Source organism: Stegastes partitus, unplaced genomic scaffold (genome assembly GCF_000690725.1).
Source record: "Stegastes partitus isolate 25-593 unplaced genomic scaffold, Stegastes_partitus-1.0.2 Scaffold2455, whole genome shotgun sequence".
Classification (NCBI taxonomy): domain Eukaryota; kingdom Metazoa; phylum Chordata; class Actinopteri; family Pomacentridae; genus Stegastes; species Stegastes partitus.
Genome location: NW_007580186.1, coordinates 47,526 through 181,455, shown reverse-complemented (window position 1 = coordinate 181,455; position 133,930 = coordinate 47,526). Strand labels below are relative to the sequence as shown.

Below are 133,930 nucleotides of genomic sequence, written 5' to 3'. Positions count from 1 at the left end.
CTCTCAAGAGCACGCGCACACAAACGCATGCATGTGACCACACACACTCCTAAATAGATACAAACACACAAAGGCGCACACACACACACACACACACACACACACACACCACTCTTGGTGTGTTGCCCTGTTTGCCTTCCCTCTCCCCTCTGCAAACTCCCACAGTTCCTACACAAACAGTAAAAAAAAAAAAAAAGAAACACCAAAACTACCCCCCAACCCCCCCCCTCCTTTCAGTCCCGTCCTCAGAAATGTGCAAACAATGTTAAACAAAAGAGACGAGGCCCGTAATAACAAGAGGAGAAGAAATGTAGGCAGTGGGGTAAGAGAAGGAGAGAGAGGGAGGAAGAGAGAGAGGGAGAGAGGGATGGGCTGTGTTTGTGCCCTGAGCAGAGTTTGGGCAAACAAGGCGGGGGAATGTTTTCATTCATATTTTCCACCCAGTTAGTTGAGAGGCTCAGGAGTGAAAGACAGGCAGCGAGAGACTCCAAATAAGAGGAGAGAAAGTCCAATAGAGAGCAGGCAGGAGACACCAAAGAGATTCCTCATGTTCTGTGGTACATTTCTCTCTGCTCTGACTTCTTTGCCTTCCTCACCGTGTGTCCACCTGCGCTGGGGTTGTTGGTTAAATCTGCATTGTGGATCTAACACATAAAGGTTTCATCATTTCTAAGGAACCAGAGTAAAAACTAACCACAATTTAGTGATTGGGTTGAGATGACAACAAAGACACTCCACGGAGCATAATTAATGTTTACAACTTGAAATAAAGGCATGAATCTGAATCTGACACATTCCAAGAGTTCAAGCCTACATACCTCAGCACACCTCACGTTCACCACTCACTTTATTCCAAAAACCGCACGTTCTCGTTAATAATTAATTCGCTGAAAATCAGTGAGATGATTGAATTAAAGCTTGCTTCCGAGGCTGTTGTTGAACTGCAAAAACACACAGTGCACTTGAAATCACACACAGACGGAGAGGAATTCCTTCCACTAATAAACAGTCTTTAGTTGGGAACATGAAAGCTGGTTGATGTGAACAGGCTTTCAATGGGCATATTAACATTAGCAAGTTTCATTTGTCGAGCTACTCACACAATTTAATTCCCTACAGCTGATAATTTGCAGCCGGCAATATATATTATCTTTATCTGCTGAAGTAAAGGTCAACACAAACAAGCTTTGCACTTCTGCTTGCAGATTTCTTAGCATGAATGTGTTCTACTTTTACAGACATCGGCACAGCTGAGAATTAGAAACCTACATTAGTAAGATGAGCCTTTATGTACCTGTGGTCTTCTTCCGTCTTTACTAGCACAATGCTACATTTGTTAGCACAATACCATCAATAACTACAGACAGAGCCTCCACTGCTGAAAACTAACAGCCATTACGAAGATGCCAAAAACTGCAGTTCCTCAAATGGCCACTTGAGGCTGGCTCCAAAAGTGAGTCAGTTCCCATAGCGCTCCATGTTAAAAAGTCCAGCTGTACAGTTCAACATGTTTACAACCTGGTATAAATAACAGTTCTGGTCTCTATAGCTACTTTTCCCATTCATGACAGCTGTATATCAACATTAATGTTTTTTTATAACTTACTGTCTCAAGTATATTTAAGCTTAAATTGATGCATAAGTAACGGTGTGGCTGCTTTGTGTGACATGTGAGTTCCGATATTCAAGAACCCAGAGATGTTTGCATAGCTAGCTTCAGCTCCACTCATTTACTGTACCGTCTACACTGCTGACCAACAGAACAGCTTGAAACAACGTGCATTCCACCTTGTGCACATACACACGAGCATCCATGTAGGCTATAAAAACAATCTCTTTTTACTGTAGTTCTTTAAATAATATACTTTTATTTTAGTATTTTAATAATATTAATGATTAATATTTTAAAATTTTAGATAACTGCTAGTGAAATCACAGAAAAACTGTATTGATTTACATGCTAACTGGAAGAATAAAAGAAACAGAAAAACAGGCCAAAACTTTCAAATGGTAATGCATTTCAACACATTAACACCATAAAGTGTATTTTTAATTTTACATTTTTTAATATTACCAGTTGCCACTGTATTTGAACATTACAGTATTCCAGCGCTTTTGTTTTTTGTTTTGTTTTGGGGTTTTTTCTACCACCTTTGCTGACAGATTTTCATAGTTTTTTTTTAATGGGGTATTTTTATAGTGTGCACAGAATACCAACTAAATGGGGAGCCACTTAAAAATAAAAAAATAAATAAAAACATTAATCAACATTAATTCCTAGAGCCACTAAAGTGAGTCATCTGGCTGTTTAAAATGAACAAAAGTGATCTTTTCTGAGCATGTCTCCTGGAAGAATAAACAATAACTTTCTCAGTCTGCTTATTGGGGGAAAAAAGGGAAGCTGCCAAGTGCTTGATTACTGCACAAGATGTTCAAGAGAAATTAGATTATCACTTTATGCCTTTAAAAAAAAAAAAAAAAACCCTCTTTCTCTTCAATAAGAGAAAGCATGCAGTGAAATACCTCGAACCCCCTCATTTTATATTGTAGCGATATGAATTTTGACTGAATCAGGAGGTAAAGCTAATTCTGAGGTGGACTGTCCCTTTAAGAGGGCGCAGGAAATTCAAAAGCCATTACTTCACTTCACTGTCATTAGGTACAAGTTACTACAAACAGAATATCTAATGAGTTCTCCCTTTAAACGCTCCGACGCACTGCAAAAACAAGGATCCAAGCGGAAAAAAATCTCACAGAAATTGCACTTTGTTGTGTAAAGAGTGATGAGGGCAACTTTGATGTGAACAAGTTTTGGGAACCAGCAGCTTAACAAGCTTTCCATAGACGTCGTGTCCTCAAGGCAGGAGAGGAATGTCACCCAACGGAGCCACAATGTTCCCTATGTTCCTTTTAGGAGGAAACACTAATACCTCTTTATATAAATGATTACACAACGCTCGGCCAGTTCACAAGAAGAGGCACCGGGTGTGTGTTTGTGTGTGTGTGGCTGGCTGAAGCGCACACAGACAGACACACACTCTCATTCACACAGAAAAACACATGAAAAGGCAGAAAAACAAACATAGACAACCGCGCACAGAAACAGAAACACACAAAATACAGACGCAAGTAAACACAAACTGACAGCAACAGTCTGTATGCACACACGGACCCACACACAGACACAATGAATGGACACACACATACACACACTGGTGGGAAACGCCTTCATTGTGCAGCTCTGTCAACAGAAACTCCTCCCTCATTCAGCTCGCTGCTGAGCACACACACTGGCTCGCTTAAAATCTTAACCCTGAACATATTTTTGTTCATGCTAATATTGCTGCGATTGTGTGTTTTATCCGTCCGACCACAGAGTGTCTGCTAGACTTACTCTGCAAACAGAGCTGTGTGCATAAAAACACACACACACACACACACACGTCTGCAGTGGTGGTGCTGGTGGTGTGATGTTACAGGTAACAGTGGGAGAATGAACTGGTCAAGTTTGAACAAATAGATCAAGCTTGAAGCCTTATGAGACCAAAACGCTGCACAACGTTTTATAACGCCGTGAGATTTGAGTTTTTACAGGTTTTCTTTTTTTACAGAAACAATCATTTTATCGCACATATTGCCAAGCATAGTTTAACACTCTGCATTTTCTGTTGCTCCTGTCACATTTTTTTACTCACTGTGGGTTAATTTTTTTACTGCAGAAAAGTCCTGCACCTCAGTGGAAACAGAACAATCAAGGCTAGAAGCTATAATGCCATAAATCACAAACTAAAAGAAAACAGCAAGAGTTACATTTCTTTGAATCAACTTGTACAACTTTTTTCCCAAGTGTCCACAGATGTTACCATCACTGGAAAAAATCTGGCTGTACATATTACAGATATTTTATCACTTAAATGTTTCCATACTTGCCTCCTATGTGCTCCATCGGAACACAGCCTGCAGCTCAGTCGAAAAGTTCCTGAATGTTTGTCATGTCACTGTTGGTTGTCGCAGAGTCACTAACGGCTTCTCGGGCACATCAAAGACTGGATCTTTTTTTTAAAATTCATTTTGTGCACATTTTTAAATGCATCATGTAAAAGAAAGTGATTTTGAGATTTTCTTTATTTCTCAAGCTGACAAGATGGCAATGTATATATTATTAAAATGAATGAGTGGGTTTTGTTTTTCTGAGCACAGCCTTAGTAAGCCAGTAAAGTGATCAAAATATCAAGTCTTAAGATCTGAAAGTATATTTAAGTAAAACCACTGTCTTCGCCAGAATAAAGAAATGTCTGATCAGTCATTTTTCAGCCCACTGATACTGATAGTGGGATGGTAATATTCTAATATTCTATTTGCTTTTAATTCTTTTTCTTTTTTTTCTTTTTTTTTGCTTCTCTTATTTTATTGTAAAACCATGTGTTCAAAATGACGGGCTGTCTTAAAATCAGTAACATCTATTATTTTGACAGTATGGCTCCTGTCTAAATATAACACATCAATCTTCTTACACTATTTACATTTGAAAATGGAAATTTATCTTTATGGAGTCTTCCGTCATTCCCCACAGTTGAAACTTCATGCCTGTTACATATTAATAGCTGTTTAACAGCTGGACAGCACATGTAAAAAAATAAAAAAAGAAACCACATGTTTGACTGTCACATGTTATCCGAGGCTGTGTAAAAGTCCCAAGATCAATGTAAGAATGATGAAAACAAGCAGACTGCTGCGCCACGTTTTGACAGCTTTAGCTGCCCTTTGGTTCCCTCTGACACTCTGGCCGGGGAGTTTTAAAATGCGTCTCCTCATTCAGATCCAATAAAATGCTGCAGAAAAATAGACTGCAGAGCAAATAAAAGGGCTTGTGGAAAAACATGTTGACAGGCTTTCAGTCTGATAACGCTGCCTCGCCTCTGTTCTTCTGTGTGTGTGTGTGTGTATGTGTGTTTATTATCGCAACGTTTATGAATATGAGATGGTGTCACTACTTATGCAAGTTTCTCTGAAAGCGAAATGCATCTCCAGTGTGGGTCTCTGTGTGTATATGTACGTATGTGTGAATGTCTAAGGAAGCTCTATTGTGTTTGAGGACTTGGACTCCTCATTACATGCATGAAGCAAATTGCCAACAGTGTGTCCATATGTGTGTGTGTGCTGCTTTTGCTTCTGCGCTTTTTGTAAGACAGATCAGAGTAAGCGTGTGGGAGTTGTTTTAAAAAGCTCCCTTAAAAGATAAGAGACCAGAGAGTAAGAGAAAAGAGATAGGGGGCTACAGAGCAAGAGAGAGAGAGAGAGAGAGAGCGAGAGAGAGAGCAGGGAAAAAAAGGAATGTAAAAGGCAGTGAGATGAGGTGGAGATGGAAAAAAAAAAAAAAAAAAAAAAGCAAAAAGGCCGACGATAAAAGGACTGAAAAAAGACGGGAGGTCACAGAGAGAGAAGGTTGGTATAATTTCACCCTCACATGTCATCCTGCTTTGGATGATGTCATGAAACTTACTGGACATGCTCCGTGTGTGTGTGTGTGTGTGTGTGTGTGTGTGTGTGTAAATTGCTTTTCACCTGCTGTGGGATAAGGATGACTCAATTTTCTCCAGGAACAAATGCAATGCGTTATAGTGTGTATCTGCTGCTACGTGTGTGTGTGTGTGCGTCTGTGTGTCTGTGTGTGTGTGCATGCGTACATATACACACAACACTAAGCCCTTTCTGATAGCGAGGAAGGATTACATTTCTATATGAGGCTTCGGTATACAGACACACACAGAAAGGCAGCGCTGTGCTCTCATCACCTTTCTGCCTCGCAGTCCATCAGTTACACTTTCACACCTGCGACCTTCTCACTATGTAATAGGTTTGGGGCTCAATAGCATTTCATTGAATGCGAACACAGCATCAGATCCACCTGTTGAATTCTGGTTGTGTTTCAATCGCGTATTCATCTTTCGACATTTACACATATTTGAAGATAAAAAATCGAAAGCTTAAACTGAGATCTGTGGTCAACCATTTATGTATTAGCTGCATAACGTCAAATTGTACAGATTACATAGGATAAGTAATGCTGACAAGCTTTCGCAATGATCTGAGCTTGAGATGAGAAGACGACATTAACGTGGATTTATATGTAAATATTGGACACATTAACCCTCTGAACCACAAAACCTGCTGCTGGGCTTGAAAGGCAACTTATTAAAAATAAATAAATAAATAAATAATAATATTAAAACAAAAACAAAACACAAATGACAGCATTTTTAGAGCCCAAAACTGTAAAAACAGAAATAATCATCTGATTTGAGGTTTCTAACAGTCCCTAAACTACTCATTCCTGACATGTGGTATTGAAATTTTTGCTTAAATAAAAGTTTAAAGTCTCTCCATTTTAAGAATTTGCCAGTAAATAAACAGTTTGACTCATTGATTCAACGGAGAGCAGCAATGAAGGAGCAGTAATTCAGAGACTTTTCAGTTGAACTCTGCTGAACTGCAGGCTGTGTAAACAAAGAGCAGGGGGGTGATGAGTCTGGACACAAATTAAGGAAAAGGCTATTTTCATTAGGCACCAAGCAAATACTTTTTCAAACTGCTAAGTCATACAGTATTCCACCATCATGGTTATGATACTGCCAGATTCCAGACTCTCCTGTAGATAATCATGAAAATAGATCTCTACTGACAAACTTTTAAGGCGAGATAAATGTAAAAACATAATTTCATTATATAAAGTATTTTTTCCTGTGATATAAAGCCTAATATCAAAAATATGGAAGTGTTATCACATCAAATGAAGGAAAATCTGTATTGTCTAGACTGTTATCAAAGAAAAACAAGACACAGCACCTTTATAATGACCAAGACACAAGCTTTCAAAGTAAAGGTAGTGAAATTAATATGAAAACAGCCTCGGGCTCATAGAGTAACAACCACAACTTCTTTTCCATCACTTCCACTGTGTTGATTCAAAATAATGAAGCTGATGAAATGAAAATATTGACATGTGCGTACCTGGGAGATTCCAAATACAGGAACTGACACAACAGGATCGACAGCATCAGCTCAACAGCAAAGATCTGTTGGTTTTGTCGAGCTGTAAAAACATCAGCACAGCGCTGTTGCAGTGAGGTGCTTCTACAATCTAATCTACAGACACCAGTTTTTAGATAGCACATCTAACAGACGACACCCAAAAGTTTTATTTTGGCCTTTTGGCAAGTTACTTCAGGCATCATCATTAATCAGCTGCGGCTGAGACAATCTGCTGGCGGCGTTTTGTCTTCTCGCCGTCAAAAGCGGCTGTCAGCAGCGGCTAAAATGAGAAGCCTGAAGCATCCTGGTGGCCTGGTGGTTAAGATGCATGCCATTTGGTCATCATGCCTCCAGTGTAGTTCTAGCCGATGTATCCCTCTCTCTTTCCCTGTCTTAGTGCAAAAAAACAAGCCAAAAAACCAGCAACCAGAATGTCTAATGACCAAGAAACAAACATTCAAAATGAAATCCTCAGAGTTTTGCTAATTTGGGTGTTTTAGTAGCAATAGAGCACCAGTTACCAGAGCTGAACCTTGTTCCACAATGATGTAGGTTATCTCACGCTCACAATCCTTCATTTGCACTCTTTTCATTTGCATGCTTTTATTTTTGTTTTTTAGTTGTGCTTCGGGCTGCTATCTGACGCAGCGATGACCCGATTTCCCCAAAGGGATGATTTAATCAAACGTAATCTAATCAAATCTAATCTAATTTAATCTGTGATTTATAATGGCACTATCTTCCATTTCAAGAAGAAGAAGAAGAAGCCAGAAGACTCTCCTAACTCCCTCCTTCTCCCTATCAAAGCCCAGCGTGCTGCCCTGAATACAGACAAGCAGATAAGGAAAAGGGGGGGAAGAAAAAAAAAAAAGAGTATAAATACAGAATGAAGAATTGTCGCTCCCTTGGCGCCTTAAACACCACACACACACACACACACACACACACACACACACATAAACACACACACACAGCGAGAGAAAATGATGGGAGCAGACAGTCAAGTGTTTTCAGTTCTGTGAAACATATACAGGTCATGAATATTAACGCAAATCAGTTGGTGGCTGAGGGAGAGAGAGAAATGTGGTTTTGCTGTCATGTTGTCAAGCAAGAAGAAAGTGTGTGTGCGTGCGCGCGTGTGTGTGTGTGTGTGTGTGTGTGTGTGTGTGTGTGTGTGTGTGTGTGAGGGAGTGAGATAGTTTCAGGGGAGGAGTATACAACCAATTAGCTGCAATAAACTGTCCTGAACTGGTTCATTGTCAACACCATTAACAAGTGGAAGAGTGGAAGAGTCATGAGCCCTGCATTTTAAAACACCCAGAGCTCCAATCAGCAGATAAATAACCTCTAAGCTCGACTTTTCACATCACACACTCTGAAATGGACATGTTAACCCTCCGGACCCCATCCAGTTCCTCTGCCTTTTTTTTTTTGTTTTGTTTTTTGCTACAGTCACACTTTTACTCACTGTGAGCTCATGTTTCTCTGAAATATAAAGAACTGCACTTCTATGGAAACAGCAAAGCCATGGCTAGAATTAGAGAGTATTAAAAATGTCTTTTGTGCAGCATAAGACAGGTGTATTGCCACAGATGATTAGGAAAAGACACAAAAAGTTGTATTTATTAGAGTTTTTATTTAAATAAATTTTTTTTAAAAATGGAATCACCATCTTTTTCCAAGTGCGGCTGCTACCAATACTGGAGAAAAAATGTTGACGCTACATTTCCATTCCCAGAATTTTGGTTGTGTGGCTGTCGGTTGCGGCAAATTTACTAAAGATTTCCCAATTGCATCAAGAAGCACCAATTTTTTTGAAATATTTTAGAAAACATGGTTAAAACAAAAGTTTTGCATGTTTTGTTTTTTTCTTTTTTTAAGAGGCATGGAGAATAAAGTGACTTTAATGAAATATCCCAATCTGAAGTTTAGATTTGGTTGAGTTTCTTTATGGAATGGGTAGTTCAAGTACCATTGGGAAAAAGAAGTTGAAAATCTGATGGGTTTTTTTTCTGTGTTTACAGTTTCTGGCTCTGATAAATTGTGTCATTTCAGCAATTATCTTTAAAAGCTGTTGATGGGTTTTTGGGTTCAGGGTTTTAAAATCAGAGAAAATTAATGTTAACTAGAGCCCAATGTGACACTTACATTGTTTGGTTTGTCAAACCAACAGTAATTTTCGTTGGTTTCCATACTTTCCTCCGATCTGCTCTGTATAAACAGTCTGCAGTTCGACCCAGTTTGGCCAAAAAGTCCAGGAATTTTTGCTAAGTAACTGTTGGTTGCAGCCGAGTCACTAATGGTTCCACTGTTGCGTTTAGGTTAGCAGAATTTTTAGCTGTTTACAGAATGTGGATGGAGCAAACAGTATATTTTTGGTGAATTTGTAATTGAAATATGTCCAATAAGGTGAATAATGGGTGAGGATTTGGTTAATTTTCCAAACCAAATGGCTCATTACAGATAAGTAACTCAAAGACCTTTAGAAAATTAAAAATATCACATTTTATTCAGTTTTCTGACTCTAACAAAATAAAATGAATGTTGTCTTTTTTGACAGACAACATATCTTTCAAGTTTGGATTTGAGGTTCAGAGGGTTAAAGTACACAAAGAGGCTGACAAACTTACACAATCTGTTCATAAATGTAATCAATCAGCTTGTCTAGGAGAAGGTGAGAACGCTACAGAGCCAAAGAACAAGGGTTATGAATGAAAAGATAGAGGGGGCAGAGAAAGCAAGTGAGATGTGGAAAAAAGTAAAGTGGGAGACACAAAAAAAGGCTAAAGTCGGAGGTCTTGTGATGACTGTTTTCTTGACGTCTACACTTTTGTGTGCTTTTGGTTTGTGTCTTTGTTGTAGAGCACACAATGATATTTTAGATAATAGCGTGCTTCCAACTTTGTGGCAACAGTTCTGGGAAGGTCCTTTCCTGTTTCAGCATGACAATGCCCCGCTGCACAAAGCGAGGTCCATAAAGAAATGGTTTTTCCCTGTTCGGTCTGGTCTACACAGAGCCCTGACCTCAATCTCACAGAAAACTTGTGGGATGAATCGAAATGCTGACTGTGAGCGAGGCACTTATCGCCCAACATCAGTGGGCAACCTCATTAATGCTCTTGTGGCTGAATGGAAGCAAAACTCTGCAGCCAGTTTCCAAAACCATGTGGAGAGCGCTCCCAGGAGTGTGAAGCACGTTTATCCCTGTGATCCTGGAATAAATTTCACGATTATCGCCTATAGATTTAATGTCCATGGGTCTATGTATGCTTGACTTGTTCAAAAATCGAGTTTGTTTCGGTGGAATTCTTTCACTGTTTCTTCGCTCTCCTGACAAATGAAAGAGTGTTTCTCCTTTTGTTACCTGAGTAAAACTAAGACACTGAAAAAAATCCACTGTGACAGAGGAAGAGTGCAACAGAAAGGCTGAGAGCGAAAATGCAAGACTAAACACAAAATTAAAAATAGAACAGATAAAACTCTGGGTGGCACTGAGGCTCAGTCCTGGTGACAGACACTGCTGAAACTTCAGTGGCCCGAGCGACACACTTGGCAGTATCACGCACATTTGATACGGAGAGGTCTGGCTCAAGACGTGGCTATAGCACTTCAAAACAGCGTGGCACCAACATTGTCACAGCATGATGGCGACAAGGTCACCGCCGAATTCAGCCTCGCAAGCCGACTTGAGCTCACATTAAGCCCGACCTGAACCTGCTTCATCTGTTAGCCTAAATAATCCTACGAGAGACTGGAGCCGGCGAAAGCAGACGGAGGGAGAAGTGAGGACTCTGAGAGAAAGATGGAGGGAGTGTGAAATGAAAAGAGAAAGAGGGAGGGATGATTAAAACAGACAGAAAGTGAGAGCACTTACTCCCACCTCTCTCCATGTCTGCTCTTCTGTGTCACCCCGAGACAAGAGTTAATAGGGCAGCTTTCTGCCTCTGCTCCTTCAGCAGCCCGACACTGAGAGCTGCTTCACTGCAGAGCCTCCAGCTACACTGCCGGCAATTTGTCTTTTTGCCAACGCAAGGGTTTTTGTTTTTTTTTTCTTCTCCCCTCCACTTTTTTTTTTCTTCTTTTGCTAAATCAACATTTCTCAAGCAAATACAGCACAAACCTGCAATCTGGTTCAATTCAAGGTGCTAAGTGTAGCGTTTTAAACATCAGTAATTCATTAGCATTTTCATTTTGAGAGATGAGTCTCATTAGCATAAATAAACAAGGCGTTTGTCAAGATGTATGGGAGCCTACACTGACCCTGTTGCCACTCAGGCAAATGCCACAAGAATTATTGCGGCAAGTGTAGGTGCTGAAATATCAGAATGACACCGTAACTAATTAGGTACACAAGTTAATCAGTTGCAGGTAGTTACAGAGTTGTTGTTATAATGAATTAGCCTGAATCCTCACCTCTGACTCACCGTTCACATCTAAGACGTTTTACATTTCAACAGTCATTAGGCACAACTGTAGTTCGTATGTGAGATTAAAAACAGGGACGTCATCTGTCTACATATCCAGCTGGATGAGGGTGATCTGATAGAGCGGTTCACGGTGAAAACACCTTCACTGTCTGCCTCTGCTGTTTAATAAAGACAAAATGTCAGGAAAAAGAGATAAAATAGAAAAGAAACACTCTGTTATAGAAGTAGGACTGTAGCACGTACTTGAAAATCTTCCTGCCAGGTAAAGTGATGACACATGGAAGAAGCATTGCATACTGCAGCACACTAAGCAGAACTAAGGCTTTTTCCAAAATCACTTACTACACACTATATAGTGCACTACATAGGGTGTGTGTTGTTTTGTAGTGCTATATAGGGCATTAAAAGATCCCACAATGCACAGTAAAAAGTAATGTACAGCAGATGGCCACTAAACAACAATATGTGCCATCATGCATTGTGTCAAAGAAGTACGGCAGAGAGACACGACTGAGCACTTCCATAGCTTCTGGCAGCTATTTTATAGCATTAAGACATGTTTTATGGTGTGTAGCTGTGTTTTTCTACAGAATATATCACATGACAACAGGCATGAGACAAATCCATGACATGAAATCATTAAAATTTTAAATAATCATTCATATTACTATGTTTAAAGGAAGCAGAGTGATGTATCAAAACATAAACAAAGAAAAAAAATTGTATTTCCATATGTTAATCGCGGAAAATTCCCTTAACATAATATGAATTTATCGCAAAAATGCCAGTCGGCTCACTACCATAACTGGCATCGATCTGATATGTTTTAATCAAGCAACAGCAGTGACGTGATTAATTGCACAGAGACTCAAGTGGTGTCGGACATGTTGAGGAGCTCCCTACATAGTTTACTATTTAGTAGTCTTTATACGTTGGGTAGGAAGTGAGTAGATGATTTCCGACAAAGCCTTAAGTCAAATCTTTTGAACATTTGGTTGTGTCAAATTTAATTAATTCTGACTTGTCATAATTACAGGTCAAGATAAGCTTGAATTTGTCTTAATTCCAGATATCTGTATTGTCTTTTCTAGAAATCTTGAATTAAACTAAATCTTGTCAGAATGATGCAGACATATTGAAGCGCAATTACAATTCGCCAAAATGTAATTACAGATATCTTGAATTAGACTTTTGACTTGGCAAAATGACACTGCTGATATTCTGTCAGAAGCCACAGCAAGATGAAGGCAGCTTTCTTTTCCAACATACAATGACACTGCATCTGTAACTGCATATTCTGAGCAGTTTTACCGTCACGTCAGAGCAGCCTGAGGCCAAAGTTCTGGTAAATTTGACCACAAGTCTGTGATAAATGAAGCTCTTGTTCTCCTCAAATTTCTTGCTGATGAGCTCTTTCTATTTCATGACATTTTGCCACAATCTTGTCCACTAAAGTAACTGCCAATACTTCTGCTAACACTGTTCAAATGCTGTGCTGTTCTAAAATCCGATGGGATCAGTGTCCTGCACAGCAACATCATTCTGACTAGTCCTAACTCATTTTGACTAGTCACAAAAATGGCACAGATATCTTGACAAAAAAAAAACTGTAACGAATCCCGGTGTAATTAAATCAAGTCTAAATGATGCTGTTGATTTCTGTCATTTTTAATTTGAACAGTCAAGCTCAGCTAATAAATGTTGAAACATCTTGCCAAACACTGTGTATCCTTGAGGTCCAAGAAATGTCACGACTTCCTTACAAACATTTACAAAGCTGATTTTGTTTAAAAATTTGAAACCTGCATCGTTTACATTTGTGTTTACTAGCAAGCGGCCTTCCTGTTCTCTGGCTTTGCTGTTGTATTTATTGAATTTCTCGTCACTTTTCCAGCACATGGAGATCAGCTTAAGAGAGCACTGCACTTTCTTGCACATGTCAAAAGGTCAAAAACTCCACAGCTTACTATTAGATCAATATATTTGATTGATTAACGGGAAATCTGCTCCTACTGCGGTAACCACTTCCATTTTGACTGAAAATGACATCACAGTTACGTAAGCTGAATGAAATGAAAAGACCATTCAGACTGATTGTCAGGCTGGATTTCATTACCTCGAGTGATGTCTCTAATATTCTGTACGTGAATGGAGGCGGACAATTACCTTTGATTGTAATATTGTCTGAAAGATTTAACAGATTATATTCACATTACAGGTAGAATTTGCTGTAACAATTGCAGGTCTTAAAATGAAAAGAAAGAAAAAAAAACATTCTGGCTTTTCTTAGTCCTTTAATTTAGCGTCTTTTACTTTAATGTCAGTTCCTCATTAACCTTCTTCCCTCGTTAATTACTAAAGAGACCACAGCAGAGTCGCAGCCAGATGTGTGAGGGCTGACTGGTGGCAGTTTTCGGTTTTTGCCTCACCTCTTTCTCTCTGCAGCTGGTCGTGTGTATAGACACACACACACTCACTCACTCACTCACTCACTCACACACACACACCTGGCCTCCAGTTAAAGAGTAAGAGGGGGGTTGATGAAACTTGCAGGAAAATGTTTGGATTTGTACAGCTGAAATTTGGAGGTTTGTTGCAGTGAGCACAAAAACACAAATCACTTGAAATCACTTGAACAGTTTTCTTTGCTTTTTCAGACTTCACTTTCCTTTTAAATATAAGGCAAAGTTCAGCTTTACTCTAAAACCAGCTGTTATAGAGTTTTCATAAATCAGCTGGATCCTTTTCTTTTGTGTGATCCACAGCTACGTTTGTTTGAAATTATTCTCACAGGTACCTTTACTGCTACCTTAGTTTTCAGAAATTTTAATAGTAGTAGATTCGTATTAACTGCAAACAAAATAAAAAAATCCTGTAAAAAAGCTTTAAAAATCTGTCAGCAAGAGCAAAAGAAAAACACGTTAAAATATGGTGGAAAGCTCAAAAACTAAAAAGGGAAAAAAAAAACAAATCAGCAAATACCTTTAAAAAATCTATATCCATTGGTTTTTAGTTGATTTGAACACAGTAAAAGAGTGTTGTTTTTGCAGCCACATATCATAAAAGAAGACAAATAGATTTTTGATGTGGACGTTATTACAAAACATGTCAAATCTAAAATAACAGTTAAAATATCAAATTTTTTTTTACTATTTTTTCATTTTTTCCTTACAAACAGCAGCAAATATCCGTAAAAACAAACTTTTTTTTTTCTGATTTAAACAGTAAAAATAATGTAATTTTATTGTCAAACACTGTAAAAGAACAAAGTACAATTTATGACACACTTTATTGCGGACATTATTTACAGGTTTGGCTTGGATGTTTTAAAAAATGATTAACATGTAGACATTTTTTTTTCCCGGTGACTTATTTGTCATTATCTCTACAGTGTACTTGTTTTAACTTCTTGATTTCCATGAGTGCAACAACAGAGTTACTGCAGGCTTCTGATTCTGGTACAAAACACTTCTTTTTCAACCTGCTGTGAGGGTTTTGGGGAGAGTATGCAACAGCTGACAGCAGTCTTTTTTTTTTTTTTTTTTTTTTTTTTACAAACTCTTCTGCAGAACAGTCCAGTAATTGGCTCAGATTCTGAGAAAAACTCAAGGCACCTAAGAACGAAAAAAAAAAGTGTCAACCTGACCAGGCTGAGGAAAGATGAGCAACAATCTGCTAATAATCTGTAGAAGCTTTGATTCGTTTGATGCCATAACCGTTGCGATTCTTCTCCTGTGATGCCTCAAATTTCAAGGAAGCTCATCCAAATCTGAACCACGGGGGGCTTCGACTGAACACTGCAGCTTACTGCCTTTTCAGTCGTATGAATATTAACACATCAGTCATTATTTTTGCCTTTTTCTTTTTTTAACAGCCCCAGGGGAGTCCAGCTTGTTTACATACCAAGCATGATATCAGTGTTTGTGGTGCGTTTGTTATTGCATGTCTTCCGTTTCTTCCTGTGTCTGCAGACCTAATTTAGTCTGAAGGGACAGTAAAGATGACTTTTAATTTAATCGCTGCTGTCCGGGGAAAACGCTAAAGATTCATGTTTTTGCATGTGAGATACTTATTTCGACTACTTCCACAATTCATAGTTGTGTTTGTCTTTATTAACTGAAGAGCACCAAACACACAACTTTAACACAACTTTATGACCAGAGACACTGTGGGAAACCCCCGTGGGCTTTGAATTTGAGACAAGGGGGGCTGGAATAATGGGTTGAAGCAGCGAAGCCTTGAGCACACACACACAAACACACACACACACACATATATATATAGGCATGTCCAAACGCACATACATGCGCACATAAAGAGTGAGGGGCTACACTCGCCCTCTCTCAATACGTCTCTCTCACACACACACAGACTCCCACCCTCTTCCTGCATTCCTCTCCTGTCTGACACACTTCCAGTAAGCCCACCAGCACTTCAAAAACAGCCCACCACCACCACCACCAGCAGCAGCAGCAGCAGCCCTCCAGACGGCAGCGCCTGCTAAAAACGTGCTCGGTTCTGCTGCACACACAGACACAAACACCACCTTCTTATTGGAAAAACAGGCCACAGGTGCAGCCAGATCCTTGGCTGGATTTGGTAAGTGTGTCAACCCCTCGCAGCCACTTTGGCATCAGAGTTTATCATTTAAAGATCGAGCTTGCTTGTAAAAGCAACTGAACTGAGGAGTGAATTTGTTGTATTTTTTTGCCCTATGGTGCAAACACTGAAATTATTATTAGATGAAAAGATTTTGGTAATCAGTTTAAGCATGTTTTCCTGCAAAGTCTCCTAGACCTCCTTGGCTTTTGGACTTTTGATTGGACAAACCAAGCATCAAAACCAAGAAAACATCATTGTACGCTCTAGTTAACATTTTATACCATTAGCCGGTTTGAAAAGCATGTTGTCTTTAAAGAAAATCACCAAAATGACATCATTTATCAGAGCCAGAAATGGTACAAGCAGGGGGGGGGAAACCCCAAAGGATTTCCAACTTTTCAAAGCACTTGAACTACTCATCTGTGATGTGCCGTTCCATCAGGAAACTTAACCAAATCTGAACTTAAAATTGTGATATTTCATTAAAATCCCTTTATTCTACTTGCCTCATTTAAACATTTGCCAAAAGTAAAACCTTTGCCTTTATCACATTCAGCAAAAAACAAAAAAATAAAATTCTGCAATCCTTGATGCAAGTGGTAAATCCTTAGTAAATTCACAGCAACCAACACTCACAGAACAATAATTCAAGACTTGTCTGGGCTTGACTGGGTTGAACTGCAGGCAGTGCTCACACAAAGCAAATAATAAAGCAAATTAAAAATGTAAGATGTAATGGATTTCAGACGGTTCAGTAACATTTCCTGCAACAATATAAAAACTAATCTGGCCCTCCTCCTCTTTGGCTTTCGGACCAGCGTCTGGCCCGAAGACGTAATTTGAAAAAGTCACATCGGCTCCAGTTAACATCTTTTACTACTGTCTCTCATTTTAAAGACCAAACATTTTGTCTAATGTATGCACCGGCTGTTAAAAGTTTGAATGACTGCATGATTACTTCCTAACAAGTAAACAATAACAGATGCTGACAAGGAGCGACTAAGGTGCCACAACTTCATTTTTCAGAAAATTAAGCATTTTCCATTATCTCTGTGTATTCTCACATGACTGAGCCTTAAAACATTCTCCTCGCCCGCTGCTGGGTCTTTTTGATGAGCTTTGTTTCAATTTCTTCTTTGCGTTAGCGGGGCACGCTGCTTCAAGTCTGCTCCTCTGAGATACATTCCCACTTGCTTAAATTTCTGTGCCTGAAAGCTTCAATTAAACCCACATACACAGAGGCAGCACAAGGGAAAGGAGAGGAGGTACGAACGAGGGTTACTGCTGTTATTTGCTAAAGCGACGGCAAAGCTCTGTTGTGTGTCCATCTCTGGCTTTTCCCTCTCTTTGTCATTCCCTGCAGATCTGCAGTCGTTGTGCCGCTCCACTCAACCGCCTCATCTACCTGTTTGTTTACTTATTCCCTCAGTTCCTCCACCATCAACATCCCTCCTCCTCGCAGTGTCTGAATCCCTCGTTCTCTGGATGATTCACTCCACCCTCTCTCCCTCTCCATCCCCTCATTTTGACTCTTCTTTCGTCCCCCATTCATCTATTTCCCAGACGGCTCCTCTCCCCCAGTCTCTCCATTACATCCTCTTTCTCCCTTTCACTTTGTCCTCTTTTTTTTGTTTTGTTTACACCTATCGCAGTGAATAGAGAGCGAGACAGTGAGAGCCTATTGAGAAGGTCACCGCTTACAATGGTTACGGATAAATACGGTAAAAGGAGAAGCAAAAAGGGAGATAAAAGGCAGCTAGTTCATGTCACTGAACAGTTTCAGGGTTTTTCACCACTTGAAAATGGAGGAGCTGCATATGCTAATTTGTGCATCAGGTAAACTACATGTACCAACATTTGTACACAAGTATGGCCAAAGTAAATTACATAAGATCCCTACTTTTAGCTCTTTTTTACTTTCAGCTATAGAGATATTAGGTAGACTTAGGAATATATGTAATTGTGCTGGTTACAATCTGCTAACTGTGGAAGTTGTGGTCAAAAAAGTTGCTAAATCACACAACTGAGTCACCACTTTCATCACATCTGTTCCCTTTTAGCCTGACAGAAGTAAAATGGTCCTTTTCCCAAACCAAAATCCAAAATACATATGCTGCAGATTCTTCTGCTTAACAAATTACCAGGGTATGTTACTGGAGCTTGCTGGCTTGTGCCAAATCATAGGACTGGCTGCTTATTAAAGGTCCCATATGGTGAAAATCCATTTTTATTGTGTTTTGTGGGGTTGGAGGTGTAAAGTAAAAGCTGTTAAGATATGAAGACATTTACTTCTGCCGTTCATCAAGCTCCCCTACAATTAGACAGACTTCCAGCTTTACAAGCCAGTAAGAATTTTACTAAGCTGCTACCAGCTAAGGAAACAATAATCTTCTCGCTCATAATTTGTACAATCCTACGTCCTGACTCCCCGCTGCTTCCAGGTGAGCCATTCTTAAAAAGCAGCTGCCTCACAATCCACCATATTTAGTTGTTTTCTGAAGCTTCCTCTACTAACTCTAAAATATCTCAGCAATGAGCAAAACACAACAAATATTCTGCTCTTGGCTGCAAGAGTGAACACAATAGTCTTCATGCACTGCCACATCTGAGGAGATGAAGATTCAGAGGGTTACTTTTATGTTTTGTGACAACAACACCACAACAATCAGAAAATCTTTAGCATAAGCACGTTGTGTGGCTAATGCGGCTAACATTACCGCTAGCTTTGATTGCACACCCACAGTTCAGTGTTCTGTGGAAACTGTACTGTACTTCATATCAAATGCTGTGCTTCAGTGTAGCCAGAACTCAGACATTGTTTGCATCTCCCTTGCCCTCTGAAGAAATATACTGCATTTTAATACATTTGAATAAATATGAAACAGTGACTGAAACGCAGACCTTGCAAACCAATGTTAAGCAACAGTCAATTCAGAGTCATTTCCAAGCTGCTGTTTTGCACCTCTATACTACTAACTTAAGAAGTGTTGTCTGACAAACTAGCCACACACAAGTTAAAAACAGCAGCTGTGTTGTGAATTCAGAGATATTTCCTTGTAAAATGATCACTCAGAGGAAATGTTAGAAGTAATAGAAAGTTCTCATTTACATCTTGATTCGGCTGCTGTGCAATAACAGACACATAGAGAGTTTTCTTCCTGAAGGGGGCGTGGACAGCAGCTGCTGAGCTGCATTTACAGCTACAGACACTGAAACAGCCTGTTTAGAACAGGAACAAAACCACTGGTTTAAAAGCCATAGTGAAATGAATCATCTTTGCAGTATCTTAAGCTGAACAATTGTAAGATAGAGTCTGGAGACATGGGATACTTTCATTAATTTGCAGAAACGGGACAAAGTATGGGACCTTTAAGTAACAGACCACAATATTTGCTTTCACTCTAGTGCTAGAGGAGAAACATCTGCAGGAAAAACCTTTACTGCATTTGAACAATATTTTCAGAAAAACACCTTCAAAGTCTCCTTTATGCAGAGTCTCTGCTGACAAACAAATCAGCTCAAGTTCACTTTCTCTCATGAAGTCACTGTTATTTAGATAAAGGCAAGGAAGTAATGATATTAGATACGCTTTTGTCTTATTGTTCAAAACAAAGAGCAAAAATGCCTATATCTATCAGTCTCCATCTATTCATCTGTTGGTTTATCTTCCTTTTTTATATTCTTCCATCCTTTTATATCAATCCATCCGTCTCCATGAGAAATGTTTTATGTGAAGTCTGGGCCGTGGGCCTCCGCTGGGAGACTGAGCAGCAGTAAACAGTGTTTACTCTCCTGGAGGCAGTTGGGTTTAAGTGGCCGGCCAGGGTGCACCAGTATCCCTAATGTGACTGTTAAAGTCAATGGCCTCACCAAACCAGGCCGAGGATGCTGGCAGGGGGGTCGGAGAGATTGAGAGACGCAAATATATTAAACCAGCGCTTACTGCGATGCTGCTGAAGTGTTTTTGAGTTTGACACCGAGACCCAGAGAGGGAGAAGAGGAAGAACAACAAAGAAAAGGACATCAACTGTGACAAAGCAGGCTAATTGAAAGTGCATGCACAAACACATAAGGGATCAGTGGAAGAACTTAATTATCTATCTACTGTCTCACACTATTTCCATCTCACACACACACATACACACACATCAGTCAAGTGAAGCTGGCAGATGGTAGATTGGTAAAAGGCGGACAGCATGGTCCAGATGTTGCTGAACCCACAGTGCAGAAGGCAAAGGGCTTTGATCTGCCATACCACAGAGGAACTACTGCAATTGGATGGAAGCTGCAGTCCTTCCTATAAAGCAAGAGAGTTAAGTGGAGGGAATGTGTGTGTGTATGTGTGTAAATAAGAGAGGGAGTTAGCGTAGCACAGCGAGTGAAGAGGTGGATGATATTCCCATGTGAGGTGCATCAGGGTTTATGAGAAAATACTCGAGGGGTAACTCACACGTATCATACACATACATGAGCCGTGCATCCACAAAACACAGGCGCCTAAACACACACGGTCCAGACTCCCACACATGGCTCTTGGGTTTACTCACATGACACATGACATCCATGTGGGGAACAACAAAGACACATGCATGACACACACACATATACGCACAAAATCAACCCACACTCAGCCTAAGGGAAGCCTGCAGTAAACACCACCAGCCACACACACCACACATGCTGGGTTGTTAACTGGGGAATGGCTTTAATACACACACACACACACGCCGAAATGTTTTTCTCCCAATGTAATTTAAGAAAAGCTGCATTCATTTATCAAGTCAGACCGATTCTGCTCTTCATGCTTCTCCCCCCCCTGTTCAAGCATCAGCTAGTTATTGCCTTTTCGGTCAAGCCTCCAAATTAGTTTTTTGTCAATGGTACTTAATAACAGCACCCTGGTTAAACACAGATTAAATAAATCACAAACTGCCAACTGAATCTCTGGGTGGGGAATGCGGAGCGGGCACATGCCAGTGTATTTAAGTTTTGGCAGGCCGCTTTACCAGCTTCCACACACACACCTCAGCAAGTTCAACCTATTGTTTAGAAGTGAAATGTTTGAATTTCCCAGGTTCCAGTCGCCAAATTGAAGCCAGTCTTTGCCCGCAAGCCGCCAGAGGTGAATGGGTTTAGCTGGAGGCTGACTCACCCGCTGGAACCAGAAAATCAGCTCGGTTCTGGCCAGTGATCAGTCACTGTGGTCAGAGAGTCAGCCAGCCAGCCGCACAGGCAACCAGTCATTCAGTGTGTTCTGCCATTTCAGAGAGGTCGGCCAACCGGTCAGTCAGTCAGTCAGTCAGTCAGGCAACACAGTCAGGGCTAAATAAAAAGTGGGCAAAGATGGACCACTCAAACAGTCATTTTGAAGGATTTGGTCGCTGCAATCAGTCAGGAAACAAGCTTGTCTCTTGTGTGATTAATATCCAAAGAGCCAGCTGCATACTGTGGTGACGAGAGGATTCTGCTCTTATTCTGATGCAACCACTCATTGACCCTTTACTCATCCATTCAGTCAGTCAAGAAAGTGGCTGTTCTGCCAGGCAGCTGACAAGAAAAGCCACCCAGGCGAGCAGTCACCGGGCTCGGTCAGGCAGAGAGCCCGAAATGTGGTAAGCAACAGCCCCACTGACCCAGTCAAGTGGTGAGGTGGCACAAAATTTGCGCTTGAATAATGGCAAAAGACGGCACAGTGTTTGTACCACCGTGCAGTTTCTCATTAGGTCAAGAAAGAAAAAAAGTGAGGGCAGAAACCAATCAGCCAAGTGGCAGGAGGACAGGAGTCAGCTAGCCAGCCAGCCAGTCAATAAACCTGTCAGCCAGCAACCTGGTCAGTCACTGTGCCAGTCAATGACTCAATCAACCAGGCATGCTTCGGTCAGAATAGTTGTCTCCATTAACTGTGGTGAAAGATGGACCCGGTGACTCGATGAACTCGTCCAAGAAATGCTGTGTATTATTATGTTGCTTTATTTGCCATTACGGTTCCCCTCCGGCTTCAGTGGGAAGTTTATTAAACCCCTTCCCCGAGGAAAGACATCAAAAGCCATTTCTCAGTAGAACATGTTATTAGTTTTGTCATGGGGACCTACCAGATACAGACAGAAAAGGCTCAATTTGGCTCCTAAGCCTATACTTAAAGAAATACAGTTCTCATATTCGCTCCCCCATCTTGCCAAAAGCAACCAAATCCCTCTGCGGTCAGAAATACACCAGCTGACCCCTCATAGCAATGCGGTGATGAGTTAATGTGGGTGAATCTGGCTTTTGTTGCAACCCTGACTGTCCATCAATAAGTCAGTAAGTGATCCATCCGAGTCATCATTCTGGTTAGCAAGCCATGTCTTCATCCGTCCATTAAATGGCCAATTAATTCATTCACTCAGCAGTTCATCCACTCTGGCTCCCATTCCCATCAACACACAATCCAGTTTGTGCTTATGAAGTCATCAAGTCAGTAGATTATCCCATCAGTCAGCCAGGAGTTTAGGGAGATCAAGGAAAACAGTTAGCAACTCTCCATAAGATGGATTACTCTCCATAACCACTCTGTATGTATTGTATAGCGCACGGCAGTCACTTTACAACATTTAACTTGAGAGCTCGAATCCTGAGTGTGGCTGCTGTTGTTGTGCATGAAGGCACACAGGTGTGTAAAATTCACTTACAGTTTGAAGTTTTCAACAGTACTCGGCAAACAAATTAAACAACAAAGCATTACCACATAGAGATGGATGGTAACATGATATATGTTTTGTTGGGGTATGATACGTAATCGCTGCATCATTACTTCAATGTTTTTGCCTCCAGTCATTAATCAGCTGCACTGTAAAGCAACAATTTTAGCCAATGGCTGCAGGAGCAAAGACTGACTTGATTCAGCATCAAAGTTCAAAAAAAGACCCGGGCGCCCCTATAGCTCACCTGGTTGAGCGGGCGACCCATGAACAGGGGCAGCGTTCCTGAGTTCAATTCCCACTCATGACAGTTTGCTGCAAGGTCTCTCCCCATTCTTCTCCCCTCTTTCCTGTCTCACTCTCTCACTGTCCTGACTAATAAAGGCAAAACGCCAGAAAAATAATCTTAAAAAAAAAAAAAAAAGTTTCAAAAAGACCCAAGACTTCAACAGTATGGGAGTATTTAAAGTGATCACAGAACAAAACGGTGGGTTGTGCACTGCGCAAAGTTTTGATGGTAGACCACAGCAACAACATTAATGCGATGTAGGAAACGCAGGTGCTTATTATTTGACTAATCTGTGAAAATGGTAAATACAATAATTGATTTAAAAAAAATAAAAATAAAAAATGTTACTGGCAGCCCTAAACAATAGTTACTTTTTCCAAAAAAAATACGGCACAAAAAGAAACTGAGTAAGCCTGACACAACTTTTACATTTAGTTTCACAGGAGTATTATCTTTTCACAAATCAGCAGACTTATTGCAGTTGTAGCCGTCTGCATGACCATGACGTGAGTTTACATCTCTGGGAAAGTGCATCTCAGGCCACAGCAAATGCTACGTTTGGCCTATGGTGCAGATTCAACACAGCAGTATAAATCAAGCGTGGCTCTTTCACATAGTTTGAGGCACAATAAGCATGATGCAAGCTGCCTGTGTGGCTGCTGTAGTAAGTAAGGTTTCTTCAGGCACTCAGTAAAGCGTTAATCCGTGCACTGAAAAGTCCCCCATTCATCCAAACCATCTGTTTCATCACATATCTATTCAGTCTGCAGGTCATCCGTGGAGGCAGCAATTCCCAGAGCAACTGGCTCAACACATAACACACGTATGTACAAAACCGGCCTGTTAGCTGTTCATTCATCCACCTAACTATTGTCAGATGAAGAGTATCGAAGTACAATGGACTACCAACAAACATGAGCGCCGTGTGTGGAAGCTATTAGTTCATGTGCACCCGCTGACCCTGTACATGACGGGGCTGATGATGCCGCTCTTAGTCATCTTATTATCTGATAAAGAGCTGTTTTGGAAATAGCAGAGCGTATCCCGGGGGGGAATCTGCAGATGTTATTGCGGCTGTTGCAATACATACAAACACGCAGTTAGATGAAATGTGTGTACGTACAATCAACGCTTAGGAACTCGTGAAAGTGAACAGTCGCATTGTTGGCTGCAGCTGGGCCAAGCCAGTTCAAATCCCAGAGGGGCTTTTCAGTCATCTAACCACCATTCTTTTCCTCATTCCCTCCTTGTTTTCCTTTTGTTTCATGCCTGTCATTAATGTACTTGCACCAGTGCTTCTGCCATGACCTTTAATTGGCCATTTCTCTTCATCAGTTACACTGAGGAGGAAAAACATATTTATTCCAGGTGTTCTCCTTCTGACCAACACGGATCATTTTTCCATTTTCTTTCCAAAAAACAAATTGTATTCAATTGGTTAGTCAGAGGAAGTCTTAAGAGATGATTCCTCACTAAAATCACACTAACACACTAATGAGCCAACCTCTGGCTCGCCATGTCCCATGATTTAAATGAAAAATGCTCCAAAACGCTATTTTAGGCAAAGAGGGAGAAGATACATGCTTTATTACACTCACAGTTTGACAGAAGCCTCAGTGGAGGAAAAATAACCAGCAATAACTGCAAATGTCACGGTATACTTTTTAAGCTTTAAATATAGCTGAAGCTTCGCAATACATGACATTTAGACCGTCCTCCATCTCCACTATCCAGCAATTTGTCCTTCTCTCCATCTCTCTATCCATCTTCCTGCCCTCAGGCTCTCTTCAATCCATTATCTGTGTATATGTGCGTGTGCGTGTGTGTGTGTGTGACAGTCACTGAGTTATTAGTAGCCGATTAGCCTCCTGACCCACTGCTACACTGTGTGACTTTACCCAGCGAAAGAGTGTGTTCTGTGTGCTTTAGAGTGAGTGTGTGTTCGAGCAGATGTATTTCTATAAAAAAAAAAAAACAGCCTGTTTAATCAATAAGAGCACGTCATTTAATACGCTCTCTGATGCTCTATTGGAATGCATCTATTCAAATTATGTTCCTTCTGTACCTGCACCTGAATGCAAAGCTTCACATATGTGCTTCCCCTCTCCAAACCCCATTCCAACTCAATCAGCGGTACTGGGGAAGGTCCAGGGCAATTATAGTTTTTATCCAGTCTGTACCTGCCAAATCCAGAAAGTACAAAAAAAAAAAAAAAAAAAAAAGCCCTTGACAAATTACTGCATGTTTTTTCAGCAGTACTAAGTTTGAACTGACAACTCTGCAACATAATAACGCGTTCAGTATTTGGCAGCTGTCAGATTGTCATAACACATGCAGGCTAATAGTGGAAATGGACTTCAGTCCGCAGCTGTCTCCCTAGTTGTGCACTACAGAGTTGCATGGCTGCAACAGCACAAATGAAAAAAATGTTGTCGGTGGCATCTTTTAAGGCACATGTCTGTTTTCATATTTCAGGTTTACTTTGCATGACCAGACCTCATGCTGGAACAAATTTGTGCCCAACCAAAACCAAAAATTTGCCTGATCATGACCAGGAACAGAAATGGGTATCGTTAACATACAAAGCCTTGTTCCCTTATCAAACAACAGCATCTGCATCAACACAGCGTTCAAACCTTTCGTCCCCTCTGGGCGCTGCTTCAACCTACTTTCACCGAAGGTTTTGCATAACATCCATGCCTGTCTGACCCACGTTTTGCATATGATTACAGCTGCCAGAAACATGATCTACACATATTCCACCACTGGGAGCCACATGATGTATTTCGTTATCCAGCTTGAGGCAATGTTTTTCATCCCATGACTTCCATGCATTCTTGAAGTTTGAACATTGATGTGCGCGTCACAACCCGGCAAATAGGTTATGGCAACAGAGGGGAGACAACACAGGTGTTGCCAGTTTTAGGTGTTAGTTTTAGTAACTGCTGAAATTAATATTACCAAAGTGAGCTGTGTAAGTCAGTGATATCAGTAGTGTAGGTGCAGATGCCTGGATGCCTGGATGTAAGCATGACGACAGAGAGCAGGAGATGAGGAATTGGCCCTTTTGTAGCCTGGGAGCGCTAGGCCCAAGGAGGCCAAGCAGGTAGGACCCCCCCCTCAGTCTCCAACAGTCTAGGGGACCTGAGGAAGCAGAACGCAACGCAGACAGCTAATGTGCTCAACCAGCATACTAGGGGGGGCCGTCACATGCGAATCAAACATTTTTGTAATTTTCCAGAAAATGTTTTTAAAAAAATCTGTATAATCAATCTTTTCGCTTTGCAGTACATGAACTACTTCAATGAGGAGTTTCTCTGTGCGATGTTCTCAACAACCACAGCTTTACACGCCGTTCCCAAAGCCAACATGTTTGGCCAAACCACAAACAACGGGTTCACATTCACCAGCTCAGGCCACCAGTTTGATGGGGGAAAAATGAAGTAATAAATAACACAACCACTATCCCATTTCTTTAACTTTGTGAAAAGGCGCAGATCTTCTCATGTGTATGTGTAATTATTTCCCTCTCCGGTTCGGCGTTGTCACAGGGGAGCGGGGCTGTCGAGTCACTGCCAAAGCCCCATTCACTGTCTGCACATAGCCAGTGTTACGCAACGGCTAATTACTTCCACTCGGCCCCGACAAAACCGTGGAGAGAGAAAGAGAGAGGAGAGGCGAGGAGGGGGGGAGTGAGTTATGAAATAAAATAGACAGAGGGGAGGAGAGATGGCCATAGAGGGGGGACAAGCAGGAGGAAAGTCAAGAGAGAGATTATAAATGAAGATGAAGGGCACAGGCTGGAGAAAGAGAAAGAAAGAAAAGAGACAGAGGAGGATAGAAAGTAAATTACAGAATGAAGGACAGTGAGACACAGAAGCAAAGAGGGTTCACGACTCTTCCTCCTGCTCCCCTGAGTCTCTCCTCTGGTGTTATGGTAAAGAGAGGCAAAGGAAAACAACCATAATGACCTCCTCGCCATCCGCCACAACAAGTTTTACCGAAAATCACACCGCAGCAACCAAATACGGTCCAAGGAGAGGGAGACAAATGTGGAAGAGTGCTGTCAAAGCCAGACGAGGCCCGCAGCTCTTTTCCTCTCCCACAATTTTTGGAGATGATGTCATTATTCATAAAAAAAAAATAGAAAAAGAAAAATGTGTCTGCGCCTCCGGCTCGACTAGAACAAAAGGAAGAGGGAGAAGGTGGGAGGAGAAGGAGGGAAGGCAGGGGGAGGGAGAGATGGTAGAGATGAAGACATCAGAGATAAAGGTAGGAACTTGAGATAGCAAGGAAGACAGTTGGACGATGAGGAAAGATTCTCAATTAGCATTTTTTAAAATGTTATTCCTGTTTTCAGGTTAAAATCTTCTTATTATGTGCAAAATTCAGATTAAAGAAATTAAGTAAAGAGGTGCTGATAGGCACATGTTTTAACATTTGAGCAAAGAAAGAGGTTTCCCTACTTTGAATCTTTGTGCAAAGCTAAGCTAACAGGCCCGGCTTGAGATTAAGACAAGTGGATCTTTTTTGTAGGGGAAGTGGAAGAGAAATTTACTTGCCCCACTGGACAAGTTAAAAGCTATAAAATGTACCGCATGCCCCTCATTCCTAGGCTGTTTAGTTAAATGAATGGCTGTTACATTCAGAATACCAATCTGAAATGAATGCACAATATGTCCAACCCAGAATACTTTATTTAACCAATCAAGGGTCGATCCAAGTGTTGCACAGAGTAGAAACCGCTCAGTGCAAACATTGTACCTCAGAGCAAAAGTAGTGGTGCTGTTTCTGCAGGTTTCACAACGCAAAGGAAGGCAGCAGGACGATCATCAAGCAGAAATACTGCACCATACAAGTCAAAGAGAGAATGAATATTCATGAACAGGCACATAATAAGGCACAACAACACAATAGACTTCAACACGCACTTCACTATGTAAAATCAAGATAACGTGAGCTAAGCCGAGAGAGCAGTGACCTGAATCCGCTACACTGACCCAAAAACACAGTTTGAGACTAGTTAAGCTACAAACAAAGCAAAGTTGATGGGATGAGAGCAGAGCTTGCGTTCTAGGCAAGTTTAACATTACCGAAACACTGTGCATCTGTCACGTTGTTGGTCTTGGAAACAGTCTCAGGCAAAATAATGTGACTAGACTAACCATTGACTCTTAAACTGTGCCATGCAAGCAAAATTGAAGCCAAAGGCATATAACTGAAAATTCACAAATGAAACACTGAAACATGCGTGCACATTCTTTTATTCATGTTGATAAAGCTGCCCTAACTCTTAAAAATCTCAATCACTGTGGAAATGCGTGCATGTGCACCAGCTTCATATCCACGTCTATCATTATCAATAAATGATGTACAGTCACTCTCACATGCGTGTTATGCACTGGACCACTAATTTATCCCACATGCACGTAAACCGTGATCACTGTCAAAACTCAGTCATCATTCATACTCGTCAGAAGGATGGTCAATGATTAATGCACAGACCTCATATTGAAACAAACTACACAAAGTGCTTCACTGTTTGATAAAAACGGATCCTTTGCAGCGAAACTGTTTAAATGTAAATAAAATAACAATCAAATCCATAAATAACTTTAAATTAAGGTTATAAATGTGCCTCTGAGTGACATTTTGCAGAGCACTGTGTAGACTGTAAAACAGGAGAATCAGCAAAACTGGCAAATAACCTGAACTAACAATGTTTTGCTAGAAGGATACATGTCATTTATTTTACCAGAATTAGTTACTGTTGTCAGTGGACAAGTGCATTAAAGACCAGAAACAAGTTGTTGGCTGTGGCCTCAAATTGAATGGACAGACATGAGAGTGTCATCGATCTTTTCTTCTGTTTCTATTGCTTTCCTTTCTCCAGCTGTTTTATCAGCTGTGAAAAGCGAAGAAGGACTACCTTACAAGTTAAGTGAGAACTTTAGGGGGACAGGATGATGCTGTAATAGCTGTGGCCTTTGATTTCTGACACAAAGTGTTTATGCACTTCATCAACAGCGGGACCATTTGGCAGATGTGAGGATTTGTCCAAACATCACAGTTGACCTACCTCAGTCACCACTCTGATATTACACAATAACATCCCACTGAAAGTCGGTCTTGTGTTATTTGCCAGCATCCAGGGGATTCTCACACCTTGTTCCCTCATCTTTTTCCAAGCTCAGGTCATTTAAACTATTTTGGTTTTATTTGCTGCACAGAGTCTACTTGTTATATTTCAAACCGATGGACACCTTAAACTTTTTCTATAATGACATGGGGAGATTACCCACTCTGTTAACTTGATTATAGCTGAGTTAAAAACAAAAAAGAAGCCCTGTGAATGTCAGTTTTAACAGCTGTTCACAAAGGTACGTAAAAAAACAACTAGTAAAGGACAAAAAGCCAAGTGTCTCCTTTCCTATAACTACACAAGACCACCTTAAAATTTGAGCGATCCAAGAAATTGAGTTCAAGCTGTATACTGGCCTGATAATAGTTTTGAAAGCACTGATTTATGCTGCTGTACAAATTGATACGACATAGCTTGAATCCTTACTCCCTGTTAAGTAAATTTCTTGCTTTTTACCTGAAAAAAAAAACCTAAGAATCATCATGTAGGAATAAGCTCTCCAGCCACTGATTCAGACTGTCCACAGGGGTTCATTTATGGGTAAAACCCGAAGAAGTCGTAGATTTCAGCCCAAACGTATCAAAGAACAGAGCGCAGAGAGGAAAAAAAAGAGAGGCAGGAGATGAAAAGAGGCGCGTCAAGATGACATACGAGAGAGAAAAGACGAACAAACCTGCTGTCAGAGACTCTGACGGAGGCCATCAGCTCAGTCACACTTAGACTCACCCCTCTTCTCCTCTATCTCACCATCTATCCATCATCACTCCATTTCAGCATCACTGTAAATCACTTCATCATTCTATCACATACGGGATAATAGATAAGCTCCTCCATTCACCCATCTATCCCTAACTATCATTTTATGCATTTCTCTCGCAAAATGCTCATCTGTCTATCTGCCTCCAGGCTCCGTTCAATCTGTTAGCGCCATACTGTTCCTGTGTCAACACATATTAACCTGGAAAGCAATGTAAACAGTGAACACATTAATCTCTTCGAATCTTACAGACGATCAAAATTCTTTTAATCTCCTTGTCTATTATTTATTGTCTCCTGCCCTCATTCGTCTGTCTCGATTTCACCACTCGAGCAAAACCGTTTATGCAGGCATTTTCGCTTGCGAGTCAAAGATTAATTTCACTTCTTCCTCATAAGGTTTCATTTGGAAACACTAGATCATTTGATTTTGCATATTGTTTGTCTAAAGTATTTATTTATGTCATTAGAACAGGCCTGGAGTTTCTTTTGTTTTTTAATTGCCTGGTTAGAGTTGCTATTAAGCATGGCACAACAGATTTTACAACACAATCACCAACCAAGCCCCCTTTTTTTTGCTGCTGTCATGACCCTAAAAATCTATTAAGTATTTTTTTTCTCTCTCTAATTTAAAATGGACCCGCTGAGTGGTAGATGGAAAATTGTAAAGGCTGCATTTATATAGCGCTTTACAATTTGCTTCTCATTCACTCTCGCTGCTGCCAGCTACCGCAATCGAGCAATTCGGGGGTTCGGAGCGTTGCCAAAGGACAGACGGCAGGAGGAGGGATCAAACCCTGCGATTTGGTGTAAACCCCAGTTAACTCCTGACCCACGGCTGCACCCCAAAACTCGCAGCAACGCAGCAATAACACAACGCAGTGAGGGGGCAGAAACACGAGGAGCGTGCACTTTTCAGGTCGTCGCATTCAGAAGCTTCATCAAACAAAATGCTATGAAATCTGAGTTGAAGAAGTTTTTGCTTTCTATCTGCGACAGTCAGTTTTTATCTGTTTTTCTCGAAGCAGGTGAAAACAAGGTTCATGGATACAAAACATTTGACCAAATCTCTCATGAATGGATAATTCGTCTATCTTACTCCCAGAACGACTGAAAAAGCGTGTGTGTGGCCTCCCAGTGTGACATGTCAGCGTAACAGGCATTACCAGGCAGTCTGAGCATTTTCATTAGTTCCTCGAACGCCAAACAAACCACACGGGTATGTGAAGCAGCTGCAGTAGTACTAGAGAGCCTACTGGGGCAGGAAAGAGAGAGAGGGAGAGACCAAGCCGAGGCTAATCTACAGAACGGGAGTGAATCAAAGTGGGTCGAAGTGCATGCCGGCACACATCTGCCTACCAGCTTGATGTTGTGTGTCTGTGTGTGAATCATGTGCATCCAAACCTGCTTCCAGTAGACGTGTGTGTTTGTATATGAATCACTAAAATAGAGTAGAAAGGGTCTCACTTTATGTTCTTGTCTGTGTGCAGGAGAGTGTGTTCATATTTTCCATTACAAATATATTGCTAATTAGTGTAATTACACGCAGTGTAATTATGTTAAGGGTTCCCACACCTGTTATTACAATTCAATGCCAAATTTTCCCTGAGCATTTGCTCTTTGTTGGTGTTTTTAATCATCCCAGCGAAAGCTTTTTAGACCTTTTGGTATCTCAGCATGCTCGTTTAAGCACATTTATTGAAATTACTTCAGCAAATTTAATTTTCATGGTTGTGATTTCCCTTTTATTTCATCCCCCCTCCACAAGTTTACTGACAATTTGGTAATTATCAAGTCAACAAAAGTTTAAATCTCATAACTTTTCTAAGATCTCTGTAGCTTTTTGGAACTCTGCCAGTCTCTCTGTTTGTTTATGATGGTCACAAAATGCAGCCAGCGGCTAACAGACAACAATACCTTTTGTGCAAGCAGCATTCGCTGCCAAAGAAAACTTCTTCTGTCTTAAGAGAACAATGTCGACTGAGTCAGGCTTTGAGTGATTTTCATTAAATGGAGATCAAAAGAAGAAATACATGTGGTGTTTTATTTGATATCGAACTCCTGCATGAGTTTAATGTGTGTTGTTGGTGTGTGTCCTACCTGACCACAGGCTCTGGTATGGCCTCCAGGTTGGCCGGGACCTGCACTCCCTTCTCCCACTCTTGTCTCCAGGGGTCAGACAGCACGTAGAAGTCGTCTGGGCCGAGCTGGGCAGAGTCCGGCAGCTTCATGGCCGTGATGAAGTCAGTACGAAATACCTGCACAAGTACGAAAAGGAGAGAGGAAGAAGAATATTTTGGTTAAATAGTGAACAAGAGAGATATACACTCATTTTATGGTTTGGGGAGGGCAAAATTGTGCTTCTGGGTGTCTTTTAGAGGGTGGAATTGGGGCGAGGAGAGAGGGAAACAGGAGAGAGAAGGAGGATGGGGATTGTGGCTTGTCATTCATAAAAAAATTATTTTCATTATTTCTTTTAATGGGCATATTGGCTCACAAAGTGCAGTGACTTTAAACCACAAAACGCTCCATCATTGCTGCCTTCGGTCAGTACAAACACATTTTCATTGTCTATCGGTGTTGCTGTTTATTACCCAACCTGCGTACACGATTCTAGTCACACTGAAAACACAGAATTTTTAACCCTCAGTGTTCGGAACACTTTCTGAAGTAACTATTTCTTGATATTTTTACCTTTCATTGACAATCAATACTGTAGAGAGTCAGATAACAAAGGCAGAGAACAGGGACAGACTTTACAGACAGTTGGGATTTCACAAGTATCAAATCTAATAAAACCAGTCCTGTCAGCTTGCACTGTGGGACTGTCTCTATCAATATTGCTTTTTTGGAATTGGCTTTTGTGTTGAACACGTATGGCTGGATTTCCTCCAATATTACAACTTGTCAATTGAGTAGCGTAGAGTAGCTTTACAGCAGAGTCACAGGTGAGCTGGTGTGCTTGATCTGCAATATGACGGCATGAAGTTATGTCTGTCATTTTAAGACAAGAAATAATTATGGAAATCAGAATTCTTTTTTTGAATATGTAACTTTGATACACAGAGATGGCTTTCATTGATTTTTCTATAAAAAATAGCATTGTAGCACATACTGTATTCATGAAGAAACTACAAACAATATCATCATAAACTACTGTTAAATTATACTGTGTTACAAAAACTTTCATTGCTGAGTGACTGTGTAAAATATATTTGTAAAAAATATTCAACTTTTGAACTTTTTGAAAAAATACTTTCCTGTGTGCGATAAAAAAGCCCATCAGTAGGTTGATATAACCAGTGATCCAAACCAAGAAGTCCAGCTCTAAAGACAGACTTGTCACAGTGCTGGATCCACTGCCATCGCTTCGCTCTCCAACCTACAGCAAGTCCAACCCTCCCTCAGTCCTATCTGAGCCTCAGAGATCCTCACAGCCTGTATGGGCTCAGACTGCTCATGATAAAGCCATTACTTACGAAAACAAACTGTCAGGCTCTTGTATGATTCCACAGTTCAGCTTGACCATAAATCTGCTGTGGCTTCAAAATTATGCATTTTTCGCATTTCTGCCGACTGCTGCTTGACGCTAAACGCTGGTGGAACCTTAGAGCAGCCAACACAACATTAGGAACAGATGCGTGAAGGCACTGAGATGCATTTGTCGAGTAAAGTATTAATCCCTGATCCTGTAGTGTTGACCACATCCTTGTCTTTGGCTTACTTAGGTAATCGGTCATTGGCTCTGTAGTCTTTAAAATGCTGTGCTGGATGAGGAGGATTTTCTGCGGCAGTTTTTTTTTTTCTCAAAGAAGAACACAGTTAGTGCTTCTGACTGTCATCATCCTCACTGAATCTGATTCCACAAGTGGACAATTAATTATTGTAATTACTAATTAATACTGAGTAGAGCAGTGTCTAACCATAATTATACAGTGTGTTACATTAAGTACAAATACAAAGCAAAACTGATAAGTGACACTATCAGCTGTAACTGACGCTGCTTTAGAGCAGAACGCCTCGTTTCATGACAAACATGTTTTCACATCTTTTCCTTGCATCTCTACGTAGGTGGTTCTCATTTACATTAAATGTTTCCTCATTTCTCTCATCTATTCATCACGTCCCTTCCTCGCATATTACATGGGAGGGACCGAGAAGTACAGGAATAGATGCAAGTCAGGGGAATAAGATGACATTTAAGACAAATGAGAAGCACCTACCAACACAGGAAGCGAGACCAAAGAGAAAGGAGGAAGCAGAGGACTGATAAGCTGAAGTGGTCATGGTAACAATTACAAATAAATTGTTGATATTAACCCTTTGAACTCCAACACTTGCCTGTGGGTTTAAAAGGCATACAGGGTTTAAAAAAAAAAAAAAAACACCATATGCAAGGGCAAGAAACTGCCAAAACAGGACCAATTGTCAGATTTTCAACTTCCCAACGATGGATTAGGTTGTGAAAATTAACTGAATCCAAACTTAAAATTGTGGTATTTCATTAAAATCTCTTTATTTTCTATATCCCATGTAAAGAAATTGCCAAAAATAAATCATTTGCACTAAAAAAAACAAATAATTCCGAGCGATTCGACTCAACCTTGAAGCCATAACTGACTCAGGTGCAATAAGCAAAAATGTAGCGATTGAACGCAGTTGAACTGCAGGCAGTGCTTACATAGAGCTGACAGTAGACAAACATAGGAAAAAAATGGAAATTGTAAGTCATAAAATATCCATAATGGATACAGCCACCGTGGTTTTCCAGAGTTGGTAACACATGGTGGCACTTGAAAAAACTATTGTTCATTTTTGTTTCCAGGTTTTTCAGTTTTTGTAAAATCAACAAAGAAATTCAACTTTCATCATTTCTCTTTCTTGTGATTGATGGCATTGTGTCACACTACCCAAAAGACATTTATGAGTTCTCTCTGCTTCTAGCCATGGTTGTGCTGCTTCCAAAGAGGTGCAGGACTTTATATTGCAGTGAAAAATGAGCCTACAATGAGTAAAAATGTGGGCAAAAAAAATGCTCAGAAACTGCTTGGGGTTTAAAGACTTAGAGACCTTTAGAAGTTAATGCCAGCTACAATACTTATGAAATCATTTGAAATATGTATGTAGAAGGACTCTACAAAAACAAACAAGGTGTGCTGGAGTGTGATGCAGTGTTGAGGACCTGAGGGAGTGGGTGTATTCAAGCAAACACAGTCACTCTCACACATGATGTGAACACACACATCAAGTCTCAGTGTGCTCTAACAGGGACCTGAAGCAATGATATTATCAGTCATATTGTCAAGGACATCAGTCAAGAACACACACACACACATATAAACACACACATAAACACACAAACATACACATACATATAAACACACATAAACACACAAGAAAAAAACAAGCAACACACACACACACACACAGTTGTGCCAAATCAACCGTATGACTTCACTCTACATTTTATCATTACTTTCTAAGCCTCTTTATCCCTGCTTTATTAGCTCGTCTCCCCCATCCTACTCCCTCACTCCCCCTCCGCCTCTCCATTAACCTCTCCATCTTCCCTCCATCCATCCTTCCTTCTCTCTCTCTGTCTCTCTCTCTACTCCCTAATGTGTTTTTTTTTTCCTGTCTTCTTTATTGTGACCTAGGAGACAAAAAGAGGTAAAAGCATAAAAATACGATTGACAGACGTGACCAGCAGAGGGAAAGCTGGGAGGAGGGAGTGAGAAAGCGATTGACGAAGTTCCACGATTTAAATCTGCCATAATCAAAACATATATTGCTTTCACAATATATAAAAAAAAAAAAAACCTCACTTCCTGACACTAACCATACACACAAAAAACTCTAACTTTAGATTTTTTTATTTATTTATTTATTTTTGCTTTTTATTTTCTGGACTTTTTACACATTTTTTAAAGTACAAAATTTGTCTATAAGACTACAAACATTGACAACCTAGAGTAAAATAACCTTAAAAGGGAGATCTGAAAATAAGCTTTTAATTTAAAGTTACACGTAAAAACTCATCTAGGACTTGATATGATGTAAAACTAACAGGGGATTCTTGCAATTCAAAACCAAATGAATAGTATTACAAAAGTATTTGGACATTTTTTACAGGATTTTTTCCCGTAAAATATGAATTAAACTATAATAAGGGCGCTTTTCGGCAGCCTGATTATTCGTATTATAACATTACTCAATCATGGCTATAGATAATTTCATTGGTTTTACACATGTAAACACACTTCATAACTAGTATCTAAAATAAAGGCTAGAAACTGAAAAACTGAAAATTGACTGTTTAATGAAATGGTTATTTTTCACTATTTTAACAATGCCTTTATGATCTTTCATCATAGAGATTCTGTTAAAGTAGTGTGCAAACTACACCATAAAATTCAGGCGCAGTCACTTTATTTTTGACTCTTTTTTTAAATGACAGAGACAACACATGTATAGCTTTAATCTATCATTATTTCTAATAATATGAATATAAGAAAAAATATAACAAATGAAAATAGCGTGTGATCACCACAGACTATTAGGTTTGTTCTTGTGTTTTCTTTAATGGCAGTCGGCATCGAGGCAGTTTTTTATTCTCAATGTGAGAACAATGTTGACGAATCTCCCTCATGCATGAATCATACATCGATAATAATCTAACTTTACACACGATCCATAAGGATGAAGATACAGAAATACCTTACTACTCACATTTTACAGTTGTTTACACATTTGTGTCCTATCTGCTCTGTGTAAACACAGTCTGCAGTTCAGCCAAGTTCAGCTGGTAAGTTATTGAATTTTTGAGCACAAATTTTTTTTTGTTTTTGCAGCTGAATCACTAATAGCTGCACCAAGGAGTGCAGAACTATTTTTTTATTTAGTTTTATTCACCTGGTTACAGTACACAATTTATTTTTTGGAGACATGTAGAAATAAAGTGATTTCAACAAAATATCACAATTTTAAACGAAAATTTTATTTATTTATTTTTCTTTTTTAGACAAAATTGAAAGATTGAAGATTCTTCATATTTTTAATTTCTGGCTCTGATAAATGGTGTAATTTTTTTTGACGATATCCTGCCAAGTAAACCCAGTGTTGGGTTTTCTGGTTCAGAGAGTTAACGTATTTCTTCAATTTGTGAGTTTTTACCTTGAAAATAAAATGTGAAAATTTCTGCTTAAAAAAAAAAAAAAAAAAAAAAAAGGGGGGGGCTATCTTTTACCAAATAATTTATCAGTAAAAACAAAACAAAACAAAACAAAAAAACAGTACACTGCATGAAATGTACAGTATTCCAGACTGCGGCTATTTGGCAAACTGACCAAAAGTAGTAGACAAATAAAAATTTTGGCTTGATGTTGACACAGCATGTCAGAATTATTACACTGTGTCCTGAGGCAGACATGATTTCATGGTACTACGTCCAACAGTTGTCAGGACATTTCACGCAAAACCAAGAATTCCTGTCTAATGGAGGCACTGGAGTAAATGTCAGGGATCACAGCGTCGTTAGGATTCATCGTCTGGGAATGCCTTCACATAGTTTTGAATGAATCCAGTCTGTAGATGTTGAGATCTTTCAGCAGAGGAGAGCAGGAAAGACAGTGATGTAGGGAGAGGACAGAGCGAGACGAGGGAGGGGAGAGAGGGAGGAAGACAAATAGCCAAGCATGAGAGCAACGAGAGAGTGAGAGGGAGAGAAAGAGAGGAAAGGCAGTGATATTAATTTAAGTGGAAAGAGAGATGAAAGACAAGGACGGACGAGGATGAGGCTGCCGTGTGTGTCACGGAGCAGTGTATGAAAAGGCCATATGTAAAAAGCAGCATCCTTGCTTCTGCTGCTTGGCTGCCTCTACTGTCTGCCAGCCAGCACAAATAAATAATGCAATGGAGCAAGAGGATGCGTGTGCGTGCGTTTAACTGTGTGTGTGTGTTTGTCCAACCCAGCGTGGCCGTCTGACGTGTGTGTGTTCAAGTTTAGCCTGTGTTGCTACAGTTTTTGTGTAGTTTTTTTTTTTTTTTCTTCCTGCGTGCATGTTAGACAGTGAGCCAAGGCCATGATGAATCTTGCCTTCCCCTTCAGCAATACAAGAGGAGGACAGACAGAGACTGAGGGCGATCCACTCCTCCTTAATCTTTCTCTTTTTTATTTTTTTTTATTTTTTTACTTCTTGCTCCCCTTCCACCTACATTATCTGGCTGTGTTTTCACGCTCATCGGGAGTGGGGAGATCAGACGAAGGAGGGGAAAGGATGAGAGGAGAAAAAAATGGGATGATGAAGGAGGAGAAAGGCAGGAAAGTAAAGAAAAAGATAGGAAGGGGTAGGAATATGAATGAGTGGAGAAAAGAGAATTGGGAGAGGCAAGGGGTATAAGAAGAGAGGAAAGTGAGGAAAAGGGAGAGGGAAAGTGGTCAGAGGAAGCATGAAAAAGGCAAGAAAAAAGGAAAGGAGAGGAAAAAGGAGAGAAGTAGAGTAAAGGAGAGGACCTCAGTATATCAGTTTTATTACTGTGTGTTTGTACAGGAATGACTGCGGCTAATTAATGCCTAGGAAACACTATTACAAGCTCCTGCAGTTTTATGTTCTGCCTTGTTTCTCCCTCTCTGCTATTCCTCTCATCTGCCGCCCCTCTTCGTCTTTTTACTCTTTTTGTGACAGACACTTGGAAGTCACCCAGTCGCCGTGATGGATGACAAGCAGATAGATGGAAAAGAAGCATTATAAAAAAAGATGAGGCAGGCTTGGAAAGTCAGACAGGTAGAGGGCATGCGAGCTGTTTTCCACACTATCGAGCAAATTTTACGCAAAATATAAAATACAAATGAGGTGCTTTCCCCCTCTTTCAGCTTTCACGGAGCCACAAAACAAATCCAGTGGAAAAATGGAAAAACAGAGACCTTCAAGAGCTGATTAGATTTGAGTAACTTGTTTATCGTCTACAGAGTCAGTTAATGTCGGCTGTATTTCATGCAAAGACCAAAACAAAGAAAATGCATCTGGCTGCATCGTAACTGAGCAACTAATGAAGAGTTATGTGGCGGGTCGACAGAAGAAATGTCATTTCTTTTTGGTTTTGCTGGACAGACACTGTTGTGCAATGAGCCCGGAGCAGCGATGGAAACTCTGTCAGTAATTACTCAAAAAGTGCATTTTCGTTCCCATTTATCACATGATTTATTTGTTGCTGCGGAGATTTTCCACATCGATCAGCTATAATAACTTTGTTCTAAGGACATGTGATTGAATTTTTCCATTTCCACTCAGCTTTCCAAGTTTGATATATCATGATTTGCAAATGAAAATATTGAGTGGATTCCCAACCCCAACAAAAGAAGGAATGATGCAGTAAATTTCCAACCGACAGACAGAAAATCCCCTTTAGCGTACAATTAATTCGTATGTCAGCACCGTCATCCATCGAAACTCCGCTGCTAGTGGCCGTTTCCAGTCGGTTGCTCATCGTATTTGTTTACACATTTCATTAATTCTGCTGCTGCAACAAGGTGAAAATACCTCATTATTTTCTCACAAAAAAAAAACATGTAGTGAGGTGAGCTCAAAGGCAGCAGCTTAATTCACTCGTCCTACAATTATCTGCACACCAGAGACACCACCAGCATCTGCCCTTCTCTTCTGCACGGCTTCAGTGTGTCTGAAGAGCTAAATCAGTCAGCTTGGAAAATCTTACAGCTCAGGTGATAATTAGCTCTCCAAAGCATGATTCAGCAGCAATCCATTTATGTAGTTTCAAGAGTCGGTGCTGTGTCATTTTTCAGCAAGTTCAACGTCTGTTCCATTTTCAGTTCAGTTTGCATCACAAGCTCATACAGAGTACAGCCGATGACCTCTTACTGAAACTGAACAGTTACATTCAGCTGCTCAGATGAGGCTCCATAGAAACACTACTTCAATTCAACTCTAATTCTTCTCCAATTCATATATTCCTGGGCGATTAAACAACAGCGATACGCGCTGGCAATAGACACTTGCTCAATAACAATAAGAAAACTGTTTGACAGAAGGTTCAATAGCGCTACTTGAATTCAAACTGCCATGAGAGCCCATTACAAAAAGGCAAAGTTCAGTTCCACAAAGAGCCTGCAACAGTCAGTCACATAGCTTGACAATGGAGCTCCTTCCCCCCTCCAGCGCTCTACCTGTAGCATCCATGCAGGTCTCCCTTGGCATGCTAGTCCACCGCCACCTGGCTGGAGGTTTGTGTGAGTTTTTTATTGTTATGTTAACATTAAATATATTAATACATGTGCAACTTGAAAAAAAAAAAACAGGCTCAAGGCTAATTAAAACTTTTTTTTTCCTCCAGGTCTTTATCAAAATAGGCAATTCAAATTCACCAATAAGAATAAAGTACCTACTTGAGTGAAGGTACCTCTGAACAGCTCTGAAAAACTGCTTGGCAGGGTTCAATGCTGTTTTATTTACTCAAACAAGCCCCATTTTCTTTTTAAATAGTAGTTACTGCATGCAGCTACACTTCTGAGTACATGCATAGCTCTCTCTAACAGGATTGGCTGACAGTTAACTCCTTTTCAGGGCCAACACCAACACTAGTTATCAGTAATTAAAAAAAAGATTTAAAAAAAGATATTTGGAACCAATATACATTAAATATTATATACTAACAGCATGTGCTCATAACTAGGTGACTCAACAATAATGACTGATATAATAAATATGAAATAGGAATAGGAGTGATGACATCAGAGTGTCATGTGATGTTTCAGTGTTGATTGGCTGCTGCTTTTGTTGTACAACCAATCAGATAAAGCTGTGGACGGGACATTGCGTGAGACCACAGAGCGGCAACAGTGAGACAGAGTCGTCTACATCAGAGCCAAAGTAGCACACTCAGTTTATTTTATCCGTTAACAAACTCAACGATGCTGGTAATCAGAAAATCGACCACGCTGATAATTAGTCAGTCTCTGCTCTCTTTTTAACATCGCAATCAACAATGCAAAATTCTCAACATACAGCAACAAACACCAACACGGACACCATCTACAGAAATTTGTTAGCTCTTTCGCCTGGCCCTACACACGTACACGCTGCACCATACAGTGGCATAAAAGCAGGCACAGTCCAACACAAGTCACCATTCACACAGCTTAACACACACACACACACAAACACACACACTTTCCTCCCGCTTGTCAGTCAGTAGGTCAGTATGCTGTGCTGAGTTATGGGCTGTAAGCATGCAGGGTCTCATTAAGTCCAATCTAGATCTACACTGATGACATGAGCAGGGCTATGAAGTGTGTGTGTGTGTGTGTGCGAGCGTGTGTGCGAGTGTGTGTGCTGGTAGGGGTCCTGACAGCCCGACAGGCATTAATAATCACACTCAAAAACACAGGCGTACATGGGAAAGAACTGTGTTTAAGAAGTCCTGACTGAAAACTGTTTATGGATCTATCAGCAGAAGCAGAAAAACATCTGTCAGACAACACTTAAGTATATCACTGCAGTGCAAACACATTTTCTCTTCTGTCCATGGCTCTATGAATAAAATTTGACACTAAGATGGTTCCTGACACCACTGATAATACTAAAGGTTTGATAGCAAAAATCACAGCATTGAAAAAATTACTATTTACACAGCCCTTTCAAAACTAGGGCTGAAATGATCCCTCAAGCCAAATCAGATGCAGATGCTGACTTTTAGTGAGCAAAAAATGTTGCTGTCAATACCAGTATATCACCAGTGTAGATATATACGGAAGGGAAAATGCTGGGGTCAAAGACACACCACTTGGGCCACCACTTTAGCTCATCTGGTTGAGCTGGCGACCCATGTGCAGGGGCTATGGTCCCCGATGCAGTGGCCATGGGTTTGAATCCCACTGGCCCTTTGCTGCAAGTCCTTCCCCCATTCTCCTCCATCACTTTCCTGTCTCTCTCTCAACTGTTCTATCTAATAAAGGCAAAAAGGCCAAAAAAATAACTTAAAAAAAAAAAAGATGCACCATTTGACTCCGCACCACCATCTGTTCATACGTTCTCTGCTACATGTGCTGCACACAGTGCTAAGAGCATTACAGCCAATGAACAAACTATGTGACCACCATTTCTAAAATACCCCTTATAAGCATGTTTTTCTCCATTATGCCCTTTAAAGATTTAATATTGACACATATCAGACAGCAGATGTGCTGATACGGATGTGTCTGTGATCAGCCAATATAGGTCAACCGAAAAGCTACTAAAAAATATTCATTCAAATTCTTTTCATCAGAGCTTTCGTGTAACTATAGGCTATCCAGCTTCACTGTGCCTGGTGGGGATTGCAAAATGGAGAAAGAAGAAGAAAAAAGCAAGACAGAAGTGAAAGGACACAGAAAACCACAAAAAGCACCCAAACTTAGGGTTGACTTCATGCTGAAAAACATTACCTAACGAGCCTAACCAGCCTTCTACAACAGCACAATGTCAACATTTTGGCATCATAGCAACATCCATCCATTATCTATACACCACTTAATCCTCACTAGGGTCGCGGGGTGGCTGGAGCCTAGCCCAGCTGACTTGGGGCAGGGCTACACTTAGAGACAGACAACCAAGCACACTCACATTCACACCTACAGACAATTTAGAATCACCAATTAACCTCAACATGTTTTTTGGAAGGAAGCTGGAGAACCCACGCTGCACAGGGAGAACATGCAAACTCCACACCGGGACACGAACCAGTGACCTTCTTGCTGTGAGGCAATGGTGCTAACCACCGAGCCACCTCGCAGCCCATCTTAGCGACGTGCAAAAGGCAAAATATGCATTCGGATAACATACTAAGTGACACTGGGTGTCACTCTTTATACCAGCTTCATTTACTGGACCCTTTTCAAAGACTTGCTTATTTTCTCTTTGTATATTATTGCTCTTAGCTAAAGTAAAAACATTTCTTAACTGATAAATCAATGGAGTAATCAGCAACATACTCAATCACAATGATAATCAATAGCTGCAGCCCTATTTTATAAGTGCGATATAGTGAAACAACAGTCACAGTTAACAATAAAACATTCTTCAGGAGATTTGTATACCAGGAAAATGTAAAAATGTACCATTATTTATTCTTCCTCCACCAATGTTTCTAACTGCTATTACTACCAGTCATTCTTATGCTCACAGAGACACTTCTGCTAAAGTAATATTGTACTGGCAACACTACTACAATGCAGGTATTTTTACACTGCATTATTGATTCAGACAGGAAAAATAAGTGTAAGCATAGAAAATTCCATCAGACATTTTGAGAGTGGACTGGGGATTGAAACCTGCAATCTTTCAGGAACAACCGTCACCTTGTTCTGTAAACTATGAGCTTCTGCCAGCTCTGATTCAGCTTGTTTGTATGCTGTATGAGGCAGTCTGCCTGTCTGTCTTACTTTGTGGACTGACTTGTATCTCTGACCATCTGCGGAGCAGGGATAGATTAGCACTGTCTGCTTCCTCCTGAGCTGAACAGAACAGAAACCACAGAGGATGGCTGTTGAAAGCTGACATTTCAAACCAGGAAACACACACACACACACACACACACATATATAGTCGGGCAGATAGGGATCCTCACAAACATGCTCACATTAACACAAAAGCAGAAACTCACATAAACGCAGACACGTATACACACAGAACTGACAAGACTAAACACTCCCACACAGGTGAAGAAACGCACAAACACCACCACACACATGGATGTACACATGGTCATACACAAATGCACTTCAACACTACAGTGCACGCTCTCGCACAGGTGCACATCCAGCCCAACACCCACACAATGGACCTTGTTATTATGGTGTTGCTGAGCCAGTTTCCTTGAAGCACAGTGACAAAGTGCTTTAAGTGCTGTTAAAGGCCGTCTGACATAACACGCTATCGTTTGACTCGCTGGTTATCTTGAAAAACAATCAGCCTTGTTCATGTGTGACTTTGAAAAGGGATGAGAGCACTGATAGAAAGAGAAAGAGGATGCTATGCCCTTCACTCCTCATCCTGCTGTTATTAATAGACTGCTGAACTCTGGCAGGGCCTCCTTTATTGCCAGTGTCGGTACTATGGTGGCGTGAGAGTTATCTGCACCCCATAAGGTGCAAAGGACCCATGACGGCAGCATGAGTCAATCTGACTGACAACTAAATCAAGAAACATGCATCTATTGTAATGTAGCTCTGGTTCTGTGTTCAATGTCAAACTCATGGTTTAATTGATATTAGATAAAATCAACATTGCAATATTTTGCCTTTTTGTGGTATAAAAAAAAAAATCAAGAATTTTAACCAGATGACTTGACTATGGAGAGACTTTGGAGAGAATTAATCATTGTAGAATGGCTGAGCTGACTTTGTAAGGGAGTGCATCTGTGTAGAAAATAGAAAAGTGTATGGAAAAGAACATCTTTCATTACATGTTTCATCTTTCTGTAGCTGAAATATTCCCATTTAACAAAGTAGGGCTGCACGATTATGGCCAAAATGATAATCACGATTATTTTTGCCCAATACTGAGATCAAAACTAGCCTTTTATCACAATTATTGACTGTTTTTTATGTTGTGCTTCATTCCTGCTAATGTACAAACCTGCATTTAGACATAAAATAAGGTTCTGCTTCACCTGAATTCAGAGCATTTCCTACTGGCACAATATAAATAGAATTGTACCCAAAACGCCTCACCTGCCGCAAAACTGTAGCGACAGACTCTACAGTTTACTAATGTTCCTTAAACGCCTCCCATGCAGACTACAGTAGGAGCTAGTCAGGTGGCTGCACAGAGAAGCCTCTAGTCTCCACTCAGTTTCTGCAGCACAGCAGCTCAGGCAGGTGTGTGACCAAAACTTATTTTGAAAAGAGTGAAAGGAGAAGTTTTAATGCCAGTTTTACCCAAGTTGAAACCAAGTGAGTTTATCTCCATAGATTGTCCTCTATGAGCGGAATCTTCTTTTAGCGGAGCTCATTATTTACATATATTGTAGTCCATCACATTCATTTAACAGCCAAAATCATGATCATGATTAATTGATTGATTTAATAGTGTAGCCCTGCAACTGACGTGTTTCTTTTTTGTTTTTGCATCTTTACATCCCTTTTCAGTGTTTCCCTCCTGTTCCTTGCTCATTCAACCAGTGTTTTTCTTCCATTTTAGCCACATTTTGGACAAAAGTTCAGCCTCTACCATGATGACACCTTCAGGTTTTTACAGTTCACAAAGTCAAGGCCAAGACTTGTGACACACAGCAAACGGTTCATCCCTTTTCAAACTTTTATCTTGAAAGGCGTTGCAAGATTTGGGGAAAAACCTTTCTACCATTAAATTCTTTTGACTGCTTCCCCACAACATTTTAGTAAACATTTTTATATAACAATTTGAGGCACATAAAAATTTATGAAATACACAACAAACATCAAAATAACTATAATTCAAACTCTACTAAGGATGCATTCATGCATACTTCTATTATTTCTCCCAGAGAACCACAAATGTAAGCCTGTTTTCCTTTTGAACTGAACAAAGCAAATCAACAAAGTAGAGCGCCTAATTTTTATTTACTGCTCCTTTCGAATGGAATATTTATCTGCAAATCTGCACAGCAGATAGATGGAAGGATGCCACGAACAAAACACTGTGAAGCGTTGCCACGGTTTAAAAAAAAGTCTGACCGTATGAATGACCGCCGTAATAAAACGGATAACACAAAATAAATCCTTTTAAGACCATTAAATTGAATGATGCTTCTCATATATAAAACAGAGAGAGGGCTTGGAATTAGTTTTGATTTACGACTTGTTCCGACTTTTAAAAGGACAAGGGGATGAAGCTGTGACTGAACTGTGAGGCACCACGTTGTGGGAGATTGTGCTGAACAAGGTCAATAATAATCAGTCTGTACTCTCAACAAGTAGTACAGAAGCAGAGCCAGCAGCATGTCAGAGTGAGTCAGACCTCATACCTGAGCTTCAGATGGGTTAAAGCAGAAATATAAAAGCATATACAGCTACTAAACTTTTGATGTAGCAGACTGAAAGGAACAATAAATGCGTGCACGTCGATATAGAGTTGTGAAGACAGAAGAGAAGGAAATCTGAGGGAAAAGAGGCATCAAACGGAGAGAGGGGGATGAAAGCAACCAGAGTGAAAAAGCACAATTGAAAGGACACAGACAAGGAAATGTAAGGAGAGGAAAGTTTAAAGAGGAGAAGAGAGAAAACGCAAGAGTATTTTTCTTCCTCCTCTGGGCATCATGGCTACCTGGCTCTCCACAGTGCGTCATGGCAGATGTCGACTCACAGAGAGAGGAGGATAATTTTAGCAGCCACATCACAGCACGGCCTCTAATGATTGGCTGCTTGGAAGGTCCACAGGACTCAGGAAAGAAGTGTGTGTTTGTGTGTCTGTGTGTGTCTGAGTGTTGAGTGGGTGATTATGAGTGAGAAAAAAGACAGAAAAGGAGAGAAAGGGGTTGATGGGAGAGTGGCAGAATAAGAGAGAGAGAGGAGAGCTCGTGTGTGATCGGTGCATTAGTACGGTGACTCAGTGGTTTCAGCAAGCACACAAACACACTCAAACATGCACCAAGGCAGCTCTCAATACCACCAGTATGCAGTGAATTCAACAAATGATGTCTTCCTGGGTCTTGCTGTGTATGGAGGGTTGTTGCGTGCGCCTACATGCTTTGTCATGGCTGACATTTTGACTCGAGCACAGGTGGAAATGATGTTCCATTCAGTGTCCCAATACCAGCCATGACAGTGGACCCGAGTGCACAAAAGCAGAACCTCCCCCAAGAGGAATTCAGCCATCAAAGCTGGAGTAGGCAGTATTTCTTTTGGCGTCACTGGGTAAAAATTCCACACTAACCTTTCGGCATTTTGTTATTCAAGCGGTCTGAGAGGAAACCTGACTCCTGCACCTCCTCTAACATCTAGCCCATGACGGGAGATTTATGTCAATCACAGGTCTTCTTTTTTTTTTTTTTTGTACCCAGAACAGGTGAGAGAAAAAGCAGGATGTGGTGGCTCAGATGGAGGTGTTTCACTTTAGGGAGTGAAGTCTGAATCCAAGCAGAAGCAACAAATGAATGTTAAGTGTCTTGATTTTAAAGGTCTGGTAGGAGGAGCTTAGAAGAAGAAGAGCTGCTGTATAATTTCAAATTCTGGGTTTTGATTTTGTTTTGTTGCTTTTCTTTTAATCTTTGTCTTTTCAAGATTTCTACACTGCAAAAAATTATCTGTTGACTCAGCTTGGAAGTTAAGTGACTATGAAGCGTCAAGTTTACAGCACTTAAGTACATTAGTTGATACAACTTAAGGGTCTATTGGATCCACTTCTTAAGTCAAATAATTCAGACTAAAAACAGATTAGTTAGGAGAACAGAAAAAAAAATGTCGGTTTAGCTTTCTTAAAGGTTTTTGTTTAGAAATTTGAATCTAGTCAGCTCAACATGAAATATTACCCTTTTTTCCAACTTATACTGAGTTGCATTCTCATTTAATAATTTAGATAAATTATTTGAGTTGCAGACTTTTTTTTAATGAGTTGCAGACATGTTTTTTTGATGACTTGGGTTGACATAATGTTGGCAACTGCATCAACTCATTATTGTGTGGAATTTAAACTCAGATGTCTACATTCATTGATTTAAAACACAATTCAAGTTGACGTAACTTGATAACTTTGTTTTTCTTCACACTGATGTCAGGCACGTCTCCTGCCCTTCCTGCTCAACATTGGAGAAACTCAAATATTCCAACTTAAAAAATGAATTATGATAATTAAGTACATGACAGGGCTGAAAGGTGGTACAGTGGTTAGCACTGTTGCCTCACAGCAAGCAGGTCGCTGGTTTGCATCCCAGTGAGGACACCCGGGATCTTTCTGTGTGGACTTTGCATGTTCTCCCTGTGCAGTGTGGGTTCTCTCCGGGTTCTCCGGCTTCCTCCCACAAGTCCCCACAACCCTAATGAGGATTAAGCGGTGTATAGATAATGGATGGAACGAAGTACATGACACTGAAGGAGACATTTTTAAATCATGTGACATACTATTGGAACAATCAATTTTTTATGAGTAAACAATTTAAATGTACTTGTATTTATGCTACCACTCATTAAGTAAGTGATAATTAACAATACCTTTGAATGTAGAGGAAACACTAATTCCCGAACATAATGTGGTTTGTTGGTTAAACATAATTTCATTGGATGTTGTCATAACTCAAAAAGTTGGATGCAAACTGTTGCGGTATTTTAAGCCCAAATGTTATTTTTTGGAGCATATTTTTGTCATATTTCTTTTCTACTGTAGCAGCAATGGTTTTCAGTGTTTTTCTTCGTAGAAGGCTTGTGAAAAATGGCTGCCTCTCTCCTATTTATCTCACCAAGCTGGACACAGAGGGAGGACAGATATGGGGAAAGATAAATTTGACAGTGGACAAGGTGGTCTGGGAAAAGAAAACAGAACGTAAAGACAGAGAAGGAAGAAAGGTGCCTTTACAATGAGATGGGAGATCTAAAAGACAAAAACAGTGACAGACTGTCCCATATCAGCAAATTAACTGCCCATAAATACAATCAACGCTCCATGAACACACAGCACAGGTGACCTTACAGAGATGGTCCATGACATAATCATAAAATGCTTCTATATCTTGAGACACTGCAGTATGCAAAACTGTAACCAGTTAGGCATCTATTACAGTTCAAAATACTTATTAGGGCTGTGTGATATATTTCTTTATTATTAACTGCATGGACAATGCAATGTGCTGCACAATAACAACAATGTGAAGTCAGATATATGAACTCAAACATCATGATTCTGCTCTTTCTGTTGCGTGATACAAAAACAAAACTTATGGTTCCCAATTCTCAGGACGAAACTGTAAGAAACTAGACTGAACATAATTTACTCAAATTCAAGGGTTCTTGGATACACTGAGTTTTTCCCAAAACTTCACTCAAAGGATCCAAAGTTGATTGACGTGCAGACTCTGCATGTGCACAGTGAAGTTTGTGAGAAACAGGAAAGAAACACTGAAAAGGAAGGTTCGGTTGCAAAAAGAAACGCAATGCCAGTTGAGTGAAAATATTTTGGCTACAGGATGATAAGGAACGAGAACAGGTTCTATATCGCTACATTAAGCAACATTACTAATTTGATTTGACAATTTAAACCAGCAACACAAACTTCACAGATGTGAATGCTATTCGAAGCAAAAAATATATTTTGGATGTGTTTGCCAGAGTAACACTGTATGAGAGAGGATTCAAAAAAGTTTTTTAAAAGAATTTCTCATTTTCAATGGAGATGCACTCTCCTGCAAAATCACACCAATCATTCTAGGGTAGAGCAATCTGATGAAAATTTATGTATTTGATTTTTATTTTTCATGTCACACTATATATGCTAGATCTTTCCAATGTCATATAGTCCTAATATTAATATTTCTTGGATTTTTCTCCAGGACACTTTGCATTTCAAGATACAGCAACTGACCAGAACGTTTTTGCACCCAAACGTGCACAAAATCAGATTATGAAACAGAAAACATGCAGTCAAAATAAACACTATGCACACAGAACATCACCAATATCACATTACATCTGCAGCACATTTTCATGCCACAAATGGTTATACGCTGTACACGCTCTTTGATAACCCACCTGTGATTTTTTTTTTTTTTTTTACAATTGAGCACTGAGGTGCAATTGAAAAAAAAAAAAAGCCCACTCTCTTACTCCGTCTCCATTTATGGCTGCAGACATAGTTCAGGTGGCAGCTTGTTTCTTTGTGTGAGCGCTGCAGAGCAAAGCACCATGCGGGGCACAGAGAGCTCAGGCCTGAAGAAGCCTTTCAGAGCGCTCGCTGCTGCACAACGCTTCGGCTCAGGACGGATGAGAGGGAGGAAAGAGGCGTAAAAAAGCAACAGTGAAGGGAGTCACCGTTATTATGCAGAAAACATCTCTCACTAACATGAATCACTCGCATCAACAGCCTTTACCGGCTCGACACTTTTCAAATAACACATAAAGGACTTGATAGGAACGTGAAAAGGATTTCCTCTTGCTCTTTCTATGGTCCTCTCCCCCCTCTTAGATCTGAAATGTCACATCCGTAGCTATTAGCCTAGCTTCGAAGTGCTGAGCTCTGAAAAGACACTCAGCCTACAATTTATGCCCCTCATTAGCGCGAGACGAGACAGTGAACAAGTCCTTTTGAGATTTCTGTGAACGCCGGCTCCTCATCACAAGCCCGTGGCCTGAATGATGCGTGGAGCGACGGCACTCCCCCCCTCCACACCAAGGGCAGGCTGATTGCCAAGGCTTCACTCAAAGGTCACGCAATTAAGCTTTGTTCCCGCTTCAATAAGGCTTTGACTGACTGACTGCGCTCCTCCGTTTGAACAGATGTGATTTTTGGCCTCTAGCAATCTAAAATTCTGCCCTCCGTTCATGTTCACAATCACACATTCAAAGAAATGAGTCAGAGACAGAAGAATCCCGAAGAAAAACTAAAAGCAGAAATTATCATCTGCACAGCTTGTCCACAAATTTAAAATTTTAATATCCACATTCAGCGCTGCAGCAGCTTGGAGGTTAAATAAGTCGGATTTGGAGCCAGAAGCTTCTTAGATGGAGTCTGTTCAGGGAAAAGCTCCTCCTGAATTTCCTTGGGCAAGGCATTTAACCTCCAAACTGCTTCACTGGAGCCACTAAATGGCCATATGTCAAAGACTGTAACTGTACTGAGCAGCTTGGATGAGCGAAATCCTGTAACAGCAAGAGAATGAAACAAAACATTACTGGAAGACAGCATGCAGCTTCATCAATTATACAAGTCGTCAAAGATGTGATAGGAAAAAAACACCTGCAATCTACTTTTACATAAATAAAATGTAGGTTTTGCAACAACAACAAGTAAGTGAGTAAGTCATGCAGCCCCCAAAGCGCTGCAGTGGATCTGCTCAGTAGAGGTTGTGCTTGTACTCTGCAGCTCCCAGGTGTGAAAGTGTGTAAAATCATGAATATGAAGCACGATGTTTCTGAGTGAGGGAAGGAGAGAGTGTGAACATGCTCAGGAAAAAAAAAAAAAAAACCTTCTCTCAATAAATAAAGGTTAAAAAACTGGGTCACTGACAAGAAAGAGTGAAGGAGACTTAAGAGGCAGAAGCGATAAGCCAATTTCCCCCCACAGAGTCCGATGCAAATATCATTCTTCGTATGGCGGCTCAGGCAGACGATCTGGTGAAATGGCAAAGCAGAGGCTGGGGGGAGATGTGACCTAGTTTTGGAGATGTGTGGCTGAAAACAACCAAAACAACTACATGATTAATGCTGCTTCGCATGTCGGCATCCGTTGCAACTTGAGTCGGTTGTCGTGCTTTTGAGCAGCAGAATTTACTAACAGGGAACAACAGAGTTGATTAAATGAAAGTCGATCCGTGGCAGCGGATTTACCTCGAGTACAGCTTTCTAAAACAAAACGTCAAGAAAAAGACTGAAGACAGAGGACCGAAAGTCTAAATACCATTTGACAGATCTGTTTTATCCCACACCGAGTGCCAAATGGGTGGTATCTGCCACACAGAAAAGCATCTTTCTGTGATGGCAGCTGTCTCGCTTGCTTTTCTTTGCTCCGTCTGCTGCTCTGTTCCCGTCTCCAGACATTTCTCACCTCCAACAGATCCTTGTATTTCTGAAGAACCTTCCTGACCTGAGATCTTCCACCGATCCTCCAGGTGCTCGCTAACTTTCCCACTAATCCTGGTCCCAACTCAGATCATCACTGTTGTAACTGTTAGCTGCAGTCTAGCCACCCTATTCCCATTTCCCCCTGCTCTCTTTCCCACCTGGACCTGTTTTTTTCACCCTCCTGCTCGAGACTGACTGTAAAACATTTTACGATACAAAAAAGTTTCCTGTAAAGATTACTATTAAACCACTGCAAAAATACAGTAAAATACCGGCGACCACAGCCACCAATATTTTACTGTATTTTTACAGTGTTATAACTGTAATTTACTAAAACTTACAACAACTTGCCAATAATATTCTGATTTAACGGTGTTGCTATTGTAATCAACATTAACTATAAATATAGTTACCTGTAAATTGCATTTTCGTCTTTTAGAAAGAATAAACCAACATATGTTAACATGAGGCACGTTTAAGTTACATTGTAATAAAAACAAATATATGAAAAATTATTTTCCACAAAATATATTTAATAAAAAAATTTAAATGAATGTGTACATTTTAAAAGATAAAATGAATAAAATCTATATTTAAAATAAATAAATAAAATAAAAACACAATATAATCCATAATTAAATAATAAAAAATAATTGTAATTTTTTTAAAGATATAAATGGCATTGGTGTAAAATTTCACAATCATAAATAATAAAGTCACAACTCTAAATGATGCTTCGAGACCTGCAAATGTTTTTGTGGTCAATTCAAACCATCAATTTTTCAATTTTTGGCTCCAAAAAACATCAGATTTTGTCATTTCTAACTTTATTTTGGAAAAACAGCACACCACTGATTGGAAATTGGCTGCATTTTTGCCATAATATATTACAGCGCACAGCATTCATTCATCTTTGTCGTCTCCCTTCTGCCTCAGTATCTGTATTTTTGGTCCTCATTGCCTCATGCACAGCTCACTTTTTTATATACTTTTCGTGACTTTTCTGAATTACTCTCGAGGCACCAAACTCCACCCATCTGCTGCTGTGCGCCGGCCAAAATAAATGCTACGACTTGCGAAAAAGAGTGGGTCTGCAGAGCCTTATAATAACACATCAACTTCTTAACCGGTCCCATATTAACGCCCACTCTATTGCTAAGAGGCTTCTGAGTCACTTTAAGTAACAACCACACATCAAACGATCCATTTTTAAAAAGGGAAACATCCACTGTCAGAAACTCTTGCAGGAATCCATCTTCAAGCTGTGAAGTTCACTGTGTTCCAGGACTTATTTTATCTTCAATCTGCTTCTATTCCAGTTAGTGACTCACTACACTTGCAACGCTCTGAAAATGAGCATGAACATTTTGTATTCAATGTGAGAGATTTTCTTCAAGTTGAGAAAAATGAGAGACACAACATGTTTTGTGGATGGATTGCATGCTGGTGCTTTTAAGGTTCTTTCTTTTTCTCCTTCTCTGTTTCATTGTTGAATGTCAGTGCGGCATCAGGGGTCTAGAAAGAAGTTTTCTCTCTCTGATTCCGAGCGACTGACATCAAAACCTGACATTTAACGTCGATGATCTGATTGCTGAGTCTTTGCTGAACAGTCAGTTGTCTGTGCGAATGAGAGGACCGATATGAAATGAATTGTAATTCTCATCTGACACCGACTGGCTTCGACTGTTCAGATTAACTGCATGCAAATGCCAGATTTTCTGACCTTTGTGTAGTCGTACAAATATTGTGTTTAAATGGTTTTAGTCACTGCACATTTAAGCACAGCTACACAGGTTATTTTCAATATTCAGTAGTTTTCATAACATGTTTTTATGTACATTTTGAAGCATCACGAAAGTAAAGTGAATGAAAATGACGTGGATTTGACTTAGTATTATTACACTTCATAGGTGATGGATGCACCTTTTTCCGCTTCTTTTGTTGGTTTTATCTCCAAATTGCACGAAACATGTCCAATATAAGCTGACAGGAAAGAATAATTACAAGACTTCTTCTCATTTTCTCTCACAGATGGTCAAACTTTTCCTGTTTCTCCTTCCACTTCAAGCTCTTTTAGCAGCTTTTGAACAACTGTGGTGTGTTCCAGTGTTCATACTTGCAAATAGTATGCCAGAAATGAATAAGTATGTCCCAATTCATAGCATGTCAAATGCAGTTTGCCAAAAATATGACACAAAAACACTACATCTGGTTGCATTTTGCAGTACGCGAGCCAGAATGCATTTCTGGACATTCTGACACATGATCTCCTCTGCAGTTACGGTCGAGTATACTGGAACACAAACAAGTTTGAACTGCCAAGCAGACAGATAACAGCGTATTTTGCAGCAAAGACTGATGAAGGTGCAATAATATGTCCAAGTAGTATGTGCCAATTGTATGCAAACTGCTTGTTTTTTGTAAGCGCAGTTGCAGTGCATATTTAACATGAAGTTGTTTCAGACTTCTCCTCTGTTTATTATAACTGTGCATCATGTCGCCTTTACTGCATCTTTCTGATGACAAGTCACATCGTAGTTTATTGACACCAGAGCTGGTAAATGGAAACAACCCTAATCTGCATTTTCTGTTTGTTTTTTGCAACCTCTGTAAAAGTTTTGCATCAAATTCACTTGATAATTATATAGAAACACAGCTCGTTAAATATGCTATACACCCATAAATCATCCTCATGCGTTTTACACTTTTAACTACATTATACAGAACCCAGGTGAGCGACAACAATACTGCACCTGAACGCCTCCTGTATAGACACGGTGGGGGGAGCAGCACAGCATGAACGAACCAATATCCAGTCATATAATCCTGACAAATCTTTTGCATTTGCGCTTTTTCTCAGTGAGCACGCACAGTTCTAAGTATTTTCTTGCCTGCCTCATTTCTCATCCCTCTGCAGACTTTTACACCCGACCAGGTACGAGCTTTGATGTTCCACCGTGAAACCATCACACATGACTGAAAGTAGAAATATGGGCCACTTTGGCCATGAAAGCCAAACGCTGACACGCACAGCCTGGAGGCGGCCAACAAGAAATGACACATGCAGGAGAGCAATGACACATGCAGAAACCAAACTAATGCTCATGGGTGCACAAATATTAGCTTCACTCCCCAGACAAAATACACACCATCTGATTACTGTTTGTATTTTCCCAAGAAGTTCTCTGGCCACTGCTGTTGGTTTATGTGTCAACCACAAACATTAGTGCTCTAAAGTAAGTAAAAAAAAATCATATTTCATGAGCCATGGAGGCCACCTACAAAATAACTGGTTTTCCAACACACATGGAGCTCGGCACAGTTTAATTAAATCGGAACAAACTATGAGTGAAGCGCTTTGTGAGTAGAAACAGATGACTAAAACATTGCATTCACTCATTTTTCACCTCTGGAGAATTAGATGTCAACAACAAATATTAACGGTCAACAAAAAGATGGAATGCTTCCAACTTTTACGACGCTGAGGAACAGAAGACAAATGATGAAAAACACTGGAATGCAAATAGTCACTTAGGTTGAATCATACATGATGCCAAGATTTTGTCATCTAGGAAAGAATCTTTTCCTTGTTTCTTCTTTTGAATCACTTGGTAAACCCATTGTAATAGACTTGCTTTAATGTGATGTTGTCTTTTTTTTAATTTGTCTATTTTATTCTCTTTTTAATTTACCCATGTCTTTTATTATTATTATTATTATTATTATTATTATTATTATTATTATTATTATTATTCCTCATCTTTTTTTTAAAACTTTTTTTTACTTTTTACCCTGCTTTATAAACACATGTATTTTTTCATTCTTATACTTCTTCTCCTTCGTCTTATCCTTCTTATTATTATATCAAAAACATACTGTTACTAGTTCTCTACACTGTCCAATAAAACCTATTTGCTATTTGTTATCAATTTATCATTTTCTTCACCTGTCATTTATAATCATTTAGTCATTATTCATTCCTTCATATATACTTTTCTGTTCATCCTTAACTGATGCACTCATGAAATAAATTCTCATTGGCTGGTCGATCCCCAGTGTTCCTTTCATAAGGAGAAAAGCCCTCCATCAGTATCCTTCCAGGACTAATCCATTATTTTTAGTGCAGGAGGAACAGACCACCTGTGAAAACACGCCTGTATTTTCTCAACTTTAAACTCGCCCAACCTGATGCAGACTTCTTGGTCTGGCTTACTGAATGTTTGCTGAACAGAATCGCCTCCGAACTAACTGACACCGTGTCAAAGAAATCACCGGCGTGGCTGCATTTTATTAAAACAGTGGGCGATAAAGTCGACTTTGCAGAGATCACAGCTCGGCAACCACAACAGGAGGCGGACCTTGTCTGGCATTATATTCCTCAGTCGTTTTGTGTGAGGATAACCAGATTACAGTGATTTAATATGCAGCAAATACCAGCTATTAAATAATTCAGGTTAATAAGAATAGATGTAGGTTATCCACAGACAACATGCAGGATTTTTATTTCCCTGCAGCCAATCGATTGGTTGAAGAGTAGCTATGATTTCTGTCAGCCAAGATTTTTTTGGTTCATCACAGCCCCACTCCATCTCCCCTGTATCCTGTAATCCCCTTCTGTCTATTCACCTCTCCATCCTTCACTGTATCACTCGTCGCCTTCCTTCCTCACCTTTACAACCATCATCCCCTCCAATCATTTTTATCTCTCTCAATCTGTCCCCATAAGCCGCCTTTTCAACATCCATACTTCCTAATCCATCCACATTTTCTCTGCCCTCTTAGCAGTGGGTGTAAACAATGTGGAGTTTTTTTTTTTTAAGATTTGATCACCTGGCAGGTGAGCAAAAGGGAAGGGGGAGGGGGGGCAACACTGACAGTTTAATACAACGGCTGGAGGCTATGCTGGCTCGAGTGTGTCCGCATATGTTTATTTGCGCTCATCTCCCGGCTGGTTATGTGTCGACATGCGAAGCTCTCCGCCATCCATCCCGGCTGCTCATCCATTCACTGGGCTTGGCAGCGTGTGAGAGTATGTGTGTGTGTGAGAAAGAAACTGTATCATCCTCTCCGAGCTGTTTGCATCTGGTTGCTATGGAGTTTCACAGCTGTTTCTACCAGAACCCTAATGAGCTTCAGCAGCTGCTAGCTTAGTGGGACACACACACTCACACACAGGCTCACAAACACACAAACATGTATACATATGGGACACGTTTGTATACATGCACACCATCACTTAACCCTCAGTGCATGTTTAACGGTTTAAGGCATTCCAGAGCGTTAAAAATTGCATGCATGTTCGCTCCAAAGACAATTACGAGTCGACACAATGGAGGCTGATCGCCACTCCGACAGTGATCCGCCTCCAATATAACATCTGCACATCTTAACTCTAATCTTAACACACATGTTGTTAAAAAAAAAACTGTTCACGCAGCTTCTCAATGCCCCGAGGAAATTTTCCAATGTCCCAATTTGATTCCAATATTACTTCAACAAGTGTAAGCAATAAAGAGGCAACAATCAGCGGTGATTTATCAGGCTTGCAATGTTTTCCATCACTTGGCTGCTGTTTTTCAGAACTTTTCCAAAGCTTATTTTTTTAATTATCAGTGTTAACCCTCTACACCCCAAACTATTTTTTGCTCCTGTTACACTTTAAGTCACTGTGGGCTCATTTTTTCACTGCAATATAAACTCCTTCACCTTTATGGAAACAGCACAACCACGGCTACAAGTAAACAGATCTCAGTTATCTTCTGTGCAGTTCTAATGCCATTAATCATCAAAAAAGAAGAGGAATGAGATACATTTCTGTCATTATTTGTTTTACAAAACTTGACTGGATTTAACATGTCCAACATTTTCCAAATGCCTATACTTGTTTGCTCTCTTATCTGTGTGAACACAACCTGCAGCTCAGCTGAGATGTCCCTGAATTTATGTCATATAACTGTTGCTGAGTCACTAATGGATTCTTGTTCGCACCAAGGAGCCCAAAATGTTTCGTTTTTTACAGACTGTGGTTGGAGTAAAATGTAGAAAAGACAGATTTTGCTGAAATGTCATGATTTTAAGCCTAGATTTGATTAAGTTTCCAAACCAAACAGCACAGCATAGACGAATGCTTCAAGGACCGTTGGAAAACTGAAAAGCCAATGTTTTGTTTGTGTTTTCACAGTGTCTAGCTCTGATAAGAGGTGTAATTGCAAATGTTTTAAAGATAAGATGCCTTTCAAATCTGCCAGCGGGTTTAGGAGATCAAAACTGTTAATCATAAGAATAAATTCAGTAAATCGAATCGAATTGAATCTAATCGAGTCAAAGATTTATTTTTCACATTGTTGTTGAGACTAAACCATTGAAAACGAAACCTATATGAAAATGTATTTCCCTTTTTTCATCAAAGAATAAAAACAAAACAATGTGGCAGACGACTGTACAAATTAACTAATTATCACAGCAAAGTCTTATTCAATGACCTGCATCCATCTGTGACCTAAAGCTCTTGATAAGTCAAACGATTTCCTCTGCCGACCAAAAATGTACTTGCCTGAAGTCGCGATTTGACCTGCTGCATTTTCCATCCACTGAGCATTAGACAAGAAGCAGCAATGAAACAACTGAGCCAAACTACAAAAACATGCATGCAGCATGCTGACATTTATAAGAGTATAACGTATGTAAACATCAAGTGTATTAACATTACTTTCATTCTGCTATCTTTCCTATTATATCACAAAGAATAAGAATTAACTGTCCATTTAAATCCTCCTCAACATTAAAGAAACATCAGCGTTTTACTGTCATCCAACATTACAGCTTCTCCTCTCGAGCTGAACAAGTGAGTGGACAAAGCTTCTGAGAAACCAGGTAGCTGAGCTAATACTAATGCTAATGAGCAGACACTAGATTAGATCAGATTGAACAGTTCTGTTCAAACAGACACGGTTTGTAATTGGTAACTGGATTTACTGAGGAGTGTGTGTCTCTGGTGTGAGTGCACAGCGCAGTGATATGGACACTGTGTCTGCGTGTGAACAAGTAAACAGCAGCGTTTCTCTTAACCTTGCAACGGATGAGACCGATACCTGTCGCCATGGTAACTGGACACAACACGGATGCAGCAGCGGTCGCTTCGCAAATGACACAAATAAGACTAATGGTTTATTTACAAAACTTGATTAAAATGTCTTTGTTTTTGACAAAAATCTACTAATGACTGCAGCTTGAAAGCAACATTTTTGTCATAAACAAATCAAAATCCAGTGCAAATTAAACACTGTCACCGATATCCACTGGCTCTTTTCACACTTAAACCTGTTTACAATAATTAGTGGTTTTAACATCTTCGTCATCTTTTCGACTAATTTCGTTGCAAATTTGCAACGACAATAAAGAAATTCTATTCTGTTCTTTTCACCACACGACGTGCTAAGATTTCTGGCAAAATAGAAAAAAATGCCAATCACAAATAGGCACAGCGAAATCTCATCTGGGAAAGCTAAGTATAACCAGGTAAACAGTGCAAACTATATCGTACCTATGAAGGATTTAAATTCTAACTGGCTGACAGGTACATTAAAATGATATAAGAAGAAATGTCAAACATGGCTCCAGTAAATATCTTAAACAACACATTAGCTTGCATGTTACCACAAAACAAGGCTTAAAATTCATTCTGTATGGATTAAACAAACACACAACACTGGTAAACTACTGCTCAAAGACAGTAGTTTGTGTTTGGTTTTTTTTGTTTGTTTGTTTGTTTTAGGGTCGACCTATATGTGTATTTCACGGCCTCTTCAGATAACAATTATTCATATTAAAGCACACATATAACCAATTTTGAAACTGATGCATTTGCAGTACAAGTGAAAATGCCATTGCTTATTTGTATCAGTTGAATTTACCTTTTACCATTTATTCTTATTATTATTGTTAATAGCAGGTTATTACTTGACATGTAACCAGTCACAAAGAGCTGTCAGCAGGAAATGTTGAAATTAACAGGAAGAGTTACAATAGAGAGAGTACAAAAAAAGTGCCAAATTCTAGGTAACATTAGTTCAGATGTGAGCAGTACCCAATCCTAAACACAATGCAGTCATTTCTTACATACAGAATCTGTTCACATCAAATTTAGTGATGTACTGGGATTCAGTTTGACTAGCCAATCGCTCATATGTACTACATTCCTGAACGCATCACAATCTTGTAGCATGGCTCCCATTACTACAGACAGAGTTGTGCAAACTCATACTGCATGCACACTTGACTTCCACCTCTATACACACATAGATATGCACAAGTAAACAACAATGCAACCGAGAGAGTTTCAGTCCTGTTCAGACATCATCTTTTGGCAGCCCCCACTGACACCACTTCCTTCCTCCCATGGTGCACCGGGAGTGGCTCCTAATGTCATTTCTTGTTCGACAACATCTACGCTGCAAAATGTTTGTAAAGTCTGTTCTGGTAACATTTATCTCAGGCTATTAGCCTTCAGAGGGCTTCCGGCTCTTCATTTTCTAAAATGAAAGACACCTGATCCAACTTTCATCATGTCATTCTTCTTTCTCCACATCAGCCAGGATGCAACATGTCAGGAGGACAGTACATGCAAAAATGATACCACAAGTTTAGAAAAAGGTGCTCAGAAAAGTCAAGGGCTTCTTTTGCTACATATTTAACACCTAGCTGCTGCTGAATATGACTTATTCAGTACGTATTAACTGTGGGCTTGCAAGTCATAGCTTTTTGCTAAATGCCAAGCTGTAAATTGTGAACTGTACAATGTCATTAATTAGTGCTGAGCTTGTGATATATCTCATAAACTTAGAACAGATCATTAGAGCTCTTTTTTGGCATCACGACTCATTTTTCACAGCTCGTTTGTGTTCTGCATTGACAATATTACAGCAGAAATGTTGAGAGTTGGCAAAATCACAAACCTCCTCTGGTTCACTCTGCCCCATATAGCACAGTTAGTTCATTTATATTTAAATTAAAACATTAATCAATGATGGATACATAATATTAAGAGTGGCCAAAAAAAAGGGTATATTTCATACAACAATTTTTAGGAAAGTAACCTGTCCGACTGACAGTCGGCAAAACAAAAACTGTGTCACTCATAGCCAAAAAAGATGGAATAGATCCTAACCTACTGAACTTGAAAAACCCACAGGCAAGTTTTAAAGGCAAGCTATTTTTAAAAGATGCCAAAATTAGACAATTTCAGAGCAAGAAACTGTAAACTGGAAGAATCGTCATATTTGACTTCTGAACAGTTCATTAACTAATCATGTGTTACTCTGTTTCATTGGGGAAATTAACCAAATCAAATCTTAAAATGATCATACAACAAAATCATTTCTTTCAACATATTTTCTTTTTTTTTTTTTTTTTAAAGGCCAATAAACTGTTCCTTTTAACAACTCTGTAAAAAAAAGATGAAATTCAGCAACCATGGACTCATTAATGCCTCACCTGTAACAAAACGTGTAACTTTATTAACCAAATCTCAGCTTAAAATCTTGCTATTTCTTTAAAATCACTTTATTGTATGTCTTTATGTCTTTTTGTTGTTGTTGTTGATGGACAAAATATAAGCTGTTTGTACAAAGCAGATTCTGTAAAAAACCCAAAATTCTGTGTTAGAAGCCATGAGCTACTCAGCTGTGATCAAGAGTCACTTGACAAAAATTCAGAGACATTTCAGGTAATCTGCAGGCTGTGTTGACACAGAGCAGATAGGGGACATGTATGTAGAGAGAATAAAAAGTGAAATATCTAAAATATGCACTGATAACACCAGTGTGCCCCAGGAGGAATGGTATACTTGTTGCTTGCAGGTTTTTTCAAATTTGTAAAATAAATCATCAAACAAATTCAATTTCTGTTTTTTTCGTTTTCTGTGATTTATGGCTTATACCTTTCTCATGCTGCAGAAAACACATGTTCAAGTTCTCTCTCCTTCTAGCCATGGTTGTGGTGTTTCCATAGAGGTGCGTGACTTTATGTTGAGCCCACAGTGAGTAAAAATATGACACCTAGATGCTGCTTCGGGGTCCGGAGAGTTCAACATAAATACTTGCTAAAGCTACTGGCATCTCCAAATAGACTGAACGATGACTGGGTTGATTTTCAGACCGATAACAACTGATCACCACACAGGGAAAGATTCAAATGAAACAAGGAATTTGAATACAGAAATTCTCCCATCCGAGTGTGCGGTACATAGATTTCAATACCACAAGCCTGCGGGAAAATCCCCAGAGTGTAGTGTGTGTGTGTGTGTGTGTGTATGTGTGTGTGTGTGTGTGTGTCCTCTTGTTTCTGTCTCGCTATATTGTGACAAGCACCCTCCAACAAATGTGTGTGTGTGTCCCCTGCCCATGTTGCAGTGTTTTGACAAGTGTCACACAATCCCCAGGGGGAGAGCACGGGGATTTCTCTGAAGAAGGGGAGCTTTGCTTTTGTCACAAAAGATGAGGCCCAGAGCTCCTTATGAGAGAGTCCTCGCTCCGACTGGTGACTCAGTACCGCTGCAGCAGCATTACGTTGCAGGGCACTTTTTAAAAAGTAAGCTGCTTTTTCAGTGCAAGGTGCACGTAAGCACAAGTCGACACTCTTTGTTTCTCGCCTTTATGTTTGTCTTGCTCTGAACTGCTGCCCCATAACCATTAACCACAAGACCAAATCTGTGCTTTCTGTGTGTGTACGGTATGTAATAATGACTTCCTGTTTGTGTACAAAATTTTCAAACTCCTCAATCTCTGCCCTCGTCTGAAATGAGATAAAAACAGCTACAGAAAAAGGGAAGCATTTGACTGTGTCCTCCTTCCGCCAAGTAAAACCATCCAAACCACTTCTAAGAAAAGTAAAAGCTGGAGTGAAAGACTTGCAAAGGCGCAAATAGAGACGGCTCATTTTTAGAAAAGAGCTACGCTGTCATTACAAGTACATAGTGTTTACCATTCGCCACACCTCCCTTAACCAAGGGTGAGCATCGTCCCATAAACTTGTCCGCATCGGGAGCCGCTGCTCAATTTTCCTCCCAGTAGGGATGCAGTGATGAGGATTTTTCGCTACCTAAAAATATCACCTTTTCCTGACCTCGCTGAGCTTTTTTTGTCGATAATTCTAAAGAGCTCTTACTTCCAGTGATGTCTGACATTTCTGCTAGTGTCAAAACATGCCTGTATTTCAGTGTGTTATTGAACATAATGGACTGACAGGTGAGGAAGGGGTGGAAACGCTGCAATAAAGTCCATCAGCAAAGTTGAAAACAAGATGAAAATCTGACAGAGCACTAATAAGCATCATCGCTGAGCCGACTACTTCAACACCAAATGCCTCATGGAAATGTGACATTTGGTATTGACAGTTGCTTCTCTGATCTATATTAGCCAAGCTAATCTACTGCTTAGATACAAAGAAGGCCTCTTTATTCCTTTTTGATTAGTCAGATCAAAAACAGTCATGCTCAGTCATTCTTTAAAAAAAAAAGAGAGAGAGAGACGAGCCAGTCATCTCTAAAAGCTGCCGGAGCGAGACCTTTCCACAGTTTTCTGTTTGTGTCCAGGCTGCCGTCTTTAAAGCAAAGTAAGAGCTTTACTTAAGTGGCTGGATGCTGACGCTCGGCAGGTAAGCAACAGAAGTGACACTCCTGAGGCTGAAGAGTAACTTAACAACTAAAAATGTACGACTTGACTTCAAAAGTGTGCTCCGGCTTAAGTATTATTGGTAAAAGAGGGATTCCATTTTGTCACGGTCACAACCTTTGACCTGCAAAACGCACAACAGGTTGCTGCTGCAGCCTCGGGGCACTTCACACGCTGACAGCAGCTACCAGCACTTCTGGTTCAAGTGTTGACGTGCAAAATGTTGCTGAAGGATTTCACTCCTGTAATGTAGCTAAAGGACACTTTCTTTAGCGCTTCATCAGGGCGCTGTCAAAAGATGAACTTCCCTTTAAAAATATGATTCCAGTTAACATGTTAGGAACAATAAATACACAAAGAGGTTCTTGGGTTGTGGCACTAAATGCTTCAAATGAACTAGATGAAGTGAGGGGTCATGTTGCTTTGGCAAGCTGTTTTAACGTTTAACAGCTGGGGAATGTATTACATTTATCTGTAATTCAATTCATTCTGGTCAAAAAGAACATTTCAATTCAAAGCAAATGAATCAAATCAAGGTTGTTTATATATCATGCCTAAAAAAGTTGACCAAAGTGCTGCAAAAAGAGAATAAAATAGTGTAAAATATATATTAAAACAAGGCAAAACAGAATAACAAGTTGGAAGATCAAGATTTAGGATAAAATCTATATAAAATACTAATTATTAGGACCATTAGGAACTACCTAAAGCCACTACAAACATTTATGGCTTGAGATTTTTCTTAAAAACGTAAATCGAGGAGGAAAGCCTGTTCCAGATCTTATCTATATTGCCAATCTTCCTTCAATAAATCACATCCTTTTTACCATTAATGTTCACAGAGTCCCTCATTGCAGATATCTGCAGCTGAATTATGACTAGTTGTAGTTCCAGTTCCAAATATTTCCAGGTAAATTCCACCTAGTCATAATTCTAGTTTCAGATATCTTTAATTCCCCTCAGTTCAAGATATCAACATTTTCCTTTTCAGACATCTTATATTAGGTTTGAACTAGTCAGAATTACACAGTTTTTACTATGCAAAATTAGATTGAAAATATTGGTAGCCACTGAATACAACAAGCCATTTTACTGCCAAGCCATAACAGCCTGACGCCGATTTTCTCATAAATTTTGATCACAAGTCTCAAATAAATGAATCTCTCATTCTCTACCAACTCCTTGTCGATCAACTCTTCCTGTTTCATGGCATTTTCGAACAATGTTGTCACACAGTAACCACCATCAAGTCTGCAAACACTGCTAGAACACTTGGTCAGACCAACATTCAATCCAGTTATTAAATGTAAAAACAGCTTGTCATATGTTCTGGATGCCCAAACTCGAAGATTTTTTGGCTGCAAACTAGTGCCTCGTGGTTTCTGTATGTCGTTTCAGATTCGCAATCTTAAGACAAGATGACAACAGGTTTTGTCCTCAAAGTCATTCATGGCTCTGCTCCTGATTGTACAAAGAAAATAACTGAAGCAACAGTTTCAAGAACGAAAAACGAGCTTCAGAAATGAGTTCAAAATGAGCCAACTTTTACGCCTGGTCAATCGCTGTGTAAACTGTGCATGATTGTTGAACTGTCTGCTTTCAGAAAGTCTGAAATTAGTGTGCTGCAAACTCCAAAGTTGGAAATATGGGTCAGACGCTGTTTAACAATCCAGCAGCCACTTCACTTGAAGCATGCTGAGGCATTAAGCCAGCATCAATGAAATAAATGAAATAACTAACCGAAGCTGCAGTTCTCCTTTAGCAGCACAGTCGTACCAGAATGTACAAGACAACTAATTTTCTATATAATGCGTTTTCAAAATTACTCAGTAGATTCACTTACATAGCCAGTGGTGCACTAGTGGCTGAACGAAGCTGATGAATTCAGTGAAGTTACTCGATGAGTCGCACTTTTCTATCAGCAATGATTTAATCACATTATCTTGGTCTTGATTTAAACGTCACTAAGTGCAACCTGAAGTAGATTTTATCGTCATTCATCAATGCACAAGTACACAGATGATTAAAATTTCATCAGATTATTGAAAATTCCTCCAGCAGCAGCAAGTGCCACCATTTTTTTTTCTCACATTCAGTGAGCTGAGCTTTTCCGAAATCAGCTCAGACGCACTCGCAACTCTCGACTTCAAAACTTTGCACTGCACCTTTGTCAGATGTCACCCGCCCTTTTTGTTTGTTCAACCTTTCCTGTCACTCACTGCCTTTCTGGAAAAAAAAAAGCCGAAAAATTACTTCAAAACATCATCCTTTATGAAAGAGCAGCGTGCCCCGGAGCGAGGAGGCAGCGTTATGAAAGGGAACGTGGCCCCTGGCTCTTCAGCTGAGGCCCAGGTCAGAGCACAGAACTACAGTAGTAATTACTGAGAGACTGATTGCTGACAGGACCTTCCAACAGCCTGTGGTTAACTGGAAGGAGCTGAGGGGGAGGAAGCTTCAAATGCGCAGGCCTGACAGATGCTCTGCTGATGACTTGTACTTCAGGGTGGTTCGGGGGCACGCGTGCCATTTTGTTTTATCCATTTTCCTTTCAAAAGTTGCAACAAAACAAACCATTTGTGCTCTTTTACTTCATTTAGTTTTGACATTTTTTTGTGAAAGGATGCAGAGAAAATGTGGCGGAGGTGAGAGCACATTCCCCTCTAAAATGGTTTTAATTCATTTTCTGAAATAGCTTTGTTACTGAACATCATTAGAAGTGCCATCAGAAGCTGTTACCTTCTCTGCTTTATTTCAAAATCCTCCGCTGCTAATTTTTAAGAGCAGATGTAATTTGCTCCAAATGGCAGATAGTTATTTTTGGAGTGAAACTCTTCAAACAGAGAGAGATGAGTTCCCCTTAAACAGATTTGAACCTACTTCACTGACAGAGTGGGAGGAATGTGTGATTGTGGCAGGCAATGCCTTGCCACAACTGGTAGAGTGCATCATTTTCCAACTGGATTATGCCAGTTTCTTCCTCAGGGTGGTCATTTGAGAGTCCTTGAGATCATTCATCACAACCATATGGATGCTCCAACCTGGTATTTTACCCAACCAATTTGTGCCATCCATGCGCCTGGTTGATTTAGCTGTGGTGACGGAGATGGCTGTATTTACATTGGACAGAAGTGTTTGTTTCGCTGATACATAGCTGCAGTGGCTGGATCAGCGCTTTCACAATCTTCAAACTAGGTAGCACGCGGTGTAGATTCATCTAATTTGCCATCTGAGTGAATTATTGTTGCCTCTTTTATGTGTGTATACTTTCACAGTGGAATAATCTTGTTTTTGCTGAGACATTCGGGATTGTGTGATCTCTCCATGAATCAGTAAACATGGCTCAGCATTTCCACCATAGACTGTATGAAAAAGATGTGCATGACCTCTGAGTCTGAGTAGTGAAGCCAATGTCAAGTGTCTTAACACTGTATTCTTCCTAATAGCCAGCAGGGAGCGACTCCTCTGGTTACAAAAGAAGTCAGTTTAACTTTGCTTCTAACTCAAGCTACTACCGCTTTAACATTTAACATTTTCCTAATAGGTTTACAGTTTCAATCTATAGTTTCAGGAGTTATGAAAAGTGTCACAGTGTTAATGGTTTCCACTGTTGTCCAATTTAGAGTAAAAAAGACAGTAAAGCGGGATATGCCTTGTGATTGACGGGTTGCTACCGTATCATCGTGCACAGTGTCCATGGGTTCACCACTTAGATTATTGCTCCTAACATCATTTCAAAAGGCCAACATTGCAACGACCAAATTCCAAACTCGACGTTTCAAAATGGAAGTCATAACGTCATGGTCTCTACATCAATATTTTCTGTCGTCTATGATTCTTACTTTGCAACATACTGATGTCTCCAAAACAGAGATTCCGACTTCAGAAGTCTTGTACGTAACAAATCTACAAAACCAATTCGATCAACTGCAGGGTGGTGCTTTCAGTGTCACTGTCATATCTGGTATGTGTAGGGGAATGACTTCAGTATTACAGCTTGCCATTGTGTCATGTAAAGTAACATTTGAGCAGAGTCACAGGTGAGCTGGTGTGCCTGAGCTGCAGCAGGTGGGGGAATAAAGAGTGGATAGAATTAAAGGCAGGGACTGGTACCTACATCTAAGTCATTTTAAGGCTTTAAGGGATTATTTTCATGAAAATAAATTCTAAAATGTGCAACCTTGATTCACAGAGTTGGGTTTTTGTGGGTTTATTAAATCACGGGAAAGGGACTTTAAAAAAGTGTTCAGCTGCTGCATCTGCACTTTTTCAGCAGCGCATTTCATGAAAAGCGATCATAAAAATGTGAAAACCATTCTGGTATTCAGCAACACGAACAACCAGACAAAATGCTGTCATCTAACCGTTTCTGACAATTCAGCAAAAGCCACAACAAATGTCTTTCACAGACAGTGCTGAAGTGGAGCTTGTAACATGGTCAAAGAGAGCCTGTGTTTCATTAAACACATTTTCTGTGTACTCTAAGCGCCTGAGTCACTGAGCCGAGCTGCCACGCCAACTTACCTCGGATGGTTTCTTGTGCTGGTGGCGGACCCATGTGCTGCTGGTGCCCGTATTCTTGGATGATCTGGACCACGACGTCACTTGACCTGCAGCGATAAAGATAGAAAACCAAGGTCGGTTTAATTAGGACTAAAAAGCATTTGTTTTCTACTAAATATTTAATGAAGGAGCTGAAGGGTGAACAAACAGATTAGCCTTTTCTGACCTTCCTTTCTCAAGCCTCACAGTTGGAAAGTATTTGCACACACACACGGAAAACTTAATCTGTGTTTGATTTGTCAAGAATGCTTAAAAATGTGCGAATGTTGATTCAAACTGCGGAATATGAAGAACAGCTCTCTGGCGCTTCGCAAATAAATTCACTCCAAACAAAGTTTTCTTGTCCCACTGGAGAAATTTGTTGTGCAGAAAAGGTTTCCAACACGAGCGTAATAAAACAGGGAATCTTATTAGAAAGCCAACAGCTGCTCGTCAAGAGTCCTTAAATGAGATGAGGTTCAAGACTTTTGCAATTTACACGGATGGAGGTGATTCGAAGAGAGGCACTAAAAGAAAGCGGCTAAACAAAAAGCTTCAATATGACTTTTCCGACGCCCGTGGCAGCATCTACCACTCTGAGTCAGACCTTTAATCGAAGCAGACTGATGATGATCTATTAAGAGGTTTAATAAGTAATGACAGTATAAATAGCATCTTGTTAAGCTGTTAGTCCACTGTGGTCCTTTACAACCTCATTAATACACAACCTAATTGCAATTAACCAGACACTGGAGCCAATATCCCACCCACCGCTTCAATCAACAGCCCTGTGTGTGTTTTTCTGTGAGCGCCTATTCCCATGTGTGGGAATAGAGGCCATTGTGATAAGGAGAGAAGAGAGCAAATGAGTGTGTGTGATTTTGTTTATGCTTTTTTTTTTTTTTTTTTGAGGTGGGGGGGAATCACAAAACCACTGCAGCAGATACACCCGAAAGCTCATATTCATGTACGCTCCTTGAAGAAGGCTGTCATTAAAAATTGCATCAAATTGGCAATTACATTACATCACACTGACATAATGGAAAACACAAATTTGCCAACACTGTGTAATGTAGCACATTGTGACCGTGACTGTGTGTGCGTTCGTGTGCTGCCTCCCACTCAACATATTTCCCCTGCCGCCACAGCAGCGCCGCCACCACGCTAATTTTACATGTGACGTCTGAGCAACTCAGTGCGCCGACGGCAAAGCTGCTGTCAGGTTTGTCTTCAAAATTACCGACTCCCGCTGTCACACATACACACACCCAATTCACACAAGAACATTCACTGTACAAAGAGCAACAAACACATACATGTATTTACCACATATTTCGCCCTCATTTTCGCCCATCGACGCACACATTTTGCTGACAACTTCACCGCCGAGTGGCACGTATTTATACGCCCATAAGCCACAACATTAAAAATGACAATGCAATATTCTGCTGAGAAACTTTGGTTTGCACTTCAGGAACTTGCAGGCCAATTTAGAAACCTTTATGCATGTTCCAACCACAAAAATCCCCCTTGCAGAACCTCGTCAGGGCCACTTTCAGATGACAGAAAAGTACCTATTTCAGGATGGTACGTTTGAGTAGCTCTGAAAAATTGCAATGACTTATTAAACCTAAAAATGACAAATGCTGATTAGGTCAACTTGACGAGACACCATTTTCTTCTTCTAACGTCGCCATCAACAAAGTGACTATTTAGGCTAATACTATCCCATTGATCTGTTTCCATTGGGGTAGTAGAACTGAAGTTACATCCATCCATTATCTATACGCCGCTTAATCCTCATTAGTATCGCAGGGGGCTGGAGCCTATCCCAGCTGACTTAGGGCGAAGGCAGGGGACACCCTGGACAGGTCACCAGTCTATCGCAGGGCTACACTTAGAGACAGACAACCAAGCACACTCACATTCACACCTACGGACAATTTAGAATCATCAATTAACCTCAACATGTTTTTGGACCTTGTGGGAGGAAGCCGGAGAACCCGGAGAACATGCAAACTCCACGCAGAAAGATTCCGGATGCGAACCAGCGACCTTCTTGCTGCGAGGCAACAGTGCTACCAACTGCGTCACCTTGCAGCCCCTGAAGTTATATATATTTATAATATTTGTCACTGTTTTGGCACAGTCGTAGTTGTTTGATGCTACCCAGCAACGGAAACAGAAAGGCAGAAAGGGCCAATTTTTGTGGGTGTTCGTGTAAACGGCAGCAAGTTCCTGCATTCGAAAGCTGTGTCTTGGGTCTTAGCATTCCTGTGGATGTTACTTTGACAGTTGCCACCAACCTAACCATTGTTGCAGATCAAGCATGCACACATTTCCATGGTAATGTCATTCCTTGACGGCAGCAGCCTCCCCCAGCAGCCCAATATACCCTACTACATCAAAAAAAAAAACACGAGAATGGCTCGAGGAACATGACAAAGAGTCCAAGGTTTTAACTCAGCCTCGAAGTACAATTTGTCAATTTCCCAAGTGATGTAAATTTCCACAATAAAGTTAATCTTGTCTTATATCCCAGATCTCAGTCCGATTGAGGATCTTTAGGATGTACCGGAAGAAGCCAGATTAATGGTCAGATCTGTTTTTTTCGCCACAAGATTACCCAATATTAGACAGGTGGTTTTAATATTGTGGCTGGTTAGTGTATATGTATTACTACCAGCCACGAGAGGATTTTGTCAAACACGGTGGCATTAATCGTCCACTTAGCCTGTGGCATCAAAGTGTGTCACCTTAGAGAACGTGGTGGGGCACAATAACTGTGTCTCCATATAACCATCAAGCTAACTGGAAGCAAATTTTTCAGAAAGACACAACAAACTAACAAAAATAGTGCGAATTAGGCTTGTTTTCACGATCTTCTTCGGAGCAAATAAACTTGGCTGTTTTGTGTCATCAGAAGGTGGCAGTAAAGGCGACATTATGCATGGCCGTAACTGACGAAGTGAAACAAGCCGGAAACAAAGCCAGACCGCAAAAACGCCTCGAAGAAAAAGAAGAAACGATCAAAACTTTGTTTGCCATCTATGAGGAAAAAAAGCACAGAAGTCTTCAGAAATAGTTCTCAGTTAGGCACACTGTAATTTATTTTTCATGGCGTCTGAAGATGAGGATTCAGAAACAACTGACAATCATGTCAACTGTATGTTCACTGTGTCAAAACTTATTCAGAAAAGGGGTTTCCATTACCCATTATGCACATAAACTTTTCTTTAAGTAAGTGAAAGTGTAAAAACTTCAGTAAGTTTCTTCAAATTTGGCCATTTTCCAATAATTTTTTCTAATGTGTTACAAAATGTGAATAAAATCCCAATAAGCCAACATGACTACATGTATTTGTGACAGACCCTGTGTTTGCCCTTTAAAAGGTCAACTGTGAGACAGAAACTCTACTTTGTCCAAAAGCGAATATTAAAACCACAAAAAACTTGACACTGTGTAATTATGTGCACATATTTCTTCTTCCTTTTTTTTGTTTTTTGTTTTTTTAAACATATCTTAATTATAACACAGCTTGATACCTGTGGGAGACTTTGGATATTAGACAGCAGCACTCTCCACCACCAAAATCAAAACACCATACAGACTCCGAGAAGCCCTGCCAAGGAAGCTGTTCTGGAGGCTTAATGTTGAACAACACCTTCCTAAGACACTGTTGTTTTCCTTATTTGTCACAGATTGTATAGACAACTGTTTGCGTGTGTGTGTTTGCCCACAAGTCTTTGTATAGGACTGCTGGGTTATGTGCATGTGTCTGTGGCAGATATAAAAATATTTCGTGGGATTGTGTGCAACTCTGCTGGACATTTTTGAGTGTAGTCATGCATCTGGATTCCACTAGAGAGTGTGTGTGTGTGTGTGTGTGTGTGTGTGTGCAGGTTACGTCCACATGCCTCACATAAGGCAGCTGCACAGCTCCATCACTGTGGCCAGATAACCAAACGGACCACAGCGCAGTTGGAGGTTACCATCATGGCCGTGTGTTAATTAAAAGCCGCGCTTGGTGCACAGCAGCCAAAATTATCATGGGCATCCTTCAATTAGAAACCTGATAACCTCCAGTGAGCAGATGCAGCTGGAGCCCACGCTGCACCGGCCAGAGGAAGCTAACAGCTACAGGCTGATTATAAAGAAGCAGACAGTATGGCCTCGAGCGCAGGGTGGCCCAGTCACCTCTGAAAAACAGCCTGTTAAACCTGTTGTAAAATACATTATACATGCAGACCTGTGGCCACATAGCAGTTAAACCTGTCAGAGGTCACTTCAACCTGTGGTGTAAACAGTTGTGACTACATTACCCAGAATTAACCTCGCCCTAGACACAAATGTCCCATTATTTAAAAGTGTATTTTTTCACATAAAAAGGGTTAGGACATTCCTCCTGGTGACCACCTTCAACTTTCAAAAGCGACATCAGGGCCTCCATATCTGACCATTTTTGATAAATAAATACAGAAAGAAAAGATGCTCTTGTCTTCCAAATTTGTTTTATAACTAGGATAGCATCTTTTAGATTTTTTTAAAAAACCTTCTGAACCCCAAAACCCATTGGCTGGTTTAAAAGGCATATTGTCCTTAAAAAAAAAAAAAAGTTACTGAAAACATTAGAGCTAGACGCTGTAAGAATCGTTGAATATTCAACCTTTTAACTAATCATCTATGGCATGCTGCTCGATTGGAAAATTTGACCAGATCTGAGCTTAAAATTGTAATATCTCATCAACATTACAATTTAAAAAATCACTAAACTTAAACCATTTGCACTAAAGTCAGTAAAAAACTAAAAATGATGCACTCCTTGGTACAACTAGGAAACCATTAGTGACTCAGCTGCGAGCAAGTCAGGTGACATACGAAGTAAAATATATACAGTACACAGAGTCCTATTGTTCACACTTGTTTGTACTGGGGAAAGTTGATTCCATTTGTTACTTTGAATTTTTTGTAAAATAATCAAAGAATTTTTTTTGTTTGTTTTTTAGGCTTTACGGCACTAAAACTGTTATGCTGCACGAAAGATATTTTTGTGTTCCCTCTGCTTCTGGTCATGGTTGTGCTGTTTCCACAGAGGTGCACAGTGAGTGAAAATGTGACAAGAACCAAAAAAAGTAAACACTCAGAAACTGCTTGTGGTTCAGAGGGTTTAACTGCAAAAGGAAATTAGATTTCACTCCAGAAAAAGAGAATCCCAAATGAAAATAATTTAATCTGAAGACCACAGAAATGTGACAAAAGCAACTAAGAATACTTTTGAAAACAATTTTCATTTCAGGCACCTTGTTGGAGAGCTTATTGCTTCGTGTTACATAGGATAATTCTCTGTTACATAAACTAATTTAACCGCATATAAAATGCCATCTGAAAACTTCATTCAGTTCGTTTTCTGTCTTTTCTTGTCTGTCGCTGCTGTGGGAATAACCAAACAAATAAATTTGCTTCTTTTTGCAATATTCATGCTGCAAAATGCCAAGAATTGGTCATGTGGAACCGACAAAAACTAAGAAGAATGACATTAAAATTAAATTAAAATTGCTAGCTGTCTTCAGGAACTAAATCATTTCTATTTTGAAGGCAGTGATCAGCTGTGAAAGCCAAATGTGCTTGTGTATTATCAGATGAAGTTCCAGCAGAAGCTGCCAGCGATGGTAATGTGGTAGTCTGGCCAGATGTTCCCAACATAGTGCAGCGTATCTCTTCATGGCAGTCTGTCTGTCTGTCTGTGTGGTTGGTTGAGTCTGTCTGACGACTAACAAAACGTATCTGCCAGTCTATCAAACTATGTATCCGTCATCTAGTACTCATTCATTCATCACTTGGCCTATTAAGTGCATGTTGCATTTGCTTAACATTACTTCCAAAGCACATAAGGCCAGACTTCCTAAGTAAATTGCGCACCGCAGATGTGAGATGAGGGTTTTATTGACTTTGTGGCCACAATCTGTGTGTTTTAAGTGCCTGATTTACTAAGGCAGCAGCTCCTGGGTCTGACATCCAGACACATTCTGCGAGCAACAGAGAGCTTTGTCTGAGATCACCAGGCACAGAAAATGATATAATGTTGTGTGATCTTGGAAAACATTTACTTGGTCGCAGTGCAAACCCATCTGAATGAAACCGCAGCTGATAAAAATATAATATTGTTATATTACTGATGTAAGAATTGAACCTATTTCAGGTAATAAGACACAGAAAAGGCACAAAATAAGTGAGTGCAGCAGGTGGAGATGGTGTAAGACTGATGTTTTACGACAACACTGAGGTAAGTGCGGCCAAATGCTCACAATAAATGTCCTATCAAAAGGAAGAAGAGAGCCGATGAAGCCTGTGTTGACATCACAGACACAGATCATCAAGTTTACTTCACACAAAACCACAACTCCCTTCCTCCTGTTTGTTTCGACAATACTCGGTATGTTCATGCAGCATCAACTCAGTTTATCCTCCGAGATCAGAGGTTTTATCTGTGCCTGTCCTCCCGGTCTCCTCTTTATCCGGAGCATTACAGAAGCGAAAGACACAGACCAGACCTCTACAACAGAGACGGAAAATGACAACACAAGAGATAGACAAATACAAGGATTTTTTTTTAAAGGAACTGCACAGTCTGGGGATGTCACAAGATGCGATAGTTTGGTACCAAGTTGATGCCTGAATTCTGAAAACATGGTCGTTTTTCTATGGTACTGAAAATATCAAAGGTATCATAGATGACTTCAATACACAGGTTCCAAGTTACAAACAATGCAAACGGTGTCTCAGAGCATCTGGGGGAAAAAAACCTAACTTTTAGCAGCTCAAAGACATCCAGATCTGTATACAAAATTTAAGGTCAGACAGTTTCAGTTGTTACTTTATATTAGCAACATGTGGTCACAAACACTGGATGTCTCTCTTATTGTTTGCACACTGCAACAGCTGCGTCTGTTGTAGCAACACTCCACACACAACATTCACAAAGATTAACTTGTTAGGGCTGAAGTAGCCGTAACTCATAACTTGAGCTGTGTGTTGCGCTACCGTCACTACTGCCAAAATATACCACTGTGCGTGCATTTATTTGGGATTTTATTAACCTTCTAAACCTCAAGCAAGCAGTTTCTGGGCGTCTTTTTGCTCCCGTCTCATTTGTCCTCACTGTTGGGTCATTTTTCAATGCGATATAAAGTTCTGCACCTCAGTGGAAACTGCAAAATCATGACTAGAAGTAGAGAGAACTCAAAAAATGTCCTCTATGCAGTATGACACAGTTATGCCATAAATCATAAAAAAGAAATAAGAAAAATGGATTTTCTTTGATTATTCTACAAAAACTGGAAAAGTATAGAATCAACATGTCATAGGACTCTACATGAGAGAATTTCATAAGAGATTCATTTGATTCATTTATTATTTTGGTACTAAATTTGGTATCAAGAATCGCGGACATTTCTGGTATTGTGACACCCCTATGACAGTCATGTTGGGGGGTGGGGGGGTTCAAAAAGGCTGCACATGTAAGAAATCCCTCAAATATCTTGCAACTGAAGGGTCTGTGCATGAAGGAAAAGAAATGTCAGAAAGCGAATGCAAACTTCTAGATTCAAGATTTAAGAGGGGTTTTTTTGTCACATGGTTTTACAGTAAGGGCAGAGAAATGCAAAGTGACACTTATGCAACACTCCTACAAGAAGCTATTTCTGCTAAAAGGAGCAGTACTAGTTTCAGATGATTTTTCCAACAAAAGAATATTGCATCCATTGATATTTTTGGCACATAAATGATAATGATAATAACACTTTTCCTTGTGGTGTTATTCAAGTATATCACCTTTATCTGTAGGCACAGTTTTAAAGAGGATCAAATGTTGGTTTGTCTAAATATGGGGGAAAAAAAAACAACTATTTTCATAAGATGTGCATACATTTTTGACTTCATTCTTAACAACATCTTATTCTAAATACACTTACGTCATACTTAATTGCCACTTTAGCAATGTATTCATGTTTCTATAGTGTTTTAAAATGGGAACTCGTAATGAGCAAAGAAAGGACAACAGTGAGACGGCAGGGAGGTCTATACAGAGAGTGAATATGAGAAATAGTCTGTGGGAGTTGACTAAAATCAGGTAGCTCGCTGTACAACAGCAGCACAGAAACTCACTTTTCTCACACTTGCAGGTTTCCTATTAACACACACACACACAGACACACACTAAAACACTCTCTCCTTGCATCTCCCTCTCCAACTTACTGTCAGTGGTGTCAGAGTCGTTGCTGCTTGTGGAGTATTTTCTCCTCTTCTTTTCGCTCTCCATCTGTCAGGGGGGTGGCAGGCAGGCAGGCAGGCAGGCAGGGAGGGAGGGAGGGAGGGAGGAGAGGAGGGGGGAGGCAAGAGAAAGAGAGAGAAAAATGTCGAGTGAGAAGATGTTCACCATGAAAACACAAGTGTTAATGAAATAATGCGCTGATGGCACCAATCTGTCAGAGCCTCCAGCAGGCAGCCCGCCAGGATAAACCGACTCGATCACCGTTACACATTCGGACTCGCTGGGAAACTTCACAATGATACAGTTGTTCTGCTTCTTCACACACAGACAGTGGAAGTCCTTGTACGAGCGAACTGTGAATTCATGCCACATTCGCTGCGAGCTATTGTACAGGTCACTTTTTATTCCTCTGTTTCAATGCTGGAGGTGCTTCTGTCTTCATTATAATGGAGTGAAACCAAATCAAGCGAGAAACAAGGCTTCTCTCAACCAGATAGAATCTAGGACACTTACTAAAGCGCTTAGCAGCTGTATTTCTTGGTGATAAAGGACATTAAAAAGCAACCGCTATCACGAGGCCATCTCGTTTTAATAACATCATTTTGTTCATTTGTCACCTTATCTTTCTAATTCCCAGATAATCGCTGTGAAAAATGTAAAAATGAGCCTTGTGCTGCAGCTCAGCTTGATGCACTGGGAATTTATTTGACTGCACACATGCTAGACTGACAAAAAAAAAAAAAACATTTCTGCAACAAAATGCTCTTTTTGGAAATTAAATTTTGACTTTATCCAAATAGTTCTCAAAGGAACTTAAGAAACAAGGAATAGAAAAGTCCTAAACCCATCAAAGCATTAAATCACGTGTGAGTTTCGACCACTGCTGGCTGTGTGATGCTATGTTTTTACTTTTTCTTTGTGTCTCATGAGCATAAACTAAAAGGCACATGTAGGTACACAAGAGCACAACACAACAATGCACATTCATGCCATATTTCAGTGTGTTTCGTTTATCTAAACAATTAGTGGTGGTAATAAGACAAATACTTGCTTCAATTAAAAAGAAACCCAGAAGAGGTAGAAAATATGAATATAAACTATAAAACTGAGGAAGGAAACGCACCATGTTCATCAGACACCAAAGACAGAGGATAGGGGAGAAACACCATAAACGTAACTGTTCACAAGAAACTTCACAGAACATCTTCAACTACACATACGAGAATTAATCAATCAGAAATTGGCACAAATTTACTCCAACAACAAAAAGATCACAATATTTTCAGCAATGCAGCATCTACTGAATGGATTATCTCATCTGTCAGGGGTCAACAGGTGCAGTCGAGGAGGGATCACTAACTGTTTTGACTAAATGGTTATATGTCTTTCTGCAAATTGAGTGCCACTCAGAAAACGCAAAGAAGTCTTCCTATTAAGTTACCCACTGAGTCCCCAAACCCAACTGCCTGTTAGAAAAGTTTTTGTTAAATTGCCAAAATTACACAAATTATTAGAATCTAGGAAAAGAGATCAATTTTCTGACAGTCCTTGAACTTCTCATCTGTGACGAGCCATTTCAACAGAAAAACATATTAAATCAAAGCTTAAAGTCACGATATTTCATCAAAATCAATCAAGACACCCATTATCCAAGTGTGGTGACTAATGTTAGCAATAACAGAGAATATAATTTCATCTCCCAAAAACAACAGCAGAAAGTTAACTTTAATGAATCTGCTTTTTTTCTCTAATGCTTGATTTTGTTATAAAGGGGGAGTTTCAGTTCAGTACTGAAGAGGAGAAAGGACGAACTGAAACAGGAAAAAAAGGCAGAAATGAGGAAGGACTTCTATTGGAGAGAGAAAAAGAAAAGAAAAATGAGAATAAATGAAGGAGATGTTACAGGTAAAGGGTCCAAGAAAAGCCAGACAGACCAAAAAGGAGACAGAGGACAGAGTGCATCAGAGAAAACGGTCAGAAGTGTTTTCATCTTTAAATGAGAACAGACATACACAGGTGCAAAATTAAAGGGAAAAACTTGAAATGCAGTGAATGCTGATCCGCCCACAGCCCAAGAGCTCACTGAATGGTTTTATGAGTATGAAAATGTTCCGACCTTCACAGCCACCAGATCTCCACCTAACAAAACACCTGAGGGAGACCTTCAAGTGCCCGTTACCAACATCATTAAAACACCAAATGAGGGAATAACTTTTGAAAGAAATGTGTTCTTCCCTCCAGCACAGATTTGGACAGTGTGTCAAGATTTGCTAAAGCTGTTCTGGCTCAAGGGGTTGACTTGTCCTTTAATTTGTCACCTATCTTGCTTTTCTGTCATCATATATTAATGTGCACGTCTGAGCAAAGTATTGATGGGTCACGAAAGAAGATCAGGTGACACTTTTAGGCAAGAAAACCTTGAATAGATGAACACAAAGCCCAGAGCATTGAATAATAATCTGATGGCCACCTTGTTAAGCCTCTGAACCTCAAGCAGTTCCTTGGTGTTTTTCGCTCCTCTCACATTTTTCATTGCAATATAAAGTTCTGTATTTTTTTATGGAAACACCACAAGCCTGTTTGGAAATAGAGACGACTAAAAGATCTGCATTGTACAGTATAGGTAAGTTTTAAAAAATCATTATAAAGAAAAAGCTTATTTTAATTTCTCCTGATAATTGGTTAAAAAAAATCCCCACATACAGCATTTTTCTAAGCACCCACAGATGCTTTTTTTTTTTTTTATTTAAAAAAAAATGGAGACTCAACATACTTTAAATATTTTGCGACTATAATTTTTATTTTGTTTCCAAATTTGCCTTCTAGATACTCGTCCTCTCTGTAATGTTGTAAACACATTCTGCAGTTCAGCCGAACAGTATCCAAACTTTTATCACGTGACTGCTGGTCACAGCTCAGTCATTTATAAGTTCTCATTGCGCCAAGGAGCGAAGAATTTTTAGGTTTTCAGGTTATCTTGTTACTGCAAACAGGTTGTTTTATTTTTAAATCCAAATGTAGAATAAAAGGATTTTGATGAAATATCTCGATTTTAAGCTTAGATTCAATGATTTTTATTTACAGTTTCTTCCTATGATAAATTATGTAATTTTGGCATTAAAAAAAAAAAAACATGCCTTTTTAAATCTACCAGCAGGTTTTGGACTTCAGAGGTGAGAATGTGAAATATGATATGATGAGAGGAATAAAAGTCACTTTTGCAAACCAAAGTTTTATTATAACACATCCCTGACATGAAGTCAATGAAAATAAAAGTGAAAAGAATAAAAAGACTCGATCAAAAAAAAAGAAGAAGAATAAAACACAGCCTACAGAAACACTTAATCTCTGGCCCTGGCAGCTTCAGGGTCAAAAGAAGAAATGTACAGAGTGCCAGCAAGAGGATAAAAGCAGGGCATGGGTCAAGAGAGTCTGAAGAAGAGAGAAATGAAGGAAAAACGAGAGCAGCAGATAAGAGTCAGGAATCAAAAAGAGGCTTTAGCGTGCTGCCAGACGGAGGCAGGAAAGCCAAAAGAGGAGGTGTGTTACAACCTTCAGTGTGGGGAGCAGAGATTTATGTGGCAGTAAAACTGGGCTATTCCCTCTTATATGGGGCTCTTCCTGTACCCCGGCCTCCCCGCCTGCCCTGCACACACTTAACTACTTTGACATTTATGCTCACAAAAAAACACACAGCGCTTCTTTGCTGCCTCTGACTATTTCCATTCCCGAGTCTTGCCATTTTGCTCTCTCCCTCTCTTCCTGCCATCTTCCTTTGCCTTACAATAACAGGGACACGGGGAGTCTGTAGAGTAAGGTTAAGTACATTATTGACTTCCTCAGCCTCTCTCGCTCTTTTCTCCATCTTTCCACCTCTTCCCATCTGTCTAGCGCTGCCTCGTCTTCCTGCCTTTGAGGAGAGTGGTTAAGTGCATCACTGACTTCCTCTAGCTACGTCTGTCCGACTTCAAGTCTGCACGCTTGGATCCATCTCAGGGTTTCCCCTCGCCTATTAAACTCTCTGGCGACCCACTTAAACCACACTCAAGCTACCAATGTTTTTTTTTTTTGTTTTTTTTTTCTCAGAGCAGTTCAGTCAATTTTTTTCCCTGACCAGTCAAAGGAAAATGTGAACAGTGAGAAAGAATGTGACATAAATGAGTTTTGAGGGTCAGTTCGTTACACTAACCTGCTAAATGAGTCACTTTGGAAGTGTTTTGAAGCATTTACAGCGAGAGGGATACTTTGTGGCAGAAATGGCATGGGCTTAACCAAACACAGAGGTTTAAGACGTTAATTTTGAGAGGATTTGGTTTGTGGCTTCACCAGCTAACTGAGCATAGTGGATGCAGACTGTGGATATAAGCCTGCCATTGGGCACGTATTTGTCTCCCCTTCCGCTATCTGCATGCTACCGTCTTCAAAATCCCCTTTGTTACAGGAAACAACAACAAAAATAACCTCCGAGGTAGCAGCCTACATGCTACAAATGGAAAGTTTTGACTTGGATTGTTCAGTTAGGGAAGATCTGTTTGGTTCCTTCGTTTAAAGGTTGTAAAAATGTACAAAGAATATTTTACAACATTGCTATGTAACACAGACATTCTTGCATTTTTTTCCCCACCAGTTATGGAAAAAGTTTTATTCTCCAAACATACTTCTCTAAAGTCTCGCATACCCTGACTGACCTCCACAGTGCTGTGTCAGCACTGCAGAATGGTCTGACTGCACCTCATTATCACTCTGCTATTGGGGCGAAAAAATGCTCTGGTGCATTTGTATTTCTTTAAACCAATCACTTCTGTCTCAGGCATTAAAAGCCCAGGATGTAGCAATGGTGCCCCTGCAAACTAGTGAAAAAGGGGAATTTGTTTTGGTGGAATATTTGCATGCAGAGACATTATTATTGTCAATAAAATGTATGCTTTACAGCCTTAGTGCACAATTCAAAATCTTTGCCAAAACATTAAAAAAAAATCAGGATGTAGGTTTCTGCTTCGTGTAGAAAGGGAAATAAAAACTGGTAACTTGCAGAGAGTGGAAAGGAAGGAAAGAGCCACATAATAGAGGGAAAATAGGAGGCCTTTACCCAACACCCAGTCAGTCGGAATAGTGCAACCAACAATTCCAAATTACCTTTCTATACAGCTAAACTGCATTCTTCACAATGTTTAGGAAAAACTTTTTTCCTGCCAAATCACATTTGTTTCTGACATATTGGAAACACATCTCTAATCAACATATATTTGACATTAATTTACTGCTTTATTGGCATTTCTTTGCAGCCAACCAATCATACATTACATGGGTGGGACTTGTCACCATGGTAACCCAGAAAATGGAGTAAAAGCTTTAAACAAGCAGTGAAATGGTCATATTTAAACCTAAACCATGACATTTCCCTAAACCTAACCAAGCAGTTTTAGTGTCTAAACTTAACAAGACATCAAGTGAAAACAAAACAGCGCAAGAATAATGATCCCACACGAAACAGGAACCTCGTTCTCATGGGTAAAAGTCTTGTGACAACTTATCTCTTCATCCCCACCAAAACCTCTTTATGCAAACTTTGTGGCTGTTTGGCAATGGAGCTTTTCTGACAACATCATAAACATAAGTCATACAGCATAACAAACATAACAAAACATAAATGGGAATGCAGTTTAGCCACAGGGGCACCATTGCTGCAACCCGGGCTGAGCGCCACCTAAGATGATTATGATTGGTTAAATCAGGTTTTTTTTAATCCCTAAAAGAAGTACAATGTTCAGTCAGACCATTCACAAGCTCTGACACAGTTTCGTAGACATAGGTCTGGCTGTGGAAGAATACACTGTAGTGAAGTCACTCAACAGCCAGACCAAAGATCAAGAGTAGGAGTTAGTAATGGCAAGACAGAGGTGGCAATTCCAAACTGTATGAAAAAATTTGGAACAAAATGGAAAGTGTTCATGCCAAAAAACCTTTTACAGGTGCCGGATCGAAAAATAAAGAGAAAAACGGAACATATACTGGTTCCAACGAGACTTTACAGAGCATCCGTCAGTTTTTCAACATTGAGAGGTCACAGGAGGAAAAATATGTTTAAAGAATAAAATTCTTGATGGCTGAATTCCATTTAGTTCCAAGTCCAGTTTATGCTGGCTCATCATCACACTGTCATGGCTTACTAGGACACTTGAACGGGATGGAGCCGTCAATTAGTAACACATGTGCCTTTGCTACTATAACAAGTCCTATGAGGTAGAAGTCCTCTGTTGGAGCAAACGCCCTCCGCAATGAAGACTTTCCTTTTTTTTTAAGTGTTTAAGCAAAGGCTTTCATGTTCTGCAATATCTGCATTCTGCAAAATAAATCTACTGCATGAAGCTCCACATACTGGCAGCGAAACACAAACAGCTTTTGCAATCTCTGGAGTCTGAGGTAGGCACATCTCACCATCAAAAGCTAATATGTTTTGCTTTAAATATCTGAGTGAATAAGGTTGAACTGCTTTTAAAAAGAACGAAAACATAAATCCATTTAGCGTTTAAGTTTTTCATAACACCACTTACAGATAAAATAATTACCTGAAGTGAATCATTCACAGTCTCTTTCTGTTGACCAAGGCCAGCTGCTACTTGAAAACATCATAACTGTAAATAATGTGTTTATTCCAATTATTTCACAAGTTGTTGCATTCACCAGCCGTTTGGCGCTCAAGTTAAAGAATAATTTGTTCAATCAGACTCTTGTCTTTACAGAGGAGTTATTGGTTATATAGAATTATACTAAAATCCTCTTAGTACTGCACCAGTTCTTTTGCAATCCTGCGGTTTTTCTTGCTGAATTGACCAGAACAGGAAAACACTATCAGCAACTCTGGCTAATTTTGCTGCTAGAGTTTTTTAAACCCTCTGAACCCCAAAAGGTTTGAGAGACATGTACTTGTTTTTTTTTTTGTTTGTTTGTTTTTTTGCAACTAAAAAGCCACTAGTGTCTCCCCTGTGACCAAAAGTCAAGTGACAAAAATTCAGATTTCAGCTGGATTAGGCTGAACTGCAGACTTACACTGACCTGATCAGAGACAAACACGGAAGCAAATTAAAAATTCAAGTAGTCAAATATCTGCAGTATGCAGAGTCACCATTTCTTTTGGTAACACCTGTGGACACTTGTAAAATGTACATGTCAATTTCATTTTTTTTTTCTTTGCCGGAAAAATTATTAATAGTCAATGAAGATCTACTTCTGTTTTGTCATGTTTTTTTTTGTTTTTTTGTTTTTTTTAATCATTTATGGCATTACGATTTAGTTATCCTGCACAAAAGACCTTTTTGAGTTCTCTCTCCTTCTAGCCGTGGTTGTTCTCTTTCCACAAAGGTGCAGGACTTTATATTGCAGTGACAAATGAGCCCACAGTGAATAAAAACGAGACAAGTGCAACAAACACTCAGAAACTGCTTAGAGTTCAAAAGGTTAATCTAACAACCAGCTTTACCACACAAAATAATGACATGAATATCCTATTTTGCTTTGTTAAGAACTTTAATTTGATTTGTGCTGATCTATTAATTTATGTAAAATATCCATTTAAGGCATCACCTGTCTGTTGCATCCTCAGTGACCAGAAAAGAGGTTAAGTGGCACTGAGACATGAAGCTATGATGGGGGATGAACCTGTGATTATGAGCGAACAAGACAGTCTCTTTAACCTCTTGTCCTAGTGGCAGCCCACCATTTCTGAATGCATATATAAGGGGGGGGAACTGCTGGCCTGTTAAAGTGAAAGACCTGACGGTAATTGGAAATGTCATCGTATCTCCTTAAAATCCACCTCCCTGCTTTTTTTCTTTTTTGGAGCTGGATCACCTGAGGCTCAAGGCAGACTAACAGCTCTACACCTGCCAAGAACAGCCCTTAAGTTCATTTTGCCCATTTTTCCACCACTCCGTCTCACTTTTTCTTTATCTACACCCAATATCCTTCTTTTTCCTCCCACTCAGTCTCTTACTTTCCTGGTCTGCTGTATGTCTCTCTGTCCCCCCTTTCTCTCGTGCAGTCCACACTAGCCTATCTTCAATCAGTCCAGTGAACCAAAGCCCAGACTGTAGATTGAGATATTTTGTGTTCTCCAGAGAGACGGAGTGGGTGAAGGAGAAAAGGGAGACGGAAAAGACTCACAAATGTACAACTTCATCTCAATCAGTCCAGTGAACCAGACTCCAGGTCTGCACTGGGTAACTTCCTGAACAGAAACGCAAAAAGAAAGAGAGAAACAGAGAGAGAGTATGTGACAGTCTGCTGTCTTGCCAAACGGCTACAACAGATGGTACAGCGAGCTTTTATCTCCAGAGCCAGAATGCTTTAAATCACATTTTTTTAATATAATTGAATTCATTTTTATTTTTTTCTCGTTTGACTTTGATTTTGCTACTTACTAAGAGCACTGACTAAAATGGCAATTCTACTTAAAAGGAGTTTATTAAATCTTTTTACATTTGCCGTTCGGAATGCTCAACGACAGGTGAGTCTTTCCTGAAACGAATCCTCTAATGGACACGAAATGCCGTCTTTCCTGGAGCAGCAGACTTAATTCAAAAAGAAAGGTCCCATTTAGATGATACCAGTAATGGCTATTATAGCTACAGGTCTCAATCTTCAACTGTTATCTGTGCAAATACAGTGGAGTCTGTTCAGCAGGACATTATACGTGAAATGTTGGTGCAACGTGGCCACCTGTAACCACTAGGCCCATCTTTCATGTGTGTACAGTACATTACAGTTCTCTTATATGAACACGCAGTGACCAATGCTTTCTCTGTTCAAGTGACTGTTGAATGTCTGTTTGCTTTTTTCAAATCACTTTTCTCACAGCAGACACAATATTTTTGCATCACAATATATAGGTGTGTCTGTTTTGTTTGGTACATTAGAGCTACGCAAATAATCGTGGACTTTTAAAGCAAAGCGCAAACGAGACACCGGTTCTATTCATACAACTGGTACGCGTCGGTCTGTAATGCAGCCAGTCACACCGCCCGATACTGATCACACAGAGCTATAGCACCTATATAGATTATGCTGTAGCACCATGTTGATATGATTATTCCTGAGGTGTGGCAAGCACAGTGGGTGGACACGGCACAGGATATCTAGAGAAATTAGGATTTCCTGTCGATGGAAAGTATCAGCAGAGCCCAAAGTTCTGAAGCGACTATTTCAAATACAACTCATTTAATGATGAATCGTAAAGATGTGGATGTCAGAGAATAACCTCGCAGAGTCACTCCTCATACTGAACATTTGTTTTTAGCACCACTTGTTGTGGACAGTCTGCGTGGTTACAAATTCTGGGGTCCGCAAAGGTCCTCATGGATTTCGGTGGACGATCACATGTACTATTGCGAACGCATATGTGTCAGTACTGACGTCAACCATAAAGGAACTAGTCTTTTGCTACTCATTCTGTACAACTTAGTGGTCAGAGGGGTGGAGATGGTGAACTGTGCCCTTCTAGTTGGTCCCACGGAGGGGAATTCTTGATGGGTAAGACAGTTTGGAACTTTATGACCCAACTTTAACCTATAAAAAAATATGAACTACCGAAATAACAAAAACAAGCATGGTGACCATGAGCCTCATAATACCATGTATAGCTGCCTGGATGATGGAGACATTAGAGCTTGGACAAAGCAAGCAATGTGAATCACTGGGAAGAGAAATATTTTGCTATTTTATATATTATGCAAAAGACTAAACGATTCATAGATTGACGGGGGAAATTACCAGGCATTTCAGTAGACAGAAAAAGTGATTGTTTGCTGAAGCCCACATATAATCATTTATATGTATCTATATAATAAATACTGCTGTATAACACCGCAGCATTGAGTCTGCATGTGCATTTTACAGCTTTATCAAATTGTTGGTTTTTGTTGCACTATGATCCCATCCTGTAACAGCTCTGTCTAAACCTGCACTTTGTCAGAGTCGAAGCAGGACAATAGCTGGAGGCAACAAGCTGTCAGAATCAATGAAACCCTGTTGTACCAGGAAGGGAACACTATCAAACAGAATGAAATACATCTATTCTGAGCTAATGTAATTTGGTGGGGCTGAACATTTCAGATACATAAATAATAGGTCTGCGAGCTAAATTAAGGGGGAACAAAAGTTTGGAATTGAGGTAAAGAACACGAAATTAGAAATTCAAGATCGATACAGTGGCGAAAACACAAGAAAGACAAGAAAAAAAAGAGCGAAATCCCAAAAGATGGAGGTGGACAGAAAGATGAGAGAATAAATCCAGACGATAAAATGTTTTAAAAAAAACAGCAAACAAGTCAAACAGTAAAACAAAAAGTGCATTCAGCTCCACACAAACAGAGAATATAACCACAAATTGGAAAATAAACACATGCAAACATTACATTACACACATTTAAAACATAAACAACATTAAACTTTAAGCTCCTCTACATTGTGCTGTAATCGTCACACTGTATTAAACACAAGTAACTTTGCTAATGAGCTCATTAATTTAAATAATTAGCTAATGGTGTGAATGTGAACTCTGTGTCTTTAAGCAACAAAGTGAAAGAGCTTCAACAGAATCAGTTTTCCCTCGTTAATATGCAGATTTAACAGGGGTAGCCTGCGGTACAAGTGTAAAGTTTGGCTGAAGTCGTGTTGTCATGTTCTCTGTGTAAACACAGTCACGCAGACGCCACCACGGGGACAGAATGTCCGCCTAACATGATCGTGGTGGTGTAAAAATAGAAAAATCAAGCATGCAGACACAGAGCATCTGTACATAAAACACACATCCAAGCACACACGTACACACTGTAAATGTTGGCATGCTGTCCACTGCCCTGCAGCCAGGATACGTTACAGTACAGAGCTGTGTGTCTGGGCTGTGGCCTCCGCTTTATGCATGGCTCGCATCAGCCGGGGGCGATGAACAGCAGCCAGGCGATTCACAGCGTACATACACAAACACACAAACAGGCAAAACACAGGGAACGGTGTGATTGATCCAAAGGTAATCATCACTCTGCTGTTAAGATGTAGCCATCAGCCAAGAACGCTATTCCTCTCAGACCAGCCTACGAGATCTGCTTTAAGCCAGATTAGTTGTCATTTGTAATCTAGTCTAGTCTAGATTACCCTCGCAGAGTCCATTAGAATGACTTTGTTTTCAATTACTCTGGCTGATTATACTTCTAGTGGGGTTAAAGCTAGGTGGAGCTTTGCTGGGAATTGTGCAAAGCTCTACTTAGGACAAAGAATGATAGTAGGGGAAACTGTCCCACCTTTTTTGGTCAGCGAAACTGATGGCAGAGTAAGATAGACGCCATTCAAGCCCAATCTCTATATAACCACAAAAGTCCTGATAAGAGGTATAATCAGCCAGAATAACAGTAACACCGGTGTTTGAATCATCTGAATAATTTCTGGGGTTTTTTGTTTTTGTTTACAAACAGGCCTAAAAATGTCAAAAAGTAGCCTGGTCCTGTCCAACACAGTGATGCTCTTAATGACCAAATGACTGATTAAACAGAAATCTGAAATCAGACTAGTCAGATTGTCTAAAAGTAACAAATACTCAGAAAACAGTGACATTTCTTGCAGAAAAACACATTACAGGTGGTTATATAGCAGTTCATTCTGACACAGCTTACAGTAGAGCTGTCGCAATTAGTCAGCATAATGCATGACGTCAGTGGGAAAAATGCAACAATATCTATATTTTTATGCATGTTTATGTTCAACTAAATTTATTAAAACAAATGGTTTTCTTCAGTATTATACCTAATTGTTGTAGCACGGCAATTGCGGTAGTAGCAGAGTTCAATTTGGTTCAGCATAAAGTTTCTGAAGACCCAAGGCTTTTAAAGTCTGAGAGTACTTCAAATGATTCCAGAACAAAAAGGTGGTTTGCACACTGTGCAGAGTTTTAATGGCATAAAACAAACTCAAACACAAACTCCTTAAAAGAAAACACACAGGAGCTGTTTGGCACTTAACATTTGTTTGCTTCTCTCCTGCTCTCTGTGCTCGCATATACTGTAATTTAATACAGCTGAATTTTCAAAGAAGATGTTCTCATTTACATATTTTTCAGTTTCTCTTGTCAACTACAGAACTAGTATGAAGTAGAGACTGAAATGCAGCCCATCACGTGTTAACAAGCAGTAATATCCAAGCTGCTACTCTGCACTGCTAAAATCCTGAACGCCAATGGTCGTTTCGCTTTTACAGCTGTAACACTTTCCACCTTGCTGTTCAGCAACATCTGACCATTAGTGTGTAACATTTCAGACACAACTGGTAATGTACATCAATAAAATATTAACAATTGCTTTGACAAACTAGTATTCTGATGAAGACTGGCAATGTTTTTTCGTTTACTCGACTAATTGTGCACCTCCCTCGTCCAAACCCAATAAAGACCAGCTTGTTCAGAGTGATCCACATAATCAAATTTTACTTTTTATAGGCTGATGTCATGGTCATGAGTCAATCACCCTAATCAATCAGTAATTAGAGACACATCCGTCCCACTCACATCATATTCAGTTAGAAAAGAAACGTGTACAATTCAAGCTTGTTTGCTTTTTATTTTTGGGCAGGTCATGTTTTGTCATTATTTATTCAGGAATGTACTTACTCCTCAACAAGCTCTGATGTCAGTGCCTTTACTGCTTTCTGTTACAGTGGGAACAACATAAGGCCAAGCTGAAAGGCTTAACACATTGGAGATGTGAGATAAGATGGCTAAAACCAAGCTAAACAGAAGCCACCAGCAGCACCAGGAGTACACTGTGTATATTTAGATCCATATTCCTTTGGGTTTAGACAGCCACCTCCGGCTCTCATTGGAATGTATCAGCTGGTGTAAGCCACATTTTCTGTGCATAGTTTTGTGTCAGCCCAAAACATTTACAGTGAGAAGGTTGACTAATGCATGCTGGGAACGCCAAGTCGCCTGGGGAGCTAATTAATTGGCTGACTATGACACTGCCGAGAGCACTCTGTCTGACTGAATGTTTAAAGGGGACAGTTCTCTTAAATGTGCAACAGATCAGGGCTCAGAAAACAGCTATATGTGGACACCAAACTGCAGGTGGGAAAGAAAACCATGTGTCAGCTATTTATGCAGTTCACAGGCTCAGTAACACACCCTTCTGTTAATAAAGTAGGCTAAGCTGCAGCATAGAAACCAAGTATGTACATTAGGTTGGAGCAGAAAGTCAGCTGAGAGCAGCTGTTACTGCTCAAAGACTAATAGTGTATATATGATACATGACTGTTTCAGGCTGTGCTCACACTACCAGCAAGTTTATAGCAGCTAGTTCACATTTAGGAGCTGTTCTTCCTTTTAGCTTTTAAAAATTTGAGCAGGTGGAAATAATAATGGCAAGCAAACGACGAGAAACTGCACCTGAAAATCTCACACAGTAATCCAAGTTAACTGTGATGTGATTAAATGATTTAGAACAAATAAAACTTGAATTACACTGGATGACAAGACAGAGTTCGCATGAGCTGTGTGTGAGGCTTGATTTGCTCATAGCTAGCCCCTGAGAATCTAAATAAATCAAAATGCAAAAGAATAAACAAAGCCTTTGTTTCAGTTATTTATAAACCCAGCAGAACAGTAATTAGCTTTTCTCAAAACAAGAAATGCTGAGGTTTAGTTACTCAACTTGGTTCTTTCTGAGCTCAGTTCCCATATTCTACCAACCCAGTGCATGTCAGAGGGACTTAAGTGTCCAAACCAATGTGATGGATGGATGATGTGTTCAGAAAAGGAGTTTGCCTGACTTTTATCCATCGAGCACAGACTTTAAACTCGTTACCACTAAGATGAAGTCTTGGTGATAAAACAATAGCGAAGTGTACTAACATTTAACACTTAATCAGCAGCAGCAACAAAACTGCTGGATTAAATGTTTCACTGAAATGCATTAAAACGTAAACTGCAATGGAAGCATGTATGAAAACTGTGGATGCATGTAATCCCAACGTGTGCTTCCTCCTTGGAGTATAAGCAACCTACATTTTAATGATGGAGTCCTTCAAAGTATCTCCCTCTATCCACATCTTTTTTTGGAGGGTTTTCAAGATTTACTGCAGAAGGCTTGTAGCCTCCGTCCAAACCTACAGACAGGCTGCGGCCAACAGGGACCAGTGGTTGCCCTTGCAGGATGGGCTTCGTGGTCTAAAAACCTTCACCTAAGTCATGCACTCCCATCTCCAGGTGTGGGGTCCCGTCCGGGGACACCCGGTCCAGACGAGCCACCACAAAACTCAACCTCAACTTGGTTCTTTTCAAAGGATTCCAAGGCTTTTACTGTAATATGCAGTAAAAAACAGATTATTTACGTGATAATATGTTTTTGTCCGCTATGTCTCTGCCTAGTGCTGTGATTAACCCCAGAATCAACTCATTTAAACCCACTTGTCACTTATATCTACTCATGCATACAAACAAAGGCAAAATATTCGATATGCAAAGTGCAGTGCAAAACTTTGATGTACAGAAAAACTGCATAAAAAGAAGAAGAATGTGCAATGTTTATCGTGCAAAAAGTTAACAGCTACGTACACATCATGAGGCAGACACATAATAAATATAGAAAGAACAGCAGAAAAATGGTATGTGCAGAAAAGAAAAAAAAAAAGCTTGTGCAAAAGGTCACAATGTGCAAAAAAACACAGTAGTGCAAAGTTGCAAGTTCTTTGGTCAGTGATGTAGACATGGAAACTGTCCTGCATGTTACTTGCTTTTTCAAATTGAATGTGCATCGAGGTGAGATCACGCCTTTACCTTTATTTATCTGTTTTTATGTGTATACATGTACTTAATTGTGTTTTCATTGCAGTTATAATATAAAAACTATTACCTATGTACCTTGATTAACAAGCTCAAATGGTGTGAGTTCAAAGCAAGGTAGTTTATTTGTAATTAAACATATAATCATGTCAAGTATCGTAATAAACACTTGCGATCACATTTGATAGCAGCTCACAGAACAGGTTCACCACCTACTGAAGCTTCATCAGTGCCACTATCGAGTGAGAGCGGATGCCACTGAGGATGAAAATGTGAGATGTCATAAAAAAGTGCTCTTTCTTTCAGAACATTTTGACAGCAGCATACGATCCACCTACGGCAAGAATAAACGTGTAGAAAAGTATTGCACTCAGACTGTCAAATCTTGCCTATCAATCAAACAGTGAGTGGGGCTGTGCCATCTTCTTAAATCTTTACATTGTTTCTCAATTTTGTCACCTCCTTTGTAAGTTAAACTACATTTGTTCTAAACAAACCAGGCTGCTGCTGGAAAAGTTACTGATGTTTAGAAAAATGCAATTAAGGCTGCAGCAAACAATGATTTTCTGTGTTGACGAGTTGGCAGATTATTTTTCTGGTTAATGTATTCATTGTTTCATCTATAAAACTGAAAAAGAAGTCAATTAACAAGGACATGAAGCTGATTAAAGCAGGGAATCCTCACTTTAACCCTTTCAGTTTCTGGACATTTCATCAAGTCCTGCACCGCTACGAAAGCAGTACAACTATGACTTGTGCAACATCAAAATATAATGTGATATGTCATAAAATAAAGAAAAAAGTTAAACTTTAGTGATTATTCATTGTACAAATTCTTTTTTTTTAAACCTGGAATCAGCATATAGAACATTTTCCCAAGTGCCCACAGCTGTTACCATCACCAGAGAAAAAGATGAAGCTACACACTGTTTATTTTTCACTACTTTTAAATTAGTTTCAATACTTCCCTTCTCTCTGCTCTGTGTAGACACAGCCTGCAGTTCAAGCTAGTTAAGCCAAAGATTTCCTGAATTTTTGCTACGTGACTGTTTGTCACACCTGAGTCAGTGATGGCGTCATGATTATGTCGAATTTTGTTTATTTACCGCATGTGGTTAGAGCAAACGCTTTATTTTTGGCAAATTTTTAAATAAGCCTTACAAAGTGATTTTGATGAAATATTACAATTTTATGCCAGGACTTTGTTTTCCAGCAGGATGTCACAGATGAGTAGTTCAAGGACCATTAGACAGTTGGATTATTGATTATTATGGATTATTCTCTCCGTTTTCACATTTTCTGACTCTGATGAATTGCGTAATTCTGGAGATATTTTTAAAAATAATACGACTTTCAATCCTCTGACTTAATTAAAAGCCTGGGAGAAATTAATGTCGTGCAGTTTTGTTTTTATAAATAATTTTTAAAATTGGCTATCGATTGACGAATCGATCGATCAGACAGGGGTTTCAGCGATAAACAGCTTGTAAATGTAATCATGGCCACTTAACCCATCTGTGACAGTGCATGGTGAAACAGACATAAACACGTCAAACATTATTTAACGGTCTAATCTGAATGAAACAACGGGACATTCGCTGGACTGCGTCCTCCGGCTTCCAGACCTGTCTGACCGGCTGCGACCCATTTGTCGTTCTGTCCATTCGTCTGTCTGCCTGTAAGCTTGCCATCTGTCTTTCTGTCTGTCTGACTGCTTGACTCTTTGCCTTTCTGCCCGTCTCCCCATTTGCCTGCCATCTGTTTGTCTGTCTGCAAGTATGTCACTCCTCTGCTTGGCTGTCTGTCTGTCCCACCGTCTGTCCTCTCAGCCCCCCCTCCTCCTCCACCCTGTAGATGACAGTGCATTTACTTGAGCAGAAACGCAAGTGAGGACTGGTGTCTATTTTAGCACTTTGCAGCACTTAAGGTCAGCACAACAACGGTTACCATGATGGTGATCTATTATTAAGCTGCAGAAGCCCAGCGGGCAACACACACACACACACACACACAACCACATATACATACACAACCATCTCTCCGGATGAGTCGGCAGTCTGGCTGACAGGAGAAGCAGACAGATCCATCAATGATAAACAGACATTAAGTGACTGCTGGAACATCTGGACACACCGAGAGAGAAAGCACTGACATATAGGCCGGCTTTTTGATTTATGAAGCAAAACAAGCGCATAAAGAGGATTTTGATAAGGTGCTCTGGAGCTTGTGCACAAAACCCCAAATGCATCAGCAACAAGAATCTGTGAACGTGAAGCCAATCAGCGCACACACAGACACACACAGCTGGCCGGCGCTCCTTGAGGTGCCAGAGGTCAGTCAGTTTGATAAAGAATCCTTGCATATAAATTGCTTCATAACAAGCCATCTCTCTGAGGCTGTGCTCTGGGTGTGTGTGAAGATGTGTGTTTGTTCATCCAGGGAGGAGATTTGTGTATTAGTGCATTTAATATGTGTGTGTATATTAGTGTGTCTCTGTGTTGCTAATGTTGTGTGTGGATTGATTGAACAGAACCCGTCTGCCCGGGGAGCTAAAAAAAAAAAAAAAGTCTTAAAAGCCTTTGGCAACTCAGGAAAATGCAGCTCCTTTCTCTTCACTACTTCCCTTCTCCAAATCGCTTACTTTTCCACCTTCGACCTCATCTCTTTCAATCATAGCATCCCCGAGATTCTCTCCCTCGCTGCAGTCACTCATTTTTCTCGCTCTCAATCACCCTCTTTTCAACCCTGTTTGTTCCCATCTCATCACCGCTGAATATTTCCCCTTCCTTCACAGGAGGAAAAAAAAGAAATGACAGGCAAGATGAGAAGCGATGGACAGGAATCGATGAATGAATTTTATGTGTCTCCATGTGCCGAGCACCAACTCACCTGCGCGGTGCTAATGCTGTGTGTACAAGCAAGACAGCAACAGCTAGAGGGCATGCAGGGAAGACTGCAACGATAACACGTCCAAGTCTATTTTCACTCTTCCCAAACCCATCTCACACACTCTCACAAAGCTATTTTTGGACAGAGTCACTAGAGAGAAGGTAGACAAAAAAAAAAAAAAGAGGTTCACACCGATGAGTCTGACAGGTAAAGAGAAGAAGAGCACCAAAGTAAAGGAATCACAAAGATTTATAAAGTGAGGTTGAGAGACCAGGGAGAGAAAAGACAGAAGGCAGAAAGAGAAGAGAGACAACACAGATGGAGAAATAGGGCAACTGTTATGAATGAGCTGAAAGAATCAAAATGTCAGGGTGTGTGTGTGTGTGTGTGTGTGTGTGTGAGAGAACGTGTGATGTTGGGTATCAAGTATTTACCTCAACATCAAACGTACGCACGCACGCTGAAACGCACACGCGCCCAGAGTAAAGATGCATGTGCTCGCCAGTAATAAAAAAATAAAACACATTTGACACACATCGCACACATCAAACATCCTCATCAGCGCCACGCTAACAGGTGTGCAGCGGAGAAGACAGCAACCTGCTCACACATCCCAACATGAAAGCCACAAACACATACACGTAAAATAGGTAGCGATGCATCTTTCAACGCTCTGACATTTCACGCACAAGAGTGGATTTTTATTTTTTATTTTTTGGGTTTGTTGTTTAGATGTTTTGGGGCAGGTTTTGTGTGCAGTTCTGCTATTAAGATGTGTCATTTACGTGTGCAAAGAAGACAATTTAACATCACAAGAATGCTGATGTTCTAGGGAAACGTGGTCAATCTGAGGCATTTCTATGCATGAAGTGGTGTATTTTTATATTAATTCAGTTCCAGTGCAGTCAAATGATTGGACAATCAACTGGGATACCAATTATTATTGATTATTGACACCGAAACCAATATCTGGAATGGATATAAGCTGTAAAAAGGGTTTTAAAGCTGGACTGGAAGTAAAGCACTTTTTAAGAAATAAATCTCATTTAGCTTTCTGGTTTGGTCATGGCTTTTCTGGATACTATCCACTTAAAATTACCTCTTAAACTAGTATTGAAAATCATGTTTACTGCTCCGTTCGCGTTGTGAGTCTGGCGTTTCTTTAAACTTTTCTGTTGCAAGTCATCCACTGTGGATTACAGAGTGAAGAACAAGAAAGTCTAATGACAAAATCATGTTTTAAATGTTAAGTAAAGTGAACACTTAATCTGGAAAAGTCAAAAACTTCAAGTTGATTTTCCTTAAAATTAAGTTGCAGCAATGCAAACTGTTCATTTGAGAGGAATTCAATAATTTAAGTAGATCCAACTCAAATTAGTGGCAATAATATTTCTTGTTAACTCAATTTGTATAAATTTATTTCAATTGCGCGTTACCAACTGAAGAAAATCATTTTGGATGTTCCTTTAATTCTCTTTTTTTCTGTGTCCATTTGAAGTAAAAGTGTCAAAATTCTGAAAAACACTCCAAAACAAAAATTTGTAGAGTTTTTTCATTTACTGCCAACATCAGGTCTAACGAATAATTTGCCAGGGTTTTGGGACTATGGACCACATACAAAAGTAAGAATGATTGGTCCTCGTACTGTAAAGGCAGCGAGTCTGTGTCACTTTATATGACAGAAATAAATGCATGTTCCTGTCATTTTTGACCACCGAATAAACTAAAATGTCTCTAAGGCTTGAGTTTAAAGAATTTTTATGCTCAAATCCTATCATTTTTTTTTCTTTGGCCAAGTGCAAAATGTTAAGCATTTATCTTAAACCCTCATTGTGTGTGTAAGTACAGGCTGACAGAGCTGCTCGCGCGGCTGCAGACTGTCAACACAAAAGGCATTTCAGGCGTATTTTTCATTCGTCCATCTCGCACGCGTCTGACAGAACAGATGCGCTTCCACTTGAATCAATACAGCTGTCGACACAGGCAGTGTAACGGCTCACACTTCACTCGCTTTGATGACTTTAACTCTATAATGCGACCGAATGCATCCTGTACAGACACCGACAGAGAACCAGACATTCGTCATCCAGGGGATTCAGCTGGTCCTGTTGTCTTTTCCCCTCCAGGTGTTCATGTTGTTCTTGATTACTTCCCTCTGTGTGTCCGTTTCCCTCTTAGAAATATGTCAACAATGTGCTTGAGTAGAACCTTTGTGTCGGCGCAGTTTGTCCTCTTTTCAGGTGTTTATGGTGGGAAGGAGGTCAAGTGGCTGAGACCTCATCTGCATGGCAACACCAAGAGGTTACATGACGCCCTCTTGGATATTCTGCGTTTTTTTAAAAATGGTCCTATAAATAAAAACGGCAAAAATCTGGTAGCAAAGATGCCAGAAAAAACAGGTTAAAAAAATGGCAAAAACATGAAAATAACAGTAAATAATACAGTAAATAAAAACAGTGTAATTTTGCAGTCACGCACTGTTTGTAGAAATACAGATTAGACAATTATGTACGGTTTGGGATTTTTTTTTTAAATTTTTTTAAGTCAACATGTAAATTATTACTTTCTCGCTGATTTTACAAAACATCTGTAATTTAATGAAACATATAAAATTTGTGAAATAACTGAAAAAAAATTAACACTTTTCAATCCTTAAAATAGATCAATTTTCTTTTAAATAATCAGTTAAATAGTACGTTTTTTTGAACTGTTTTATATACAGTAAAAAAAACAAAATTGTTATTTTACGGTCAAACGCTGTAAACAAAGGAATTACCATTTGTAAAAATACAGATTTTTGATATGGACATTATGTAAATTAAGACTTTTTTCTCTAGTTTTACTAAATATTATTTGAAAAGGTAAAATCAGTAAAATAATAGGGAAAATATATATATAATTTTTCAATCCTTAATATACATACATTTTCTTTTAAATAACAGCAAAATCATGTAAAATAAAGATTTTATTTTATTTTATTTTTGGGGGGGGATTTATATGCAGTAAAGAAATTATGTCATTTTACAGCCAACATTCTAAAAAATGAATTACCACTGGGGAAAAACAAATACAGATTTTTGATGTCAACATTATTCATAGTTTCATGGCCTCTTTTTAGGTTGTTTTTTTTTTACACTTATTGTGCAAATCAATACTTAAGGTAAAGTGTTTTTAAAAAATTAGTGATGAAAACTGTTGAGAAAAATGTGGATTCTTGTCCCATGTTTACAATCTATAACTGTACTGATGGTCCATGCTGTTGTGCTGCTTTTCTGGCTGTTGCACATCTGCTTGTCTTGGAAGAGGGGTTCGGCTTTTGTTGCTCTTTCTCATGCTCCTTTCATTTTTTACCCCATTACAGGGTTTTTTGGGGAGCTTCTCCTCTCCAAATTAGGGGTCTAAGGACAGAGAGTGTTCCTGGACATAATTACACTCTGGTTTCAGGATATTTGACAAACAAGAAGCACAATATCTCAAAAGAAAGCCAACCAAAGCCGAGTCTATTGCTGGTTGCACCATCACCCGCTGACACAGTGAGAGCTGCAACAAAAAGTTGGAAAAACCACAACTAAACATGAAGTGAACAGACAAAAACCACAGAATACAGCTGTGCTTAACATCTCAGCCAGGAACTTTAATGCTCCGCTCACGACCTCGCACACCAACATCTCCTGACTGCCTGGAAGCTTCAGAGCCACTTAAGAGCAGTCATGAGTCACTTTCTGATGCTGATATCACCATCACCATTCCCATCAGCACTCTCCCCTGCGGTTTCCCCCCCCCCTACAGAACGCTCCGTGGGGATCCGCTGGATGGAAGGAAGCTCGCCTCTCATGTCAAATACAGAAGACGGTTGTCTCGGTAAAGTGAATTAGTTTTCTGCTATTGCTCTCAGGGGAGCTCAGCCTCCCTAAGTTAAGTGTAAAATAGCACAGAAACAAAAAAAAATAAATGCCCCCTGCTAGCTGTTGCGTGGCGTAAATGAGGAACATTAGCAGGTACGAGCGTCGGTTGGTCCTTACGGGAAAGAGATTATTCCCAAATGAAGTATCTCCCCCACAGACACTTCATTTAGATGGTGGATTTGCATGTGTAGGTGGTTTATTAGTAACTTTTGTTTATTTTGATATGTTTTCTTCAGGCCTCTCGTCATATAGCAGACAGAGGTACCAATCCCTCTATACACAAATTAAGTTATTTTTTAGCATATTTAAATAAATGCAAAAGAGTTTTATCTTGGCGGCCTTTATGTGGACGTTTCACACAGGAAGTCTGCAGTTTCGTAAAAATAGGCAAATGGAACTAGTGAATATTTAGCTACCACTTCATGTAAAGGTTACCTGTTACATACCACATGTGGATTAAACTAGTCACATTTTCCATGCAGGGCTTCAACGTAAAAACCCTGAAAATGTAGTTTTCTCTTAATCAGTTGTTTGCAATTCACGATGAGCTTGTAATTGACATGCTCCAATAAGAGTATAAAATTACAATGAATGTAGGACCTAATAAATTAAGTGAAATTTAATCTAACTTTCATCACAATCTTTATTATTACACAGTTCAGTTTGAATTTTGTGTGGGTTTTTCGTAATTTTTTAGCCCCAAATACAGTAGATGTGGATTTTTTTTAAATAAGTGTTGAGTAACTTTATTTGACAATGGAAGGAAATTGCAGGTATGAACACAAACCCACTGAATCAAGCGGTACAGTCTGTGCTTCAGTATCTAACCACAATGTAGAGTATTGGTTTGCACCCAACAGTTGTTGTTTTTTTTTTTTTTCTTTTCTTTTCTAAACCACAATCCAACAGACACAGAAAACTTCATGCAGCGATTGTCAAGTTGTGCAGAGTTCAGAACGTAAGTAGTCCTTGTTCTGCTCTCCAGGAGACCCGATGCTACCTGGGAGGTCCGCTCCAACCAGAACTAGTTCATTTGCTGCAATGCATAGCTCACCAAAAGTGCAGAGGAAGGACACCAAAAGAGTTCACCTGTGATGAGATGGCAGACTACTACCACCAGCTGCAGTCCAGGATGGTAGAAGATTTGGAAAAGAGAAACTCAGTGCCGAGGCAGCTAAATGACACCAAGGGTCACACAACAACGGCTTGATGGCGGACAAAGAATTGAAGAAGCACCAAAGCAATGGAGACACGAACCACCACTGTTGGTAGCGTTTTAGCAAAAACAGTATGAAGACTTTTTTGAGTCGGGCCTTTAGCGTTGAGTTGCAGTGACAGGTTTTGTATTCACACGAATGAGTTCAACTAAATCTGTGGGGAGTAGAAAGTATCAACATGTTTGCCTGCTGACAGGGTCAAACGAACTATTTTGCTTATTGCATACCACTGCCTTAAGTAGCATCTCTGGGTGACACTGAGAGAAATCATAAAAAGACAGTTATTTCACATTTGTATTATGAGTGCTTTAAACTCAATCCGAATGTAAAGAATTTGATTTATGCATAAGCAACTTCAGAGAGAAATAAAGCTAAATAGGAGGAAGAAACAAAGTAGGAAAGGAAGAGTGAAAGGAGTCTACTGGTGTTATGAATAAGAAATGAAAGGAACGGCAGAATGAAAAGTCTGTCCTAACCCATACACACACGCTTACACAATATGATGGCACACCATATGTACACACACATATGCACACCAACTGGAGAGGCGTCGGGCCAAACAAACGAGCCACAGAAATCAAATAGATTTCCTTTATCACCTTGCTGGCTCCAGCCACCAGAACATTAACACAATATTTATTGATGCTGCCACTGCTCCTGCTGCTGCCGCTGCATTATGGGAGCGGGAGTGAGTGAGCGGAAAACAGAAAAGATAGGAGAGAGAGAGAGAGAGAGAGAGGAAAAAAAAGAAGAAGAAGAAATGAGTAAAAAGAAGAAAATAAAGAAGAAGAAAGCGGCTGAGGTCCAAATAATTTTCCAGCTAAGCCTCCCGCTCCATCTCCTGAAATCTGCTGACAAACAATGAAGGAGGTAAAGTCAGAGCCAGCGAGTCTGGGGCCCTGCCAAAAACCCAGGAGGAGAGAAAAAAGGGGGAGGACAGGTGGGAGGAAGGAGGGAGGGAGAGAGAGAGAGAGAGAGAGAGATGGAGGACTGATCCATAGCTCCCATCTCCACTGCCATCAGGAGTTCATTAGCTTCTGGAAAGGCAGTGGAAAGGACAGAGAGATGGAGGATGAGCGCTCTGCCCTTCACTACGAGCGACCCCAACTACCACCTCCCTGTTTATCTACCTGCACCTCCCCTCCTGCACCCCTCCTGTCATCTCTCATCTTGTTGTCTCTGCTGGCTTCACCTTCCTTGTTTTCCCTTTTCTCTAAATATCTCCTCTCCCCACCATCTTTCTTCTTAATTCCCTTTACTTCCACACTGTGCTTCTTTTTTTGTTTTAATTGTATTTACTCTAATCTCTGCATTAACCGCCCACCCGCCACTCCCCATGACGACTTGATGGTTCTGAATATACAGTTTAAATTCAAATAAATATACATTAAGCGCAAATAAAATATTCGAGGATGGCACAGTGAATAAAAGGCTTATTTCCCTCTTGGATCGCCCGGTGTTCAAACAGCAAAGGAGCTTCTGACATACTGTTTCTGTCTGTTGTTTACTCGCCCTCGCTGTCTCCACACAAACATACACATACATACTCCTGAAACTCATCCCATCAGCAGCTCAGGCAGCATCTGTCAGCCTGTCCATCAATGCGCTCGCAACCTTCAGACTTTTTTTTCATTTTTTGTGGTAATAAGAGTAGGAAGTAGCGAGCAGGCGGAGGAAGAGCGGTGCAACAATCAGGAAGAAAAAAGGGGAAAGCATGTGATGCATACCAACAAATTTTAATTGTTTCTGCTGCTTAAACTTTATCCACAGGGGAGATATGAATTAGCATAGCTATACTATATTTTCCTACCAATGTAATTGCTTGAGTTGACTTTTTCATACAGTAAAGCCTGACACCATGAACCATGCCGAATTACTCGCACATGGACTTCTGCAGTAGCTCAAGACGTCAAATGAAAATGCCCTTTTTTCTTCCTGATTGTGCCGATTTACACTTGTTGAGTGGTCAAGTCACTTTTTGAATATTTTACATCCCATGCAGTTCATCTTCACATCAATAGGTGGCTTTTCCACTGCAGGAACTCAAGGCAGCTGCAAATATTTACAGGAACGCCATGTGTAATCTACCTTTCAGTCTTTCGGGTTCCATTGCAGTAAAGGACCCAACAGCTTTAACATTAACTCTAAGTGCGTCAAAACAACAACGAATCAGAACTAACAGACCTGAATGAGGTTCTGCAGTGGCGGGTTGGAGCAAGGTTGCACAACATACACCTGTAATTGTACATTATTAGCTCTCATAGTTGTCACAATGGTTACTGGTTTGTATTTCTGCCACAAAATTCGGAATCACAACTGACCTGAACATAGTTTGGACACCAAGACTATGCAAAACTAACTTCCTGCAACAAATAAAAAACGAACAATCCGCACTTTCAAAAGAAATTATCCTCTCAGGTGTTTTGAATCCATCCGAGGTCCATCTACACTTATTAAAGCTGAAATGATATATTGGTTGCACAATGTTCTCAGCTGATATTGGCCTATCGCAGATATAGCAGGATTAGTTCATATTAAAATCTTTCTTCTACAGAACTTCATACAGAAAAAGATGCTTTTAGTAACTTGGAATTGGTGTCATCACATAGTTCGTCCAGCAGAGCAGCTTTGGTTCCCCTGTTCACAATATTCTCAGCACCATCTGCAGCACATGTAGCAGAGTACACATCACTGCAGCGGAGTTCAACTTTGTCTTCATTACAAGGTACAAACTTCTGTCAGATTCATTGCTGCAAAGTTCATAAACAACGACACCTTAAATTTCCCTTTGGAATATAACTTTTATATAAATATACATATATAAACAGTACCAGCCAAAATATTGATATCAGGATTTCTTGCTCCATAAAATCAGTTTCAGACCTAAAAATGCTGCATCAGGCAGAAAAGAAAGATCTTCTATTTATTTGAAGGAATTCTCACATTGGAGAAGCTGAAACTAGATAAGATTTGGCATTTGTTCTAAAAACAAATAGCCTAAACACGCAACATAAATGAGATATACTCTTATTATCTTTCTATGCATTTGAAAATCCACAGATTCCAACAGCAGGACTGCCATCATTAAACTCTCATTTACTGAGGGGAAATGAAAATATATAAAATAAGAATAAAGGAAGCGAAACATAAGCTTGGCGAGATATGCTCTAATGATATCTCTATCTAGCCCTGTAGCAACAGCCTTTATTGTAAACTATAACAAACAACAGATCATTAATTTTATCTGAAAAACCATCTGCTGCAACCACAACATCCACTGCTCCCATTCAGTCAGCAAGGAACAGGTTTTGCAGGAAAAACAGATATGAAGCACATTCCAATTACTCCTGCGAAAAAAAAAAGAAAATCCATAAAGTATCTGCAGCATTTTCCTCCTCACCAGTGTTGTGTGCAGGTGTGCAGACTTTGCAATTACGCTTTACTAACAAGGCTGAGTCACAGTGACACGGGGGGGAAAATGTAAAAGTTGAAGCACCCCCCCTCCTTTCTCCTTGAAAGTCTGACGTCATCTTCTGCCCACCGAACAGCAGGTTAGCATGTGCACAAAAACACGCGCGCAAGAACCCGCTAATGAGGTTCTAGGCCACAGCAGGGTCATCCAGCACTGACAAAACACATCGGGGTCATGCTTAAAAAAACACGCCTGCAAGCGCTTAATTGTGGTTGGGATTGTGTTGCAAAACTTGTAAGACAAGACAAAACCTGTAGTCGACAAGAAACTAATTAATACAAAGTCATTAGAGTGTCAATATTTGACAGGACATCCAAATGTGAAATTATCCCGCAGCCATAAGTGGAATAAAAGTACTTTATAGGCTTTTAAATGTCTAATTTTATGAAGGGAATCCTGCTCAATTTCACAATAAGTTACTGTAATGTGCTTTACTAAAAAGAATTATCAACATGATTATCATATTCTTTTTTCCTTGTTTATTCTGTGTCTTTGCAAGCTTCAAGAGAAGAAAAATCTGTTGATAATCAGTTGTTTTGATCCATCAATATCTACAATACCAGGATACTGTAAACATACAACGCAACATGCACATCAAAACACCAGCAAGGAAACACACAAATCCTCCTCAGCTACTAGTAATGCTCTCGTCGTAAACATGCGGGTTAGTTAGTTGGATAGTAAGTCGAGTGCAGCAGTTGACATGACAGCTAGCCAACACGCCTGCAGGCAGCTACACACTCACACGCACACACACACATAAATCCCTTAGCTCAGTCGGTTCCCATCCTTCTTATATGACACGTATTTCAGAATAACACACACACACACTCTGCCCTGCAGCCTTTTTAATCTAAGTGTGTAAAAAAAACATGCATGTGTGTGTCTGTGTGTGAGGGATTGAGGGTACAGTTTACGTGACGTCACTGGTCCATTCATGAGCAACACCCCTCCTCCTCCTCCTCTTCCTCACTACGTAGCTGCTAATGCGATACAACGCACCACGTGGGGGTCCTTACCCCCTTTTACAGCCAATCAGAGCTGAGCGCTTAGTGCAACAGACACAAGTACGCACGCTACACACGTGTGCGCACGGACACATGTGAGGCTTAAAAGGTCTGCATGCTCGAGTTTCACATGACATACTGTTACAGTAGGAGGAGTGGGGGGGGGAAGCCGATACATTCCCCCCGGCTAGTGCTGCCGAGTCAGATGATGAGAGAAATCAGTGTAAAATCTTGATCAAGACATGAAGGATGGATTGATGGAGGGATGGAAAAAGTTGTGGGTGTGGAAGGATGGATGAGAGGGAAGGCAAGAAGGGGAGAGATGGATGGAGGGACTGAAATATGGATGACTGGCTGGAGGGCTGTCATCAAAAAAAAAAAAAAGAAAAAGAAAAAAGATGGATGCAAAATAAAAACAGCTCTCATCCCTGTTCACTTGCTTTGTAAACAACCGCTGTCTCCAGGCGAGAGAGGAGAGACCCAGGGGAGGGGAGGAGGAGAGTGAGTATGAGTGAAAACAAGATAGCACTGCATCAGGAGAAGATATGAAAGAGCGAGAGGGGGGGATAGAGGGATAGAGGGATAGAGAGAGAGTTGTTATGCCCCCACACACCATGACTCATCTCCGGTTTTATACCCAGCGGGAGGAGGCTTGTGTGTGTGCGTTTGCGTGAGAGAGAGAGACGGTTTGAAGAGCGTGCATCTGTACTTGAATCTGCGTTCAGGAGTTGTGCACAAGTCTTGCTTCTACGTGATGATGATGTGAGTGTGAATGTGTGTGGAGGGGGAGAGGAGAGGAGAAGAGAGGAGAGGAGGAGGGTGTGTGCTGTCACAACTGGGAACATTTAACAAGTCCCCAGACGATTCCAGCTTAATTGATTCAAGGCTAGAGCCACTTCAGCCTCTTGTGTGCCATCTTCAACTCGAAAAATATGGATAAATTGCTCCATCCGCTAATGATCGGCGCTAATAAGCGGACATAATATTCTTTAGAGGTTCTCCGGGCGATTATGTAGAGTAGGTGGCCACAATGCACTTCCGAAAAAAAAATCACACAGGAGGCAAATGCCCCACTTACACCCCATTAATCCTGCTGACATCTGACTCGCAGCATCACCATCTGCATCCACATGTCAAGTCCTGGTTTTGTTTTGTTGTTTTTTTTGTGTGTTTGCTTGCAGGTATAGATGCCACACACTCATCCAACACAGAGCTCTGACTTTGAGGAGGTAAACAACAGCCACTCCCCCCTTCTTCTAAAGCCAGCTAGATCTGCACAGCACGAAGCAGCAGCAGCAGCAGCAGCAGGAGGAGGAGGAGGAGGAGGAGAGGGTGAAGGAGGCAGAGAGGAGTTGCTCTAATTCCTTGATGTGTGCATGTGTGTGCTTGCGTGCTCAGCCTTCCTAAAAGCTGCACCGCTCTCTCCTCCCTGGCTTCCTCTGCCCCCTTTTTTTTTTTTTTTTTTTTTGCTGAGAAACCTGCAGATCCCTGGAGACTGTGAACATTGGGGTGCCACCACCCACCCACCTACCTACCTAACCCTGCACCCGACACCTCTTGCACCCTACACCCAACTTCATGCTTCACACTACACATTCCCTGCATCCACACACAAGTTGAAAGTCACATTCCTGGTGCAAATGAGCCTATTTGTTGCAATTACGCACGAAAAATACGCACACTTGGACACTCTCCAAGTACCAAACACTTGATTCCCACTGGGGCTTGTTTGCAGCACAACGTGTCCAAGTCTAAACATTCATTCCTCTGCGTGCACATGTTTCTAAAGGGTTATTTGGAGTATTTTTTTTTTTTTACGCGTCCTCGACCCACATGCACCGCTCAGGCACAAACACCGCCGCTGACTGTGACTGACAAGTCCGCTTCAAAAGTGCGTACGGAGCCGCTGCTGCTAGCCTAGCACTGGTAGCACTAGCAGCAGCAGCAGCAAAGTGGACTTCAGAGGTCCTGGCTGCAACACTTTTCACATTTCCATCCACAAATAAGTATTTATTTTTTTTATTTTTTACCTTGATTGCAGTCAGCTTCTGGTACAGAGACGTCCTCAGTCCTGAACGCAGGCAGGCGATTCCCAGAGATTAGGAGATCATTGGGAGCCAGGCACATGTAGTTTAACAGTGGAGCTTTTTGGGGACTAATTCAGTTTTGCCCACTCGGTGCCCCTGGCAGGCTGCTAGCAGTGCTGCTAAACGGCCCCCGCGACTCCTGGTCCACGTTGGGTGACAGGACCGTCCCTTCCCCTCCCCTCACAGTGCGTGTTGACAGCGCGTCAGCTCTGCAAAGCCCCGACGACCGAGTCCAAATCCGAAATAAAATCCTCCCCCTCCAAAAAAAAAGTGGCAGCCACACTGAGATACAGCCTTTTTTTTTTCTCCCAAGTCAATAACAAGCCGCTGGTCCTGCTGCTGAAGCGGGCTGCGAGGTGCGCACAACACAGCGCTCACAGGAAAGCATGTCGCATTTTGCAAAAAAAAAAAAAAAAAAAAAAAAGCCCCAAACGTGGTGTCAAAAATCCGACTGTTTTCCTCTCGGGTGCCAGCGGTAACGGGAGGAGGGGACGGAGCAGCAAGCAGGAGGAGGTTGTGGTGGTGGTGTACAGAGAGAAAAAAGGGTGCTTTATTTCCAAACGATGAGTCAGAAAAGATTGCAAGCCAGTTTCGCAACGTCCCTCCTTCAAAAATAAAACATACAGCTCCGTCCGCTCGTCTTCACTTGCTGCCGTTTCGCTCCGCTTCCACTCCTCTGGCCCGGTGTACGTGCACACCGCTCTGCACAAATGCACAGGCGGGTCTTGTCTTGCAACCTCTCCCCCCACCCCCACTAAAAAAAAAAAAGACAACACGGAGAAAAATCAGCTCTTATCATCAGCTTGAAAACTCTTTTGGCGCCATATTTATGGCGTACTTTCAATTCACTGTTACCGCAAACTGCACTTCCTACTCTGACAAATGCTAGATTACTGCGCCTCGGAGAGGAGAGGACGGGGATTGAACCTTCACCTGCTGCCAATTCTCTGTCAGAGACTCACTCTGTGGTACAAAGTGACAGAAATCTACATCAGCATGCACAGTAAATTGACATAATTTTCCTTAAAAAAAATTAACAGACTTTTTAATTAGTGGATGACTCAATCATGCAATGCACAGTGCATTAGATCTGAAACATGATAAACTTTCAAGTAACATTTTTTTCTAACTGTTAAAGGATTCACTTGCACAAATAAATAAGTTAAATATCTGCAAAGTTTTATTAAAAAAAATAAAAAAGCAACTGACACCTTAAACCACCTAAAACAGCTGAAATGACTGAAACTCTATTTATTCATATAACCAGAAAAACTATTTAAAAGTGATGTAAAAGTGCAATGCACAGTGCATCACATCCTAAATATGTACAACATGTTAAACTTTAACCTTTATTCTGGTTCTTTAAAAATAGTAGCTTGACTTGCACAAATAAGAAGTTTAAGAAACATCTGCAAAGATCTTCAAAAATGAGCTGTTTATTGATGAGTGATGCCTAAAACAGTTTCAAATGACTATTTATTCATATGACTGAAACAATAGGACTCAGTCATGCAATGCACACTGGATCAGCTGTGAAACGTTTAATAAACATTTATTCTAGCCCTATGAATTCACTTATTTTCATTAGATATATCTACAAATGTTACACGGTTTTAGCTGTTTTCTGGAAAGTGGCACCACCTTAAAATCACCCCAAACAGCCTAAATGACATGAGCTATTTGGTGACTGGAGTCCTTTTGTATGAGGAGAATTAAGTTTCAAATACAAACTTGAAATTTGTAGTGGCACTTTTAAAAGCGATGCTTAATTATTGCCAACTCCATTAACTACTGTCAAAGTAACTGGCAGCTGCAGCTTCAGTTTGAAGTGAGGGCCTGTATCTGCACTTTACTGTAAGTGATAATATCTCTCCACCAGTGATTGATTTGCGCACAGTGATCCAAAGGGAATGGTTGGCAAGTAAATTACCTTCCTTCACATTTTCTCTAAAATCTATATTTAAAGGGGAAGAGGGTGTTTGATCAATGCGTAATCTACTACCATCCACTGTCTCTAAATCACTGTCCTCTGCCTGTTATCTAACACAACTACATTTTCTTGCACTTTTTTCTGACTTCTTTGCAGCTATTTCACAAACAAATCAGTCTTCATTTTCTCCGCTTTTTTTTTTCCCAATGTGGAGCTTTTGTGTGCACCTCTGCAGTGACAGACAGTGGCTCATATCAACTGTTTGGATTCATTTTGGCTCAGCTTCCTGATCCAAAATGTCTGGTCAATACACATGCATGCAGAGCCAGGAGGCATACTAAAAATTAAGGTCATTGGGATGAACAAATGGGACAATTTGACTTTTATGAAACACACAGACCTGCATGTTATACACACACACAAATAGGCAATGATGGCAGGTGCACAAATGCTCATTCCAGCAGTATCATGTGTCACTCAGAAAGTGGAGATAGAGAGAGAGAGAGAGAGGGAGAGAGGAAAAGAGGGTGTGATGCTGTTTTGCACAAAGTGAAATGAGGCGGTGAAGGACACAGAGGAGGGATTTCTCTGGCACACATTCAAATGCAACAGCAGCATCCCACAGTTTTTTTTTTTTTCTACCCTCCCTGCCTCCCTCCCTTCCCCTCCACATAATACAGGTAGGTAGTGTCCCCCGAGGAAACAGCCTGTGACCCTCTCCATGGTCGTTTTAATGTGCACTAATGCAATTTCCTGGCTGATGAGATGCACACACCATGTTTGTTTAGGAGGCAGATCTAGGTCAAATTGTAGTTTTTCTATTTAATCTGCTCGGTGCATCACATGGGTGGGGTTTTCAGTTTTAAGGGGTTAGTATTAATGAGTCAGGTTAACACAGGCTTCAGAAAGTTAAGCTTAAGGAAAGTTAAAGGAGGAGGGATTTATTGCAATGCTATTGTGCTTACATTTTTTCCACTAGTAAAATGTGAGGTCCTTCTTTGGGCAACATGTTGACATAAAGCTTTGGAGAACGCTTTCTTAGCCAGACGTTCAGCAAAGCATATGGATTTCATTTAATAAAAGAATAATCTCCCTTTTCTTAATCCTCCTGGCTCATTACTTTTACGGTTATTACTGTCTTTTCTGTTCTGTACTTGCAAAACGAAACAGTTCAAGTTTGGACATTTTACGTTTAAACTTTCATCTGTCGTGCAGTACCGTCAGGGAGGCATCTGATGGGCCACAAATTTATTCAGAAGCACATTATAATGGCCTTAAACACACAGCCGGAGTCATAAAGAAGTCTCTTCAGCGACAAAAAGAACAAGGAATCCTGCACCATATGGTGTGGCCCCCGCAGACCGAGATCAAGTCAGCCTGGGATTACAAAAGAGACAGAAGCAATTGAGACAGCCGAAATCCACAAAAGGAGCTGCACAAAGTTCTCCAGGCTGCTTGGTACAGCCGACCTGCTAAGTAACTTGAAAAAAGGTAAAAACATTGATGCTGTGTTAAAGGCAAAGGATGCACATTCTTGAGAAGTGAATTGATGAATAAACACTTTAACTTGCATTATTTTTTTCAATGTATCCTTTCATTATTTTTTGGGCCTTGTACAATAAAAGAGTTGTAGAAGTCAAATAACACATAATATTGCCCAGAAAAGCACAATGTTGGCGCAGTGGTGCAGTCGCAAAGAAAAATTCAGACACTTAAAGTAAAAAATTGAAAAAAAGCATCTCTTATACTAAAAAAAAAAAAAAAAAAAAAAGTTAATTACGAGCAATATTACCTTCTGAAATGTATGAGAGTACATACAGTTGAAACCAGAAGTTTACATGCACTGTATAAAAAAGACATAAAAAACCTTTTTTTCCCCCTCACTGACATTAAATCAGACTAAACTTTTCCTGTTTTAGGTCAGTTAGGATGACCAAAATTATTTCTATTTGTTAAATGGCAGAATAATGAGAGAGAGATTTTTTTAAAAAATTATTTTCTTCAAAGTCAGAAGTTTACATACACTAAGATTACTGTACCTTCAAACTATTTGGTAAAGTCCAGAAAATGACAACATGACTTTGGAGGCTTTTGATAGGTTAATTGACAACATCTGAGTTCATTGGAGGCACATCAGTGAATGTATTTTAAGGCACACCTCAAACACACTGCTTCATTTTGTGACAACATGGAAAATCTAAAGAAATCCGCCAAGATATCAGGAAGAGAATTGTGGACCTCCACAAGTCTGGTTCATCCTTGGATACAAGTATAAACACTATGGGAATGTCTTGCCATCAACCCCAGAACAAAAGCAAAACACCTTGTGAAGATGCTGCTGAAGCTGGTGAGAGAGTGTCATTATCCACAGTGAACCGGGTCCTGTACCAAAATGGATTTAAAGGCTACTCAGAGAAGAAGAAGATATTACTCTAAAGCAACATAAAAAGCCAGATTACAGTTTGCAAATGCACACAGGGACAAATGTCCTGTTGTCTGATGAAACGAAAATTGAACTGTTTGACCATAATGACCATCGTTACATTTGGAGGAAAAAGAAGGAAACTTGCAAGCCTGAGATCACCATCCCAACTGTGAAGCACGGGGGTGGCACTATCATGTAGTGGGGGTGTTTTGCTGCAGGAGGGACTGATGCACTTCACAAAATAGATGGAATCATGAGGAAAGAACATTTTGTGGAAATATTGAAGCAACATCTCAAGACATTAACCAGGAAGTTAAAGCTTGGGCACAAATGGGTCTTCTAAATGGACAATGACCCTTAACATACCGCCAAATTAGTTACAAAGTGGCTTTAGTACAACAAAGTCAACGTTTTGAAGTGGCCATCACAAAGCCCTGATCTGAAAATTTGTGGGCAGAGCTGAAAAGGCGTGTGCGAGCAAGGCAGCTTACAAACCTGACTCAGTTACACCAGTTCTGTCAGGAGGAATGGGCCAGAATTCCAGCAAACTAGAAGCTTGTGGAAGGATAGCCAAAACGTTTGACCCAAGTCATACAATTTAAAGGCAATGCTACAACACTACAAAGCAATGTTAACACTAAAGAAATGTCAACTTCTGACTAACCCTAACCCTAACCCTAAACTAAAATATCTAGTTAGGAAGACATTACCGCAAATGTACCTTTATTTACAGTTAGCTAGCAATTTATATTATCCTCACACAACATTATATTAGCCACCAGCTAAGCCACGAATGAGCCGCCTTAGCTTGTGGCTAAAGCTAAGCTAAAATTTTACGCTAACTCCAGCTCATCCAGTAGGTATTGACTATGACCATCCCCAAATATGTTTCTGATAGCCAGGTATACAAGTTGAGGATATACAATATTTTTAAAGCTTACTCAATCTTAACTTTTTTGTTTGTTTATTTTACTTTACATTTCAGTAATTTCCAGCTACTGACATTAGCTTGCTAAACTGTACGTTAGCTTAGCTTGTCGTCAAAGTTGCAGGCACTGCAGCAACATGTCTGCTGCACAGTGCAGAGACGTTTCAAACAGTTTAGTTTGTGAGCTTCATCCCAGCCAGCCTTTAAAGCGTACAAACAGGAAGATTTAAGCAAATGTACACTATTATTTGGGTCATGAAGCAGGCTATGTTACTCCTGCTGTACTAAGTTTTGATCCACATGTCAATTTTTAGTTTTAAGACATTGTGCGTCTTACAGGGCAGCTTTTCAGTGGTGCTCTATCATTGAGTGTCACAGTATTAGTCATCAAAATCTTCAACAATAGACCTTTATCACAGCTGACATGTCAAAACAGGAAAAGCTCAGTTGTAATCACTAACAATAATGATGGCAGCATTTCATTTAGGTGAGGCAGTTCCATTATTTGACCATGTACAAATGTACGCCTACGTACGTAAATATATGTTTGTAAAGACACTAATATTCACTGCTTAGTGAACGTGCTTTGTTAGGATATATATCGTCCAAGTTTTAGAAATGTCATCAAAATTGATTTAATTGATTTTATACCAAAGAATGAACGAATTACATGATTACCAAAAACAAACATTTGTTTTTAGTTGCGACAAAATGTAAAAATGAAATTAAAGAATGAAAAAAATTACTTTTTGCAACAGCTGTGCTTTAATAGAGATTAATTCTATGCTTTATACTTCTGCTTCACTGCATTTCAGAGGCAAATTTGTACTTTTTTTTTTTAGCAGTTTCTTGTGTCCTTTGTTCACTGGCTAGTTTTCAGCTATTGAAAGTAAACACATTTTATAATAACAGCTTCATTCCCAGCAACTAGAACTACATTTTACTTTTACTTTAGTATGACTTTAAGACAGGACTTTTATGTATAAGAAAGTATTTTTACATCTTCATATTGCTACTTTTACCGGAAGGAAGGAAGTAAACTGTCAGTGAAACACTGGCTCACAACACAGTTGTGAGCCAGGCTGCACAACACAGTAGTGAAAAAGGCTTGTGGATAGGATGTGTCACACTGCTACAACGACCTTGACTATAATTGTACATACACTTGTGGACAGGTATTAAAAACAAACCATCACAATCTGTTCATAAATATGCCTCCATAGTATTATTTATATCCATCAGTTGTACCAATGACTGTGTCCTATTTTTTGTAGCATGCTCTACACAGTGATAAAACTGCAAAAACACCCTGACAACAACATGATTTTTCAACTCTCCTGTGCTCCTTTTTCAATTAAAGACAGTGTCAGTCTCAAAAAGCACAACGAGGACAAAAACAAAAATTCTCATTATTCATATTTAATTGTTCTCATCACCTTGGGACTCCACTCCAGTCAAGTTAATTAGTTTCCAGCGTTTTTTTTTTCTTCTCTTTCTTCTTTTTCTTACTTGCGTGTTATAGTCTTCAATAAAATATGTCAATGCAACTTGCTGGTAATATCATTTATGATCACCCGCTCACCACAAACCCCCGCTAACAATAGCAACACATATACACACACAGCTTCGGCCAACATTGCGCTGTTTTTCCATGACACACGTTGCGTTTGATTGTCATGACCACATATTCCAGGAAATAAGATCAATATGTGAATACGGAGATGACAGTATTCCTCAAAAAGCTGCAGTGGGTTGGTGTTACCATGGAGCCTTTGTGGGGATACTGCAGATATACACTAGACTATGGCGCCGGTATCAGTGTCAACTGCAATTAGGCCAATGGACGTGTATATATTCTGATTTTTTACACAGTGGGTCAGGATTCAGGACCTGAAATAGCTAGCAGGCCCTACTGTTCCAGTATCCCTACATGTCAAGAGCACTGGTTTTTAATTAGTCTGGGTCCCAGGGTGACAGACTACATTTATCACTCAGGTCCCAAGCCTAAAATGTTAAGGCACCCCTCCTTTGTGGGGAACTAAAGTCAGCACAGTGTAAAAAGTAGCCTAATTCTGACAGTCCTGCCCCAAACTGCAGTTCAAGACGTGGTCATTTTTTATCATTAAGATTAATGGTATTGATTCTGCAAGCAAAGTTATGCCTTTGCAGCCAAAGTTTGACTTTTTCTGCAATTTGGCCATACTTCTAAAACTATTCAAATAGTTGAGAAATACAAAGCTATACAGACCTACAGACAGTTAATGACCTTTATCTTATATCAAGTCTGTAGAGATTGAAATTCAGCACAAACCGACACAGAAACAACATTTGCATAAGAACGTAGAATAATGAAAGGACATGGAAGGCATTTTATCTTTTGTTGCACATATACACATGAGTGTTTTCAATATGTACAATTAAAGTTGGAGCCTTCCTCAACTATTATTATGCAGATTTAACGCTGTCAAGTAGGAGTTCTTTTCAAAATAAAGAAAATATTTGCTTTCACTTGCCATAGTTGTGGGTGCAAAGAGGGTTAGGCAAATTGTAAACTACAGACGGGGAGGTAAAATGGGATCTATGTCTATTTGTTAAGTAACATCATTTATATGAAGATGCAGTTCAATAAGATATGTTGGCCATCTATGGAGAAGTTTAAAGAAGCCAATTCAGGTCATGGTTGTATATATTGCACAAAAAAAAAAACAAAGAAGAAGTTAAAGCTGCAGTGTTTTGCCACAGAAAAATGAAATAAACATTAAAAATTTACCAAACTAAATTGAATACCGAGGTTAGCGATGCATACACACAATGAATAATACAAATAATATAAATAATACATAATACAAAGAACACATGTTCACATGTGAATTTCATTTGTATGCCGATTGGAGCTGCAGTGACATGCTTCTACTCAGAATTAGTCTTGTATAGCACACTGCAATGTAAAGAAATTGTTGAAGAAATCAGAACTCTTTTTCCCACGTGTAAACAAATCACTGCAACATACAAACAATGTGAATTTTATCAAAGTAAATGGGCGAACAATGACAAACCCAGCAACAATATCAACAGTTTTCAAAAGTGATTATATTCCTATATTCTGCAATCCTAAGATCACTTGTGCCGCTGTTGAAACCCATCCATCCATTAGCTACATCTACTTCATCCTGCAGACGGCTGCAGGAGGAGGGCTGGAGCCTGTCCCAGCTGACAATGGGCGAGAGGCGGGGTACACCCTGGGCTGGTCGCCAGTTCAACGCAGGGCCAAAACAAAGAGACAAACAACTGTGCACGCTTGCATTCACACCTACGGTCAATTTAGAATTACCAGTTGACCTGCCACGCATGTTTATGGACTGTGGGAGGAAGCTGAAGCACCTGGAGAAAACCCACATAGGTGCAAGGAAGACATGCAAACTTCACAGAGAAAGACCAGCAGAAGAACCTTCATGCTGTGATGTCTGTGCTGCTGAAATGCACACAAGAAAAATATCGAATCAGTCAGTCAGCCTGCCTAAGATGCTTGTTCACAGTATCAGCACCTTTCTGTGCATAGCACATGTTAACATGTATTTCTGCAGAGGCATAAATCCACCTTGAGGTTTGGTGAGGTGAAAGATGATTCAGGAAAGACTGCCATTTGGGTTAAAATAACCACTTGATTAAGGCTATGGAGTAAGTGTGGCCTCCATGTATCTATCCATAGCAATGTCACAACCATGTAAATCCTACATTTGCTAAAAGGGCTTTGCCATTTGAATATAAACAGATGCTGTCTGTTGTTAGAGGGGGACAGCTTCACACACCATTTAACAAAATGTAAAGAGGGAACATCAGCAAATGAGTTAAAGCATGAAATTGAATGAAAATGTAAAGGCCTTCTTATAATTAACTGCTTAACAGAGTGCAGCCTTTGAAGTTTGACTCTGTGCTGTGGGTTAACAACATCCCGCTAAACATTTGCACAGGTTTATGAAGCTCCTACAACAGCCCTCTTTCTTGCCCTTCTCCTCACGGTTGAAATTCACAGGCACTTCACAGAGCGAGTTAATTCTTTCTCACTGGCGCTCCCCCAGGCTGAAAGGCCTACCTGTTGTCTGTGTGTTTCCCAATTATAGTTTTCTCCTGAGTAAGCATACATTAGGTGACTCATCAAGAACGGCTGTCTGCCAGAGCTGGCTGGAACAGAGTGTATTATTTCAGCATCAGTGTATATTTCAGGCTGAGAGGAGGAGAGCGAGGCCATAAACTTAATGGGTTAGTTCACTCAATAAAGCGGTGACTTGTATGACTTGGAAGCTTCCCAAAATACAACATACCCAGGAGTGCCGCTGGTGGTTTTTCTGGGGGAATTTGAGAGGAGGTGAAAGTGGGTGTGCATGTACTTGTGAGTTTTCTTGTCATTGTAGGACTGAGTCATGAGGAAGGAAAACAGAGAAAAAATGTCGGAGGTGAGAACATTTTCGAGGGAACACTTCTTATGGAAACAAACTCAGACTCGGTATGTAGTGTTAAGATTAGGAGTTAAGATTTAAGATGGGTGTTCATACACACACACAGGCAGAACACAGAGATGGTGCATTTGGTGTGTGCATGAATACAAAAAGTACTCAAGTATTAAAAGACAGCACTAGGTTCCAGTGTTCACAGAGTTTGTGCATGCTTTCCCGTTCTGTCGTGTTGGTGCGTGAACGCTGCCCGTCAAGGAGAAGTTTTGTAACTGCTCATAGTAAACTGACACTGCGTGGAAATAGAATTACAATCTTCAGAGCTCCATGGAAAACAAGATGAAGCTGAAACATCTGTGAGATGTTTAAAGGGCAAACAGGGAGAATGTCAAAAACACTTTTCAGCTTATTCTGGAAAAAAAAAAAAAAAAAGCCAACAGAAACACTCAAGGCTATAATCTGACTCATTCATCATAAAGTTTTTTATTTTGTTTCTAAATTTTGGTCGCTTAGAATTGAAATCAGATTTTTGTCAACATAGAGAAACCCAGTGAAACTGAAGCTGTTTCTTTTGTATCTGACCAAAAAGATGCTTAAATTAAGTGGTTAAACACAAACATTTATAAAATTAAAAAAAAATCCTTGCCACCTGCTCGATGTTTCGGCCTCCTTTTCAGTCAGTCAAGTTAAGGTTAACTGGAGCAGCATGCTAATTCTTTTTAGACTCACAAAGAAACTCAAATTCACAGTAGCCTGGAGTTTGGAATTAGCTTTGCATGTGGCCCAGAGTAGATTTCTAAAGGTGAGACAGTCCTTTAATCAGCTCGCTTCAGTGTTTTCAATCCTCACCAGACCTGTCACATGGAAAAAAAGGACTCCTGTCTAGAGCTGCACAGACAGTATTTCATCTCTGCATGTCTGGCAGCTGTTCCAGCCTGCTCGGTCTTTCTTTGGCTGCGTCTCCACTACTCCTTTACAACAGCTCTGATACAAATTTTAGAGGTTTAGACAATTGGATAAATCTGTTGTGTTGCATGTGGAACATTTCTTTGTGGTCATTTTAGTAGTTTAAACTATAAATAAGTTTCTCACTGTGGATTTATTTTTGGTCATTTATACCCACGCAGAATGAAAAGCTGAAAGTAAAAACATGCAAAATAGTTTTTTTTTAAAAAGTACTTATTTTTTAATGCTTTCAATTTAAAGGTAAGTGAATTTAGTTTAAGTTCACAGGCCTTGTATTTTCCCTCCTATACGTGGCTTTTATCTGATTTTATGTACTCTGAAAACCCAACCAGCGACAGAGCAGTGAGCTGTCTGTTTCGTCCCTCTGACTTCATGTTCCCTTCCTCTGGAATCCTTCTGCATATCAATGACTTCATGTCAAAACAAGCCCCAAATCCTCCACTGTGAGTGAATGATAGAGTTAGAAGGAAAAGGAGAATCTTGCTGGGCACATATCTGTCTAGAGAGAAGGGAAAAGGAGGCTACATGTGTGTGTTTGTGCATATCTGTGAGCCTGAATGACTGCTCATAAGCCTCTTTACATAGACTGGAGGTTAAAAGTCCAGTGTTTCTCTCTGATCATTCCTGGCAGGCTGGTCAAGTGTAGATTTTACTCGGGGAAGAAGAAGAAGGCAGAAACATGAAAGCAAGTGAGTGAGTGAGTGAGTGAGTGAGTGGTGCAGATATTTCACTACCACACTACCTGCTCTGTGAATTTTACATCTTCTGGCAAAGCAAGAAACATGGAAAGACAGCGCTTGAAGGGGAGCAAGATGCCAAAGAAGCCTGAAGCTGTGTTGGCCCACCTGCAGTCTACAGTTGGCCAGCGAGGCTCGCTGGCAGCAATGAAAAGGCACTGACTGGCTTTCTTCAATTTTAAGAGACTAATACAGCGAGGCTGTCTTCACAGCAGACATGTTGACATGTCAGTGAGAAAAGTACAGGTATAATTAACATTAGAGATGGCTGCATTTAATTTAGCGGCATCAGTGTCAGAGTCCAGGTATTAACACTTGGCTGAAAATAATCTCATCTGTTTTGATAAGTAAAATGTCTTCAGTGAAAGCAGTCTACTGTGAGATGCGATGAAAAGCATCTCTACCACATGAATGAATTCATTTAAGCAGATACAACACTGCCACCTCAACATATGATCAGAATATTTCTATATATCGCGTAATACATCATAACATATTGGTATTTTGTGTTGTTCTATGTTATGATGTATTTAACACTAGATAATACACAATTCATTTGTTCCAGCAGATTTAGCAACAAGCTCATTTTCATCTGCAGTACCTGTTTATTGATTCATTTCAGACGTATCACTATACCTTAAAGCCCCCAAAAAACAACAAAATTATTCACAGAAAATGAAAAGAAACCAGTCAAAACCTCCCTGAATGCAGTATGTCAGTAAATAACCTCATAAGATTGCTTTATTAGAACCCTGCAAAGTTTTTTTTTCTTCTTTTTTAAAAATGTATGCATATGGCAAATTTGGTTTACCTAGTGTAATGCAAAAAATGGGTCTTCTATAATATGACATCATGCAAGCTATCATATGAAATCACACATAACATGTTTTAAACATGCTTATAAATAAACTCACTTGAATTGGGTGGAAATGTAGCATTTTGAGGCATACCTTCAAATTTGCCATGAGAATGAGCCAACACAGACACTCAAAATGCATATTAATATGTGTGTCTATATATAGATTTCAGGGTCGAATAGTTTCTGAAGCACACAATGCAAATGAGAAATATTTTAAAAACCTAAAACAAGTTTTTCTCCTTCACAAGTACTTCAGCTTTAACCATCATCATATTTAACATATTTAGTGTAAAATGAATTCCTGGACATGCTCACAATGAAAGAAAATGTGTTCTACAGTCTTAATATCTTCTTATAAAATCCAAATGAGTCATTATTCCAATTAAACCTTTCCTGATGGATAGATTTCATTTAGAATTTTAAATCTGACTTCTTTTGGCTAAAGGGAACACTGGATATGATTAATATTGTTTCCTTCCTGACATATTTTCTTTGATTAGGGTGTTATTGTGTTGACAGAACCTTTCTAGTAGATGTATTAGTAACTATTTGCTTCCTAAACGGACATTTTAAACACATAGTGGCCTTGCACTTGAACTGAACTTGAACGTGATGAATCGCCATGTTGCTCTCTGAGGACTCACCTCCATCACTGTGCGGCGCTGTTGGAAAGTCGCTGAGCCTAAAAACAAACTTCCGAGACCCGCTTGGAAAACAGGAAGCTGCCTTTGTTGACTCCACTGGAGGAAGAGCAAGATGTCTGGGCAGGGCGTGGACGATTTCATTCAGCAAAACAGAGCTGTGGCCGACCAGGTGGAGACGTATCGGGGTTACTGGGAGAGCGACAAACACTGGGAGCCCCGGAGGGAGTTCATTCTGCGGAACATGGGCGACTTCGACGACGAGCAGCTAGACCACCTGCTGTCCCTGTCCATGGTCTGGGCCAACAACGTTTTCCTCGGCTGTCGGTACGTAAACAACGTGTTTTCAGGACAAACTTCGCCTTTTTTGTCAGCCAGGTTTTTACATTTTCGTTAAATTGATCGAGATAAAACTTCGCAACAGCCGTTAAAACTTCCTCTGGCTCGCAAGTTTAACCACTCTTTAGCATTTAAGCTAGCAAGCGTAGCGTTTAACTTTACCTTTACTCGACATTATTTGCGTTATTAAATCCAAGCAAATTAAGTATTTCCGCCATTTGAGCTCCATAAATTGTTCGATATTGAAGCTAATGTTTTTTAAATTGCAATTTTGTGCATTTTACCCAGCAATGTTTTTAGCTGCACTTCTTCTTCGTGTGTTGTTCATAGTGTGTATTGGCCTCACTGCTGCCCCCTCTGTCCATAAATGGACCAACAACAAAAATGGCTCTGCAGAGTCTGAAAGGATAAATTCACACATTTCCGAGTCTGTCTTTAAAAACAGTAGTCAGGCACTTAAAATAAAGTTGTTAACGTGATTTCTCCTCTTCATATTGGCTCTTTCATAATGCACTCTCCATTAAAGTGATGGAAACCAAAGTTGGAACGATCTGCCCAAGACAATCCACACGGCCTAATCAGTCACCTTTCAAGTTTCTGCTTCAACATATATTTATTGGAAAGCATTTCCTCATTTTATCTGAGTGTCAATTTCTTTTGAACTGTTTCTTATTTTTTTCAATAATGTTTTTACTTTTTCCAACACTGCACTGATTTTCATGTACCAAATTGTGGCTTTATCTGTCTTTTACAATGTGATGATTTTATTACTTGTCTGTTTTATTTTGCTGCCTTCCTTCTGTACAAAAATTCACCCTGCAGTTTATATAAGGCTTTATGAATCAAGTGGATGTCTTACAAAAAGAAAAAAATCCCGACAAAATTCCCTCTTTTGTTGCTATCTCTTCACTACTTCTCAACAGGGAAACTTTAAAAAGTTAGTTTTCTGCTGAACAGCACATTTCTTTGGAAGGTATTTTCTTAATTAAAGTTTCCCAAGCTGGTGAAGAGCATGTAAACTTGTATTACTCTTCAGAGGAGGATTACAAATCAAAATCACATGCAGTTCGAAAATCACAAAGGCTGGATACACTTGAGTATGTCAGAACCAGGGTTTAAACCGTTATGTCATGGTTTCATGACGTAATTCAGGCGTGCACTCTGTGGTGTGACTGACATAAGCCCAGTCCTGTTACTTAATAACCGCACCTCATACATTTTGCATCGTGTCTGACCCAGGGTTTAAACTGTTGTGTCAGAGGTTTTACGAATTCATGCAGTCATTGTTGTGTAACAGTCATGCTGTTGACGGTGTCTCCTGTAGTAATGGTTCATTACATGCTTTAGATCGATTGTACAGTGCACAGTGAACTGACAAGACATATTTAAAAATATGTATATATGTGTATTGCAAATGGAGTCACAATATCTGTCAGAAAAATAGCAATGAGACATTTTCCCTAAACCGTTAAGCCCTTGAGCCTGTATTTTATGCATATTTTAAATATTTCAAGACTGTAAAGGTCAAAAGTTTTGGGAAAAAGCTTGTAAATTAACAGGCTGAATCAGAAATTAAATCAGTATCAGCACAAATACAACAATAGTATATTTAAGTTCAGATAGGAAAAAATAATGAGCTGAGCAAGTATATTACTGCAGTTTGTCAGCCAAAAACGCCAATGTGCTGGCTTTCTGAGTTTGTGTTCTGAACTGCTCATCAGTTTTATATCAACCTGGCCTTCGTGAAACTGTTAAGGCCATTAAATTAGATAAATGAAAATAATATAATGGGTCAATATTGACAGTAATCTGGTGTTGCAGCCCCAAAATATAGCATATGACTCGCATGTCATTGTATCCCTTCAGCTCAGTTTTTGATTTCATACGGTTTTGGACAATATTTAAACACACAAAACTGTATTTCAGTTAATTAGCCAGATACGAATCAGTGTTTTGCTTAAGGGCACTTATGTAACAGTCCTGGCTTTTGAAGTACATATGGGATGTTTTCTGGTTTCAAACTTCCAAGTCATATAACCCCTTAGAATTTAGTTGCATATGGTGCTTTTATTTTCCTAATAATTCTATTTAAATGATGTTCTGTGTATCTTTCAGTTCAGCCAAATCGAAACAGTTTAGATTTAAGGCTTTGTACATAGCATTATCAGTATCCTATAGGTTTTCTATTGAATTACTTAATGAATGTAAAAATTCATAAAACATTAAACGACAGCCTTATAAATAACATTTTTACTTCACAAATTAATACAATCATTTTGCAATGACCAATATTATCATCTACTTTTTTTTCAGCGGTTACAACATTATTTTGGCATTTTTTTCTCGACACCTCTTAGAAACTATATGAACCACAGGGGTGAATTAAGAGTATTATGTTAATATAACATGTCTCTTCACTAATGGCAGGTACAACACAGAGCTCCTAGAGAAAGTGAAAGAAATGGCAGAAGGCATCGTGGTGGAGGATGCACCGGTTTTCAAGACAAGAGATGAGATTATGAAGAAGCAACAGGTATGTCTGCAGAAGAACACACTGATCGGCACACAGATATGTTGACAGAGAAAATTTCTCATGTGTTTCTGTGTTTTATCACAGGGTCGATGATCGGGCCTGTCGTTTTGATGGACTCAGCTGTGAAGCACATACAGGATGTGCTTGAATCAAATTGGACCACATTTTTATGGTTTTTACTGTCCTGCCTCATTTTTATTGGACTCTGAAAAAAAGTGTTAACATCAAAAATGTTTTTGCGAAAAGCAGAAAGACTGAGATTTTTTTTTCTCATCCATTTCTCAACATGATTTTAAATGTTTTTAAAAGTGTTCTCAATGTTTTTAGGGATGTTTTTTTAAAAATAAATTTAATTGAAAATGAAACTGGATCTTGTCCTCATGTCGCTGTATGAAGCAGAATAAAGGGCTTGTGTTTTCTACTCATGAGGTTGCATTGTCATCGATTTTAGAGCCGATTTGTGGTTGGTTAAGTTAAATTTTTCGATATTATGCAGGACAATATAAATATATCTGACTACATCTCCAATTAGAATAAAAGGTTGTTTTGATTTTTGTGCTTCTAGTCTAAATTGTAATGGTGAATAAAACAGTAGCATGGTGATGTCAATCCCTAACAAGCAGAAAATGTGTAGGAGTTGGCTTTAATAACATTTAACATAATATTCTGAAACTTTCTTATAATTAGTCAATGTCATAGTTTCATTTAACACGGCAAACTGTTGGATGGTGGGTGTTACTGGTGAGCTAATAAGGTTGAAAAACAACAGATGTATTGGGAGGAAGAACCATAAACACAACCAGCATCAAAGTCTGAAAAATGTGTTTTATTATGTTTATACAGCATATTGTTATAAGTATACATTTTTTTTTGTTTAATTCACAAAATTTTATAACATATCCCTTCTGCTTATTAGGTGAAATAAGTCACTAGCCACGATATGACCTTTACTGTCTAAGAAAAGAGGAATTGTGTTTTATGATGACTGATTATTTAGCTGCAGTTGGGCAGGGTTAAGTCATGGATGTATGCTCAAGTGGTGTTTTTGTTGGGTATCAAGGACAAATAAAAATAAGAGACAAACGCAGGCGTGAAAACAACTTGAGCCTTGAGGAAAACCGACGATGTCACACTCTTGTAACAGGGTTCAAAATGACACGAGTGTGCTCTTTGCAACAGTTTCCTTATTAACTGCCCTCATTTAGAGCGGAGAAGCATACGGGCCGGACAGCGCTGCCTTTATCCTCTGCTTATTTGTTAATTTACATGTCAGCTGTGCCACTTTAAGAGAAGGATCAAAAGCACTGACACTTCATTCGGGCTGACACACGTCACAGGCAACAAAGGATTTCAGAGTCATTTACTTTCTTGTGGCGAGGGAAATTAGGAAACCATGTGGATGCATGAGCGAACAGTTTTTTTTTTTTTCTTCTAAACACGCCTCTGCATTTACATTCTATTTTATTTATTTCTTATTATGCACTAAAGCCAAGACTAAAAGGAGAACACCATGTAGATCCAGCCTATATTGTTCATCACTATATTCTAGCCGTTGTAAACATTCACAGGTTTCTTACTTGAATTAATTAAACCGATATAGCAGCACCACTCACCAATGAATTCCTTCGCTCTGGGGCTCCCGTGCTCTACATACATTTTGATTACATTTAACACAGACTGACATGGTGGTGAGAGGACCGGGGGATTCACAGTCCGAGCCTGTCCTGCCTCATCCTGGTGTTAATATTTACTTTCCTCATAACCCTCTCCAACATTATCTCCTACTTCAGAGCAGAAATGATTCAAACAAAATCTCAGAGATGGCAAGCCAGGGAGTCATGATTCATCAGTACAAGGGAGACTTGGCACTGTTGCAGCCTGTGACGTCTGTGAGCCCAAACCTACAGAGTCTCTTAAAATAAACAGAGATCTGCCGGAACAGAGCAGAGATTGTTCTTTATCAGCTATGTCTGCGGCTGACTTGAAGAGTAATGATGCTACCGACTGAAAGGCATTTTCAGGGTTTTTCCACAAATATACTGATTTGGTCATCAATGTGCTCTTTCCAAAACAGCCAAGTTGTGTGCACACCAGCAGACAATACAAAAAAGAAAGAAAAAAAAAAAGAAAAGAAAAAAAAAGGGGGGGAAGTTTCCAAAAGAAAGAAAGGTCTGTAAAACTCAAACACTAACAGCATCAATCCAACCAAACAACAAAGATATATTACAAATTCTGTTAGCAATAACTTATTTCACATCATGCAATAAAAAAAAAAAGAAAAATTAAAGACAAGAAACACTAATAAGATTGATATCCCCTCTCTCATTTTCCTAAAATGTGTTGGCAAGCAAGTTTATGTCCATTTGGGTTTGGTTGTTTTCTTTTTTTTTTCAGGGTGGCACTTGAGTTCTTCTGATATAGTTGCTGTTTTTTATTTATTTTTTTTCTCTTGATGAGGTAAAAATGAGAGACTGAAGTACTGGGATGATGAAGAGGCTGATGGAGAGAAGAGTAGAGAGCGACAGAAGCTCAGACGTCCACCCAGCTCTGCTCCACGATGGCCGTCACCCTCTTCTCGTACTCCCTCTTGTTTTCCTGATAGAGCTGTGCGGCCTGGCTGTTGGCTGGGCTGTTGGGGTTTGGCTCGTCCAGCAAAGACTGCCGGAAATAATGAAATGGCCGTTAAAGAGGAGAGAACTGATAAATGCACTTCCATGCATACAGTGATTCGTCCAAAATTCACAGCATCAACATCCCATGCATTTTAAATGAGGCTGCACTTATTGTGACTTAACCCTCTGAACCACAAAGCTGGCTGGCAGGTTTGGTAGGAATGTTACCTTCAGGAAACGTAACAAAAACAGTTTACCAAAATCAGAAACTATAAAAATGGGCAAACTTAACCAAAACTAAGCTTAAAACTGTCACATTTTGTCAAAGTCATTTTCTTTTGCACTTCAAAAATTGGCTAAACGTTAGGTGTTTGCACTAATCTAGCAAAAAATTCAGCCCTCCTTGATGCAACTGCGAAGTGACTCAGCTCTGACCAACAACCACATGACAAAAATTCAGGGACTTTCAGGCTAAACTGCACAAGAATGAAAACAAATCAAACATGTAGGTAGTAAAATATCTATAGCATGTAGAGTCACTATTTTTTCAGTACTGGTATCACCTGTGGGCACTTAAAAATGTCACACGGGTTGATTTTAAAATAAATAAATCCACTTTCATTTTTGTACTTCTGGCATTGCAACTTTGTTATACTGCTGTTTCCACAGAGGTGCAGAAGTTTACATTGCAGTGAAAAATGAGCCCATAGGGAGTAAAAATGTGACAGGAGCGTATAAAAAGAAAGAAGAAAAAAAAGAAAAGAAAACACCCATAAACTGCTAGAGGTGCAGAGGACTAAACTGAAAGTCAGACCAACCAACCTGGATGGAAGTGAGTATGGACGACACATCATATGTTGGGCTCCAGCGATTCTGGAGAATGTCTAAACATATACTGCCATCTGCGTAAACTGGTAAACACAGAAAGAGAGAGACAAAAAAGCCTCAGAAAACAGATCAACATGACAACGTGAGTTATGTCTATGCACATGTATCTCTCCCCATTTAGTAAAGACTGAATGCACAAGATATCTGGAACAGCTGCTATTAGAACACAGACAGTGCATGTGAATCAACCAGGCAGCCGAGAGAATGTCTATCAAATCTGAAACTGCCTGAGTCAAATACGTTTATTTTTGGTAGCAAACATGATGCCTGCACAACAGACACACATTAAAAAAAACAACTTCATCTAAGTGCACTTCCAGCTCTAACATACTATAATAATTTTGATTATGCCCTGAGAGGGGAGGAGATGAATAGGAGGAAGCTGCTTGAATGAGGAGGAAAGGAGGAACCCAAAGACTTCAGATAATAGCAGCGCAAACTGAGCATAAAGGGCCAAATATTTCATATATTCAGTTTATATGCCTATAAACTGCAAATACTGCTTATAGATATATAAAAAGAAAAAGATAAGTACAGGTATTTTTCCCCCCTTTCTTCAAATACATGGTTTAGTGAATGTGTGGCGCACCAGTAGCTGCTGTACTGCTTACCATTTGGGTGAAACATTCTGGAGACAAACCGGACTGTGGGAGGCTTGTTTGGGTACTCCTCTGAAAACTCTATCAGAAGCTTAAATGTTCCTGCAGAGGTAGAGGGGAGAAGGAAGAGGGCAGGAGCGAATGACAGAGGGTGGGAGAGAGAGGGGAGTGTGTGTGAGCGGGGTGAACACAAGTAATTTTGCAAGGAGAATACAGATGTGAAGGAGGTCAGAGAAAGTGAGAGAAACAATTACGTTACTATAAATATCACCAGCTCGGATAGAAAAAGAAGCTAGTCCTTCGCTGAAGCAGATATGTCGATTCTGCAGGCTAAAGGGGTAATAAAGGAGGGAGATGACTAACAGAAGACAATAAACCTTGAGTCAGAACTCGTTGCGCCGACCGCAGTTATAATTACGAGCAGAAAAATGTGTGTATGTGCACAGATGTGTGCAAGTATGCTGTATCATATAGAAGCACATCAGACTCGTTAACAAGCAAACGAAGCCAATTAATGTTCTGCTATCAATAATCGTTATGCATTTAAAGAAGCAATAAAACATCACTACCAGAGATACATTTTTAAAACCTTATTTCTATTTTGTCATTGACAAACTGTGGGGAGCCTACTGTGTAGTTGGACAACCAAATACAATTTTTTGTGGACGTTAATCAACAATTGGTTAAAGAGTAAACTGGCAGCTTTAGTTTTAGTGTTTTTACATCTAGATTGGGTGTTAATTGTAGGTACTGTCCAAAAAAAGAAAAAAAAAGTGGGTTCTTTAGGATTATCATTTGTCAACATTTGTGTAATTGCAATTACACAAATTATGCTACAAATTTCAGTTTTTACAGTTACAGTGAGTACAAAGAGCAGCCCTCTTAATTAAAATCTGAAAGTCTGTTGAAGCAGCCAAGATGCCAATAACAGCAAAGTTTCACAGCTCTCAGCTTTTGCGAGAACATAATACAATGTCATCTACCAAAGAAGACAAATCACACATTCCTGGTTGATAATGTTGACCTTAATGATCATTGGAACAAATGTGAAGATTATCGCTTCCACGGTTCAAAAACAACAACAACAACAACAACAACAACAACAACAACAAAAATACAGGGCAATAGCTGCTCCATAGTTGATGTAAATCTTTGACCAAACCTGAAAGATCAGCTGAACTATTTCTAGGTCTTAACTTGAGATAACTTAAAATATGTTTCAGCACTTTTAACCAACTCCAGATATTATGTTTGTAATAAGCATATTGAATTGAAAGAACCTATTTGAAGGTGTGCAAATATTTGGGATTGTGGGATTCTGTGCTCAGTTACATGGACTGTCCAGGTGTGTAACCCAACATCACTTGACTTCTGGCTTCTGTACTTTTAGAACAAACTGCCAGGAAGGCTGTAATAAATGAACTGAAAAATGCAACCTAAAATCAAATCCAAAGCTTGGATAAACATGAGCCTGAACATAATTAAGATGAATCAAAAGTTAGAACTTACCATCTTCAAATGGTGTTCCCACAGGCCTGCAGAGGGAAGAGAGAGAGAAGTAAATTTCCAAAAATTCCCACTGCTAATCCCCACCAAGACCTTTTCTTGTCGAAAGCATAACCATTACAGTCTATCCTTCAAGGACTCAGCACAGACACCAGAGTCTTTATTTACTCAGCTCTACACATTCATGCCGTCTGTGTTAAGGGGCCAATTAAAACAGCTGCCTTCACATTTTGAATTACTAGCTGCTTCCCCTTTGAATTAGGTGAGCAACTATTATCGAGTTTATTTTTACAAACCCATGTGTATTTCTCTGGTTTGTTTTTGTTACACCTTGTTGCTCCTTGTTGGGGTTTCAGTTACTTTCGGCTATGTAATTTGCTTGTATGTTTGATGTTTTATTAATTCTTGCTTTGACTTGAACTTCGTATCACTAGTTCTTTTTAGAATTAAAAAAAAAGCATGTTCCTTCTTGCTTTTTAATGAGTCACTCTCCTTTCAACTGCACTTCAAATTATGTACCAACAGAGCATACAAAAAGTATCTTTGGGTTTATCTATACTTTCTTTCTTTTATACAGTTTCTTGCCCCATCAACTCGAGCCCCAACAGTGTCTCCCAGCCTGTTCCTCCTGCAAGAACCTGGCTGTGGCTTTGCCTGCTGATTTTCCCCAGACAGCTCTGTGCAGCAATCACGGCTGTAATCAAAATGTCTTTTTTTTTTTTTTTTTTTTTTTAAAGCAGGAGGACGTGGAGAATGAGAATGCACTGGGGTGGGTGGGTGGGTGGGTTGCAGAGTCTGTGCATCACCATCACAGTGGCACAGTAAAGACAGCAGGGCGGAGTTGGATTTAGAGCATGACTCACCCAAAAATAACAGCGTTCCAAAGCATGATGTTGTTCTCTGATGGTGCTCCACTCACACCGGTAGGAGGATCTTCTTGAAGTCTGGATAAGACAGAGAGACAAAGAGACATTAGAAAAAAGGATAAAAGAGATGGGCAGAGAGAAAGACAGAGGGAGACAAGAAGACAAGAAAAGGACAGCGGAGGGGGAGGCGAAAAAAAAAAAAAGAAGCTAAAAGCAAGACGGGGAGATGAAGAAACATGAGAGGAAAAGAGACAAAAGGACAGAAACAGATGAAAAAGAGAAGGATGGCCAAAAGGGAAAAAAAAGAGAGACACTTACAAGAAAGAAAGGGAGGAAGAAGCCAGAGGGAATGTAACGGAGAGACAAGGATGGGTGAGAGCGCGAGGATTTTAATTAACACCTTGACTGCAGGATAATTATCAGTCAAAACACGAACTGCTGGATCAACATGACTTTCAATAGACAGCCAGGCTGGCAGGATCAACTGCACACTGCCCATCCTGCTGTCACATGTCAGTTAGCATAAGCTATACTGTGAACTCTTATCTGAAGGACTACTCTACTGTGACTGTATCCTCAGTGAACCTCAAAGCTCTGGTGGTGTTGATGCAAAGCCTTTTGGCTACAGAGTCGACCTTCACCTGAAATGACTTCTGACTAACAGAGTCATGATCAGGCTGTCTGGATAAACCACAGACTGACATACAAACCGCAGAAGAAAGGAGAGGCACCCTGATGTGTCTTTATCAACACATGTTTGTTATCATGTTAGCCTCCATCGATGACCGAGGTGACACACTGATGATCAAAATAAAGTCTAGCTTTTGAAACCTCTGGAACATCAGAATCTGCTCTTTTCATCTCTTCATTCCTTTCATTTCTGATTGTCGGTATTGTTATTTCTGGTAATGGACTCCTGATGAAACAAAAATAAGATGCACTACTTTGGCTCGGATGCAGCCGCCTCTCTGTGGATATGAGCAACGTCCCGCCTACAGCACGTCTGATTGGTTACACGTCATAAATATTATACTGGAGAATAAATGTTGCAAAGTTCTTTTAATTAAACACATGGAAATTTCAATTATAATTTGTGTTAGAGTTTGCATTCTTATTACTGCAAATGTAAATCACTTCCAAATATCAGTTATTGGTCTCTTTGATTACCAATACTGTCATCAGCCTTAATAAAAACCCTTATTGGTCAACCAGGAGCAGAAACAGAGGAAGAAAAACCACGTAATCGAGCATTTAAATTCATTTTGCAGGCTAGAAACACAGATATATTGGTTCCACTTACATAAGGATTATATGTATTAATGTAGGGCTCTAACTTTTTTTTTCCAATTTATATTTACAACATGTAAATGTCCAAGAAGGAGATTTAAAAAAAAAAAAAAAAAAAGCTTCGTCTGAGCAGTCCAAAACACACACACAAAAAATATGACTACTAAACAGAAAAAAGCTGGTCAACTGGGAGACTGCACTGACTCAGCTCATTTCTGGAATCCACCTTCCAATCCTGGTCATTCCAACTCCTTAAGGCTTTCTATTGTTTTAAGAATGGAATGCGAAAATGAAAACCCATGAAGACGTCACTGCTTTCTAGAAATGTCCCGTGTTTGTGTTTTGAGAGGTTACAGCCCAAGTGATTCATCTGACAACCAAGAGATAATCTCAGAAGGAATAATAGTCACTGAAAATAATCGTTAGTTGAGGCTGCACAAACAAAACTGCCCAGAGCCGTTTGACTGACAAATGATCTCTGTGAAGTGCAGTGCAAAAATGCCACAGCAACAACTGCCTAGCAACAAAGGCGTCAACAAATCAAAACAGACAGGTGTCGCAGGTCAACATTTCAAATTAATTTTCCGACAACAGTGTGCAGCTTATTACACAGGTTTCTGATAGACTGGACCCGCATGACAAATAAAACGCAGTGTAGAAAATGAGCTCTGCTGTTTAGAACAGGCAACAGCTCGCAAACTCAGGATACATTACTGTGTCACATTTAAGGCCTTGCGTCAGATCGCTAATGCATGTAGGCCAGGTCCAGGAATCACCGCAGACTATTTAGGCCTACAATCCCATGCCCAGTGTAAAAGCTGGTTTAATAAGAGCTTACAGCTATAAAACAAGGTAGGCTGATTTGTGTGTCTGTGTGTGAGTGCAGATCCATGTCTAAGTCCCTTGCTGCAGACAGACCCACTGCAATTAACCTCATTTACGGTAATCTGCCTGAGCTCTCAGCTGGTAGAGGGATGCTCCACTCAACTTGTCTACTAGATGGACTGATAGTTACTTTATTTTACTTGGAAACTGGGGATTACTGACAAGTCTGCAGACAGCAGATTAGGTTAAGTATGGGACAGGCTTGGGGGTTAGGAGGAGACTGCACGGTGGTTCCTTGCATATAATTTGTCAGTTAATTAAATTTTTTTAAACTATTTTGATATTTGATTAACTATGCAAATTATTTCTTGTAACAATTCTGTAGTTGCACTTTCTCAAATGTTAGGAATTGGCATTTTTTTTCTTTTCTATAGATTTCTGTAAACTGAATATCTTTGGGTTTGGGAATGACTGTTGGACAAAACAAGACAATTTAGGATTTTAAATATTTTGTCATTTTACAAAACACACACCTGACTGTTGAGAATATAGCCAACAATTATTTTTATCAATCATTAGGATCGTTATTAGTTACAGCCCTAGTATAATTCCTGTTATTCACAACTCATCAAAAACATTGTTGTCAAGTAAACCCTTCATATTTTAGTAAACTCAGCAACTGTAAAACTGCTAGAAATATGAACAGCTTTAGTGAAATCAAACACCCAGGTTTGCAAACTTACTCTCTGTGCCAATGAACTTTCAACTGTGCTAAAATATCCTTCAGAATGAGGAAATATTGCCCCATGCTTCTCATTATAAACCCAAGCCAGATTCAAAACAGAAACCAAAGGTATTAAGGTTGAAAGTATGTCTAAAAATACATTCTGAGAAGAAAAGAAACCAATGTTCTATTGAAAAGAACGTGAAGAAATTCTACAGCTTTTGAATTGTAAACTCAGAGGTGAAAAAAATGCTAATTTAAGCAGCACCTCAACACCAAAATCAAATTTCACATGTAGATTACTGAGCCAAAAACATCCCACAACAGTGTAGCAGTCCAGCTCAGCTTCAAGAAGCATATTAGTCTGCAAATAAGTCAACTTTACAGATCAAACATTTGAGGTTAAGCAACATTATGCAAGGCTGAATTCAATGGACACTGGGGCTGATTCAGGCATGTGCAATTGTCTTTTCCTTGCCTCAGTGTTACAGTTGACCACCTGGGGACTGGCACAGCAGAATAGAGTTACACTGACACCTTATCCGCCCTGCATCAACGGCTGTTCTTAGTAGAATAGCTTAGCATCTTTTTTTCCACTGACAGGTGTGTGTGAATAACACACTCACGCACATACTGTAGGATGCCATATGGAGCAGGGCAACAGATTGAGGATAGCAGGTATTACAAGAAGGCCCCTGCCAGGTGTGATTCTCCCAGGAAGACACAACATATTCTTTTTGTCTTCACAGCACGAGTCTGATATTACCATTTACACCAGAATACAGATATAGAGCATCTATAGTCTACTTCAATAAAAAAAAAAAAGCTCAAGGTAGAGGTGTTGTATGAGCATTGGAGAAATTGATAGGAATCCTATGAGAGTTTATCTGAGAACACGTTTTAACCACTACTATGCCAAATCATTGTCTCTGCCGTGAATCTGTATGATATCTTGCCACTGCAATCACTGACATTTTCTAGAACACACTACATCATATTCCAATTTCTTCTTTACTTTTAATATGTAAAAATATACAGACATGGGATGAAGTTAAAACCTGAACCCTTGAGCACAAGTTTTTTCAGTATCTTGAAATACTGGGGGCTCAGCCTGAGAAATGTTCGGATTTTAAAAAGATAACTATCATTTTAAAGCTATTTCAGAGTAAAATGAATAAAAACGTGCGAGACACTGCTCTAGGAAAAGTTATGGCCTTCACAGTCACTTGAGCTCAACACCTATGGGAGATTTTTGACCAAAGTGTGAGACAACGCTCTCCACTACCACCATCAAAACATCCAATGAGGGGGATTTCTGGTGGCTTTTCCTTTAACTTGTCACCTGTTTGTATGTCTCTGCATTGTCTATGTGAAAGTATTGGGTCATCTCATAATGTTTAAAGGCGCATTTTAGCTTCTCCTGAGTGATTGTACCACCAGGATACAGAGATCATGCATCTATATTCTACTTGAATAAGAAAAAAGGCACCAGAGAGAGGTGGCAGGAACATATCCTGCTATGTTAAACACCTAGATGGAGATTGAGCACCCCCCTGACCACAAACCCCGAGTTGTGCAACACCTGCAAGCCACGTTGCTGGCAAGGAGGGAATTAGGACCAAAATGCTAACCGGCTGTTTGACTATTTCTGCCCATTCAGTAGCACCATTTAAACCCAGTAGCCTGCAGACTGGGCGGAATAAAAAAGATAAATCCTGTCACATTTAGCCTCTAATCAGGGCCAGTTGAGGCAAGACAAACGGCTTGCTGAATTGTGTCCACAAGCCTTCCATCCAGCCAGATTTCTCTTACCTCAGTTAACCTCGGCTAGCTAAAATTGCACCAGCACCAATAAACAAACTGCCGAGGAAAAATGAAGAGACTAACGCTATTCCCTGGATACAAAACACTGCATGAAACAAAACTACCATCTCCGGATAGCGAAAAATAGCATCTACGCCATTCCACAGCTTCTTCGTCATTAAATAAGACGCTAAGTGTCGAGACACACCATTTAAATTAGAGTCTGTTTCACAATTTCTCCTGTCTGGCTTTATGTACAGTATTGTTTGCGGCTAACGCTAAGCTAAGTTAGCTTCATCGGCTAACGCTGCTAGCTAGCCGCACACACAAACAGAGCAGATGACTGCCAGAAAACGCTGCGGTACCTTTTAAAATCTCTCATAAGCCGTCTCCTTGCTGGGGTCGACATTGTTGAAAATGTGTATTTTTAAAAAAAACAAAAACTAAACCACCAGGACCATAAACAGAATTTTATCCGAAACCAAATCCGCTGTTTCTTCCGCTTGCTGATCTTTTCTTCTTCTCCCAAAACAACTGGCTAGCGAGCTATTTATGGTGGCGTCGGTTCTTACAGTGCTGTGGCCGGCAGCGGTACAGCCCCTTTAATGCCACAGAACAGGTAAGAAATGCTACTTAAAAGTGCTCCCAGAAAAAATAAATAAATTTTAATATATATATATTTCAGCCTATATCTAACATTTATTTTTTTCTAGAACTATATCTGAAACCCACCAATCAACCAATCGGAATAATTCTTGGTCCTTATGTCAGATTTGTGTTGTCTTCCTCTCCTCACTGCACAAATGTATTTCTATTAAAGAAAAGGCAAAATTCACAATAGTCACTTAAATTACTAGAAAATGAAAAAATAATAATAAATAAAAAATTGCTAAATTATAATTTATTTAAATAAGACATTGCTTTTGCATTGTGGTTAAAAAATAAAAAAAATAAAAATAAAAATAATAATAATAATAAAAACTGCCCCAGACAAATTACAGCACTTTGCTGATGAGCAGTTTGCCAAAATCAGAATACATTTCAACAGGTGCAGAAGTCTGATTGAGAGTTACAGAAAACACTGGATTGTAGTGATTGCCTCAAAAAGTTGTGCAACAAAACACTAGTTTACGAGTCCCATCATGCTTGTTTGCTTTTTTGTTGTTGTTGTTTTTTTTTTTGTTTTTTTTTCATATTTCTGTTGAACCACAATTCAAAAGCAATGTCATGGTTTTCATTAATTTTTTCTTGATTATTACTTTTGGCAATTTCAGCTTATTTCAGTGACAGCTGCTTTTTCCTCCTTTGATGGGAGGGTATCCTACAACAATTTCCCTGAGGTTTGCAACAGAAGGGATCAATAAAGTTTTATTCTATTCTATTCTATTCTATTCTAATCTATGTATGAATACATTTGAGGATGACTGTATGTGCAGCTGAGATGGGTGAATATATACTATTCACATTAA

The 133,930-nt window shown here is 39.8% G+C and overlaps 3 protein-coding genes across 3 annotated transcripts; 1 reads left to right on the top strand and 2 right to left on the bottom strand.

Annotated features, from left to right (window-relative positions):
- Nucleotides 1-30,611: 30,611 nt before the first annotated feature.
- On the bottom strand, nt 30,612-106,265 carry jade2 (jade family PHD finger 2). Its single transcript, XM_008305256.1, has 4 exons — nt 105,486-106,265; nt 76,126-76,189; nt 67,855-67,940; nt 30,612-32,183 (listed from the first exon to the last, which is right to left on the bottom strand). Exons 2-4 carry the CDS (start codon nt 76,187-76,189, stop codon nt 32,022-32,024), a joined length of 312 nt encoding a protein of 103 aa, XP_008303478.1. The 5' UTR covers nt 105,486-106,265; the 3' UTR covers nt 30,612-32,021.
- Nucleotides 106,266-118,562: 12,297 nt separating this feature from the next.
- cdkn2aipnl (CDKN2A interacting protein N-terminal like) lies at nt 118,563-121,644 on the top strand. The gene is made up of 3 exons (XM_008305255.1): nt 118,563-118,806; nt 121,246-121,351; nt 121,436-121,644. Exons 1-3 carry the CDS (start codon nt 118,595-118,597, stop codon nt 121,442-121,444), a joined length of 327 nt encoding a protein of 108 aa, XP_008303477.1. The 5' UTR covers nt 118,563-118,594; the 3' UTR covers nt 121,445-121,644.
- Nucleotides 121,645-122,156: 512 nt separating this feature from the next.
- Nucleotides 122,157-133,000, bottom strand: ube2b (ubiquitin-conjugating enzyme E2B (RAD6 homolog)). Its single transcript, XM_008305254.1, has 6 exons — nt 132,827-133,000; nt 127,820-127,900; nt 126,960-126,985; nt 125,463-125,552; nt 124,786-124,874; nt 122,157-124,009 (listed from the first exon to the last, which is right to left on the bottom strand). Exons 1-6 carry the CDS (start codon nt 132,868-132,870, stop codon nt 123,881-123,883), a joined length of 459 nt encoding a protein of 152 aa, XP_008303476.1. The 5' UTR covers nt 132,871-133,000; the 3' UTR covers nt 122,157-123,880.
- Nucleotides 133,001-133,930: the final 930 nt, after the last annotated feature.

Excerpts from the sequence above, each read along its gene's own strand:
- jade2 (XM_008305256.1), bottom strand. The coding sequence starts at position 76,189 with ATGGAGAGCGAAAAGAAGAGGAGAAAATACTCCACAAGCAGCAACGAC. Across the intron at positions 67,941-76,125 it reads CGACTCTGACACCACTGACA|GTCAAGTGACGTCGTGGTCC; the intron begins GTAAGTTGGAGA and ends TTATCGCTGCAG. Across the intron at positions 32,184-67,854 it reads AGCACAAGAAACCATCCGAG|GTATTTCGTACTGACTTCAT; the intron begins GTAAGTTGGCGT and ends GTACTTGTGCAG.
- cdkn2aipnl (XM_008305255.1), top strand. The coding sequence starts at position 118,595 with ATGTCTGGGCAGGGCGTGGACGATTTCATTCAGCAAAACAGAGCTGTG. Across the intron at positions 118,807-121,245 it reads AACGTTTTCCTCGGCTGTCG|GTACAACACAGAGCTCCTAG; the intron begins GTACGTAAACAA and ends CACTAATGGCAG.
- ube2b (XM_008305254.1), bottom strand. The coding sequence starts at position 132,870 with ATGTCGACCCCAGCAAGGAGACGGCTTATGAGAGATTTTAAAAG. Across the intron at positions 126,986-127,819 it reads TGGAACGCTGTTATTTTTGG|GCCTGTGGGAACACCATTTG; the intron begins GTGAGTCATGCT and ends TTCCCTCTGCAG. Across the intron at positions 124,010-124,785 it reads CCATACTCACTTCCATCCAG|TCTTTGCTGGACGAGCCAAA; the intron begins GTTGGTTGGTCT and ends TATTTCCGGCAG.